This window comes from Triturus cristatus, chromosome 10 (genome assembly GCF_964204655.1).
Source record: "Triturus cristatus chromosome 10, aTriCri1.1, whole genome shotgun sequence".
In the NCBI taxonomy this organism is placed as follows: domain Eukaryota; kingdom Metazoa; phylum Chordata; class Amphibia; order Caudata; family Salamandridae; genus Triturus; species Triturus cristatus.
This window is the reverse complement of record NC_140593.1, coordinates 480,417,788-480,561,966: the sequence shown is the minus strand read 5'-3', so window position 1 is coordinate 480,561,966 and position 144,179 is coordinate 480,417,788. Positions and strand designations below refer to the sequence as shown.

The following is a 144,179-nucleotide window of genomic DNA, read 5'->3' as shown; positions in this document are numbered from 1 at the left end:
AATTTCTCCTTCCTTGTTATTGTCAATGGGAAAACGCAACAGATAATCTGCTCTGAGATTCCTGCCTCCAGAAACAGAACAACATCAAACTGGTACTGCATAAGGCAAGATACCATACGAAGGATCCTAGGTGAGCAGCACTTGCTGGTGCCAGCCTCAAGAATAGAAATGAGAGGTTTATGATCGGTTCTCAATAAGAAGCGTCTACCCCAAATATAGGGTCGAAACTTTTCGATGGCCCACAAACAAGACAATAGCTCTTTTTCGATGACAGAGTACTGAAGTTCCCCATTTCTCAAGACCCTGGAGGCAAATGCGACAGTGATCTCTCCTCTTGAGGTGTCTTGGGATAGGACGGCCCCCACCCCACTTGATTTGCGTCAATAGTTAAGCAGGAGGCCAAATCCAGGTCATAAGGTTTGAGTGCACTACTATTAGAGAGAGGACTCTTTACACACTGCAAGGCAGACCCGCACTCATCGGACCATTCAAACACTAAACCCTTGCAAAGGAGAGAACTGATGGGCCGTACAAGAGTAGCATAATTGGGAACAAACTTCGAATAGAACTCCAGGAGACCAAGTAGAGACTTGACACCGCTCTTATCAGATGGAGCGGGAGCCTGGGTGATGGCATCCAGCAGCCCTTGTCTAGGTTTGATGCCCTCACCGGAGATTAAGTGACCTAGGTACTATATCTCTTCAGTGAGAAACATGCATTTTTCTGACTTGACAACCACCCCGTGATCCTTGAAGATTTCCAGAACTCTTTTGAGCAAAGAGTTATGTGTCGGGATGTCTTTGGAGTGAATCAACACATGGTCCTGAAAGACAACTACACCATTAATCTCACCTAACATACTTTGCATGACCTGTTGAAAAATGGAAGCCGCGGAGGCAAGCCCAAAGGGCATCCGTCTATACTGAAAAGTGCCTAAAGGTGACACGAAGGCTGTGAGAGGGTGCGATGCAGGTTCCAGCTCAATCTGATGATATGCGCTGGCCAGGTCTAGCTTCGAAAAGAATCTGTACACCTTAATGCTTGAAAATAGGTCGCATATTTTCGGTAGTGGGTGAGAGTCGAACCAGATCTCCTTATTGAGGGACCTCAAGTCCACGCAGACGGGCAGTTTGCCACATTTCATGCGCGCGATGACCAAGGGTGAAAGCCACAGTGACGATTTAGTGGGTTTGATAATCCCTTGGTCGCACAAGGACTTGAGCTCCCTTTCTAAATCGTCTCTCACACTGAAGGGTACACCTCTCAACTTATGCTTAATCGGAAGGGCCCCATCTTTAACTACAATTTTATGCTTGAATCGCTTTATGGTTCCTAACCCTCCTCCAAAAACCGATGGAAAGCGTTCCGTCCATTGGCACAAATGTTGATAATAAGATATGACAAGAACTTGCTCAGATGGGCCGGGTCTAAGAACCATCTTGAAGAAACCCTGATGGTACCATCCTAGAATGTTCAGACCCTTCACTGCAACATACACTTTGCCACTTATTTTCCTGTTTTTAAAACATCTTCAAAATATCCGAGGAGATCAATTTTCCGTCCCTCATACGAGACAGGAGATCGATCGGGAGGTTGAAGTGGTCTCTCTCCCCATGTTTTGTAGAAAAATTCATGAATCACCATAGTAATCCTGGCGCCTGAGTCAACATGAAGATTCAGTGGTTTCCCTCGCACGATAATTTCAACAATGGGATCCACACATTCGCGGGACTCATTTACACTGGACACTCATTTGTGTGAGACAGAAACAACAGAAACTACTTCAGAATCGGATTCTTGATCTGATTCCAAAACACAAGCAACAGACCTTCTTGGATTTTTCCTTGTCATGCAGACCTTTGCAAAATGCCCTATATTTCTTGAAGTAATTGCAAGTCACATTAGCTCCAGGACACTTTGCTCCTTTTAGGTGAGGAGGATTCCCACAACGGTAACACATCTGCTTAATGTGGTGAGAATCTGGTGCACCCCTCCCGGAGTTAGGATTCTTGAGTGTATTGCCTCTGAAAGAAGAAGGTTTAGGGTAATTTAGCTTTCCCTTGGTATTAGTGATGACCACGCTGACTTGATCCATTGATTTCTCTTCCAGCTCTTTTAACCCCTTCGATGCTCATGACGGAACGGTTCCGTCATGAGCATCGGTTGGGCTGTGCTCATGACGGAACCGTTCCGTCATGAGGACAGCCCCTGGGGGAAGCGCTGGCGCTCCCCCCCTTGTGCCTCGATCTTGCCCCCCTTTACGGGGGTGGCAGCGGAAGAGCTTCCGCTGCCACCCCCGAGCCCCCCCGAGGCCCCCCACGCTTTCTGATGACGTCAGCGCGCACAGCGCGCGCCGGCGTCATCAGGAAGCGTTGGACGCGCTGGAATCCATTTCTTCCAGCGCGTCCAAGGCAGCAAGAGGTAGGTTCCCTTGTCCGGTGGGGGCCGCGGGGGTGATTTCTTTTGTATTGAGGCATCGGGGGAGAGGAAAGAGTATTTCCTCTCCCCCGATGTCTCAATACTGGGCATTCCTGCTCCACGATCGCGCACAGCGTCGCGATCGTGGAGTAGGGATGCCCCACTAGACACCAGGGATTTGTTTATGTTGAGTTTGGGAAGCGACCCCTTAGGCAAGGGTCGCTTCCTGGGGGGCAAAATGTTTCGAAGTCTTTTCTGCCCCCCCTGGGGGCAGATCGGTTCGCTTTCTGCGCATTTCTGCCCCCAGGGGGGGCAGAAAAGCCCACTAGACACCAGGGATTTGTTTATTTGAATTTGGGAAGCGACCCCTTAGGCAAGGGTCGCTTCCTGGGGGGCAACATTTTTCGAAGTCTTTTCTGCCCCCCCTGGGGGCAGATCGGTCCGCTTTCTGCGCGTTTCTGCCCCCAGGGGGGGCAGAAAAGCCCACTAGACACCAGGGATGTCGTTTATGCTATGTAGGAAGCGACCCCTTAGGCAAGGGTCGCTTCCTTGGGGGGCAAAATAATTCGAAGACTTTTCTGCCCCCCCTGGGGGCATATCGGTCTTCTTTCTGCCCGTTTATGCCCCCAGGGGGGCAGAAAAGCCCACTAGACACCAGGGATGTCTTTTATGTTATGTAGGAAGTGACCCCTTGGGCAAGGGTCACTTCCTAGGGTGGCAAAATAATTAGAAGAATTTTCTGCCCCCCCTGGGGGCAGATCGGTCGTCTTTCTGCCCGTTTCTGCCCCCAGGGGGGGGCAGAAAAGCCCACTAGACACCAGGGATATAAATATTATTGTAGGAAGCGACCCCTTGGGCAAGGGTCGCTTCCTTGGGCCCCTAAATTTTTTGAAGACTTTTCTGCCCCCTCTGGGGGCAGATCGGTTTTATTTTTTTGCCGTTTCTGCTCCCATTGGGGGCAGAAAAGCCCACTAGACACCAGGGAATTAGTTCAATTAGAAATAGAAGTGACCCCTCGCTTCCAGGGTGCAATTTGTTATATGTATTTGGCTCACCCGCCCCGGGACTGAGTAGCCTTTTTTTTCCTGCTGTTTTCTGCCCCACCTGGCACACAACCCGATTGACCATTTGGGTAGTGACATGGCATGTTATAATGTTTATTGTTATATTTTTTGTGATTTCCAATTGTAATGTTTTTTTTTTGTTTACTTTTTTGTTCTAGGTGAAGGCTTTTCTTCTTTTCACGTTGACGTTTTGGTACCGGTGGTTCTGCTGTTTTTGTAGTTTGGTAAGAGACTGTTTTTTTGTACAATGCAAATGTGTTTGATTTCTCTGCCTGTTTTTTTTGCAAATGGTGTAATAATAGCAGTATGTTTGGTTTTTGAGTGTCAAAAACTTTTTGCATTGGTGCTCAATGTGTATTTTGTTGTCTTGTAAGTAATTTGTTTTTTTTTCTTCTTTCTAGTTTGATATCGTTGGTCTTTGCTGTGTCACTGCAGAGTTTGTTTCTGGTGAGTGCAGCTGTCTCTTGTAATTGGATTGTATAGTTTTTGAGTACATTGATCTTTGTGATTAAAGGTACACATTTCTTTACTTACTTGGTTTGCACATTGTTGGTTGTTGTTGACTTGTTTGTGCAGTCTTCTATCTTAGTAAGAATAATGGCTAGCCGCAGGATGACTGCTCAGCAGGTTGTTGGTTTGCTGTTTGAGTCTTCCTCTGATATTGGTTCAGAGACTGACTCTGCATCTGAGGGAGAGGAGGCAGGGGACGATTCTGGCAGTGAGTTGTCTCTCCGTATGGAGTCATCGGATGATGAAGATACTCTTAGTGCGGATGAAGTGCCTGTGTTAGAGGAGGAGACTGATGTGCCGATAGTGCGGCAAGAGGCATCTGGGCTGCAGCCTGCAGCTGCAAGGCTTCCCGTTGGTGTAGTGCGGCAAGAGACATCTGGGCTGCAGGCTGGGGCTGCAAGGCTTCCCGTTGGTGTAGTGCGGCAAGAGGCATCTGGGCTGCAGGCTGGGGCTGCAAGCCTTCCCGTTGGTGTAGTGCGTCAAGAGGCATCTGGGCTGCAGGCTGGGGCTGCAAGTCTTCCCGTTGAAAGTGATGACCTCTGGGTTGCCCCTGGCATGGTGCAGCCGGAATTTCCAGAGTTTACTGGTGTTCCAGGGTCTAGAGTGAATACTGAGAACTTTTTGCCTGTAAATTTTTTTCAGTTGTTTATGGACGATGTGTTTTTGGCAGAGATTGTTGAGCAGACTAATTTGTATGCCGAACAGTTTTTGAGGGACAACAGTGCCAGTCTTAAGCCACACTCTAGAGCTACCCGGTGGACTCCCACAAATGTTGAAGAGATGAAGAAGTTCTTGGGTTTAACTTTTTTGATGGGCTTGCTAAGGAAGCCATCATTGGCTTCATATTGGTCTAGCAGTCCCTTGATGGCAACGTCTATTTTTCCGGCAGTCATGACTCGTGACAGGTATTTGCTTCTGCTTCGGATGATGCACTTTGTTGATAATGGTTTAGCGTTGCCACGAGATCACCCTGATTGTGACCGTCTTTTTAAGATTAGGCCTGTCCTTGATCACTTTGTTGATCGATTTTCTGAGATTTATGCCCCTGGTAGAGAAATTGCAGTGGATGAGTCTTTGGTGTTGTTCAAGGGCCGCTTGGTTTTTAGGCAATACATTCCTAGTAAGAGGGCACGCTATGGAATAAAGCTGTATATGCTGTGTGACAGTAGGACTGGATATGTCTCTAATTTCAGGGTGTACACCGGTAAGGAATCTAGGTTTAACCTCCCTGGTTGTCCGTCCACTTTTGGAGTGACTGAGAAAATTGTTTGGGAACTTGGTAGAGGATTTTTTAACAAAGGCCACCATTTATATGTAGATAACTTCTACACTGGTGTGCGGTTGTTCAGGGAATTGGCCAAAGTGGACACTTTTGCTTGTGGCACAATCCGCTGTAACCGTAAAGGTTTTCCGAAAGAACTTGTTTGTCAAAAGCTTGTGCGGGGACAGTGCAGTGCGTTGCGTTGCCAGGAGCTTCTTGCTGTGAAGTTTACAGACAGGAGAGATGTCTACATGCTGACTTCGATCCATGATGAAAGCACTGCACCTGTGACTGTTTGGGGTCAGGTCGCTGAAGCGCGCAAACCTGTGTGCATTTTAGACTATAATAGGCACATGGGTGGTGTTGACAGAGTAGATCAGAGGTTGGAACCTTACACTGCTCTTCGTAAGGCTTACATTTGGTACAAGAAGTTGGCTATCCATCTTTTCCACATGGCAATGTTTAATGCCTTTGTTGTGTTCCAGGATTCTTGCCCTGAGTCAAAGATGACTTTTGCTAAGTTTCAGGAGTCTGTAATAGGCAGCCTTGTTGTAGTGGAACAGGCAAGTGTTCCTAGAGTTGGACTGGTGGAGGATGTTGCTAGATTGAAAGAACGCCACTTTCCAGATCACATTCCTCCCACACCCGCAAAAGATTTTCCCAGTAGGAGATGTAGAGTCTGTTGGCGAAGAGGTTTGCGGAAGGAGAGTCGTATGTACTGCCCCGATTGTCCCTCTCATCCTGCACTGTGTCTCTCTGCTTGTTTCAGAGCGTACCACACGCGTAAAAATTTCTGGGAACATTCATGAGTGGTAAAGTGAACTGCCTGGTCTGTATTCTTTGGAAAATATGATTCTGTTTCAAGGTTGGTGTTAGTGCAATGTATTTAGTTGCTGATTTTCTGTTAGAAGATTTGTATCTATTTGCAATTTGTTTGTGTTTTTATTTTTTTCTAAAAAAATCCAAAATGTGATGGTGGTGTGTGTAGGCTTGCGCTTGGCTGTTGGTCTGTGTGGACTGGCACTTGGTTGGTGGTGTGCGTGGAATGGTGCTTGGCTGACGGTGTGCGTGGACTGGCGGTGTGCGTGGACTGGTGCGTGGCTGGTGGTGTGCGTGGAATGGTGCTTGGCTGGCGGTGTGCGTGGAATGGTGCTTGGCTGGCAGTGTGCGTGGAATGGTGCTTGGCTGGCGGTGTGCGTGGAATGGTGCTTGGCTGGCGGTGTGCGTGGACTGGTACTTGGCTGGCGGTGTGTGTGGACTGGTGGTGTGTGCGGACTGGTGTTTGGCTGGTGGTGTCCGTGGACTGGAGCTTGGCTGGTGGTGTCCGTGGACTGGAGCTTTTCTGGTGGTGTGCGTGGACTGGAGCTTGGCTGGCGGTGTGCGTGGAATGGTGCTTGGCTGGCGGTGTGCGTGAACTGGTACTTGGCTGGCGGTGTGCGTGGACTGGTGGTGTGTGCGGACTGGTGCTTGGCTGGTGGTGTCCGTGGACTGGAGCTTGGCTGGCGGTGTAGGTGGATTGGCGATTGGCTGCCGGTGTGCCTGGACTGGCGATTGGATGGCGGTGTGCCTGGACTGGCACTTGGCTAGCGGTGTGCATGGACTGGCGTTTGGCTAGCGGTGTGTGTCGACTGGTGCTTGGCTGGCTGTGTGTGAGTAGTGACTTTCTGCTGGTCACTACACACACTGCTAGCTGAGTGCCACTCCACGCAATCCTTCAGCCTGTGTAGTTGCTGTGTCTGGATTGTGGGCGTGTGAAAGTGATGGGCCCTTGAATGGCGCTGTGTGCTGGTGTGAGTTTTGTTATGTGATGGGCCCGCGGCTGGCGGTGTGAATGGTTTTGTATGTCTCACACGTATGAAAGGTGTATGAATGGCCTGTAAAGAGGTTGGTGCCTTGTCGTGGCTTTACAGCTCACGAGCTGTGAGTCAATGGTTCAGTTTCTCGCCCTTTCAATTATTACCAGTGCATTTCATGTTTTGTGAAATCACTTGCTAATACAATTTTATCTACTGAACCATCACTCACCCTCGTGCCAAATCCAACCAGTATGTGTGTGTGCTTGCGGGTTAGATGGCTGTGCAGTAATATTTGTCTTTCTGAAGCAGGGTGTACCTTGTCCCTTTTTGGTGATTTTTGTACTGTGTTGCTTTTGTACCTGGTGGTGCGAATGGTCTTGTTTGTATCACGTATGAAAGGTGTGTGAATGGCCTGTAAAGTGGTTGGTGCCTTGACGTGGCTTTACAGCTCACGAGCTGCGAGTCATTGGTTTGGTTTTTTGTGAATTTAATTATTGACAGTGCATTTCATTTTTGTGAAATCTCTTGTTAATAAAATTTAATACACTGAACCATGACTCGCCCTTGTGCCAAATCCAACCAGTATGTGTGTGTGTTTGAGGAATAGATGGTTGTGCTGGAATCTTTATCTTTAGTTTCTCTGCCAAGGTACACTTTCCATGTAAGAATAACCCACCAACTGTAGATATTGTCGAAAACCCTTGGGAGTTCATGGTGATGTCTCTCTAGTGAATTGAAAAATATTTTTTATCCCCACTGTCCTGTAAACCTCAAACTGTCTGCCACATTTTCTTTGCAGTATTATTCCTAAATTCTCACGCTGTAGTAACAATAGTTAATTTGGTTTTGCAAGGGGGGTTACTTTGGTTTTTTGCCCAGGGTTCGGCGGCCATCTAGGGAAACCTACCAAACCCACGCATTTCTGAAAACTAGACACCCTGCGGCTTCCAGGGAGGTATGGCTTGCGTGGATCCCCCAACGTTTCCTTACCCAGAATCCCCTGCAAATCTCAATTTTTGCTCAAAAAATCACTTTTTTCACACATTTTGGGGTGGGAAAGTAGTGGCATCACCGGGCTCACACAAATTTACCACCACCCAGCGTTCCCCCAGGTCTCCCGGTAAAAATGGTGCCTCACTTGTGTGGGAGGCCCAAGTACCCGCGGCAGGCAAGGGCCCAAAACGCAGTGAGGCGACATCAAAATGGCCTGTCGCCAAACCACCTGGTTTTGCAAGGGGGGTCACTTTGGTTTTTGGCCCGGTGCGCGGCGGCCATCTAGGGAAACCTACCAAACCCACGCATTTCTGAAAACTAGACACCCGGCGGCTTCCAGGGAGGTATGGCTTGCGTGGATCCCCCAATGTTTCCTTACCCAGAATCCCCTGCAAACCTCAATTTTTGCTCAAAAAATCACTTTTTTCACACATTTTGGGGTGGGAAAGTAGTGGCATCACCGGGCTCACACAAATTTACCACCACCCAGCGTTCCCCCAGGTCTCCCGGTAAAAATGGTGCCTCACTTGTGTGGGAGGCCCAAGTACCCGCGGCAGGCAAGGGCCCAAAACGTAGTGAGGCGACATCAAAATGGCCTATCGCCAAACCACCTGGTTTTGCAAGGGGGGTCACTTTGGTTTTTGGCCCGGTGCGCGGCGGCCATCTAGGGAAACCTAGCAAACCCACGCATTTCTGAAAACTAGACACCCGGCGGCTTCCAGGGAGGTATGGCTTGCGTGCATCCCCCAACGTTTCCTTACCCAGAATCCCCTGCAAACCTCAATTTTTGCTCAAAAAATCACTTTTTTCACACATTTTGGGGTGGGAAAGTAGTGGCATCACCGGGCTCACACAAATTTACCACCACCCAGCGTTCCCCCAGGTCTCCCGGTAAAAATGGTGCCTCACTTGTGTGGGAGGCCCAAGTACCCGCGGCAGGCAAGGACAACAAACGTAGTGAGGCGACATCAAAATGGCCTATCGCCAAACCACCTGGTTTTGCAAGGGGGGTCACTTTGGTTTTTGGCCCGGTGCGCGGCGGCCATCTAGGGAAACCTAGCAAACCCACGCATTTCTGAAAACTAGACACCCGGTGGCTTCCAGGGAGGTATGGCTTGCGTGGATCCCCCAACGTTTCCTTACCCAGAATCCCCTGCAAACCTCAATTTTTGCTCAAAAAATCACTTTTTTCACACATTTTGGGGTGGGAAAGTAGTGGCATCACCGGGCTCACACAAATTTACCACCACCCAGCGTTCCCCCAGGTCTCCCGGTAAAAATGGTGCCTCACTTGTGTGGGAGGCCCAAGTACCCGCGGCAGGCAAGGCCAACAAACGTAGTGATGCGACATCAAAATGGCCTATCGCCAAACCACCTGGTTTTGCAAGGGGGGTCACTTTGGTTTTTGGCCCGGTGCGCGGCGGCCATCTAGGGAAACCTAGCAAACCCACGCATTTCTGAAAACTAGACACCCGGCGGCTTCCAGGGAGGTATGGCTTGCGTGGATCCCCCAACGTTTCCTTACCCAGAATCCCCTGCAAACCTCAATTTTTGCTCAAAAAATCACTTTTTTCACACATTTTGGGGTGGGAAAGTAGTGGCATCACCGGGCTCACACAAATTTACCACCACCCAGCGTTCCCCCAGGTCTCCCGGTAAAAATGGTGCCTCACTTGTGTGGGAGGCCCAAGTACCCGCGGCAGGCAAGGCCAACAAACGTAGTGATGCGACATCAAAATGGCCTATCGCCAAACCACCTGGTTTTGCAAGGGGGGTCACTTTGGTTTTTGGCCCGGTGCGCGGCGGCCATCTAGGGAAACCTAGCAAACCCACGCATTTCTGAAAACTAGACACCCGGCGGCTTCCAGGGAGGTATGGCTTGCGTGGATCCCCCAACGTTTCCTTACCCAGAATCCCCTGCAAACCTCAATTTTTGCTCAAAAAATCACTTTTTTCACACATTTTGGGGTGGGAAAGTAGTGGCATCACCGGGCTCACACAAATTTACCACCACCCAGCGTTCCCCCAGGTCTCCCGGTAAAAATGGTGCCTCACTTGTGTGGGAGGCCCAAGTACCCGCGGCAGGCAAGGGCCCAAAACGTAGTGAGGCGACATCAAAATGGCCTATCGCCAAACCACCTGGTTTTGCAAGGGGGGTCACTTTGGATTTTGGCCCGGTGCGCGGCGGCCATCTAGGGAAACCTAGCAAACCCATGCATTTCTGAAAACTAGACACCCGCCGGCTTCCAGGGAGGTATGGCTTGCGTGGATCCCCCAACGTTTCCTTACCCAGAATCCCCTGCAAACCTCAATTTTTGCTCAAAAAATCACTTTTTTCACACATTTTGGGGTGGGAAAGTAGTGGCATCACCGGGCTCACACAAATTTACCACCACCCAGCGTTCCCCCAGGTCTCCCGGTAAAAATGGTGCCTCACTTGTGTGGGAGGCCCAAGTACCCGCGGCAGGCAAGGCCAACAAACGTAGTGAGGCGACATGAAAATGGCCTATAGCCAAACCACCTGGTTTTGCAAGGGGGGTCACTTAGGTTTTTGGCCCGGTGCGCGGCGGCCATCTAGGGAAACCTAGCAAACCCATGCATTTCTGAAAACTAGACACCCTGCGGCTTCCAGGGAGGTATGGCTTGCGTGGATCCCCCAACGTTTCCTTACCCAGAATCCCCTGCAAACATCAATTTTTGCTCAAAAAATCACTTTTTTCACACATTTTGGGGTGGGAAAGTAGTGGCATCACCGGGCTCACACAAATTTACCACCACCCAGCATTCCCCCAGGTCTCCCGGTAAAAATGGTGCCTCACTTGTGTGGGAGGCCCAAGTACCCGCGGCATGCAAGGGCCCAAAACGTAGTGAGGCGACATGAAAATGGCCTATAGCCAAACCACCTGGTTTTGCAAGGGGGGTCACTTTGGTTTTTGGCCCGGTGCGCGGCGGCCATCTAGGGAAACCTAGCAAACCCACGCATTTCTGAAAACTAGACACCCGGCGGCTTCCAGGGAGGTATGGCTTGCGTGCATCCCCCAACGTTTCCTTACCCAGAATCCCCTGCAAACCTCAATTTTTGCTCAAAAAATCACTTTTTTCACACATTTTGGGGTGGGAAAGTAGTGGCATCACCGGGCTCACACAAATTTACCACCACCCAGCGTTCCCCCAGGTCTCCCGGTAAAAATGGTGCCTCACTTGTGTGGGAGGCCCAAGTACCCGCGGCAGGCAAGGACAACAAACGTAGTTAGGCGACATCAAAATGGCCTATAGCCAAACCACCTGGTTTTGCAAGGGGGTCACTTTGGTTTTTGGCCCGGTGCGCGGCGGCCATCTAGGGAAACCTAGCAAACCCACGCATTTCTGAAAACTAGACACCCGGCGGCTTCCAGGGAGGTATGGCTTGCGTGGATCCCCCAACGTTTCCTTACCCAGAATCTCCTGCAAACCTCAATTTCTGCTCAAAAAATCACTTTTTTCACACATTTTGGGGTGGGAAAGTAGTGGCATCACCGGGCTCACACAAATTTACCACCACCCAGCGTTCCCCCAGGTCTCCCGGTAAAAATGGTGCCTCACTTGTGTGGGAGGCCCAAGTACCCGCGGCAGGCAAGGACAACAAACGTAGTGAGGCGACATTTGGGATAGGCAATGTTGATGTAAATAGAACGACCTTCAAATCCGAGGGAATGGAGAAGGAGGCATTTCTTGCGTTCACTGCTAAACCTAGAGGCACCATTGTCTCCCAGATACGTCTGGCATGCATCAAACCATATCTCCCATTGAACGGGAAGTTCTCCTGGAGATTCCAAGAAAGAGGGAGGAGGAGCTACAAATTGCATAATTTTGCAGAGAGAGTGAAGCGAAGGAAGAGGCAGAAGCCGTAGAAAGAAAAGAAAAGAAGTAGTTCACATAGAACAAGTGAAAAGATACAATGCAGTAAAATGTAATTAAACACAGTGTAATATTTTGTTTCAAAAACCAAAGCTATGACGTGATGTTAGGTGTGCGAATCACCGTATGGTTATCTGCTTATACAAGTGAGACAAGATGTTGACTTGATGAAGGCTGGTGTGCGAATCACCGTTAAGTAGATATGCCAGATATGGTCCTAGGATAGATCGCACACGGAGCAATAGTTTTGAAAAGGGTGTGCGAATCACCGTAAGAACTTAGTTTGAAGTTGGTGAAAGCGAGCTTCAAGAAACAGTGAATAGCTCAAAGAGGTGTGTGGATCACCGCAGTATGACCCACTCTTTAAAATGAAAGAGGAAGTCTTGAAGCATAAAGTTGAAAAGATGTGCCGATCGTCACAATCGACTGACTGGATAATGGACGTGACGTTGCTATACAGCAGTTGCTAGGTAGCAGTCGTTGTGACGCATTCAGTCAGGCAGGCCAGGCAGATTAAGGCCTACAGTTGCGCAGGTGCATGGACGTGGCGTTGCTAGGCAGCAATCATTGCTTGGGTGAAGACTGTGACGTATTGAAAAGAGTCTAACGTGTTATGATGCGCACAGTCAGGCAGGCCAGGCAGACTAAGGCCTCCTGTTGCGCATGCGCGAGACCATCTCAACATCTTTGCTGGCGCAAGACCCAATTTCGTGCAAACACGAATTAAACACAGCAAAACCTCGAGAATACTCCACTGGGAGACAGAAAAAACGAGGGCAAAAGAAGTCTATTTAAACAAAAACTTTCCTACTTTATTGTGAGGCTGTGTGGCTGGAAACGAGTTCGAGGAAGTAGACTCCAATGCCAGCAATGGAGAGGAGGAAGCATGCTTGCTGAGAACAAAACGCAGGGTGAAGACGTCGGTGGGGTGAAGTAAGAGAAAGGAACAGTCTTACCACCGGATGAGGGAGTCTTCAAAACAATTGACACCAAAGGTGAGTATGGTTGCACGCAGGGTCCAGCGTGTTACTGTGTAGCTCAGGATCGTCGCCATAAGTTGTAGTAGAATACTTGTAGTCGTTGGTGGGGTTCAACAGGAGTTTATTGTAGAGTAGCTACACAGAAGACATGAGAGCGAGGTGAAAACCCATCCAGCTCCAACAGCTCTCAGTACCATTTGAATGTACAGAACCCAGCAACGGGGCAACCAGGCAACACATCAACATTCTATCAGTTGAAGCAATATAGTGGAGGGAATACAAGACAGTGTTTATTGGGTTTTTGACGAGAATGTTAAGTGCAGCAGAGGCCAGGGCATGCGCAGTGAGTTGATCCCGGAAGATGTGGTGGGAGCTGAAGATATAATGCTTCTCTGGTTGTGGGGGTAATGACCAGAAGATGAAGGTGTATTTAAAACACGCAGCATGTGTTCTGCAGGAGCAACATTAAAGTGATAGGCCTGGCAAGTAAAATGCCCCCCTGTTCTGAAAACGAATGCAGACCTTTGTATTTCAGAACTGGTGCATCGTCGGGTGTGCCTGTTCTGCAATTCGGTCCTTCTTTTATTTCATTTTAGATTGTGTACCATCGATTTGTATGGACAAACTGAACTGGATGTTCTAGAATACAAAGAAATGACTGAACTGTGTGATCGACTTATACGAGATGTGATGAAAGAAGACCTAATCTTAAAGGGGGGCATCCGGTGTAGAAAAAGAAAAGCAGTTCTGCGTTTCCAGCCTGCAGCTCTAACAGTCACCAACAACAAGCATGCTAGAATGTTACTTTACCTGATGACGCGTGCCTGGGTTCTGTGTACAGTGGCATCATTCGCCTAATATGTTTTGTTTCAACAGTAAGTGCATTTCTTGCTTTTTATCATCAACAAAGCCTGTGATGTATTTGTATAATAGCCATGTACTTTTTTGTATCTTGCCACCACCATAGAACCATAGATGTTTGTTTACAGTCAATACTCTTCTCTGGAGCAACGTTTCCTAACAGTTTGTTTTCTGGAAACTTCCTCTGAATCACTAGTGAAAGCCAGGGACCCCCACCCAAGCAAGTGTTCTGATTTGAACTCCAAAATAATAGACAAAAATACTGAAACAAGTGTACATCAAAGAAATTCACGGTGGACAATTGCTGCAGCGGGAGAGTGGTGTCCCTAATCGCCAATTTTAGGTTGCAGTCTTTATGATAAAGTCGATTAACTGCAGCAAAAGAAACATCAAGAAAACATACAAACAGGAGTGGGCAACCGAGAGAGAAAGATGACCCTGCAGTCTACCCTTTTGGATGTTAGGAAGTACTTCCGGGTCCCTTACACTGTGTGTGGAGAGCACCCTGGTGCTTAAGGGGTAGGAGTCTGTTTTTCTAGTCCTAGGACGTTTTCAAACCTACCTATGTTGTCCTGCTGCCACCAGTTAAACACGACTGAACAGAATACCTACCAGTAAAGCAACTCGAGGAACCAAGTGACCTCAAGATGCAGCCTGCCCAGAATGAAAACGTGCATTGTGCTACTTTGAAGAAACTCCTGTCCATAAAAGTCACGTAGAGAACATTCATGCGACAACTGTCCTGGATCATAGAGCCCAGTCTGATACGTCTTCTTGGAATTGCATGTTGGACCAGCTATAACTATACAACACTAGCAAAGGGTTGGGTATTTTTGCACCGGATTTCATGCCATCACTTATGGCTTCTATTCAGCTTATGTTTACGCTGTGGGATTTTAGTCAGCGCATTCTACCTTGCCCCCATTAGCTGGGTTTTACTTCATACCATATGAAAGTGAAATTCCTGTGCTGCAGACTTGTTCTCCCTCACTCAATGACATCAGCCCCTTAAAACGGAGATTTCATCATTTTCCTGAAATGTTCACATTTCATATTGACTTCTACATATACAGTTATTCACATGTTTTCTAGCGACGTTTGCATTTTCTTTGTGTGATCTGTAAATTTTATTTTCTAGTTTTTGTGGTTTCTAATTAAAGTTATTCTATTGTATTAAAACGTGGATTGTTAGTTTCAGTACTTTATCTTTTTCATATAATGTCACTTGAAATACTGTTAATTGACCCTTGCATTACACATAAGTATTTGTTCAATAGCACTTGATTTCTGCCGGCGTTTGCCTGTGCTTGGCACCGGTACTTAATTCTAAATACTGGTGCTCATTTATAACAGTCCAGCACATGATGGCGCTGTCTATTTGCGATCAGAGCATTGAAAGAACATTTTCAACATGCTTTATGGTTTAAATCTTTTTTTATTGATTTTATATAGCATAACAACAATACAGAACAAGCCACCTACAATCCTTGGCCGGTGGTAGTTGCAAAGAGAAGCATACTTAGTAGACAGCGAACCAAGGAGGCGCGCTGTCCCTCTAGTACAAAGGTGTTCTGCACAGGTGAATGCGGTCTAGTGTTGTGCGTTGTGCTTGACGGCTGTCAGTTGCAAGATCCACAGGTATTGGGGACAGGATAACTCGCGAAACTCGTCTGACAAATACTGTAAGCAAGGCTGCCACATCTTATTGAACCGGAGGAGTTGTTGTGTGGCTGCATCAGGCAGCTTCTCCATTCCCAGTGTTTCCCATACTTTATGTAGCCAGTCCTGGTGAGTGAGCATCTTGTCTGTCCCCCATCTAGCTAGAAGGAGTTGCTTCACTGCCCCCAATGTAAGCGTGCTAGCCTTGCCTCTAGGCGATTTCAATGGGTAGGTGAGTGGGTTAGGCAATCCCACTAGTCTGTAGCTTGGAAATTTAGGTATGTCCGTACTGAACATTGTGTTGATGGTGTCCAAGACACCTGACCTGAATGATTCTATCCTGGGGCACTGCCATAGAAGGTGTGTGAGCGTGCCTCGTTGGCTGTATTGCCGCCAGCACAGCCCATCTCCCCTGGGTCCCACGTGGCTACTCTGGCCGGAGTGAGGTACCAGTAGCGTGCTATTTTGAGGAGCATTTCCTTACTGGTGGTGTTGAGGGCAGACATTCGTGCTTGATGTAAAAATTAATTCCACTCTTTATCTGAAAAGTGGTGCTCATTCTGTCTGTCCCATTTAGCTCTTACGGGAGAGGGCAGAGGGTGTGTGGGCTGCGTTAAAAATGCGTAAATGTCAGAAAGCAATTTCTAATGTTTGTACCACGTGATGATCCACTTCACAGAGGGTAGTAAGTGTCTACCAGCGTGTGATTGGATCCATGGACGGGTCACCCAGTGTGCCATTGCCAGATATTGCCATCTCGTTGTATCCGGGAGGGGGTAGCATGTTTGTAATGTGGTGAAATCCATGAGTCCGTCTGCGTCAAAGAGGTCACCCACCCGGTTTGCAATTGGCCTTCTGCCAAACCCTAAATCCCAATCTCATGGCTGCCATGGGGAGGTCCAGGTTTCCTATCAGTGGTGTCTGTGGGGATAATAGGGTGGAGAGATCATGTTTCCGCTGTACCCTGTCCTAGACTCCGATCGTCGATTTTGTGACTGGGGAGATGTACACACCCACTGGCCTATGAGGTTTAGGTAGCCATGGTATTTTCCAAATGTGCTTACCTGCAATGGCTTGGTCTCTGAAACACCAGTGTTTTTCCTTGAGTGTACAGGACCACTCTATCATATATCGCAGCTGAGCTGCCTGGTAATACTTGCAGATGTTCGGAACCCCCAGCCCTCCCGCAGCCAGTGTGAGAAAGGCCTGTGCTCTGGACATTCTTGCCTGTGTACCCTCCCAGATAAAATCCCAAATCAGAACCTGCAGTTTATCTAGCACTCATGGTGGGGGGCTGGAGCAGGAGAGTTTGCATTACGTTGAGTAGCTTATGGAGTAAGGTCATTTTGACGGCTGCCATTTGTCCCAACCATGAAAGGCCCTGTGACTTCCACTTAGTGCTACATGGTGGCCATGAACATGGGAAAATCTGTAATCCTAAGTATGGGACTCCATCCTCTGCCCATTGAAATGGAACTGGTTGTGAAGCTGGGTTCTTTCAGGCTCCTGCAGGGTCAGGTCCAGAATCAAACATTTCTGTGGATTGATTTTGAAGCCTGATGCCCGCCCAATCTCTGATAGCTCTGTCAAAGGCAGCCTCAGGAGAGTTAGACGGATCAGTGAGGGTCATGAGCACATCATCTGCATATAACATGATCTTGCCTCCCCTCCCTCTCATCTGGATCCTTGTCACCTTCGTGTTGGCCCTTTTTCTTTCAGCAGGGGCTCCATGTAGAGCGCAAAGAGGAGAGGAGACAAGGGACAGCCCTGCCTGGTCCCTTGTCCTATTGGGAAAGTAGGCGACTGCACATCATTAATACAGATACTAGGCTGGGGGGCTGTATAACAGGATTGCACCCAGCTGCAGTGTGGCCCAGTCCCACATGTTCCATCACCCTATCGAGATACGGCCAGTGCACTCGATCGAAGGCTTTCTCTGCATCGATCGTCAGTATAAGCTCTGGGATCCGGGAGCACTGTGTTTTTTCCAATAAGTAACAAAGCCTCTTGGTGTTGTCGCTGCATCCTTGCTCTGGGATGAACCCGGCCTAGTCGGGATCAACCAGACCCTGAATGTAGGGTGCCAACCTATGGGCCAGTATACTAGTAAAAATCTTCACATCCATATTTAACAGGGAGATCAGATGGTAGGAGGTGCAGCTTTTGGGGTCTTTTCCATGCTTGGAAATCACTGTGATGGTAGCCGGTCGCATTGAGTCTGGCAATGCTCCTGGTTTAGCAATGGAGTTGCATAAGCATGTGAGAATCGGGGACAGAGGAGAGGTGAATGTTTTGTAAAATTCCCCTCTATAGCCGTCGGAGCCTGGCACTTTGTGTGGTTGCAGCTTTTGTATCGCAGTGAATACCTCCTCTAATGTGATGTCCGATTCCAGGGCAGTGTACACGGGGGCCATACATCTATGGGGTAGACCTGGGCCAGGTATGCCGCCCTGTCTTCACCCTGTAAGGGTTTGGCGGTTTAAAGAGCCCTGTAAAATGCTCCAAAGGCATTTGCGATGCCCTCATCTGTATTACAGGCAGAGCCATCTGACCCTTGTATTTTGGATTATCGCCATGACCTGCGCACGGAGGCGGTGTGCTAACTTACATCCCGCCTTATTGCTCCCAGCATAGAATTTCTGGTGCAGCCGTAGTAGCATACTCTGCCCTACCCGTGTCTATGCAATGCAACTGTTTTCAGATAGCTGTCAGTTGGCGGGGGACCACTGCAGACCCTGAATGTGCATGTGCTGTCTCCAACTCCTTAATTTGGGCTTCTAGGCGGCGACACTTATCCTGCCGCTCCCTGTTATAGTCTGCTGCAATTCCAACAAAGTGGCCCTAAGGACCACCTTTAAAGTCTCCCACAGTGTGGCTATGACCGTCTTAGGAGTATCGTTGAACTCCAGGAAGGAGGTCAATGCACCTAGGGTGGCCATTCATACTTTGTCGTATGTGAGACATTTTGTACTAAGGTGCCAGCGACGAGGTATTGTCGACTGCGCACTAGGGCGGAAGCGCAGACTAATGGGGGAATGGTCAGACAGGGCGGCTACTCCTATGTCCACAGCTGTTGTGTCCCTTGTTATCCCTGAGGTTGTGAGGAAGTAATCAATGCATGTTTGGTGAGCCACTGAGAAAAATGTATAGTCTACTTCCGCGGGCTGAATGTGGGGCCAAATGTTAGTTAGCCCTGCTTCGTCCAGCCAACCCCTAGCACCTGGAGTGAAACCCCCATCTTGTCCTGCTCAGAGGATAGATCTGTCTCTCTGCACGTCCATTACGATGTTAAAGTCGCCCGCCACCTCCATCTCCTTATCTGTGGTGGAAATCAGTCGGGCAAAAACGTCCCTGAAAAAGGTTTCCAGCTTGTCATTGGGGGCATAAACAGTGGCAATCGTGTGCCATGTGCCGTATATTTGTACATGCAGCGCTAACAGTCAGCTTGGGAGGTACATAAAAACCCCCTCCACCTTCCCTACAAAGTGTGTGGCAAACAGGTTGGCTACCCCAGCTTTCCTTGATGAGCCCAGGCAAAAAGTACCGTCGGTCAAACCAGCGACAATGTAACCGTTGCCAGTCTTTTTTAAGCAAATGGCTTTCTTGCAGCATGCAAATATTGCGCTTTGCATCCTTGAGTAATGAGAGCACTGCTAGCCGCTTCATTGGGGAGCTAAGACATCTGACATTGAGGCTAAGCAGAGATACTATGATCAGCGCCTATGCACCACATTATCCACTCATCCAGGTGCCACGCTATTCCACCCACCCCCAGGTTAAAGAACTGGGTTGAGCAACATAAGGGAAGAAAAAGAGAAAAGAGGGGAAATTCGAGAGCAAAGGATAACACAACAGAATCAATTAATCTTACAACTTCTCCCACCAGGGAGTTATTGAAGCTTCAAGTTTGGGATCCATATCTCAGGCAGGTGTTGGAGTTGACCTGAGCATCTCGATGGAGCTCCACCATAGAGAACAATTCTCCTGGGGTGTTTAGGCATAGATCCAGTCTAACCCTGAAGCAGCCATCTAGGAATTTGACAAGAAGACCAGGAGGCCAACAGGAACTACGCACCCTGAGGTGCTTGATGACCATCAATTGAAAGCACAGCATTTCCTTCCTGCTGCAGATGGTGGAGAAGACATGTGCGCTCCTGATGGCTATCAGCTTTGGTAGGCTTATTCAACATTTTCCGTCTCCACCTAGAAAAGTGCCTCACCCTCTGTCCATCACCCATGGCCTCCCGCACGGTAACTCAGAGGGCATGGGTTGTCAAAAGTCCGGTATGTCTGACAGGTCGGGAGTGTCATAGAACGTACAAATTATCTGGACTTCCTCCTTCCATACGAACTGCAGGTGAAAAAGGTGGCCCCATTTGTATTGAATTTCCCATGCTTGAATGAAGTCAGTTAGTGGCTTGAGGGCCCTACGACGCTGCAGCGTGGTCGGGGATAGATCCTGACAGATCCAAACTTTAAAGCCCTCAAATTCGATGGTTCTCAGCTCTCTCACTGCGGTCATTATGTCTTCTTCCTGCCTGTAATAGTGTAGGCAGGTGAGTATGTCATGGGGTTGGGCAGGCGAGCTGGCTGGTCTCCCAGCCTGGTGTGTATGGTCCAAGATGATCTCCTGATCTCGTAGGGAGGGTGTCCCTTGTTTAATGAGACAGATCACAAACCCCTCCAGGTCACTCAAGATGGCCCAGGCCGGCACGCCCTTATTACGTATGTTGGAGCGTCGGGCCCTATTTTCCAAATCTTCGACTTGGTAGCGCAACTCTGAGTTCTGATCTAGTAGTTCCAGTAGCTCCCAGTGGTGACCCTCCAGTTCCTCCTCCTGGACATTTTGGTTTTGCTCCACTGATGTCAATCTTTGGTCAATGGCGATGACATCATGTCTGATCCCTTTGATGTCCGACGAAATGTCTCGCTTGAGCTCTGCGAAGTCATCGCAAAGGGAGCTAAACAGCTGCTCCATGAATGCTTTAGTGATTGGGGACTCTTCCCTTCCTCCATCCTTGCCTCTAGCTTTGTCCGTGGGCGTCCCATGTTCCTCTGCCTCCTGTGACATGTCCATCCTTTTAGTGTTTGATTGGGCAAACATGTCTTTACTGTAGGGTCTTTCTTTGATTGTCAGTGGGTAGATATCCCGGCTAAGGTTTGATTCACCAGCCGAGCGTCAAGTGGAACACTACACCTATGTGTGTCTCCTCTGGGTGACCACCAGCTAGACTTACATTGAGCAGCGTAGCAGTAGGCTCCCAGCTGGCCGGTCACAGTCTCCAGGCCCGCCTCCGGCAACAAGGTAGAGGGACGGTGCCTAGAATCAAGGTCCAGTTAGAGAGCAGAGTCTATTGGGGTGGGCTGGTACACCACAAGTGGGTCACAGAAGGCTGTAATCCAGTGCCCTCACCTCCGAGTCTGGCCTTTTGACCCAGGAGGGGATCGGTGCGGGCCCCCAGATTCGATCTCACCACACCCCCAATGTTCCCGCGCCCCCTGGTCTGCCAGAGAATGAGGGGGAAGAGGGGTGTTCTGCTCCCAAGTCTCACATCCACCCTGCCCGGGGGGGCATTGTTGCCCGCTGAGATGGGACGGGCCAGACCGCCAGAAGCGCACCGCAGCAGACCACAGATGTCAGCCCTCATTCCAACACCCCAGGAGAGTAGCACGCAAGTACCGATGGGGCTGTGCTGCCTAGTCTGCCCTGTGTGCTATGGGCCCAGGCTGCCAAAGGTCTGGCAGTGGTCAGAGGATGAAACATAGGGGAGGGGAGGTTAGACCGCTGCTCCCGGACACAGTTTTCCGGGCCATGCACTGTTGCCTTCACGCTCCCACACCGAGTTGTACAGTAGGCCGCCCCCAGTCCCCACACATGCTGCTTGCACCGCGGTTGCCTCACCGGTTCCAGGCAGAGTCACTCACCGCCACCAATGTCGGTCCCGAGAGGCGGCCATCCAACCATCGCTTATCCAGTGCCCAGGAGCCAGGCCAGCGATGTCCTGGGTGGCCCCTAGCCAGAGGCCTCCACGTGGGGCCAGCAGGCTCTGCACCAGCCGGCTGGGCCTGCATCAACTCTCGCTACCGCCGGGCACCCCAATGTCTTCCTGCCGGTATCCTGTGGGTGGATGGCCGGTGCAACTGGGTCAGGAAGCCCTTTTCCCTTGCAATGTTGCTGCTGGGGCTAAAAAAATGGTGGAGCTCCACGACAGACGTCCTACACTGCCGCCATCTTGGACATGCCCCTTTCAACATCCTTAAAAAAATTAGAATATAACCAGCGGGTTCAGACCATGCTTAGGTCTTTCTTGAGATGGCCTAAAGTGACCCAAACGGCACAATTTTATTTTTTCATAGGTAATATTTGACAGAGCTGGCATAGTCATGGTGGCGTCCTGAAAAATAATTCTGAGCCGGCACAGTTTTACAAATTAAGTACTGTTGTTTAAACTACAAGAAGACAATCATAGGGAGACTGAGTCTGCTCAATTTATGTGTGTGACATCATTTATAGCTCAAGTGAAACTGAGACCCCTCTCTCTTATTTGAACTGCCAGATGTGTTAATTACACTAGAAATTAGGGACATCACCCAAGGCATATTCTATACTTTTGCACGAAAATTAAAATGTTCAGTTTGTTACAGCCATACTGAGTAGGGTTGTGCAACATTTGCTTAATTAGCTATTGAATAATTCTGTGAAATCTTGAAAAAAAATACTCGAAATTACTGATAATTACAAGAAACTACAAATCCCTCATTTAGTGCTATATGTTATTGTAAAATGCGATCTTTTTTGTGTCATGATGTATTTCGAACCAAACACAAAAACCACATTTAAATGTTTTCAAACCTTTAATTTAAATTTACAAGTAACTTTTTTTTATGCTGCGGGGGCGGTATGCCCTGCACCATACTTGCAAAGTGTCGTTTAAGCCACTTTTTGTAGCTTAACACCGTTTTGGAAATATGCTACCCTTTCACGCAGATATCTGCGTGAAAGGGGCGTGCAATGGGTGTTGCTGTGGACGTTCCACTTAACACCCATTGCCTTTTTTTTTACACTGCCCCAGATTTACAATGAGGTGTAATTCTGTGGTGGCGCCAAAAACTAATGTCATGCAAATGCAGATGTTAGAATGATGCACGAGAAGAAATGCTTTTATTTCTCTTCCTTTTTGCTTTTTCTATGTGTGCTGCAAAAGCACACATAGAAAGAGTAAAAAGCCATGAATGATTATTTATGTGCAGGAAGGCGGCCCTTTCTGCATATTAACAATCATTAAATAATGTCAATTTGCTGCTTCTATGTGTGCTGCAGAATGCAGCACACATAGAAGTAACAAATCTCCATTATGGCTTGTGCAGGAAGGGACACTTTCCTGTAAATAAACAATCATTCCCTGCAACGCAGGCACGGATTCACTATGGTGCAAGGGTACCTACATTGGCACTAGGTAGCTAATTTTAGAGACAGTGCTAGAGAAAACACAGGGGTGCACCGCGTTGTTTAAAAAATGGCACAATTCTGCATTTTGAAAATGTCGGAGTGCGGTGCTGCCAAATTTGGCTCAGCTCTGCGCTCCACATTTCATATGTCCCCAAATCTCATATCCACCAGCCCTTCTCCACTGCAAGGCAATTCTACACTTACCCAGCAACAGTACCATTGCAGTCAGTTTCCTATATGGCTTTGTAACATCTTTCGTGTATCCCAGCATGGTTATCAATCAGGAGACAAGTAGGTCCAAGGAAATAATAGCTTTGTGTTGGATCAGTCAGATTTTTCCAGTATGCAACTATCAATGGGCACTCCCAGGCAATTTGCAAAAAGTCTTCTTTAGGGGAACTACACCTCCAGCAGTTCAAGCTCTCAGTCAGACTGAAACAGTGCATAGACGCAGATGTATAGTCTGCTGTGTGCACAAACATCAATTGTATAAGCCGGTGTTTCCCTTTTCGTGAGATTTCCTTGAATTACCAACAACAAAATGATCATTACACATCAGTGACATCCCACCCCAAGTCGACCTCACAGTTGCTCTTCATGGATGGTTCTACCGAGCACTCTCTTTGTGGTGTGAAACTAACTTAGTTTGGCTAGCGTAAGTTATAAGTGACCTAAGCAATTCCCATTCAGGTGGTTCCGTTGGTGGATGAAGATATGCATCTTTCAGCGAGTGGTGATATGTGAGAATCTCTATAAAGTCTAGGGATGCAGTATGTTCATATTCAGACAGTGTGATGAACTGGTTGGCGATGAAGAGAGATCTAAGAGTGTCTAGATTTTTATTACACCTGTTTCATGGGTCAGTGGCAATAGTGGGTTCTTTATTAGTGGGAGGTGTGGGGAGTAGACCTTTTCTCCCCCCCCCTGCAACAGTCAATTTAGACCATGACCATCTTGAGCACTTCACCATATGTATTTCTTGGGGTGGAGCAGCATGTTTTTGTCAGTATGCCCACACGCAGAGGGTGGAAGCAGCAAGGACTGCTTCCAAGCCCCTATGAGGTGACCCTTCACCCATGTGAAACCAACAGTGCACAAACTGTGCATGGGCAGCATAGCAGTACAACTCAAAATTTGGTGAAGGAAAACTGACTTGCTCATATGAGAGCTGTAGTTTCTCCCAGGTAATCCTAGGCAGCTGCCGATGCCAACCAAATCATCAGTGTTCTATGCTGTTCAAAATATACTTTGGTTTATGGTATTGGGATATTATAGAACAGGTATACATTTTTTTGAAGAAGTACCATCTTCATAAGAGCTACTCGGTCTGCCAGCATTAGCGAAAGATTGATCCACCTCTTGACATTGGTAAAAATAGAGTCCATGCGCCGCTCATAGTTATCCCTTGAGAGAATTATGCCGGCGTAATTTAAATTTCACCCATTAATGAGTTGTTGCACAAATTTACAGCCAAAGTATTTCATAATTAAGGGCCAGTTCTAGAAAGAGTTTTACCATTCACAAACCCTCAGATTCAGTAAAGTACGGTGTTTGCGACTGGTAAAAAGTGATTTCCAATGTACCAAACCCGTTTAGTCATTCACTAAGGTTTTACTGATTTGCAAAATGGGTTTAGAAACTATCGACTTGGGGCCATATGTAGGTAATTCCTATTTACCGATTCCTAAATACCGAATTTTACTGATTCGGTATTTAAGAATCGGTAAATAGAATGTAGGTAAAAAATCGGCAAATGTTACCGATTAGGTAATATTCGTTATGGAGGCTCATAGGAATGAATGGGAAGCCATTCACTGTTACCGATTCGGTAAATACCGAATCGGTAATAGGGGGAGCATATTCAAGGGTGGCAGGGTGTCACATTGCACTTTTAAAAAAGCACAAAATTGCTTTTGAAAAGGTATTCGGTATTTACCATCAACTTGTAGTTGGTGGTAAATAACGAATCCTTAAACCAAAAATGCACTCACTTGAGTGCTCCCTACATGGGATTTAAGGATTCGGTAATTTACCGATTCGGTATTTTACAGATTTCTTAAAATACCGAATCGGTAAATTACCGAATCCTTCAATCCAGCCTCCTACATCTCAAAGGGCTAAATACCGGTCGGTAACGGAAAATTTACCGATTTTTGGCCGTTACCGACCGGTATTAGCCCACCTACATATGGCCCTAAGGGCCCGATGTAGGTAAATATGAAATACCGTTTCCTAAATACCGAATTTTACCGATTCGGTATTTATGAATCAGTATTTCATATGTATCTAATAATTCGGTAAAAAATACCGAATCGGTAATATTCGTTATTACTGAATCGGTAATACCGATTCGGTAATAAGGAATCACCTTCCCATTCATTCCTATGGGCCTGGAGGCTCATAGGAATGAATGGGAAGCCATTTACTATTACTGATTCGGTAAATACCGAATCGGTAATAGGGGGAGCATATTCAAGGGTGGCAGGGTGTCACATTGACACCCTGTTGCACCCCTGAATCGTGCATATGTGTACATGTGGCGCACATACATGCCCTAAGGGCATGTATGTCTGCCACATGGCATCTTGAGAAAAGCAAATTATTGCTTTCTTAAAGGTATTCGGTATTTACCACCAACTTGTAGTTGGTGGTAAATAACGAATCCTGAATGCAAAAATGCACTCACTTGGGTGCCTCCTACATAGCTTTTAAGTATTCGATATTTTACCGATTCCTTAAAATAAGGAATCGGTAAATTACCAAATCCTTAAAACCTGCCTCCTACATTGGAAACGGCTAAATACCGGTCGGTAACGGGAAAATTACCGATTTTCGGCCGTTACCGACCGGTATTTAGCTACCTACATATAGCCCTTGATCTTTAAAATGTTTTTTTTGGGTGTTCCATCCAAATTCCAAAGTGGAACTCAATTTATGAAATGTTTTCATCCGTAAGAATGCTCGCAACCTATTGATAACCTACAGACTCCCAAATTGTGGTGGTACTAGATTAATAAAAGGGAAAACATGACTGTGGTCCGGTTGACTGACAGAGACTCACATGGGTGAACCACACGTGCCTCTACAATGCCGTCTTAACCATGAAGGAATCTAAACCATGCATTCCTTTACCACGCATGCCTTTACCACAAATTTACAATTACCACTACCCCGACCTCAACCCCATCCTAAGCCCTAAAACGTAATCCCCCTAACTCGCATCCCCAGCCCTGAAGCCTATATCCTACCCCTCCCTGCCCTAAAACTAGGGGTGGGCGGAATTTGCGAAATTAACTTTCGCAAATTATCGCGAAAATGTTTAAAATTATCGCAAACAAGCGGAAATATCGCGAAGATGCGGAAGTTTTTTTCCGGCATGTTCGCGAGATTTTCTGCTTGGATGCGGGTCGCCAACTTACCCAAGTGGTTGCTTGCGGGCGCGGCCATCTTGTTTTGAGTTGTCTCGCGGTGCATGATCGCGAGAAGAAAGACGTGATCGCGTGACGCATGACGTCACTGCGGGCGCGAACTGTCGCGAGACAGCGCAAATGGCTAAAAACAATACAACATCTCATGGAGAACGCGACCGGATCAAGAAAACTTGTCGGCGAACGCAGGGATTCAGGTAAGGCGATCGCGCGCGCGCGAGAATGTATTATTTTACAGCGCGAGCAAGAAACAAATTATCGCCAAGCTGCGGAAACCGGAACTTACCGGCTGCCATGGACCAAGTGGTCCCTCATGCCCACTCAGGCAACCCCACCATCTCCAAGTTTGACTGGCATACTGCCTCACTCCAAAGTGAATCCTCCAGGCCATTACCCAGCAGACAATAACCAGGCATGGATGGGCTCACAGCTACCCTCAAGGAACCTGAGACCCTCTCCATTCAAAGGGAACCAGCGCCACCTTGTACTGGTGCTCGGAGTTGTCCACTGCAACTACTTGGTGGCACACATTGGGGACTACCTGCTTTTCAGACACCAGGCAACACCTTACCGGAGTCACACTGGTTCCTGTGTCTCTCACAGCCTCCACCCTCGTTCCTTTGTTGGTCACCCACTACCTGTACTTCTTAGCGCTTTCAGGTATGAGGATCCTCTGGACCATCTTACTGTCCCCCTAGTGAGACAAGGGTCATCTCAGCTGGCTCTAACCCTTCTCTTGGGACCATCTCCTCCCCAAGTGCTAAACTGGCCAACCCCTGTGACTGTGCACCAGTGGTTGCCGGTGTCCACTTGTGACACTTGGGACCCCCCTCATGTGACCCTCCTGACCACATGCATAACACTTGCAGACCCCTCTCTGCGGACTTCCCTGTAGAAATTCAAGGCTTTTTGTAACCTGGGAGATGGGAATCCTTACCCTGGGAACTAGTTTGGGGCCTTTTAGAGAACTCCATCTGTTTACCCTTGTCCCCCGCACTATTCTGCTGGGGACCCTGCACACTCTTGGTGAAGTCTCGCACATACCCCTTGTGAACCCTGGAACTCATCCAGCAGTCCGCCTCCTGAGCAAGCTTTCTGGGGTCAGTCAGCTAGCTGTCAATTAGATGCTAAACCAAAGGGGATGATGGACGGAGTGTTGAACATTGCAAGCACTCACGCCCAGTCAACTCATCTGGGTTTAATCCATCATCATTGTTAGAATCCAGGTTCTCTGGTTGGCACAGGTAGGTACTTGTGTCAAGCAGGGAACCTTTCCTGTAGTCAGGGTAAGGGGGTACACTCCTAAAACAACCCCTGCTCACCCTCTAGGTAGCTTGGCGCGAGCAGACAAGGCTTATCTCAGAGCGTTATAGGTTAAGCATTTGTGAACACATACAGTAACCCAGTGACAACACTACAAATGGACACCACACAGGTTTTATATTAAAAATAAGGATTCTTTATATAGAGTTACCACAAGACCATTAAATGACAAAAATACACAATACTGTTACTTTAGATGGTAGAGTTTTGCTTAGTTCTCTTAAGTTCTTAAATGCGACACTTTAAGTCAATGTACCTTTTAGATGCGACACGCAGGGCAACGAAAGTGTTGCAACGATGTTGATGTGATGAAGTTTTTGGTGCAAAGAAATAAAGACGTGAAGATCTTCCAGATACGTTACGCTTCTACGATGTTGCGAGAAGACTCGACTCAATGCGTCAGCTGCAGAGGCGCTCTTCTTGATGCGGTGCAATGCGACAGCTACGATGGCTGCGATGGCGACGCGCTTCTTCCTCGATGCGAGACTCTTCTCTTGATGCGGTGCGATGCGTCAGCTATGATGGCTGCGATGGTGACACGCTTATTCGGCGTTGCGAGACACTTCCTGGATGATGCGAGACGCTCCCGCTCGATGCGATGCTGCAGCGGCGACACACTCTACGAGATGCGATGGCAACAGCTCCGACGGCGGCACGCTTCTCCTCCTTGAGTCGCGCTTCCAGCTCCTTGCGATACACAGTCCCTCAGAAGGCCCAACAACAGCAGCAGGCACTTCCAAAGAACTCTGGGGAGCTGGGGGGTGAAGTCTGTTGTTCCTGAGACTTCAGCATGAGGCAAGCTCTATTCCAAGCCTTTGGAGATCTTTTTAAGCACAAGTTGAAATAAAGTCTTTTGTAGTCTTTCTCCTCTCCTTCAGCAGCAAGGCAACTACTGCAGGCCAATCCCCCAGGTCAGGGACAGTACTCCTCCTTACAGCTTTCCCAGTTCCTTCTCTTCAGGCAGAGGTTCTTCTTGTCAAGCAGGATCTAATTTCTTGGGAGCAGGGTCCCAATACGTATACCCCTAATTCCTTTGTTCCTCTGGGGTAGAGGGGCCTTTGCCCAGTCCAACCAGTTCCTGAGCACTTTGTTGACATGACTCTGACTTTCTATTCAGGGTGCAAGGCAGACACATCAACCGCTCCACAGGAGGTGGAGCCAGCATTGTGGTGGCAGAGCACAGCCCTATTCAGAGTCCAGGTGCACTCCTCCCACCCATCTGGATGTCAATCTCTCTATTCACCACCAGGCTACCTAGCCCTGCCCCTCTGGGTTTCCCCAGCCCTGTCACTCACACAAACCAGACAGGCAGATACACATCATAGCAGAGGTGGGCTGAAATGGTTAGGCAAGCAAATACCAACTTTCTAAAAGTGGCATTTGCAAACACAGAATATTAAAATAAACTTTACTAAAAGATGTATTTTATTATTCTGAGTTCAGGCATACTAAACTCGAATTTCTACCATGTTCCCTGGGTCTGTTAGGATCATAGGATGTAACAATTCTAACAGCCATTCTGGCCTATGGAGAACAGGTAGCCTTACAATAGTGAAAAACGAAAATGGCTGTAATTCACTATTAGGACATGCCACACACATCAGGGCTTGTCCTACCTTATGCTTACAATGCACCCTGCCCTTGGGCCTACCATAGGGGTGACTAATATGAAGTTAAGGGAAGGTTTAGGGACTGGCAAGTGGGTGCACTTGCCCAGTCAGCATAACAGTACCAGCCTGCATGCAGGTTCTGCAATGGCAGACACTAGATACATTTTACCAGGCCGCTTCTGTGGGTGGCACAACTAGTGCTGCAAGCTCACCAGCAGCATTTGTATTTACAAGCCCTGGGCACTCCTGGTGCACTTTACTGGGGTCTGACAGTAAACCAAATAAGCCAATCATGGAATCCAACCAACATATACATTTTAAATAGGGAGCACTTGCACTGGTGCACTGGTTGGCATTGGCACAGTGCTCTGAGCGTCCAACACCAGCAAAACACATGAGACACAGCGACAAAAAGTGGAAGAGAGACTCACGCCAAGGTGCCAGGTCTAACACTTGTCCCCTCCAGCTGAAAAGTGGGGACAACTACTCTACCCCAGGGAGTTCCTCATCACTAAGGCATAAAAATCTGGACAGACCGTCAGCATTGGCGTGATCTGTACCAGGGCGATGTTCCACCATGAAATCCATACCCAGTAGGGAAATGGACCACCTCAACAGCTTTGGATTCTCACCCCTCATACGCATCAACCATCTGAGGGGCCTGTGGTCTGTCTGAACCCGGAAGTGAGACCCAAACAGGTAGGGTCTTAGCTTCTTCAGCGCCCAGACCACAGCAAATGCCTCACGCTCAATAGCACTCCATCTCTGTTCCCGTGGAAGTAACCTCCTGCTAAGGAAGGCTACAGATTGATCTAGGCCCTCCTCATTTATCTGTGAAAGAACAGCCCCCACACCATGCTCTGAAGCGTCTGTCTGAACAATAAACTCTTTGGAGAAGTTGGGAGCCAAGAGCACGGGCGCCGTGCACATAGCAGCTTTCAGGGACTCAAAAGTTTTCTGACAGGTGTCAGTCCAAATCACTTTCCTGGGCTGCTTCCTAGAAGTCAGTGCTGTCAAGGGGGCAACAATGTTGCCATACCCCTTGACAAACCTCCTGTAGTACCCGGTGAGACCTAGGAAGGCTCTCACCTCTGTCTGGGTTTTGGGCGACTACCAATTCAGGATGGTTTCTATCTTGGGTTGAAGGGGCGCCACCTGGCCGCTCCCAACTTGGTGCCCCAAGTACACCACGGAACCCTGCCCTATCTGGCACTTACTCGCCTTGATCGTGAGGCCTGCCCTCCGCAGCGCCATCAACACTTCCCAGAGGTGGTGCAGGTGTTCTTCCCAAGTGGAGCTGAACACTGCGATGTCATCCAGGTAGGCTGCACTGAACGAGTCCAGTCCAACCAACACCTGGTTGACCAACCTCTGGAAGGTGACAGGGGCATTCTCCATCCCAAAGGGCATAACCCAGAACTGGTAGTGCCCATCTGGGGTGGAAAATGCTGACCTCTCTTTGGCCCCCTTGGTCAAGGCGATCTGCCAGTACCCAGACGTTAAATCAAACGTGCTGAGGAAGCTGGCGGCCCTAAGCCGATCTATGAGCTCATCAGCTCTGGGGATGGGGTGTGCGTCAGTCCTGGTGACTGAATTGAGTCCTCTGTCGTCCACACAGAACCAGAGTTCGGGTGTGGCTCCCGGCGCTGCAGCCTTTGGGACCAAGACCACTGGGCTGGCCCAAGGACTGCTGGAGGACTCAATTACCCCGAGTACAAACATCTTGGAGACCTCCTCCTTGATGCATGCCCTCACCCTGTCAGTCACCCTGTAGGCCTTGTGCCTCACAGGTGTGCTATCCCCAGTGTCCACATCATGGAGGCACCAATCAGTGACACCGGGAACCAGGGAAAACAGATCAGAAAATTGTCCCAGCAGCTGGCGACAATCATTCTGTTGCTCAGTGGTCAGGGCGGAAGAGAGGATGACACCATCCACTGACCCATCTTGCTCCTGGGCTGACAGGAGGTCAGGAAGAGGCTCGGTCTCCTCTTCCATCCCAGCATCTGTTGCCAAGAGCATGCCCACTTGGGACCTCTCCAAGTGGGGCTTGAGGCAGTTGACATGAAGGACCCTTAAGGGGTTCCTTGGAGACCACAAATCCACCAAATAGGTAACTGGACTCTTGTGCTCCACAACCTCAAAGGCACTGGTCCACTTATCCTGGAGCGCACAAGGCTCCACGGGGGCCAAGACCCACACCTTTTGTCCAGGCTGAAGCTCTACAAGAGTGGCATTCTGGTCGTACCACCGCTTCATCTTCTCCTGGCTGGCTTCCAGATCTGCCTCAGCAAGTTGCCTGAATCGCCTAGTCCGATTTCTGAAGGCCAGCATGTAGCTATATACATTCTGGGGAGGCTTCCTGGGAGATTGCTCCCAGCCTTCCTTGACCAGACTTAGAGGTCCTCTCACTGGGTGGCCATACAGGAGATCAAAGGGGTTGAACCCCAGAGACTTCTGTGGCACCTCACGGTACGCAAAGAGAAGGCATGGCAAGAGGACGTCCCACTTACGCCTCATGGGTTCTTCCAGACCCATTATCATGCCCTTGAGGGTACGGTTGAATCTCTCAACCAACCCGTTTCCTTGGGGGTGGTAAGGTGTGGTGAACTTGTAGGTTACACCACACTCTTGCCAAAGGGATTTCATATATTTGGATATGAAATTGGTACCCCGGTCAGACACAACCTCTAGAGGGAATCCCACTCTGGAGAAAATTCCCATCAGTGCACGTCCCACCACGGGGGCCGTCACTGTCCTCAGAGGGATGGCTTCTGGGTACCGGGTGGCATGGTCCACCAGGACCAGGATAAACCTGTTGCCCATGGCTGTCTGGGGGTCCAGTGGCCCCACAATGTCAATCCCCACTCGCTGGAATGGGGTACCGACCACAGGGAATGGCTGGAGAGGAGCCTTCTGCTTCCTCCCACTCTTTCCACTTGCCTGGCAAGTCTGACAGGTCCTGCAGTGAGTGTCTGAACTCCTGCGCATTTGAGGCCAATAAAAGTGGGTGACAAGCCTTTCAAAGGTCTTGTCCTGCCCCAAATGTCCTGCCAATGGCACATCGTGAGCCAGCCCCAGGAGGAAGGCTCAGAAGTCCTGGGGTACCACCAGCGCATGGGCTGACCCAGGCTCAGCAACCTTAGGCTCTGTATATAGGAGGTCGTTCTCCCAGTAAATGAAATGTGACCCAGACTGATCACCTGCGGCCTAGTCTGCAGCCTGCTGCCGCATACCCACGAGAGAAGGGCATTCTTTCTGTGCCTTACAACAGTCCTCCCTGGAGGGGCCTCCTTCCTGCTGCCAATGGGTTAGCTCAGGGAGGTCCCCCAGTTCAGCTATCTGTTCCCCGGTAGGCTCCAGGGCATCTCCCTCAAGGTCTGCTTCCTCTTGGGCCATGGGACCTTCAGGGGCTGGTTTCCCGCGCCCCCTGCCTCTTCTCTCTAAGGCCGGTCCCTGGGCCTCCCTCTCAGGTTCCAGGAACTCTTGAGCACTACTTGCTGCCATGGACCGTGTGGTGACACACGCCCAATCCGGGATACCCAACATCTCCAGGTGAGCACTCCACTCCACCTTCGCCCAAGGTGAGCTCTCCAAGTCGTTCCCCAACAGACAGTCTACAGGCATGGCGGGCCTCACAGCTACCTGAAGAGCACCAGAGACCCCCCCACTCAAAGGGAAGCTGAGCCACCTTGCAGTGACTCTCTGTGTTGTCAGCGGCAACAACTGGATAGAATGCTCCTGGGACCACCCTCTCTTGAGACACCAGGTGACACTTGACAGCGGTCACACTGGCTCCTGTATCTCTGAGAGCTTCCACCCTACGGCCATCAATGGTCACCCACTGCCTGTATTTCTTAGTGTTATCAGGCAGCTGGGTATGGGGGACCATCTCACAGTCTCCTAAAGAGACAAGGGATATCTCTGCGGGACCCCACCCACCTTGGACTGCCATCTCCTCCCCCAAGGCTACACTAGCCATCTGCCGGGGTGGAGCACCAGTGGGTGCTGGTTTACCATACAAAGGACACTTTAAATCAGAGGCAAAATGCCCCATGTTACCACACTTGTAACATTTTATGGGCCCCTTTTGAACAGGTGGACCTGTCGGGCCCCGGTCGGTTTCTGGGGTGGGGGAGGCTGAGAACCTTTCCCTTGGTTCCCTTTGGGATTACTTTGGGGCCTTCTTGGGAACTCCCTCTGTTTACCCTTGTCCCCCCCACTCTTCTGCTGGGGACCCTGCCCACCTTTAGCGGAGTCTCCCACTGGACCCTTGTGGACCCTGGTACTGACCCAGCGGTCCGCCTCCTCAGCAAGCTTTCTAGGGCTAGTCAGCCTACTTTCAATCAGGTGTTGGCGTAGCTCAGGAAAACAATTACTGGACAAGTGCTGAAATGCCATTAAATCAAGAAGCCCTTGGAAATCATCAACCTTGCTACCATTTACCCATTCATCCAGTGCTCGGCAAAAAAAGTTACATACTCAACATACGTACTGTTTGGAATCTTTGTGCAACCCCTGAACCTTTGCCTATATAACTCAGGGGTCAACCCATACCTTGTCATCAAAGCTGCCTTCATATGGGGATAAGAATTATAATCATCTGAAGGCAAATCTAGCAGTGTGTCCCGCCCCTCACTAAGGAACCGTCCCCACAACCCCGCTCCCCAATCCTTCTCAGGTGCCCGGTGGGAAGACATGGCTACTTCATAGGCTTTGAACCACTGCCCTATGTCATCATTTAAAAAAATTATTTTACCACATCTTTGGGTATGTACACCCTGGATTCTGACTGCACTGACGGTGTGCTGCCACCAGAGGGAGTGGACTCTAGACTTTTGGCCTTTAGATCCAATTCCCTCAAAGCCATATCATGTCCCATTTGGATTTTGTTCTCTTCCAGAGCCAGCTTTTTGCTTTCCAGCTCCAGTTGTCAATTTAATTTGAGCTTTGCCATTTCCATTTCGTGCATCCTACCCTCTCTTCTATCTGCCAACTCCTCCGGAGATAGACTTTTAATAGAAACACTGCTACAGGCAGGGGAAGGGGTTCTTCTTCCTCTTCGACCCACTGGCCCTTCCAGCTGTTCTTCTGCATTATCCTCATCCGTGGCATTCCTTGCTTGTACCCAGGCCCTCAGAGCCTTGTAGAACTCTGCCTTGTTTTTACATCCAGTAGTAGAAACATAAAAATGTTTGCAAAAGAATTTCAGCTGTGATACTTTGTAGCTTTCCAGTTTCTCTTCTTCCCGTTCCCATTCATTATCAACCAAGACTATGGATGCTGCTTTCTCCACCATGGTTAAGCTTGGCAGTACTCAAAAATAGACAGTCCCAAAAAGAAATCTACCAACAAGTATTGGTTGCGTTAAGGTCTGCACTCACTAAGTAGTGTTCACCAATCACTGTATATGAGTCACAAATGCAAGTCCAGAATCCTCACCGCTGACCACCAATGTTAGAATCCGGGTTCTCTGGTTGGCACAGGTAGGTACTTGTGTCAAGCAGGGAACCTTTCCTCTAGTCAGGGTAAGGGGGTACACTCCTAAAACAACCCCTGCTCGCCCTCTAGGTAGCTTGCACGAGCAGACAAGGCTTATCTCAGAGCATTATAGGTTAAGCATTTGTGAACACATACAGTAACCCAGTGACAACACTACAAATGGACACCACACAGGTTTTATATTAAAAATAAGGATTCTTTATATAGAGTTACCACAAGACCATTAAACGACAAAAATACACAATACTGTTATTTTAGATGGTAGAATTTTGCTTAGTTCTCTTAAGTTCTTAAATGCGACACTTTAAAGTCAATGTACCTTTTAGATGCGACACGCAGGGCAACGAAAGTGTTGCAATGATGTTGATGCGATGAAGTTTTTGGTGCAAAGAAATAAAGACGTGAAGATCTTCCAGATGCGTTACGCTTCTCCGATGTTGCGATAAGACTCGACTAGATGCGTCAGCTGCAGCGGCGTCACCCTTTACGCGATGCGACGACAGCGGCCTTGGCAGCGGCACTATTCTCCGACATTTGCGAGACACTTCCGCTCGATGCGATGCTGCAGTGGCGACACCCTTTACGCGATGCGACGACAGCAGCTCCAACGGCAGCACGCTTCTCCGTGGATGCGAGGCGCTCTACTTGATGCAGTGCAATGCGACAGCTATGATGGCTGCGATGGCGACACGCTTCTTCCTCGATGCGAGACTCTTCTCTTGACGCGGTGCGATGCGTCAGCTATGATGGCTGCGATGGCGACACGCTTCTTCGGCGTTGCGAGACACTTCCTGGATGATGCGAGAAGCTTCCGCTCGATGCGATGCTGCAGCGGCAACACACTTTATGAGATGCGACAACAGCTCCGACGGTGGCACGCTTCTCCTCCTTGAGTCGCGCTTCCAGCTCCTTGCGATACGCAGTCCCTCAGAAGGCCCAACAACAGCAGCAGGCACTTCCAAAGAACTCTGGGGAGCTGGGGGGTGAAGTCTGTTGTTCCTGAGACTTCAGCAGGAGGCAAGCTCTATTCCAAGCCCTTGGAGATCTTTTTAAGCACAAGTTGAAATAAAGTCTTTTGTAGTCTTTCTCCTCTCCTTCAGCAGCAAGGCAACCACTGCAGGCCAATCCCCCTGGTCAGGGACAGTACTCCTCCTTACAGCTTTCCCAGTTCCTTCTCCTCAGGCAGAGGTTCTTCTTGTCAAGCAGGATCTAATTTCTTGGGAGCAGGGTCCCAATACTTATGCCCCTAATTCCTTTGTTCCTCTGGAGTAGAGGGGCCTTTGCCCAGTCCAAACCAGTTCCTGAGCACTTTGTTGACATGACTCTGACTTTCTATTCAGGGTGCAGGGCAGACACATCAGCCGCTCCACAGGAGGTGGATCCAGCATTGTGGTGGCAGAGCACAGCACTATTCAGAGTCCAGGTGCACTCCTCCCACCCATCTTGATGTCAATCTCTCTATTCACCACCAGGCTACCTAGCCCTGCCCCTCTGGGTTTCCCCAGCCCTGTCACTCACACAAACCAGATAGGCAGATACACATCATAGCAGAGGTGGGCTGAAATGGTTAGGCAAGCAAATACCAACTTTCTAAAAGTGGCATTTGCAAACACAGACTATTAAAATAAACGTTACTAAAAGATGTATTTTATTATTCTAAGTTCAGGCATACTAAACTCGAATTTCTACCATGTTCCCTGGGTCTGTTAGGATCATAGGATGTAACAATTCTAACAGCCCATTCTGGCCTATGCAGAACAGGTAGCCTTACAATAGTGAAAAACGAAAATGGCTGTAATTCACTATTAGGACATGCCACACACATCAGGGCTTGTCCTACCTTATGCTTACAATGCACCCTGCCCTTGGGCCTACCATAGGGGTGACTAATATGAAGTTAAGGGAAGGTTTAGGGACTGGCAAGTGGATGCACTTGCCCAGTCAGCATAACAGTACCAGCCTGCATGCAGGTTCTGCAATGGCAGACCCTAGATACTTTTTACCAGGCCGCTTCTGTGGGTGGCACAACCAGTGCTGCAAACCCACCAGCAGCCTTTGTATTTACAAGCCCTGGGCACTCCTGGTGCACTTTACTGGGGTCTGACAGTAAACCAAATAAGCCAACCATGGAATCCAACCAACATATACATTTTAAATAGGGAGCACTTGCACTGTGGCTCTGATTGGCAGTGGCACAGTGCTCTGAGCGGCCAACACCAGCAAAACACATGAGGCACAGCGACAAAAAGTGGAAGGGAGACTCACGCCAAGGTGCCAGGTCTAACAATCATTCTTTAGCTCACTCCACCACCCCAGTTCAGACATGGCCATATGCAAATCAGTCTGACCCTGTGCCTCATGGTACCAGTCCAGCCCAAACTGCCAAGCCATGTCTTCTCTGGACCAGAAACAAGCACCCTGGGACCGGTTTCTGGCTAATCATCCGTCATCAGCCAGGCTAGCTTGAATCCAGTGGCAAAGTGAGCAAGGGGCCCACGTCTGGGCATACCCTACCAACTTAGGGCGAACAAAGCAAAACCATAGGGGATGTTGGATGGAGTGTTGAACATTGCAAGCACTCACCCCCAGTCAACTGATATGGGTTTAATCCATCATCATTCTTTAGCTCACTCCACCACCCCAGTTCAGACATGGCCATATGCAAATCAGTCTGACCCTGTGCCTCATGGGAACAGTCCAGCCCGAACTGCCAAGCCCTGTCTTCCCTGGACCGGAAACAAGCATCCTGGGACTGGTTTCTGGCTAATCAGCCGTCATCAGCCAGGCTAGCTTGAATACAGTTTTAAAAAGAAACAATGGTCCTTGGAGAAAGGGAAAATACAATTGGGATAAATATAGTCCAGAATCGAAGCTATATTATGGGATGTCCAGCCGGACAAACCTATTTATTTCTAGAATGTAATAATAACAAATACAATAACATACTAATTGTGGGACACAATCCTGTATCCTTTGGGGAGAAAAAGACAATACATGTAAAACAATTACATACAAGGGGGCATTTCAGGCAAGACGTACCAAGCTTTTTTACAAATCCAATGTTAGAAGCTTTTTAAGTAACAACAGTTGCACTTTTTTAACACACTGGCTTAATGTGCAAGTTGTTAACTTGGGTCGACGACGTTTCGATCCTGTCTTAGAATACTAGGATCATCATCAGGACAAAAATAATTGGCTGGCCTGAGCATAAGAAATTGCCTGTGAAAGTAAAAGGAAAAGGGTAGATATGAAGAAAGGAGAGAGTTTGAATTAGATAAAAGTAAGCATGCCGAACAGTAAGCATGCGACTAGTGATGAAAAGGGGCCAAGAGGGAAGTGCTATGGGAGAATTTATCGCTAGCCTGTGATATAAATCAATAACGATAGAAGGATTATCATGAATACAGTGGCAAAGTGAGCACGGGACCCACATCTGGGCATACCCTGCCAATTTAGGGCGAACAAAGCAAAACCAAAGAGGTTTTGCATATGGTTGGGTTCTAACTGGAATGGCATGGTGAGCAAAAAAACGTTGGATTTAGGCCCAGATCTCTGTACTGGGGTGAATGTATGACATTGTTCTGCACATTGTCCATCAACTTTTGTTTTTGCATTTTTCACCCCAAGTGGGACTGGTATGCCAAGACGTGGGTCCCGTGCTCTCCATGCCACTGGAATCAAGCTATCCTGGCTGAAGAGGGGTGAACCCCCGAAACCGGTCATAGGATGCTTGTTTCCAGTCCAGGGAGGACCTGGATTGGCAGTTCGGGCTGGACCGTTCTTATGACGCACAGGGTCAAGACTGATTTGCATATGGCTGGGTTCAAACTGGAATGGCATGGTGAGCACAACAACTATGGATTTAGGCCCAGATCTCTGTACTGGGGTGAATGTATGACATCGTTCTGCACTCTGTCCATCAACTTTTGTTTTTGCATTTGTCAATTAAATGCTGGCACAGTGCTAGAAAACAAAGACTATACAAGTGCTCCATGCAATCAAATTATACAACCCCTGATAGTTTGTTACCTGGATGCCCTTTATCCAACTATCCAGTGCTCTGCAAAAACGATCAATACATTCCAACCAAGTATGGGTATCAGATTTCTGAAAAGACCTAGACATGTCCTTGTACTGCTCTGTGGTGCGATCTTACAGGGTGATCAGGGCATCCTTCATGACAGAGTAGGTGAGATTCTGTGCTGGCCCTAGGCTGTAAAAGTGTCCTCCCCCCTACCTCAAGGTGCTTTCACAGCCCCACCCCCCACTGTCTGTCACGGACCTGATTCATGTGGAGAGCTGCCTCACACCCCAAAGGCCAACCATGTATATCATCCTCCCTCCATACTTAGGAATGTGCAACTTTCACTCAGATTGTACTGGGTGCAGGCTGCCACCATTTTAACCGGATTCCACCTGCTTGGCCTTGAGTCCAGCCCTGTCAAACTTAATTCATGCCAAAATAAATGTGTTTTCCTCCAGAGCAAGGGTCTTCTTCTCTTTCTCTTGTTGTTTTTGCTCCATTTCAAAAATTTTGCTTTCCAAATCCAACCTTTTGTTTTCCATTTCTCATTTGATCTTTTCAAGCTCCCACTCATGATCTCTGGCCAGTTGTCTGTCCTCCAGCTCCTTCGGGGAAAGACTCCTAGATGACACACTGCTGCCACCCCTGGAAGATGCTCCCTCCACAGCCAAATCCCAAACTCCAAAATCCCTTTGCTGGCTCTGTAAATTCAGATCCACCTCCTCATTCCCAGCTTCCCCAGCTTCTCGTGCTGCCCAAAAGACCCTCAGCACCTTCTGCAGCTCCTCCTTCCTATAGGAGCTTTTTACAGGGCAATTAAGATGCTTGCAGATTTGCTTCAATCAAGGCACATGAGTAGGACTTCAACCTCCCAATCTGAAACACCACCTCTGCAACTTCAACTGGCTAACCATGCTGAAAAATGACTGGTAGATAACTTCAAGGGCTGCCACAAAAATAAGAAAAAGCAAAAAGCAGTATGTGGTCGCGCAATGGTCTGCACTATGCAGTAGTGTACACCAATCACTGTATATCACAGTACACAAGTCCTATCATCACCGCTTACCACCAGTGTTAGAAATGGGGGTCTCTAGTTGGCAGTGGCTTGCACCCTGTCCAAGTAGGCATCCTTCCTTCTAGTCAGAATAAAGGAGTTACACACCCAAGATAACTGCTGCTCATCCCCTTAGTAGCTTAACACAAGCAGTCAGGCGTATCTAGTGGCAATGTGTAAGTATTTTCACACAACACACACAGTAACACAGTGAAAACACTACAAATGGACACCACACCAGTTTAGAAATATAATCAATCTTTAGCTAATCAAAACAAGACAAAACGACAAACTCCAACATACAGAACTTAATATATCACTTTTTAAAGATTTTAAGTAATTCTGCCACTATACCTCTATGGATGTGGTGTTTTACTTGTCAAAATCCATATGAAAAAACAGCTGCAAAGGAGGGAAGTGTCTGTAAACACAGTGATGGGTCAGTTTCTGAGTCTCTGGGGAAGCGATGCGTCAGTTTTGCTGCAGGGGAAGGTTGCATCAGTTCTGGACTGTAAATCCAAGACGGTTCTGGTCCATGGGTGATGTGGTGGGAAACTTGGCACACAGGTGCGGTGCGGAGAAATCTGGGCGCACTGGAGGTCGATGCTGCACCTGCAAACAGCCACTGCCTTGAGTCTTTCAGCCGTGGTTCAATGATGCATTAATTCTTTCAGTCGCACAGCAGGACCTGTGTCGGAGTGAGTGCAGTGGTCTCAGACTTTGGCGACACAGTGCATAGAATTTAGGCTGCAGTGGTTTCTTCGGCTGCGGGCTGGCAGTGCGTTGATTTCTTTGGACGCACAGCAGCAGTGCTTGGAGTTTTCTTCCATACTGCGGTGCTGCATCAGAAAAACAGGAACAGGAAGGGCGAAGCATTGACTTTAAAGTTGTTTTAGCTACAGGAATCACCTCCAAGAGCTCAGAGCTGGATTTGACACCACTTGGCAGGTGAGAACTCCCAGCAGTGGAGTTCAGGGATGCTGCAGGTGATGGCCCTGAGACTTCTTAACAAGAAGCAACATACACAAGCCCTTGGAGAAACTTCTCAAGCAGGACACAAAGCAAAGTCCAGTCGTTTTCCTCTCAAAGGCAGACGCAGCAACTGCAGGCCAAGTCCGCAAAGCAACATACAGCAAAGGGGCAGTTCTCATCCTCGCAGCTCTTCAGCTCTTCTACTTAGCAGAGCCTCCTCTTGATCATGATACTTATACTCCTTTTTCACCTTCAAGGTAGGCATACTTCAAAGGAGAGACTTTGTAGTGCACAGATCCTGTCTTGCCCAGTCTTGGCTCCAAACACACTGCAGGGGGGTGGAGACAGCATTGTTAAAGGCCAGGCACAGACCGATTCAGGTGTATGTGACAACTGCTCCCACCACCCTAGCTTAGGAAGGCCCATCAGCCTGGTGATGGGCAAGCAGGATATGCAGGGCACACCTCAACTCCATTTGTGTGACTGTCTAGAGTGAATTCACAAACAGGCCCCAGTCAGTCTAAACCAGGTGTTGAATTAACAGGCAGGCAGAAGCACAGGATGGTAAAACAAGAAAATGCCCATTTTCTAAAAGTGGCATTTTCAAACAGACAATTTGAAAACCATCTTCACTAAAGGATGTGTTTTTAAATTCTGAGCTCAGAGAACCCAAACTCCAAAACGCTAGCTTTTCCCAATTGAAAGGTACACAAGGTAGCTCCAATTATAGCCTATTGGAGAGCTAGTACTGCCAATGGCCAAAAACAAAATTGGCAGTTTTTCACTATCAGGACATGTAAAATACACCAGTACATGTCCTACCTTTCCAATACACTGCATCCTGCCCATGGAGGTACCTTGGGCCAATCTTAGGGGTGTGTTACATGTAGTAAAAGAGAACGTTTGGGCTTGGCAAGTGGTGCACTTACCAGGTCGAAATAACAATTTAAAACTGCACTCACAGACACTGCCTGAGGCGAATTTACAGGGCTACTCATGAGGGTGGCACAACCAGTGTTACAAGCCCACTAGTAGCATTTGAATTTCAGGTTCTGGGCACACATAGTGCACTTTACTAGAGACTTACTAGTAAATAAAATATGGCAATCGTGCATAACCAATCAGACTAACAATTTACATAGGGAGCACTTGCACTTTATCAACAGTGGTAAAGTGCCCAGGGTACATAAACCAGCAAAACCGAAGTCCAGCATAGCATCAAAATTACAGGAGGTAGTGGCAAAAAGACAGGGGAAATCACTCCAAGGTTGCCAGGTCTAACAGTGACCAACCTAATCCATATTATTTAGACAGGTCATTCTGTGGCCCCCTTCTACTCCCTATTTTGTAAACCAGCCTATAAGCAGTACATAAATTACTGGTCAGAAAAGTCAGTAGTTTTCAAATGATTGATGTCACCAGCAATATTATAAAACTAGGCCCTTAGTTCCTTCTAAACACCTGTGTTGCAAACAACAAACCTGGGATTTCACATTTTCTGTGATATTTGACGCTAGAGAACTATTGGTAGACCGAGATCCGTTTACTCAGCCAATCTAACGCGGGTGGATTGTTTGCCTTAGCTGACTTCAGCGTATCTCTCACTACATTCTCCACATGGTGTCGAAAATGGACAATGAGGCTGCCTCAACTATATCCCATTGCTCCGTTGAGGTGGCTGTTGACGAGGACCCGATCAACACCAGAGACCACCAGAGCATGAAAACTTGAATATCCCCCATTAGAGCATTTCCTGCCAAAAAACCCAGTGGTTCTCCTGAGGCTCCATCCCAATGCGGGCGATCTTCAATGTTGAGCCCCCTCCTATCAACCCAGTCGACTGCCTGCTTTCAACAAATATTGTTGATGTTGGGAGGTAACATTTCGACTAGGACAAACCAGGACTCCCAGCTGATCCATGTTTCATAAAGACTGTAAACCTTACCTTTGTCCCAGGCAAATGACCGCGGTTGGCGCTTAGCACTTTTTGGCTCTACTTTAAACTTTGAAATTCATAACTCTGTTTTAACTTCTTAGATAATTGTCATTTCGATGTCATTTAATTTAATAAAATGTACTCTGTTTTTCTGTGTCTGAGAATTTTCTTATGTTGTGTTTTGACTTTTTCCTGTTTAAGCAGTGCATAAACACTTTACACATTGCCTCTAAGTTAGGCATGTCTGCTCTATGTCCGCAACTGTCATGGGGTTGCGCTCAGGTTAATTTAGTATTTTTTGTGGTTCACCCTGATAAGGATTGTGGCTGTTATTTGAGGTGGGTACTCACTCCCACACCCAACTAACATTCCAATTTCTTACAACATCCCTCCACATGTTGAAATACTGAGGTGGTATTGCATAGCATACACTGTTGTGGCGATTTATTTATTAGGGTTTTTCAAGTGTCATATTTGAAAAGCATGATTTATGGTTGCTGGTACGAATATCTTTGATCTAGGGACCCAACACCTTGAAATCACCAACAAGAACCTGAAATAGCGAGAATAAGGGTCACCACTTCTAATCATTTCAGGTGCTAGCATACCCCTCACAGGACAGTAACACTGTGATCATGTTGTTACTGACTGGGTATAACACCTTGGCATTGCAGTTCCAGGCAAAATGGAACGAAAAAAGGATTTAGAATATAAGAGCATCCAAGCACACTAGGGGATCCTTGGCTGTACTTGATCCATCCTTGGAGCTGTTTCCTGGTGCATTTCCCACTTATCTTGGTCTGAAATTCTAGGCTTCTGTTCCTGAAGCTGCTAAATTCCTTTTTGAGTTCTTATCCTAAAATATTGCAACTACATCGGAATACAGAGAGTTTTGTTGCTCAGGTAAAACCTTTATAGTGAGTTAAGCTCTAGTGTTTTTTATCTTTCCACGTGAGCGAATTTCAAAGGCCTCTTATGATATATTCTGTCCATGTTGCTGTGTTGGGTAATAACTCTATTCAAGTCTGCTCTGCGGATTTCAGATTACCTCTTCAGTATTCCTGATGCAAGCATTTACCAAGCAAAAAAACAACAACACATTTTCACATATGATACAATTTGTGAATTGAGTTGCAGTAGTTGTACAGTACATTCCGTTAAGTACCTCACTTTTTTGTGATGCAATGAAGTCAACAAATACATGTTGTTAGATATTAGTGTTATATTGCATTCCCGATGATATTTTATTCTGTATGGGATTTGTCCCTTCCGCAGAATGACATCGTTCCTGGAATTTGTGCAAATGCTGTTGCTGGTTATCTTTAATGAGGAGCAAACCACCCTGTATGCAATAAAGCACAGGCAGCTTACCAACTGTCTACTGTTATCAGTGGCTAAAGCAGAATTTGACTCATGGAACGCATCCAATATATTTAGCTATTTCAGTATGTCATCTGGTACCATCGAGGCAGTGTGGAGATGGAGAAAAAAATGATGCTATGTACTTTGGAATTAGATAAAGCTTGGATGCATTTTTAGAAACATACTTAATTGTAAAGGTTAAAAACGTGCACGCTATCTCCCCTAAACCTGGAGTGAATTCGTCATGGAACATGATAAAAGATTGCATGACCCTGCTTAGTGCCTCCCCAGCCAAATATCTGCTAATCCACATTTATCTGTCACAAACATTATCTTAAATATCTTTGAGTGGTTTAGGGTAACCATATGCAGTAATCGATGCCACCCTGAAGCATGGGAAAAGCAATTAAAAAATACAGGGCTAATAAGGAAATAGGGGGATGTCCTCATGAAAACTTTCCGGCTCAGAAGCTAACAGTATCAGAGTGTGAGGAACCTGCCCTAATACCTCGTGAATATTTAGTGGTTTCTAAAGTCTATCAACTGCAGTGAGTATTCCCAACCTGGGGTTCCTAGGTGAGAGGTGCCTGGAGGTATAGAGTAATGTAAATGTGTGGCCCACAACAGAGCCTAAATAGCTAGTGCAGGAGACAGGTGCCATGATGCTGCCCATGGATGCATGGTGGATGGGAGGACGTGGTGGGCCAATCTTTCTAAGCTTACCCTCTAAGATGCAGGAGCTGGGAGTGTGCAAGGAACCAGGCCTTCGCTGAAAGATGTGACAAAAAGTGACAAGCGCAGATAACATAGTTCTCGGGGAAGCGCAACATATATACAGTGATACATTAAAACACTGGACATACAACCCACAGCAAATATCTTGTTTCTAGACAAAGTCAATGAAGAATTTTAATGAAACTTAGCAGGTTCACCATTTCAAAGACTGGGGATTTTCGGTTATAATGGGTTTCTCTGTTCTAAATGTAATTTGGCTTACTGAATGGAACGATTCTTGGTTATCTACTTCTTCTTAATATACATCTGGGATGTCAACACCCTCTGAGATGTAGCCTTGAAATAGTCCAAAGGCTTGACGGAACACGTGTCAGCTGAATCATCTGTAATTTGGTATTTCTGACTGAATCATCTGTAATTTGTCATTGCTAGAACAACTGTATGGACTGTGTGACTTTATTAAGAAGTAAAAAAACACCATCTTATATGTAGCCTGGACTTATGATTGTTGAAGGAAAGCATAAGGATTGAAAATTGCTCTTATATTTGCTGTATTTGCAGCAAATAGGGTGTCAGTTTAACTAAGTAATCTGTTCATATGCACAAGTGCTCTGCTATAAATTTTCGATATATTTTGGGCTAGGTTCAACGGTTTCATCCGGGAAGTTGCTGATACACATCATGGCAACATATGTGATAATAGCGTGAAAGCACCAAAATATATTGTAACCACTGTGCTCTACGGGTCGGGATGTGCAACACCCTCACCACAGTTGCCTTTTCTTACTTACGAGTCATTTTTCATACATATCAGTCTTCCCTAGGTTAGGCCATTGTGAAGTGTATTTCAAACTTTGGCCTTTAACTTTTCCATGGCCTGGTAGTGAAAAACTCCTAAATTAGGTTTTCACTACTGCAAGGCCTGACTCTCCCCTTGATTAACATTGGGTGACCTTATTGCAGTTAATAAGGGATAACTTTCTATTGGAGGCAGGTTGGAAAGTCAAGTTTGATCTCTAAAGCATTGTCATTTAAAACCCTCTTTAATGGTAAAGTAGGAATATAACATGTCACTTTTAGAAAGTTGGCATTTTCTTGTCCTAACCATTTGATGGCTGCCGCTTGTATCCTAAAAAGAACTAGCGCAGCACAATCCAACCTGATGCAGCCCTCGCAGCTGCTCATAAGAACCGATGCAGTACAATGCACCTCAATGCAGGATTTTAATCTGCAGCCCTCACAGCTTCCCATGGGAACCGACACAGTGTGATTCAACTCGACATGGACCTTGCCTCGCACCCCTCACAGCTCTTCATTGGAACTGACAAAAGTCCCAGCAAGACTCCTCGGAATTCTCGCTGTGTGGTGCAACTCCCCGCATCCAGGACATAAGATACAATTCTCAGAAGGCCTAACCTGATCCCTGTACCCGTCCTGTACTCCATCATAGTTGGCCTAAACCTGTGATTTTGTCCTGGTCCAGCTTGACACGATAACCACAGTTGACGCTTTGTTCATTTGGGGACTCTTTTTACCTTAATCTTAAAATTACATATCCCGGGTTCTGCTGATTGGATTTTTTCCATTTTGGTGTCAAATAATTTATTAAATTTTATCTATTTTCATAAATTGTTGAGGGATTTTTCTTGTGTTGTGTTTTCATATTATTACTGTTTAACTGCTGCATAAGTACTTTACAAATCGCCTCTAAGTTAAGCCTGACTTCTTTGTGCTGCTGTTGAGAGAGTTAAGCGCAGGTTAATTTAGTGACTGTTTATGTTTCACCCTGAAAGAGAATGTGGTTGTTGCTTGAGAAAGGCTCACATCCCGCTCAATCAATAATCCAATTTCTCACAGTCCCTTGTTATTCTGGTTGTAATAATTTGACACTTGGAAATTATGCATTCAATGTTCATGACCCACTCCTTTGAAACTAGTTCCCGCATTGTAGGAAATTGCTAGCCCACCTCCCTGGTGATTGACAAAATATGTCTCCTGAGACACTGGAAGAACACTGATGTGCCATCATATACAGAAAGGTTCATGGTGATGTGCCCGCTTGCAACATTTGATAGAACTATGTCTTCCTCCATTACTCCGTTTTCTGTATACATAATGTCCACTGATTCCCATGCACTGAGAACAACTCTCTGGCTCTAGTCTCTCTACTATGCATGTGATTAACTTTGAAAATACAATACAAATTTATACAAAAATATAATTGTGATGCAAACCATCATGACATTGGTCAAGTAATATGTGATGCCACACTCTATTCCCTTTAAGGCATCAATTGTGATTCCATCTATGGTATCATATATGAGCAATGTGCACTGCATTGAGAGATTAATATTGCATATGAAATTAGCAAATTTATGTTGTTTTGAGATTTTAAATTGTAGCCAGGAAGGCTAGTAATAGCATGGAAAAGGAAAGGAGATAAACACAGTGAAAAAGGCACAAATAAATATAGGTACAAGGTGAGGCAAATGGATGGAAAGAGGGCTTTTAGAAAAGATAGATGGATAGAAAATAAGGCTCCCAGTTTTATGTTTTTACAGATAAATACAGACAGAAAGCAATGTGCTTCCTGTCTGTATTTATTTTTAAAAGTGGAAAAATACTGAAAATTGTGCTTCTTGTAAGAGACTCTCCATGCTATCGTTCATAAATTCCAGGCAATAGCTGAGAAGATATACAGCACTGAGAGTTAAAAAACAGGATGACATTTCCTTAAATACAGGCATATAATAACATATATTTGTAGTATAATGCTAATATGTACCTGTGGGTTTAGTGTTTTGTCATATGTGGCTGCATAATTTGCTAAAACGTGACAGGCATCTACTTAGGAGTGCATATCATAGAGTTAAATATATGTGTAAATATCATTTTACAACTCTATTTATTCTCAAAACACAAAATAAATATGAATAAATACCACTAAAATTGAACAAAAAATAAATATTGATAAATACAGATGGAATTGTCAAAGAAATATCTACCATAAAACCAAAAGCCCTAATCCAAAAATAAATGTAGGAGTGATTAATCAAATAATTAGGAGCCTGCACACAAATCTCCTACATCCATGGGTGATGGATTGCGAATTTTAGGAAATTACAAAGTTGTCGAAGAGTACGCCTGGAAACCTGCAACTTTTGTGTGTTTTTACTGTGTATGTAAAAGGATTTTCTGTATACATACGAGAACAAAGGGGACATTTACACATAACAAAAACACCTCCGCTTAATTGCAGTTGCATTTTTCCCATTTGTTTTACTTCACATGTAAAATATATTTCTTCACGGAGATGTTCCGTTCCTTACACCCTGCATCAATTTTGCTGCTGGTCCCGACCCTTTCCACCTGTAAAATGGGGTTCTGGTGCCCCTGGCGGTAGTTAATCTGTGATATGTTTTTTCCACTCTAGGGGGCAGACTTACCACTTTTTCACGCAGCACAGTGCAGCAGTCGCAAATGCTGTCCTGTGTGAAAAGGAGCGAGGAGGAGAGTGCAAAATTTACTGAAATATGCCACTCTCCTCCCCTTTCCCTAGTGCTGGCACTGAACTCAGCTGTCATGTGCCACAGAGACATCTTTGCACCATGGTGCAAGAGTGTCTCCGTGAGTCTAGCACAAGTTTTGTACGGAAAGGCTACCCTTTCAGTACAAAATACTATGGGCCTTATTCATGAGCACTTTACGCCACCTTTGCGTCACTTTTTTTGACGCTGCGGCTAAGTAAAATATGCGCCACAATGCTCTATATTTACAAAGTGACCTAGATCTAGGCAGATGCGTCACTTTGTTAACCCCTTCTTTACATTATACCTGTGACAGGTATAATGTATGCAGGGTAGGCGTTCCGGCGTAGAAAAGGCTCGTAGAAGTGTTGCAGTGAAACCTATAAGATTTCCCTGTAACACTTCGAGGACGCCACTGCGTCAAATCCTTACGCCTACCTCACAGCAGACATAGAGTCATGCAGGCCCTTTCTCATAGGGCTTTCACACTTCAGCAATGCGCCACTTTTGCGCCTACAGATATATATGGAATACTGACTTATCTGTAAATCCTTGTGACATGGAGCGCTATGGGTGATATAGATAGAATGCCTTAAACCATTCTCCCTCTTTGTATGTGTGCTGTACAGTGCAAAGTCGGAAAAGGAAGGAGAAATTAACTTCCTTGCGCTTACTTGGAAAGGGTGCAGATTTCTGACACTAAACCCTGTCTGCTTTATTTAGTATATTGGGTTTAGCGTCAGAAATCTTGGGTGGTTGCATGGGAACGCCCATGCTGCACCTATAGTACGCTCCTCTGGCGCTAAGTAATGCAAAGTAGTGCTATGCACTGCTTTGCATTACTTTCACATTATTTTCAGCACTAAACAAGTTTAGTGCTGGTAGGTAAATCGGAAAAAAAAGGTTTTGCCCTATTTAGCGTCACTTTTGTGACTCAGACACAGCGTAACATCTTAGTAAATTCCCCCCCTATGAGTGGGTAGTGGATAACTTTGTGACTGAATGCTCTGAAATCATACATTTCGTGCATCCACTCAGCAATAGTATTGCACCGTATTGGGGCAACTACATCTGATTAAATAAAGTTACCAGTGCTAGTGAATTGTTTATGCATGTAAAATCGAGCCATATGCAAGTGAAAATTGAGCTTAGAAGTTCAAAGGGTTTTGTAAATCCGCCAACGAATTGGAATTTGGAAAATGCGCCCTTCACTCCGACAAATAGTTAATAAATATAAACAATTAGGGGCTCATTTATGAGCCCCTGCGTCACTTTTGTGCCGCCGGTGCGTCACTTTTTGTGACGCACCAGTGGTGTAAAACATGCACATGCGCCATATTTACGAAGTGACGCATCTAGGTAGATGCGTCACTTCGTAAACCCCTGCGCTACATTATACCTGCGTCAGGTATAATGTATGCAGGGTGGGCGTACCCCCGCAAGAAAGGTTCGTAGGAGTGGCGCAGCAAAATCTATGAGATTTCGCTGCGCCACTTCTAGGACGCCTTCCTTGCGACATGATGCGTCATATTATAAATAAGACGCATCATTGGTGTCGCATGGAGAGCGCACTGAGAAGTGACACATCGCTGCTTTCACGCAGCGATGCATCACTTCTCATAAATGAGGCCCTTAATGTTTAGAGCAGATTCCACTTTAATGTGCGTAATACGTAGAAAGGTACAATTCGAACGGAAATAGAATATAAGAAACTCACTATAAAAGCAACTATAAAACAAATATAAAATAAAAAATCTGAAGAAAGCACTTCTTTCTCTATTTTCATTTTTTTTGTAATCATTTGCAAAGCACTGTCTATTATTAGCATCCACTAGGCTGTGGCAGAATAGCTTGCGAATCCACAGCCTTTTTTGTGTATCATAAAATATTCCGCCATTAAACCCGTTGAAATATGCTATTGTTAAACATTTGGGAAGAAGTAAGTGAAGGGCTGAATACTGATGCTGAGGGAAACCTGCATCTTATTCTTGTTAAATGCTTCTTGAAGCACCAGAGCGCAGCAGGAGAGCTATAAAGAAGGGCTTCTTAATGGATTGTTAGCAATACCCTAACTCTTCTCAAGACAATAATATTGACTTCACATTAGATAAACATGAATCTTCCAAACAAGGGGTGAATACTCCAGAATTAGCTTCTTCGTGTTTTGCTGTTTAAAGGCAATGGGATACAGTCTATAGAGTTTAATTTGAGCTGTAATTACCTTTCCCAGTGAAGTGTGGTAATGAAGTAAATGAAGCACAGTGGTGAGACGTGGGGCACATACGAAGGAATGGAAGAGAGAGGCAGTAACCCTGTGAATCATACTTAACAGAGCCTGTTTAGGAACTGTTCACAAAAGTGCACTAATCATTAGAAGAGATTAAAAATAATGAGTATTTTAGAATGGAATTTAAAAATGTTGCACTCAATTGACACAGTAAATTGTTCTGAATTGTTATTGTCACGACTAATACTTTGCACAGGAGCATAGAAAATCGTATTTACAAAAAAATCTCAAGGCCTCCAACTTAAATTGCTGGCTTTAGGAAAACTGACTTTGTGCCTCTAGCCAGTGGCATATTCCATTTATACGACGACTATAAGAAAGCTGGAGTTTGTTTGCTCTGGTAGAAGTCACAATTCCGAAATGTGAAAGTTTACTGCAACCAATACTTAGTGGGGGTGTTAAAGTCGGCTCCCATAATTAAATGTAATCGGATCACATCTGCTGAAATTTAACAGCGGAAAAGGGCACAGTATTTACTGCGACATTCGTATTTAAGTGTGACAAACACCAACATCTGCAGATTATTCCCAAAAATTCAGGTTAGGGGCAATTTAGCACACCTGTAAAATTCCGAATTGTGGGAAGTTAGATTTTATCCGCTGCGACCAGTAGCACTTTTCCACCCAAACACTCATAATCAGGCCATTCACGAATTTCGTTGCGCGCCCTGCATCGCAAAATGCGATGCAGCGCGCGCTACAAAATTTGTTTTAATTATTTTATTGTTTACTTACCTGTAATTATCCATATTCCGGTTTTTAGAACCCCCACCCTGCCCCTCCCCCACCCCGCCTTTCCGCCCTACGGAACTCCCTCCACGGGCCGCGGCTGCTACTGGGGCACCCGTACTGCAGGACATTTTTTCTTTAGTGGGAAGCAGTGTACTTGAAAAAAACCAGTTTATGCACAATTGAAAGCAAGACCACAGTCATGCTGATGAGTCAGGTTGCATTGAATGTAGGATAACCACTGGTGAGCTGGGGGCTAAAAGCAGCACTGTAAAATGTGTTCATACAGGCCCATAGGACGCTCTAGTGAGTAAGCCTGTGGCCTCTTGAGAGGGACTTGGAGGCAACTATTATAGGTGTCAGCAAAAACATTGTGTGTCTTCCAGGGCTGCTAAAAGTTGAATAGATGTTAATACCTCTATGCATCCATCCTTCAAAGCTGGCCTTAATACTCTGTCTATCAGAGGGTTTCCTTGTGGCCAATGTAGCCTCTCAAGACCTAAAGTTAATTAACTACTTGTCTATTTAATTGATCAACAAATGCATCTTAGACTCTTTCTGGTACAATGATCCTAGTAAGTGATGGTGTTGGGATCCACTTCCATGGGCTGTATTGCTAAAGGGATCAAGAAGCTAAATTAATCCTCATGCCCATTCGGCGTTCTGAGGGCACCACGAGATTGCAAAAGTGACAGCTTTTAATCACAATTGCACAGGTGTCAAATTAGTGCCCACCATATGTGGTAAAGTCAATTTTATTTGCTAATGGTATTGTGCACAATCCGTAAAGTTCAATAATCCTACCCTGATAATCTTATCCTTGTCCTTCCTGCTCCTACAGGCTTAATCTAATTTAGGTAGAACCAGAGGACTTATCGTGATGGCCCTGTGAAGAACTGATGTCTGTTTTGGCGCTTGAAGTGCCTAAAGTTCCAATGTATAACTTGGAATTCTTCGAGGTAATGCATGAACTTTAGACAAAATCAGTAACAGAGAGACAATCTATCTCTGTTCACTGTTTTCGACCTGTTCAATTTAAAGACAACTCATTAAATCACAAAATGCTTTATAGAGACATTTCTAATGGGATATGAAGAGAAAATGGTAAAAACCGAAGAGATTCAGAGGGATTCATTCCATTATAAGAAATACAAAACTGCTCCATCACCTGGAGCCAAAAAAACATCTACTTGCCCTTGCTAAACAGAGAAGTACACATAGATAGGTGCCCACTTATTAATGAGAAAATGATCAGAAATTACAAAGATAATAAAATTAATGGAGTAGAACAAATGTTTTTCAAAAGCCCTAGGATAACAGGCACTGATGGGTTGTATGTGTGACTTTGAAGCTTTTTACATTCAGCAGAAGTGTATTTGAGGCAGAAGAACATTTTTTACCATAATTTAAAATCAGATTGAAAAAAAGTCATTTTTAACGCTGCAATTTGATGAAGTATGTTCCGAAATTTTTAAAGAGAGACAAATGACAGCTGACATGTTTGAAAATATGCATTAACAATATGGAACTGTTGCATATGTTTTGTGATCAGAAATTAGTTCATAGGCCAAGTTAAATTGTTAGAAATCAAAATGCAATTTCAAAGGTTTTAAGGTCATCACTGATATTTTTAAATGCTTTGATCATTTGAATATTATATGGCATTTTAAGATAAAAATAGTTAAAAAACCATTTTGTGAGATTTCTATAATTATTATTGGTTTAAAATGTCCAACAACAAATTATGGGTTTTTTAAAACATGCAATTATGATGAAATGTATCCCAGGACTTAAAAAAAAGTGCTTACATGCTTATAACATTTTAAATGCATATAATTTGAATTAAAAACGCCCTAATAATTTTTTGTAGTTTAAAAAAATATTATTACTGAAAAGAGATGTTCTTAAAAATGGCAGTAATATAAGGTTTGAAAACGTTGTTTTGGATTTTTCTTAAAGTTTAATAGTATGCGTATAAGAGTTCTAATATGCTTAACAAATTCTAAATGCTTCACAAGGTATTTCGTATTGTCTAACTTTATGAATACTCATTAAAAACAATTTAAAAATAACACAGAATTCTAATATTTTCTAATTGCAGGAAGCCATTTCGAATTTTTCAAAAACCTACAAATGTATAAACCACATTTGTTAGAACCATCAAATGTCTTGGACCATGTCTCAGAAATCTGAGACCACATCCAAATATTTTGCTATTTGTAGGTGGGACTTACCCTTGTAATACTTCTGTATTCCTAATTAAACAGAGGGGTAACCCGAAAGAGTAACTTTGTTAATCCTGGTGTCCATGAGACCCTGATCAAGATGATCTTCCATATTCTCTTTTGGGCTGAAACCCTCATTTGCACCCACAACAGGACAATTATATATCGGCAAATTGCATATGTTTCCTCTTGTTATTTGCAGCAGGTGAAACTGCTCCAAATAGTGGGGGCAAATTGTACACATGCACTGTCTGTGATGCATGTGTACAATCAACTTGAAATAGGATTGTTTTATTTGTATGTTATTCTCTATTATAAGGTGTCATATTTTTAAACGGGTACACACTGTAAACAAGCTAATTTGTCAACCCAAAGCAATCACAAATTATCAGATTTTACATTTTTACCTGATATTAACAGTCAAATAATGATTATAGCCTCAGTCACAGCAAAAGGTTTGTGAAGCAGGCCAAAAATGATAACATAACCACATGTATATTTGTTGGTAGTGGAATTCCTGATCTGAAATGCCCACTTTCCACGCAAAAGAGGTAATTTACTCACACTGAATCTTCTATGTGAGGGAATCATATTGCAAGACTGAAACTCCCTTCTGTGAATATCAGAAGTCAGTTTGCATTCATGGCTAAGGACATTTGCATATGTGAATAAACCATAAAGATGCAAAAAGAATTATAAGTGTGGCTCAGGGTGCTCACTGTAAAGGAGAGGAAGAAAAGAAGCGATCAAATGGGGAATACACCATTGAAACTTTTAAATAGAAGTACATGTTTACCAAATGCTTTTTAGTCAGAAGCTTAGCATTCATTTTATTACTTTCAAAGGATTTGAAGTTATGCATGCTGACATGAGGCTGATCTATGGCCCAAAGCCGCTGGTTAAATCAAGTCAACATGCATTCTTCTTGACTGGCTGCTGCAGGTCATCTATTTATAATCTGAGGCATCGAAGCTACTTTTCTATTTTTAACGAAAATTGAGAAGCAACTAGAAGGATTTCTTTTATTTTGCCAGCTAACAGCTAAATCTTGAACAGTAATAGATAAATAAGTGTTTGTGTGCATGTATATATAGTGATATGAGTGAGTGAGTGAGTGGATGTGTGAGTGGATCAATGGATGAGTGAGTGGTTGAGTGAGTATTTGTATGGGTCTGTGAATGGGTGTGTGATTGGTTGTATGGGTGTGTGAGTGGGTGCATGAGAGGATGTATAGGGGTGTGAGTAGGTTCTATGAATGATGTCATCAGTGGTCATTTGAGATGTCATCAGTGATGTCACTGACCATGTCATGAGTGATGTAATATGTGAAGTCACAAGGAGTGCATTGTGGGGGTGTAAGTTATAGTTAACTTAGGTAACTATAACTTCTGAATTTCTATGGTTTTGTATGAGTGAAATCCGAGCCTAAATATAACACCCCAGTAAACTTTCACTGTTTTCAGTGATTTTCCAAGGTGTTTTAAATTCTATTTTCTAACTTTAGCATCCCTGTAACCTTCACTTTTTAAGTGGATTTTTAAAGTTTTTTAAATTCTATTTCCTAATAGTTCATTCTAGTCCAATTGGGCTATGTGTACATACCACATGGTCAATGTCTCCATCCCTCGTGTATGTCAGATGGTGCCAACAATTGAAGGTGCATATCAATCCCTGTGGAAAGATATATCAAAACAGAATCCAGCCTCAGTAGTCAAACGCACCTGCATTAAGTGCACCATAGATGGCAAGGAAACCCCAAGTCTAATGGTCCCAAACTGTCTCTACTGGTAAACTTGCAGTAAACAATATAATAATGATGATATGTTTATACTCAAACTGAACCAGAGATACTCGATGTAATCAATGATAATATAATATCCTCTTAATAAGCTGAATGAGGTAACATCCTGCAACCTTCCAAGACAAGAGAAGGGAGATGAACAGCCTCAATATTTATGTGCAGTGCTCTCTATTCCTACCGCATACCGTCAACGGTCTGACGGCAGGTCTTATATGAACCAAACAAAACAAAAAAAACCTGTTAAAAACAATAATTACAATATGAGTTGGAAATAATTCATCAGAGGAAATTAATACATTTCCACCTCCCAGGATAACTCCACTTACATAATGCAAAGGAGATCCAAATACGAAGAGGGTACTAGAATGAAAAAAGAAGAAAAACTACCATACACCAGTGAAGGAAAGACATTGACCATGTGGTATGTACAGATAGCCCACATGGGTTAGAATGAACTATTTCGTTATGCATTCACTGTTATCAATGCAATATTGAACTCCTAAGGATTTGTGAATAATGGTAAAGTGTAGTGAACATGAGCAGATGCCCATTGTCTTACTTCTCGTTTCATAATTATTTTATTTCCAAACCTTACGGCATGATTTTGATAATAGATAACGCAATTTTGCTATGCTTTGGGTTTATACTCAGTTACATTTCATGTTCTGTTGAATTATTAACTCAATTGGTAATTGTCGTTCACAATGTGTGCTGCCATTCTATAGGTCAGATATTAACTGCTGTTAACAAACACATGCTTAGATGGCCGTCGCCTTTCTGTAACCGAGTTGGCTTTCTAATGATGGTGTCTTTTGTTTATGTTTTGTAAATCATCCTTATAATGTATGCTTTTCCAAACCTGCCGTACCCATGAACAAGACATGTTCTACGCCGAACACGTTGGGTTTGTTGTTGTATGGATTAAAAAATGATGTTGTAATTTCATATAGAATAATTACCTTTCTTGGCTGATGTGAAAGACAAGTGCATGACTGAGCATTGCTAAGGGCAATACCGGAAGATATCGCAAAAAACTCCTGGACATAGCGGGAGCTGGCCCTGAGGAGTTGCGGTCCACAGGGCAATATATTTCTCCAGGAGGGGGGCCCTGTGGCCCTTTCTTGATGGTCGGCCTGCCTTGGAGAGGTGGCGCTCCCAGGGCCAAGAATGTTGTGCGGCCCCCCTCCCATCTTTACAAAATTAATTTTGTAGGTGGTGGTCCTTAGGACCCCAGGGAAGATAATGGAATACATGGTCCAAACCCAAATGTAAAAGATAGTCAGTTAGCTCAGGGTGAGTTGAAACAAACTCAATCTGAAGTATACAACAGCATTCAATCATGGTCAGAATAACAAACTACCACTGTGATACAATGCACCACAAGAACCAGCATGCAAAGTGCTGGACAACCAGGCTTGTAATACAGCCATTGATTGGGGAATAATTGTTAGAAAAAGTTCTGATCTGGGAAATCTTCAAAATGTTGGCAAATAAGAATGAAAGATAAGGAAAGAACCTATGTGTGGCCACTCACACCAAGAAAACCCCCCAAAAAACAACAAGAAATGTAAGGCGATTACAATGTGCATGCAATGGCAGAAGGAACATTTAAAATTATTAAAATTTTGCACCTCCAAAACGTTTTCAAAACTAGTTTAATAATATATTTTCCTGAGATTTTTCTCTTTTTGTCACATTTCAAACACTGGTTTCAAACAAAATGATCTTACATTCATGATACTTGCATCAATCGGCACTGTAAACGACCTACAAATCCCAAAAGGAGGAAGTAGTATGGTGAAAGAAAAAACGGAAAAGGGCACTCTAAACAGTGATGTAAGACTGACCAAGGTCCAGAAAGACTGAAACACGTCAGTTGTTTTTCTGTCACTCCATTTCTCTAGCCAATAAATCGGAGACTCTATCATGAGATTGTGAGTACGACTCATCTTTCATCTGGAAACAGTGATTAAATTGAGAATATTTAAGCAGAATGGTCCTGCGATGTGATCTTCACACCACCAAATGAGAAAGAGTACTGCAACGCCCAAAACAAGCTGTCCAGCAAAGATCTATCTATCTATCTATCTATCTATCTATCTATCTATCTATCTATCTATCTATCTATCTATCTATCTATCTATCTATCTATCTATCTATCTATCTATCTATCTATCTATCTATCTATCTATCTATCTATCTACTAGATCGTTATATATATATATATATACATACATATATATATATATATATATATATATATATATATATATATATATATATATATATATATATATATATAATGATGGTTTGAATGCTGTAGAATATTTTTTGGGTGAAAGAAAAATAGAATTTTACAAACACAATATCATGCTGGTGAATATGATCCGTATTTGTTTAAATAACAACATGTTCCAATTTAACAATGAGACATTCCAACAACTGAGAGGCGTGGCTATGGGGGCATGCTTCTCTCCCAGCTATGCATGTTTACATGTAGGCTGGTGGGAGAAGCATGTCCTCATGACCCGTCATGTGGAACAATGGTCCACCAATATTATATCATGGTGGCGGTATATAGACGACATATTTGTCGTTTGGAAGGGTACTGAACAAGAGGCACTCAGTTTTGTTAATGATATTAATGACAATGATTTGAACTTGGAATTTTTAGCGGAAGTGAGCACCAGTACTGTAAACTTCCTTGATGTAACAGTCAACTTGAAAGACGGAAAGCTGGAGACGAGTCTATTCCGCAAAAGTACATCAGGGAATACGGTGTTACATGCAGAAAGTTTCCACCCACAACATACCATAAAAAGTATACCATATGGGGAATTTTTGCGCATCCATAGAGCATGCAGTACCATAGCAGCGCGCGACAAACATCAGTTGGATGACAAAAATAGGCTGCTAGAGCGTGGCTATGAGGAAAAAAGTTTGCTTAACGCATTGATGAAAGCAAATCTTAGAAATAGAAATGACCTATTGGTGTCTAAAAATACAACAAATCAGGAAACTCTAGCTGTCACCAGTAACATCCCTGGCAATGATCCTGTTGAAAGCGAAATTAGACTTATTACTACTTACAGTAGACAGGCTAAACAAATTAAGAACATTATCTGTAAGGAGTGGCCCATTGTGCTGACTGATCCTACCCTGAAGGCAGCCCCAACAATCCCACTGTCACATACAGGCGAGCATTTTCTATGAGGGACGAACTGGTATCCAGTAGTCCGGAAATATCAGCCAGTGGTACCTGGCTAGCCCCAGCTAAAGGATTTTTTAAATGCTCCTCCTGTAGAGCGTGTAAATTTGGAACCAATACTCACCATTATACCACACCGTTCAGTGACAGTCCTAGATATCTTATAAAGGACATTACACATGCCGAACTGATTATGTGGTATATGTATTGCAATGCACATGCAAACTCAAGTATGTTGAGAGCACAAAACTGCAAGCTTTTAATAGAATCCTGCAGCATCTACGAGCCATAGTTAACTCCGATCCTACGTACCCGGTAGCTAGGCATTTTAAAGCTTGCCATAACCACAATCTGAGCTGCTTGAGCTATTTCATCATAGACTCAGTACCAAAACTTAAGAGAGGAGGTAACCGGGAAAAAGCTTTGAGGCAATTGGAATGCAAATACATATTGGAGTTAGATACACGTATTCCAGGAGGTTTAAATAATGGTGAGGATCTACACCACTTTTTATGAAAGCATATGGACATAGAAGGTCATTACGTGATTTAGCTGTATATGTAAGTTAGATGTTGTTTCCGCCATATACACACACTCAGATATGCACATACATGAGATGCTGTCATCATATCTCATGAAGAGTAAGAATATGTGACTTTCATATATTGAAACATTCTTTCCTTTTGTTTACTGCATTGCGGATTATTGTACATAGATTAGGGTAATTAAGTATATTAGCTTCCTCTGCGATAATATATATATATAAAATTTAGTTTTTGTAGTTTGTCTTTTTATAACATTACGTTATTTATGTGTGTTATCCAGTGCGTATTTTTAGACATTAAGTGGCTGAGCATATTTTCTAACATCTATCCAGATAAGGTATAAGTGTAATTTCAGATTTGTGTTTTACGATGAGTAATAGGTCTCAATTTAATGTTTTGCAATATTTGCACATCATTTTGTAGATTTGTACATTTCGCTGTATTTGCACAGGTATAAATTGCTGAATTTGCACATGATTTCTGCAGATTTGCACATTTTGCTGTATTTGCACAGATAATATTGTCTTGCTAGATTTGCACATAATTTGCGTTATTTTGCACATCTTATACCTGGACTGAAGCATACTGTTGAATGTATACAATTTATATCACATTGCATTTCTTGGATATATATGTTGATGGGATTGGTCCCTGTGCTTTTACAAAAATGTCAACTACAGCCGGGTGATAGTATTTTGTTTATGTCTATATGCAATTGGATGCACGGCACCTTTAAAAAAGTTACGTTCAGTCCATGCTAACCATGTGATCAAGACCGCTGTGTCGGTCGAAACGCGTCAGAACCGAGATATGTGTGTGGAGGAATAAACCGAGCACTTTATTTTGCACCAGCATATTTGTGTCCGTGTCTTTTGATAGTACTGGCTGGTTCTACGAAAGGAGGATTTGATATATATATATATATATATATATATATATATATATATATATATTTATATATATATATATCTCTCAAAACAATACCTTTTCAGGCTTCCAGTGCTGCATACATTTTGCAAAAAGAAACAGAGAAATGTGGGTTGTTCCCACATTTAGGAGGAGAGCAGCTCCACTTTAAAACACCCTACTACACCAGCAACACTCTGAATCTGCTCATCTAAAATTTCTGTTTTTCTAGCAAAGATTTTTAGTTTTGGATTAGCACAGTGCCATCCATGCCGAGCTAGAAAGGGACAAAGCGCCTAGTTTACATCTTGTGGATGGGTTACTCCGTCACAGTGGTGACGGATATCCTGTCTGCCGAAATATAAATCCCATTATATCCTATAGGATTTATATTTCAGTGCACGTGATATCCATCACTTTTGTAACAAAGTAACCCATCCCCCAAGATCTAAATCAAGCCCAAAGCCTTTTGCCATTTCTATAGCAGAGTCCTTAGGCATAGGATTAGTACAGTGCCCTCCATACTGAGCTGTACAATGACAAAACCCTTTTATCACTCAAGGCCGTGTATTACAGCTTTGGATAGGTAAAATGCCATCCAAGCCAACCTGGAATGAATAAAAGCAACCTCTGACACGTTTTTCATTATCGTTATAGCTCTTCAGAGAGTTTTAGCTTTGGTCAAGTACAAGGGAATACCCAATATATGTCAAAACAATACCCGTTCAGGCTTAGAGCACCACATATATTATGCAAAAAAGAAGCAGAGGACTCTGGGTGGTTCCCAAGTTCAGGTGGAGAACAGCTCCTGTACTGAGCACCCAACACCAGCGACACTCTGAATCTTCTCACCTCAAATGTCTGCGTTTATAGAAAAGTTTTTAAAGCTAGGATTAGCACAGTGTCAACCACATTGAGTTAGAAAGGGACAAATAATTTTGTATTTTCTACAGCAAAGTCCTTAAGCATAGGATTAGTACTGGGCTATACATGCTGAGCTGTAAAAAGACAACAGGATTTTACTGCTACAGGCAAAGTATTACAGCTTTGGATTGGTAAAATACCATCCAAGCTGCCAACCTGGCATGTGTTTTGCTATCATTATAGCTTTTAAGAGAGGTTTAGCTTTTTCCAGACAAAAGGAAGCACCAAGTATAAGTCAAAACAATACTCTTTCATGCATAGAGCAATGCATAAATGATGCAAAAAGGAAGCAGAGAGCTAGGGGTAGTTCCCAAGTTTTGGTGGAGAGAACCTCTGGTATGAAGCACCCAACGTCACCAGAGACACTCTGAATCAGCTCACCTCAAAGGTTGTATGACGGAGCCACGCATGTGATTATATCCAATGCCTTAACAACGCAGTCTTTACAATGGCCGGATCTTTACCGCACATGACTTTACCTCGCATGCCTTTACAACGAATTTTGTTGTAAAGGCATGATTGGCAAGCGAATATGTGTGGTAAAGATCACACCCCAGCCCCCACCCAGAGTCCTAAAACCTGGTCCCCAGCCCTGCAAACCACCCTGATGTCACACCCTGAGCCCTAAATCCCGGCCCCAACACTAAAAACTACCTCGACCCCAGATCCCCACCCTGAGCCCTAAGAGTGGCTGCCATCCCTAAAACCTGCCCCAACCCCCCCGCCCTGAGCCCTAAAACCCAGCCCCAGCCCTACTTACCAAACCGTGTCCTAATCCTTGCTGTCCCGATCTTTCCTGTTCTTCAACACAATCTCCCTGCCCATCCGCTCTGAATCTAAAATACTGAGAGCCTTTACCATGCATATGTGTGGTTAAACCATATGCATGGTAAAGGCACTCATGGTAACCCTTGCGGGGTAACAGAGCGTGTAGTTCCACCCGCTATGTAAATGCTGTTACCCCACTTCAAATGCCTGTTTTTCTAGCAAAGTTTTTAAGCATAGAATTAGCACAATGCCATTCACATAGAGCTTAAAAGGGACAACGTCTTTAACCATAGGATTAGCACACTGCCATCCACCCTGAGCTGTAAAATGACAAAAGCCTTTTACCACTCCACACACATTATTAAAGTTTTGGATTGGTAAAATCCCATCAAAGCCAAACTGGAATGAATAAAAGCAACCCGTGACCCATGTTTTTCTACCATTATAGCTCTTCACAAAGGTTCAGCTTTGTCCAGACACCAGGGAGCGCCCAGTATAGATCAAAACTATACCCTTTCTGGCATAGAGTGTTGCATAAATTAAGCAAAAAAGAAGCAGAGAACTATGGGTAGTTCCCAAGTTTAGGTGGAGAGCAGTTCCTGTTTAGAATACCCTACAACAACAGTGACACTCTGAATCGGCTCACCTCAAATGTCTGTTTTTCTAGCAATGTTTTTAAGCATAGGATTAGCACAGTGCCATCTGTGCTGAGCTAGAAATGGACAAAGTCTTTTGCCATTTCTACAGCAAAGTCTTTAGGCACATGGCAAGCTTGGAATGAATAAAAGTGACTCCTTTAAAAGCACCCAGTATAAGTCAAAACAATACATGCAAAAGACTTTGCATAAACTATATTTTGGTTCTGGCTAGTTGATTGCTTTGAAGAGCAATCTCACGTTGTTACGTCTCAGAATTGGCTTTATTTGATACGGAAATGTTACCAGCCAATTTCCAGTAGAGAGAGGGGTACGCCAGGGATGTGTCCTAGCTCCCACCCTGTTCTCATTGTACATTAATGACATAGCAAAGTCACTGATCGAAGCTAATGTAGATGCCCCAATTTTAGCTGATGTTAAAGTACCCATTTTAATGTTTGCAGATGACACCCTAATTGTTTCCGAGACCCCAAGTGGGTTACAGAGTGCATTAGGTATCTCCGAAGAATTTTGCACCGCTCGAGACCTTGAGGTAAATGTGCTAAAATCAAAATGTATGCCCTTTAATCCACACAAATCCTTCAAGGGCAAATTCTTTTTGAACAACTTACCGCTTGATCAAGTGAGGGCGTTTAACTATCTGGGTAAAAATGTCCAGTATGACTTATAATGGAATCAACAGATAGAGTTGGCAACACTTAAACATCGCCAACTGACTGGCGCCCTATATTCCGAGTTTGCGAAATCATATACCAAGCCAATCGCTCCAGTTCTTCGAGTCTATGATGCGAAGGTGGTTAGTTCTGCCCTTTACGGTACCGAGATCTGGGGCTTTGAGAACTTAACAAAAATGTCTGCATCGGAGAAAAAGTTCTTACGTAATCTCATTAATCTACCCCAGAGTACCCGTACATGTCCCCTTTTTTATGACCTAGGAATTAAGCCTATTAATTACATTGCAAAATTGCGCCCAGTGTTATATTGGAGGCGCCTGTGGCTAACTCCCAAACTAAGAACATATGCCACAGGTATTATGGATATTATAAAACATGATACCTTCCATAAAATTAAATGGCTAATCGGCACCAGGGGTATTCTTGGTGAACTGGGAATGGAAGGATTATGGGAGGACCCTCTTAACACTAGTTTTCCCTCGAAGAAAACCATTAAGGATAAATATTGGGAGATGGTAGTATCTCAAATATTCAGGGCAAGTGCCCCACTCTCACTTACAGGGAGGTTTTTAGACCAAAAAGATGAAATTGGCCTTGAAGCTTGCTGGGACGATATAACAAAGCCACTTGATAGAAAGTTATATTTCCAACTTAGGATTGGAAGTTTGCCCATCAGAGCATTTACATCAAGATGGTCCCAAGGTGGTGTGGCTACTTGTCCTAGTTGCTTGACATCCTTGGAATCAGTTGCTCACATTTTGTTTGAGTGCCCCGCATATTCTGTTCCGCGCAGGGTTTGGTTGAAACCCATGTGCAAATTACTTGGTACTAGGAGTGGTGTGTTAACAACTAGAATTATTTGTACTTGTACCACCCCTCTTGTCTACATATCAGTGTCAAAGTTTCTTGGTTGGTCTTGGGCAATAAGGAGAAAAATGATTAGTGGTTGATCCTTTTAAATATTTTAACATGTTTTATGCTTATCATGGAAAAAAAAAAATTTCATTTGTCTTATATATTTGTGAAGATTTTATCTTGGGTACCAACTTTTTATACTTAATGTGAATATTGTGCTTTTATGACAAATGTCGAATAAAGCATGTTTGAATTGAATTGATACCTTATTAATGCCTTTTTGAATCAGACTATTTTTATCTTCTGAAATGACTAAAATTTGAATAAACCTTTATGGTTTTGCCGTTTTTCTTGTGAACATTTTTGTTATTGTCCTAGGGCTGCTGTATTTGGAGACTCACATGGCCCTGATCTTATAGCACAGCCTTTTGACCTTTTAGTAAAATGTGTTGACAACATTCAGAGGCACTTTCAATAAACAACTTAGTTCTGCTGTTCAAATATATGGTGAGATTCTTATGTGTACTTTCTTTGGTAGCAGGAACAACTAACAATGTACTGAAAGGACAGTTCCACAATCTCTTCACATTTTGAATATAGGATTCAAATGGGAATTATGGTTTCTCAAATTCAGAAGAACATTTCTCTGGTTTGTGACTGATTCAACCATACTAGTTTTTCAAAATCACAAACCTGTGGGCATTTTCTAGAATTATAAGTAGGCTTAAAGAAGGACCCTTGTATATTTTCTATATGATATGAAGTAAGTGGAGTAGCAAACAGCAGTACTTATAGGTCTACAAATAACATACAGAAGTCTAGATGGCTAAAAGTGAATTACGGGGATGTTTTCACTCAGAGGTTCTGAGTAACAACAAATAGACATGGGAGAGTGCAGCTCAAGTTGTTGTATGATCATACCCAGAACCACAAGGTGAAAAATACCCATGTAAATCACTTTTCAACAGTCAATAATGTTATTTTATGTATTTCCCCTAATATCATCTGCCTCTGCTTTCAACTAGTACTCAGGGACTAGGGAGTAATGGAAGAGCCATACATAACATGGCCTCTCCCCTCTTCCAAATTAAAATAATAAAATAAACAATCTCCTACCACCCACCCCACCACTCTCTGTGCCTTCTCTTCCAGGTCCCACGTAAGCTGTGCACCCTGCTTTCCAGCACCGCTCTGACAGACTCTCAGAGAGCCGTACTAGAGCAGTGCTTTAAAAGTTCTGTTAAGCACCATCTCTACATCATAGTAGTGAATTACTGCATTTAGAAAACAGTCATTCATGTTAATGGCTCTATATGAGAGTTATGCATAACAATGTAATCAATCATTATACATCTAAAACAGACGGGAACACGATTTCTAGATGTTAGCAGAAGAAATACCTTCGATTTGCAGTTAATGCCAGGTACAGAAATATGCACCTGGTAACATGCTGAATGTTCGTCATACAAGAGATGGGGAGAATGTGACACTCATATGGTCAGTTAAAGATGGGCATAGAACATTCCCATTTCCTTCCAGTACTCTGTCCCTCTGGATGTATTCAGAGACGGGTCCCCTTTTGGGAGCCCTGCCATTGTTTTAAGGTAGGATGGGGTAAATATTCATGATCCATGTCAATCTAGCTGTAGCAAATCTAGGAGGTTCATTCAGCCTCCAGAATTTTGACTGAGTAAGTAGGATTGTAGGAAAGCGGGGTATTATGTAGTGAGGCTGAGTAGGTCACACCATGCAATACCTTCACGTTACCCTAAAAAGGTCCTTTGTATTCAAACTAATAAATCCCTAGCTCAGTCCTGGTAGTGTGGCAGAGAACAGTCAGGCTTTACTAGAGGAACATATGTTAAGCATTTCAAAGTACCAACATGGTTGAAAAGTAATTGTCACGACTCAATAGAAATCCAACACCAATTTATGAAACTAAAGCAAATAATTTTTATATAAATTTACACACCAAAATGAACACAATTGGATGAGCATAACTGGAGTTATGGATTTTAAAAGGAAAAATAAATCAGTGCATTTAACTCCTGCTACTCAATAGCGTTAGGAAAACACACTGGTGACACTCAGTCACTTGCAGGTCGAGTCCAGTGGAAACCACTGGGGTTAAGGTGATGCAGGTCCCAGGACCCAACAGTCAGTTGAATTTTATCTGGCTCGTAGAGCCTGGGTGCAGAGTGGCACTGGCTGTCCCTGGTGCTGACCGTAGGAGACACAGGAGCTGGTTTTGCCTTTTCAACAATGCTGGTGAGGAAAGGGGTGCAAAAGCTCAACAACAGAGCCTCTGAGGCATCGGGTTGAAGGTGTTGCAGAGTTCCCTTGAGGTGCAGTGTTGAGTAAAGGAAGTGGTAGCCAGGCTGGCCACCAACAATCCTTGTTAGTAACAAACACAGCGTTCAGTTACTTCAATGTCTTTGAGTCTGGGGGAAAACAGTAGCTGCACCTCAACAAAGGACCTGTTCCATCTGACTGTGTGGACGAATACCAGCATCCACCATGTAATTTTAGAGAGGACACACAACTTTATGTGTCATGGCAGTGAATCAAAATCTCACATCTGCCATACAGTGACCTAAATCACTACTTTAAACTATGATATGTGGTGCGGTATGGTGCTGTCTGCTTGTTCAAACCCTTCCACCAGTGTGCTGGGGACCTGAAAATAGAGGAAAGAAGGTGAGGACTGAGCGTTGGCCGGACACCCCCGTTATATCGACTAACTGCAGCGACTGAGACGGGACCTGTAAATAACTTACAGTGTGAAAAATAGTTTCTCTTACGGGGTTGCGGGTATGCCAACAAGAGGCAACCATCCGTTATAATAAACGGAGAAAAGAGGTGCCGTGAGGACGCTGACCCTAACCCTGATGAAATTGCCGCAAACTCTGTGAGGCAATGAAACATGTTGGTTTTAATTGAGCAGACACACAGCAAGGAATAAATTAGTGTAGCCAGTGGATCTAGCTAGTTTTTAAACTAAGGTGTTCCGGGTTTCTATGCTAGATCCCGGGACTCCTCATTGGGTCACATGTAGCACATACACCACATTTTTGGTTTCTGTTTTCTCCTCACCATCTATTTGTTTTTCAAGTTGGCAGGTGCTAATGATGAGAACCTGAGGACACAGGCGAGTACCAGCCTGTAACCTCCCATGGTATTAATCCTGTGAGGCTCTGCTAACTTTTCCTCACCTTCTTTTCTCTATTTTCAGGTCCCCTCCATTCTGCTACTTTTGAAAATGGCAGAACATTTCGTTGGGTGTACAGGCCACGTAGCCCACCTTAGGGGTGTGGCAAGCCTTAAGGTGTGTATGCCTCCTGACTACCTACTTGACTCACCTACCCAGTTTGCAAATGTGCCTTGGGCAGGGTTTTGTCTTTTTTCTCCTCTGGGGGCAAGCCTGTGTGCATGTCAGAGGCGGCAAAGGCTTTGAAGCTCACTGCCTTGATGTGCCACTTCACTAGCCATTCTGCCAGTGAGGGGTGTGACACCTCCAGCCCAGACAGGCCTTTTTTTCTGCTTCTTGGGATTATTCATAGATTTTGGCAGAGAGTCAGATTCCTGTCTTGGTGGCAGCAACTGCAGGCTGTCATCCTGGGCACAGGAAAGGCTGGGGCAACCAGGTGAGCAACCGTCAAAGTAGCCACCTGGGTGAATGTCACATTATATCCAACTTTAGAAAATGGTCAGGTTTGATAAGAAAAGTTATTTGACACCAAGCATGACACTTTTTTAGTGGGACTATAATGGAGCAATGCTATGGCCCTCTGAACACTTATAGTAGCCCTAATGGAAAGAGTGCACTATAAGGAAATATGAGCTTGCACTTATCTGTCCACATCTTTCATATAATGCACCTTGCCAACTGAGTTCAGGACGCCTAACGTAGGGGTGGCAAACACATATTAAAAATAATGCTGTGATGTTGCCACTCATAATGAGGGCAAAGTCGAGTGTGAGCAGTTTTCACTGCTCCTGCAGTCTGCAATGGCAGACCTGCTGTCATCATTTTACTTGGCTCACTCAGGGTGGCCCAATCAGTGCAGCGAGCCCAGGTGACCCCTTTAACTCCCAAGCCCTGGGTACCACTGGTACCATTTACAGGGGACCTATAAAGGGCTTAAGGTCTTTGCCAATTGGGGTTACCAATTCACATGCATCATATTCTAGGGAGAGAATATTGGCACTGAAGCCTGATTAGCAGGCTCAGTGCACTTTCAAAGTCAAAAACCATCAGCGTTGGAGTTCAGATGGGATGAAAAGTGGGAGGGAAGCCTGCAAAAGGCCTATTTCATTACAAGGATCCATTTCAAGGATAGGAGAGTACTACCACACACTGAGAACAGATGGTATTCAGATTATCTGGGTGAACATGTGCGGTGAAGCCATTGTACTTGTGTGTGTTTAATGACGTACACAGCCCCTGTGGTGCACATTTTTGCTAAGTGTCTGTGTGTTCCAGCTCACACTTGTGATAGGCCCCTCTTTGACAAATGGTGTGCGTGCTTGCATCTTTTCATACATGTTTAAGAAACCCACCTGTAGAAAGTGGCCAAAGACATGTATGTTTGTTCAGTCACAGCTTGCCCAGAGTGCTGGTTGGTGATATTTTCCATAGGTGAATCACAAACCTTTAAAATATCCTTGCTTTACCAATTAATAGCTAAGCTGAAGTCGAAGCATAAACATATATGGTGTAAAATGAATCTCAAATGAAAGATCCACACCAAATTGTAAAAATAAATATATAGTTAAAAAATACAGAAAAAAATGAACAATAGCATTTTAGCGTAAAACCTTAAACCCTTTGTCTACAAATATCAAACGCAGTTGGCCAGAAACAATAAAGAGAGCCTCTTTGAAGAAATGTTTCTTAACAGTTGTGGAGACAAGTGAATAGAAAAGTTAAAAAAGTAATCAAATAAAAAAGTATTTTACTTATCATGTTAACTAGAGAAGCTTGGTGCATTAAGTGTTTTTCAAGGGAGAGTGAGGCAATTATTTGCCAAGATGTTGCAGGCATTTAAATCATTATGCACAATGTTTAAACAACAGCATAGGGACAGAAGATCTCTGTAATTCACAAAAAGAGCTGTATCTTATCGTGTCAATGGTTCTTCTGTGCCAATGTGAAGTGGGTAAACTGGATGGAGAAACTATGTCATCTGGGCTTCAGGCTTTTTTGTGTTGGGCACCAAATGACAAGGCCAGGAAAACTGAGGTCTACTGGGAGCTAAAAAGTAAAAAACATGTTTCTATATATAGAAGTGTTTATAACAGGTCCTGAGATTAAATGAGTGCCCCAGTTCCTTAAAAGAAATAAAGTTGCATCTGTTTAAGCTTTACCTTGACTAGCTCCTACCTCCATAATACTTTCTCCCTCTCTCTCTTCTCTCTCTAAGTTCTCTTTTGTTTCTCTCCCTCTCGCCAGACTTTTGGTCCGTTCAATCTACCTTCTCTTCTATATCCTATACCTATTTCTCCTTATTCACTACTTTTACATATCTTTACTTACGTTCTTTACCGTCTGTTTTAATTGTTAAAACATCTCATTCTGCTCCTTATCCTTCACTCCATTTTACCTTAGAGACCCCTTAACCCTCTACCCACCCTTATGAAATCACAGCATTTCCTCTTTACCTATCAGTTGCCTAGCATGAGATCCTTTTTCTTACCGTGTAAGCCTATACCTGTTTTGCTACTGTTTTATTTTTTGCTCAATATTTACCTATACATTTTTGAAAATATTGCTCTTTCTGAAACTGCTGTGTGTCATTTTCAAGATTTCATCATATTTTAGTTCTCTGTTTGGAATTACATGAATTTCTTCTGTGCACAGTGACTGTGTCATGCACTCACCTTGTCCCACTCGCAGAGTCAACACTGGAGCAGATGCTTGACCTTCCATGACTCTCAGTGCCGCACAAGATGAAGGGACCAAACTCCTTAGATCTTGTAGGGCCCCGGGGGGTTGGGATAAAATAAGAAAAGAGCGACTTATGCTATTGGATCTGCTCAAGCGGGTGTGTGACACTGCTGTGAAAGGGGAGGGGAGGAGAGGCTGAAGATGAACAACCCATTCTTTGGCATATTTTAAGCTCACATGCATGCAATCTTTTCCCTGTGCAGCCTGACGCTCGTGACGATGCTTCGAAAGGGCAGGAAGTTATAAGAAAGGTAGACTCCAGTGTCGAAGATGCCGGGATCGGTGACGCCGATCACGTAATTAACCCAGAGCCAATCAGCAGGAAGGGAGAGCCTTTTAAACCCAGGAAACGAGAGGACTGGTTGTTGCCGGAAGGAAACATCGAGGCAAATAAGTTTAGAGATGCGAGATCAGAGGACACTGGTGAGGACCGTGAGATTCTTCAGCCGGAGCCCACGTACTTCCTCAACAAAATCTGGAGGGAAGAAAATCACCGCGGTTTTAACCACTGAAATACCACAAGCAGGAAGTCCGACTTTCCCTCTGAGAAGTCTGCAGAAAGGGGTACGGACGCTGCTGCAATGCTGAGGAATGTGAGGTCGCAACTTACAAACAGCCTGTGGCAATGCGATGTGACTAGCACCTCGCAACGGGGTACCATGACAGGCGTACAGCCCTGCCACGTTTCAGGAGAAACGTGGCTAAGCCAGGTAAGGGGTTGAATCTTTGGTAGGTGGGAGGGAGGAAGGGGGATTCGAACAAGAGTCTCTTCTGGGGCTTCATGAATCATCACCTCCTCCCTACTCTGGTGTGGGATTTTTTTTCTCTCTTCTTTTACTTTCGCTTCTTTCGTGCATAAAGCTGCAGTGCGTGGACCTCAACACCAATAGCTATCCTATCTTTTGTTCTGAGCACTGATAGTGAGGGGTGCAAACCAGAGTATGGGTGCTTTGCTCTTTATAAAGCCTCACACTATTTTCTTTACTAGTTGTCTTGGAAAGCGAGTTTCCAACCGTGGCATCTTCTTTGCTTTCTCCGAGGGCATCCTGGAACCACGTCGCAGACTCCACCAGGATCTGAAAAGAGAGAAGACTAAAAATCTGAGATTAAGACTTTATTTACTCCAAAGATTAACTGATAATCATTTCTGTTTTTCTTTCGTTTCTTCAAAACAAAAAAAACAAAAGTACACGGAGACCAATAAAGCAACATTTCTTTGTTCATTCCCCTTGCTACTAGTCGTTATATCCCGCAAAGTAACAACTGCGCAACAGGATCTGTCACTTCTGAGACCTTCTACGTTTCTGAGGTATTTATGCACTGCACACAGAACCTATGGTTTTGCGATGACGCAATGCACTGGATATTACAAGAGGAGTCAGTTACCATCGGTACACTAACAGGTCTCTACATGCAATGACCATGCATTAACTTCAGTACCTACACTTGCAGGTTTCATCAGAAGCACGACATAAGAGCAGAATGACCAAAATCACAGATTGGAGTGTGTCACTCCCAGGATAAACTCGGAACGGAGTTTGGAGTTACTGCACTCCTAAGGATAAACTGGGAACAAAGGTTGGAGTTACTTGCACTCCCAAGGATACACTCAGAACACAGGTTGAAGTTACTTATACTGCATACATCAAAGACTCTGAAGTGCTTTCTTTTGGCACTACTGTTCATCAGAGAAACAGAAAGCTAAAGTCTTAAATCCTCGTGCAATAACATTTCTTGCGCCCAGGTTGCAGGAAGGGTTTGGAGTATAAACACACAAGAAGCGCTGATATAAATCACCGAGCAGGCATGGAGGAAAAGTCTATAGTCTTTGAAGACACAGACTCATGGTCCTGTATACTACTACAGAAGGAGTTGTGCACACTAACCTGATATCAAGTACTTAGCCTAGCTTTTCCACTCGATTGAAGTTCAAAGAAGATCTTGAGACTTTGCCTCAGGGATTTAAGGGGGGACTCTGAGTAGCTGTGCATAAAGGAGAGAGGAGGAAGACGTCAGGGGAGCTGGAGTCACAGGCACCACCAGTTCACTTAGACGTGAAGGAGGCTGGAGCTCTTCTCAGTTCCGTTAGGATTCTTCAGTGAGTGGTAAGGGTGAAGCTTGTTATGCAGGGAGAGAGGCCAAGCCCCTGCTTGGGGTTCAGCGGAATTTATATAACTTCTCAAAGGCTCAACAGATGTAGGCTAGATCACATGTGGTACATGGGGCACATGATTATCTGGGAGGTTTTCGAATCTTGAAGAAAACATGTGTTAGCACACTCACTTTGACCTTGGATAATGGGCAGATGCAACTTGATGACCGGAACCAAATAACAGGAAACTAATGTATTGTTTTCGCTCAAACGTACATAATGAAAACAACACCAAGGCTCCAGTAACAGTGGGTGCAAGGCTTGCCATTGCCACACAGAATTCTGGGGAAGCTTGCAGGGATTCAATGGAAAACCATATCAAGGCCCTAGTAACAGCAGGTGCAAGATAATCCATTGGCTCACACGTTCTGAAGGACGCTTGTTGAGATTCAAGCGCAATGGAATTACGGGTCTGGGGGAACATCAGTCATGGTGTCATAGCGTACCATAAAGTACAGCATGAGCCTTGCGCGCTAGACCACAACATAGGGTGTTCAGGAAGGGGTCATTTAGTGAGGAAACAGTGGCTCCTGTGGAATGATAAAGAATGTTCTAATAAAGTTATGCACAATGGCAATGTACAGGGTTGGGGTGATGTCAGAAAGAAAGCTGGCTACAGACACCAAGGATACAGTCAATTTATAAATTTGTTTATATAGTAGGTAAGTAAGATAAACAATATATACATACAGTTTTAGAGTTGAAAATATTTTTTGTACAATAGACAATCATTAAACAATAGTGAGAGGTGTCCCAGTGACAAAACATTTGAACCTAAACTAATAGTGACATATTACGTGACATATGTACAAGGTTTCAATTTTTTTGAACATTTCGGCGACCATGGGAAAATAAGGCGATGTAATCCACAACACTTTATACAATCATAAGTGCTGAGTTATAGTTCGCCTATGTTAACTGTCAACTGTGTTTCGACCCTGTGTGAAATGTAGGGTCTCTTTAGGACCTAGAAGTAATGAGACACCTGAAGGGGGTCTGCACTGTCTAATGTGAAGAGCAGTGTCACCGTGAAATAATTGAAGAAAACAGGGTACCCAGCCGGGCGCCCATGTGAGGGTAGTGATAGGCAGGCAGAGGAAATGGCAGAGCCGGGAAGACCTCTGCAGTAATGGAGGCCCTGAGTATTCAGATCTGTCAAGTGCTAAACCCTTGCACTAATTGTTGACACGGAGCTGCAGCCCGTTGAGTCATTATCTGAATCAAGGCACACCTCTACTCCCTTGCGCATAGAGCGTTAATCAACGCACATGGCGCTTGACATATCTGAATACTCAGTCCTTCCATTACTGCCAAGGTCTTCCCGGCTCTGCCATTTCCTCTGCCTGCCTATCACTACCCTCACATGAGCGCCCGGCTGGGTACCCTGTGAGTTATTTTTCTTCACTTATTTCACGGTGACACTGCTCTTCACATTAGACAGTGCAGACCCCCTTCAGGTGTCCCGTTACTTCTAGGTCCTGAAGAGACCCTACATTTCACACAGGGTCTAAATGCCGTCGACAGTTAACATAGGCAAACTATAACTCAGCACTTATGATTGTATAAAGTGTTGTGGATCACATTGCCTTATTTTCCCATGGTCGCCGAAATGTTCCAAAAAATTGAAACCTTGTATATATGTCACGTAATATGTCACTATTAGTTTAGGTTCAAATGTTTTCTCACTGGGACACCTCTCCCTATTTTTTAATTATTGTCTATTGTACAAAAAATATTTTCAACTCTAAAACTTAATGTATATATTGTTTAACTTACTTACCTACTATATAAACAAATTCATAAATTGACTGTATCCTTGGTGTCTGTAGCCAGCTTTTTTTCTGACATCACCCCAACCATGTACATTGCCATTGTGCAGCACTTTATTAGAAAATTCTTTATCATTCCACAGGAGCCACTGTTTCCTCACTAATTTACTTACCCAGGCTCCGCGTGAGTAGGGTTCCCTTGTCCTTTGTTCCCAGGAAGGGGTCATGGCAGAGAAGGCACAGGAAGGAGTTGTAGCAGTTTCCCCTGCAAGGAACAACCCACACGGCGTGGTTTGTCTGGGTGACAGGCATGGAAAGAATAAATCAGGCGAGGGGCATGAACATTGCTGGCTGGTTCCCAAGACTGCTCTTCAGGACCATACACTTTCCAAGCACCGAGTACAACAAGCATCCATTTTCACGCTTAAAATCATGGATTCTCTATACCTCAAAATCCAAATGACCATCCAGTGGTATAGGTGAGGGAGGGTGAACAGGACGGGTTTGGCTATAATAGGGCTTCAATAGGGGCACATGAAACACTAGGTACACTGGTGAGTCATCAGGAAACTAATTTCACAGCTGCTGGGTTAATGAATCATTCAGTAGAAAAGGGACCCAAATATCTGAGTTCTGGCTTACATGGCTCCTGTAATCGCATGTGTTTAGTGGACAGCCAAACTTGATCTCTAACCATGTAGTCTGGATGTGGTTGTTGATGTATATAAATATTTTTTGCTGATGTACCATAAAAATAAACTAAAGGACTATACCTACCAATAGTCTCAACACCATTACCAAATAATCAGTCAGTAGGCATTGAAGAAGGTTCAATCATTTATTAGACAATATACTCTATAGAGGAGCCTCTCCGAACCGCACCCATCAGGTGCGCCGAGAAGACTGTTGGCTCGTATTCAAACATGAGGTTATATACTTTTCGGTTCAATACATACAATCACTGTGAAAGGAAAAATACCAGTTGGCCCTCGAGCTCCAGGAAAGGACCATATATGGCACACATCAGATCAGTACAAAGGCTTGACTATCTATTACTGATGAGGTCAGGAGGGGTGACTCCCTTTCGTCTTGGTGGCTGGGAGTGTAGACACGGAGCCTCCAGGAATGCGCTTATCGCCCCCAAAGCCAGATGCGACCTTGAGTCTTAGAACAGTAAAAGTAAAACAGCCTACCTTCAGCTGCTACCAGTAACTCAAATAAACTGGGGTCTGACAATTGCACGTGATCAACACGTGATCATGGCCCGGGCTCAAGCATATGTTCAGAAGATGGTGTCTGTATGGTTCTCAGCCTACTCTTTTTACAATAGATATACAGGGAGGAAATAAACGAGTTTCCTCCAAGCAAAAGCATATATATCTCAAACAGGAAGTATACGCATAGATGCATCATGATAACATAATATAGGTCCGATACTCCTTATACACGGGAAATCTACTTTTTTATCCCTCAGAACGGCCCTTTTAGCATGATGTAGCTAACTAAAGCAGTTCAATCTTCAAATATTCCCTCATCAATCTGCATTAGGTCTTTGAGTTCCTGCTGAACTAGCTGAGCTTTGACCGCTGCTGGGGATGGACCAGACACAGAGGAAGTGAGTTTTGTCGCACAATAAGAGCAACATGCAGGTCCACATTGTACACAAACACAACACGTGAATATGATACCGGCTATACATGCCAGCACCATCAAGATTTTCCATCCCCAAGTGGACAGCAAACCCCAGAACCAACCAGAAAGAGACCACATACCAGTTTCTACATGTATCTTGGAAGCTAAACGATGTAGCTTCTGTATAGCCAAATGAACAGAGGGGGCGGAGTCAGAAATATAAAGTCAGCAAGAGCTGCCTATCACACGGCATGCTCCTCCTCGATCTGCCAAGATAACGTCTAAAACCATACGGTTTTGAAGCGAAACGAGTCTGATCGCCTGTAGCTCTACTGTTATATTGGTCAGTATTCCTGCAGTAGTGTTAATTACCCCTTCAACTACTCTAGATAACCGTAGTACTTCTTGGCTAGTAAGTATAGGCACCCAAAAGGGTAACACTCCCTTCATAATGTCGGTGAAATACTGCAGTTGAGTATCGGTCTGATCTATATCAGTGGTATCCATCACTCTTTTATTACTCCTAATAAGCACGCTACGTTTATCTAGTCGGTGATCCTTGTGATAATCAGAAGGGGCAATATAGACTGGAGGGTACAGGAAGGACAGGTGCAACGTCCATTCCAACCTTGTGGAAGCCAAGTATAGGCCCTTTCTCCACAGACAAAATATATATTAGTAGGGGTTAACAAAGGAGGGATGCTAAAGGTACGCAACTGATAAGTTTAATTACATCGGCTTTTTCCGAATGATATGTACCCTGCTCCTTAAACACAAAACATAGAGGTGCTGTTTAATACAGGCACTGAAATAGCCCTATCTTCAGTAACATTACGGTCCTGAAAGTGTCGAAACTATTGAGTGAAATTGAATTCAACAAAGTCCAAAATTTCATTTTTCAACCAAGTGGTATTTTCGTGAGTTACATACATATTCATACAGGCATTCGGATCTAAGGTTCCCTCTGCATTATTCCCATCGGGGTTGAATCCTTGATGAACCTCAATATATGCTAAAATCATTTCATAATCTCTCTCTGAAAACCTTTGAGCGTCCACAGTGTAATGCATATACATCATAGAAAGCAATTTGAACCAAGCCTCGCAACTTCCCAGATAAGACAAAGGTAGGGATATAAATAAGTCGTGCTTGTGCATAACAGATGGTAAAAGACCACAAACCCAACAATTCGTAGTATTGGTGGCACTGTGTACTTGATGAAGCATTTCAATGAAAGCATTTTTCACATAGGTCTGCTGATGCCTTTCCTTATGAGGGGCTAAAGTATGTAACACATGTTCCGGAGGTGGGGTAGTTGTTCCTAAAACAGTATGCATAGGGTGGTGAAATTCTAGATATATGAATACTACCAGTAATAAAATTAGCAATATTGCTATAGTAGCTATAAATGCAATTTTAACACAATTGGTCCAACTAGAAAAAACAGGCATAGGTGTAGGAAAATAGCGTGGTACAAAAGGACGTTCCTCTTCAGGAACAAAACGAGCAAAGGGATACATTCTAACTAAAAGTCCAACAATAAACTAGGGCAATGCAGTCCAACCTGCCAGAGGGTACTTCTTTCCTGTGTCCGTTTAGAGCCTCACAGGCAGGCTCCTATCGTTCATCACAGATAATACCAAAACAAACATCTCACGTTGGAGTTATGTTCTCACACAACCCTTGAAGAAAACACAACCTGGGCCCCTTTTAACCTGAAATTCAGTCTTTCTTTCTGAACAGAGCAAACAAATGTTCAAGCCTCTCAGTGCGTTCAGTCCAGTGTCTCGCTCAGTACACCAGAAGCGAATCTAACAGACATCCATAGCACAGGTCTGTACCCTATCACTCAAGTCTCTCCCTATCTCCTACAATGTTCACCTGGTGTACCGTGTTGTTTTCTGGGCCGCAGATTGTATCGAGTATGGCCAAGCACTTCCTGATCAGGGAACAAAACAGAGGATGACAAATCCGGTGAAACAGGGGTACTGCGAGCCTCTGGGTTAACTGTAGGAACAAGAGAATCTGGGGCGATCAATTGTGCTGATGACAGCACCCCTTCCGAGCCCGGTGCACCTTCTCCTTGCCCTTCTCCAATTACCTGGGCGTCTGAAAAAGGGATGAATCGAGGAACTCGCTCACTTTCCTGAGTCAGAATCCCGTACTGGATTCGCTGATCATATGGAAGCGGGAGGGGTAGTTTTTTCAGATGTGACACATGAATCCAGTGTCACTTGCCGTTCACTTTTACCGCCGTCCGCGTGGCCAACAAGACTTGGAACGGTTCAGACCGACGAGGATCCAAGCTGGATTTTCGCTGATAGTTACGGACCAGAACCCACTGTCCTGGTTCCAAGCGATGTCCTGGACCCTCCGGCAGGGGCTGCAAAACTGCTGAGACCTGTTGATGAATGGAACAAAGATCTTTAGTCAAAGCATACAAATAGTCTGTCAGCATAGGATACTCTATATCACAAAACGTTCTGGGTCTCAGGACGCCCCAAACATTAGCAGGGCACCCAAAAATGACCTCGTACGGAGACAAACCAGAGCGAGAATGTGGGGTAACTCGTTTTGACATTAATGCCAGCGGCAGAGCATCTGGCCACTTCAATCCAGTACCTTCTTGAATTTTAGCTAATTTGAGCTTTAATATCCCATTATACTTCTCAATCAACCCAGCGGACTGTGAGTGTCGAGCCGCATGGAATTTCTGCTTAATCTGTAGTCCATTACATATATGTGTGATGAGTTCTGCATTAAAATGCCATCCGTTGTCACTCCAGATCACACGAGGCAATCCGTAGCGAGGGAAATACTCCTTTACCAATGCCTTTGCCGTTGCCAAAGCAGTGTTTTCTTTTGTCGGGTAGGCTTCCACCCATTTACTGAAAGCGCATACCATGACCAGAACATACTTCAAATTATTAACGCGCTCCAGCTGGATATAATTCATTTGAAGCACCTCAAAAGGCAAAGATGGTGGTGCAAAGTTTCCACTCAGAACAGGCTCCCTGCCCCCTGGATTATGTCGTAGGCAAACCATGCAATATTGTACTAAATGAGCAGCAGTCCTAGAAATGTTGGGATTGTACCATACAGGATCTAATAATGCACAAATACCTTTCACCCCAATATGAGCTGAACCATGTGCCATTGTCACCACCGCATTCACTAATGCATTAGGCAATAGCCACTGCTGCTTTTCTGTCAGATCAATCCAACAACCATCTGCATCTAATCTCCCAATTCGCTCTTTCCAGTGAGCCAGTTCAATAGGGGTAGCTTCTTTCTGTATTTCTCGGACACTCTCCATGGTATTATCAAACATCTCTGTTTCAGCCACCCAACTAGCAGAGCTAGTCACAAACATTGAGGTCAATTTGGATTTCGCAGTTTCCTTAGCTACTTGATCGGCAAAGGCATTACCCTCCCCCACTGCATCAACCACTGCCTTGTGTTCACTACATTTTACTACAGCCACTATTTCTGGTAACGTCAATGCTGTCAGTAATCGCAAAATCAAGGGACCATGCTGTATTCGCTGACCATGAGAAGTAAGGAAACCTCTTTCTGCCCAAAGTCGGCCGAAACTATGAGCCACACCAAAGGCATACTGGCTGTCGGTGTAAATATTTACTCTCAGTCGTTCACTTAACTCAATGCCACTAATTCAGCCGCCTGTGCTGACTGATAGGGTACTCGAGAAGCCTCAACTATAGTGTGAAGAGTAGTTATCGCATATGCAGCAGTTGTCGTGCCATCTGGTAACTTGAAACAAGAGCCATCGACGTACAACTCCCCTTGAGGGTCAGATAGAGGAGTGTCAGTCAGGTCTACTCGTCCCTTCGTTTCTTCCTCAGTCCAAAATATACAATCATGAACATCATTGTTCTTTTCACTCGAAGGGAGGGGTAGTAAGGTAGCTCATCGTTTAATCGTAATGTGTGGAGCAAACAAAGTCAATTCGTATCCGGTAAGACGCGCACTCGTAAGGTGCTGGGTCTTTGTTTTGTTCAATAATGTATCCACAGCGTGCGGTACCATCACCGTGAAGTCAGTGTTCAGAACGAGCCCTTCCGACTGTCGAATAGCCACTGCAACCGCAGCAGTAGCTCTTAAACAGCTAGGGAGTGCTCTGGCGATGTTATCCAACACCGCCGAAAAATAGGCTTACCACCAAATCCTTGTGTTAACACAGAAAGCGAGCAACCGTACACCTCGTGTACGTAAAGCACAAAAGGTTTCCGGTAGTCAGGAGTACCAAGAACAGGTGCAGAGGAAAGCGCAGATTTCAATGAGTCAAAAGCATCTTGACAAGCATCAGTCCAGGGTAAAGGTTCATGCACATCTTTAGTGGGTAAGTACAGAAGAGGTTTAGTAAGAAGGGAAAAATTAGGGATCCATTGGCGACAGTAAGTAGTTATGCCGAGAAATGCACGAACATCACGCTGAGTACGAGGTACAGGCATATTAAAAATAGTAGTCACGCGCTCAGAGTTAGTCTCCTTCCCTCCTTCGACAGTAGATGACCGAGATAGGTCACCTCCTGTCGACAATATTGAAATTTAGAAAGGGATACTTTATTGCCATTAGCAGCCAAATGAGACAATAATTGTACAGTGCCCTTCTTACAACCTTCCTCGGTATCAGAGGCCACTAACAAATCATCTACGTATTGCAAAAGCACTTTACCAGGGGCAAGACCAAATCATCCAACAATGTTTTCAAAGCTTGACTATAAATACTAAGACTCTCTGTGTACCCCTGGGGAGCGCAGAAGCCAAAAATATGGCGGCTATCAGGATGAATCGGAATGCTAAAGAAAGCCTTCTTTAAATCAATCACTGAGAAATATTTAGCAGTAGGAGGCATCATAGTGAGAATAGTAGTGATGTCGGAAACCACAGGGTATTGGGGCACCACTATTTTATTAATTTTGCGCAAATCAATCACAAAACGATAGGTATCAGCATAATCAGGATCGCTTCCAACAGGGGCTCTCTTTAAGATAGGCAAAATGGGGCTGTTGCACACATTAGCAGCTGTCTCTTCCACCACACCCCTTTTTACCAAATCGTGTATGATGGAGAGCAAAGCCTTCTCGCCAGCCGGAGAAATTTTGTACTGAGGTATACGAGGAAGCCGAGCATTTTGCTTCAAAGTAATAGAAACGCGCGGAATCGTTAATAATCCTATATCCGTGTCACCAGTGGCCCACAATGTTGCTGGAATAGCAGCAAACTCAGGAGGGAGGGGTTCATTTTTAGTGAAACACTGCAAAGTATGCTTCCCAAGGGAATTGATAGTCAAGTAAATACCATCAGGTGAACAATGAATCTTAGCATGTAATTTCTTCAACAAGTCCAAGCCTAACAAATTTTCGCCACAATGGGAAGTCAAAAGAAACGGGGAGTCTATCGTAACAGGACCAATTGTAAAAGGAATAGGTTTGGAGATGGGGCTCACCACCAGAATACCCGAGAATCCTACCGAAAAATTATTGTGCCCGGACAGAGCAGCCCCTGGGACCAGGGAACGAGAAATAGAACTATTCATTGTACCCGTATCAACTAAAAACTTTTCAGATGTCCCCATTAATTGTGCCTCTACATAAGGTCCTTGCTGATCAACGGGTACTGACACCTGGCCCTCAGTCTGTCCATGGCTTTCCTATGTATAAGCATACCCTTCGTCGCGTCCATTACACACTCCTCATTATAATAAAGCCTACTTCTTGGATTATCAAAATAGTTCTTTTCTTGTCCAACTTGCGTCGCCTCTTCTCGTCGCATATCACTGCGATCCACACTTCCCCGACCTCTTCCTCTACTTCTCATAGCCCCATCCTGGGCTAGCAACAACGGACACTGAGATCGCCAATGCCCTTCCTCCTTCCAATAAGCACACTGATTTATTCCCAAAACAACAGCCGGCCCTCTGCCTCGTCCAGTTCCCGCCCACCTCGGGACGAACCCTCTACCGCCTCTCTCTCTGCCTCGCCCTTGAGCAACTTGTTGCAACAACACCCGTGTTGTAAGATCCTTCGTTTTCTTTTCCGTTTTATCCTTACTCTCATTTTCTCTATGTTCGTAATATTGGGCCATACGCAATATTAGTGAGAGCATAGAAGTGGTCCAGGTACTTTCAGCGGCTTGTAGCCGTGCAGAGACTTCTGGTAGCAAATTGGTCACAAAACGATTAACAAATAATCGTATACCGCCTTCCAACGACAAATCCTGTCCACTAAAATCAATGAATACGCCCTCAAATCTAGTGAAAAAATCAGAAACACTTTCATCTTTCTTGTGTTTACATGCGGTCAATTTGTCCCAATCCACCTTATGAGGCAGAATTAAGGAATGCATGTAAGTGATAATACGGCCAGGTAATGCCAATACTTCAGGTTTTGGCTTATCCCCAGGCTTACGATCCTTGTCCCAATCTTTTATCTGCTTCCATGTTCCGCCTAATTCTTGAGCATGGTCCTGATCATGCACCTGACGCCATACGTCAACAGGAACTAACAATGCAAAAAATAGCTCTATGTCAGCTAAGGTCATGACGGCCGAAGAGGCTGCGTCTGTGAGTTCTTTATAATCAGCCGTGGGATTTTTACGGGGGTCGGGTAATTGTGATTTTAGCGAGAGGACTTCACTCCTCTCCCAGGGGGTATAAACCCATTGCTCTTGCACTCGGGCCTCTACGTGAGGTCTAGTCACCACACCATGGTCATCCTTTAGTTCCGGTATTTCAGGATGAAGGATAGGATGAACTTCTCGCATAGGATGTTGAGTGTCCCACGAGAAACACCTTTAATGCATCCGTGCTCTATAATTTAATAAAACCTCCACATTTCTATACACTTCATCTGGGCTAAGTTCAGACTTATGAGCCCTAACCCGGATGTCATACATCACTTGGGGGGCCATCCCTACTGGAAAACACTGTTCCCAGAGAGTAATAATACGTGCCGCCATATGTTTCAAAGCATGTTGCTGCATAACGGGCTCATAGTCTCGAGGCGTGTTCCATACATCAGTTATAGTGTAAATAGGCTGTCACATCCACTGGGATCCTCAATCATCTGTTTCTCATTCGGGCCTACAGCCGAACGGGTAAACAACTTCCGTGTGTCGAAATTCCCCGGAACACGAAATGGAGTCGAAACAGCTGGAGATGGGGTCGTGCTCGCAGAAAGGGAAGCCCACACAGGGGTGGGGGGAGACAATACAACTGTGGACATAACAGAAGACGGCAGTGTAACAGGCCATAAGGTAGCCGTCTCAGACACTGAGGGAGACAAAACAGAGGACGTTCCCGGAGAGGCAAGGGAAGAGGAATCAACAGGGGTGGAAGCAGAAGGGGCCTGTACTAGAGTCGGGGGAACAACGGGATATATACGCTGCGGAGCATAAGGTGGAGATGGACGAGTATCCAATAAATCCTCTATCTCATCTTCCGCTTCAGTCCTAGCCACATAGGTCTTATCCACTTGCAATCTGAATTGTCTGTCTGCACAATCAATCCCTTGTTCAGTTCATGCTTTATCATAAGCTAAAGCTTTCTGCGTAATCATCTGATTTCCCCTCATCCTACATACTTTCTCCTCCTGCATACGTCTACGCTTTGCTTCCTTCTGCCACAAGTTTAGGGAGTTAAACATTGACTGTCGACTTCGTTTAGAAAATAATCGATCCTGCAGGATTTTGTTTTTTTTTCATCAAAAGACCCGGTCAAAGGCCATTGCAATTCCACATTATCTTTAGTATATTTATGCCATAGTGTATTAAACAGGAGAGGTGTAATACCATGCTTTACATACATATCATAACTTGGGCTGCCCTTAGACGGGGCAGGTTGACTTTCAGCCAAACGCGTATCATTAGGGCGGCAACGACATCTAAAACAACTCAATTTGCTAAAACACGGCATGGTTATTGTCGTCACGCGTTCCTCATTTAATCATACAAATAAACTTCCAAACATGGCCATGTTCAAACATTCACAAAACGTACCACCTCACGCTCTTCCGAACATACACAAGACAATAATATATATATACATACAAAACTATTCAAAAATGACGTCTTTTCAAACAAAGAACAGAGCCAGTCATCTGCTGTTCATGGAGAATCAATCAAATTCAGATTCCAAGACCGACAGATACCAAAATCAAGCAGTCCAAAAACTACCAAGAGACCGTCAGACAGGTATAACCACAGACTGAGCTACAGATCATCCCGCAGCCTTCCTGGTTCACTCTTGGGACTATTCTGACTAAGCCCGCTTCATTAGCACCGCTTCAGATGTGTTCCCAAGGCTACCCAGGTACAGCAATAGGCTTTTCGAGAGCAGTCCGGCCGGGTGCGCACCACACATGCCACACCGGGCGTCCGATCGGCATCTCTATTATTCACAAAAGGTCCGTGGAACATCTATACGTGCAGCCACCACAATGCTGCCCCGTCAGACCCCCAAGATTCTCTGTGGTACACTGACCACCAAATACTTACACAGTTACCTGCTTCAAAAGCACTGCTCGACAGTGCATGCCAAAAAAATCAAAACAATTCCACTCACCTGGTGCACACAGGTACAATAGCGTGTTCTCCACTGCCAACTCCTGAAGACCAACACGGTCAGCTCCTGGGTTACGCCCGTAGGACTCCGGTGAAGGGTCACTGGCAGCTGGGGATAATCTGATCGTGAGAGCGGAGTAAGCTCATACCAAAAATGTCTAAATTGCAAAGGATTCTTTTTCCGTCCACCCGCTTGACCAGAATTACCCCTTGTCCTTACCACCCGTTTACGAGGAGGACGACCCAATCACGGAGTCCCGTCGGAGTCGCCAACTGATGTACCATAAAAATAAACTAAAGGACTGTACCTACCAATAGTCCCAACACCATTACCAAATAATCCGTCAGTTGGCAGTGAATAAGGTTCAATCGTTTATTAGACAAAATACTCTATAGAGGAGCCTCTCCGAACCTCACCCATCAGGTGCGCTGAGAAGACTGTTGGCTCGTATTCAAACATGAGGTTATATACTTTTCGGTTCAATACATACAATCACTGTGAAAGGAAAAACACCAGTTGGCCCTCGAGCTCCAGGAAAGGACCATATATGGCACACATCAGATCAGTACAAAGGTTTGACTATCTATTACTGATGAGGTCAGAAGGGGTGACTCCCTTTCGTCTTGGTGCCTGGGAGTGAAGACACGGCGCCTCCAGGAATGCACTTATCGCCCCCAAAGCCAGATGCGACCTTTAGTCTTAGAACATTAAAAGTAAAACAGCCTACTTTCAGCTGCTACCAGTAACTCAAATGAACTGGGGCCTGACAATTGCACGTGATCAACATGAGATCATGGCCCGGGCTCAAGCATATGTTCAGAAGATGGCGTCTGTATGGTTCTCAGACTACTCTTTTAACAATAGACATACAGGGAGGAAATAAACGAGTTTCCTCCAAGCAAAAGCATATATATATCAAACAGGGAGTATACGCATCGGGGAACAACCTTTACAACGCAACTTTTACAACGCACTACACTTACAACGCATTTTTTACAACGCAACATCCACTACAATGCATGCCATTACATCGCAGGACACTACAACGCATTTTTAAAAACTACCTTTACAACGCATTCCATTACATCGCATACTACCTTTACAACGCATACCATTACAACGCATAATATTATATTAAAACCCCTACACTATCCAACACTTACCCTACTGTTGCACCCCCTGGAGTTAGAATAGTAATTTTTACCCCTATACTATCCAACACTTACCCTACTGTTGCACCCCCTGGAGTTAGAATAGTAATTTTTACCCCTATACTATCCAACACTTACCCTACTGTTGCACCCCCTGGAGTTAGAATAGTAATTTTTACCCCTATACTATCCAACACTTGCCCTACTGTTGCACCCCCTGGAGTTAGAATAGTAATTTTTACCCCTATACTATCCAACACTTTCCCTACTGTTGCACCCCCTGGAGTTAGAATAGTAATTTTTACCCCTATACTATCCAACACTTACCCTACTGTTGCACCCCCTGGAGTTAGAATAGTAATTTTTACCCCTATACTATCCAACACTTTCCCTACTGTTGCACCCCCTGGAGTTAGAATAGTAATTTTTACCCCTATACTATCCAACACTTGCCCTACTGTTGCACCCCCTGGAGTTAGAATAGTAATTTTTACCCCTATACTATCCAACACTTACCCTACTGTTGCACCCCCTGGAGTAAGAATAGTAATTTTTACCCCTATACTATCCAACACTTACCCTACTGTTGCACCCCCTGGAGTTAGAATAGTAATTTTTACCCCTATACTATCCAACACTTACCCTACTGTTGCACCCCCTGGAGTAAGATTAGTAATTTTTACCCCTATACTATCCAATACTTACCTTAAATGCAATGTAATATTATGCGTTGTAATGGTATGCGTTGTAAAGGTAGTATGCGATGTAATGGAATGCGTTGTAAAGGTAGTTTTTAAAAATGCGTTGTAGTGTCCTGCGATGTAATGGCATGCGTTGTAGTGGATGTTGCGTTGTAAAAAATGCGTTGTAAGTGCATGCGTTGTAGAAGTGTGCGTTGTAACGACGTACATCCAGATGCATCATGCTAACATAATATAGGTCCAATACTCCTTATACACATGAAATCAACTTTTTTATCCCTCATTGCCATACTGAACTTAGCCTGATGTAAGTGTGATAACACCTGCTGTTCTGAATCAGACAGATTTTTCACAAAGTCGTGTATGGCAAGTACATTTTCGGAATGCCTTACAAAGTTTTTGGGCAACACACGTGGATGAGTACTAGTTAAACAATAAAAGGGAGAAATCCCAGTGGCGGAATTCTGTGAGGTATTGTAAACAAACTCAGCAAAGGGTAACAAGGATTCCCAACCCTTAGGAGTAGAGGTCAACAGTCATTGCAGTGTCTGTTCCAAAACCTTGTTTACCCACTCCATCTGCCTATCAGTTTGTGCTTGATAGGCAGGTGTTTTGCCTTTTCTGCTAGTTTTCTGCCCTCTCCTTTGCCTTTTTCTGCTTGTTTCTTCCCTCTTCATGACGTTTTTCTTCTCCCACCACGCAGCACCCCACCCTCCCCCAGGACCTACTAAATGGCCACAGCACAAACTCATTGAGCAGGTTCTCATGCCATCTCCCCCTGCAACAGCCATCCTGTCCAACCTGACCGCAGTTCGCTACCCTCGGCTGCCTGTTTATCTGCTGCCCTCTGTTTTCGCTCCCTCTGCTCACTTCTACCTCTGTTTTGCCTTTTCCGCTTGTTTTTCTACCCTCTGTTTTGCCCTTTTCTGCTCAGTCTTCAACTCTCCATTTTGCCCTTTTCCGCTCCGTTTCTGCCCTCTGGTTTGCTCTATTCTAGTTTCCCCACCCTCCCCCAGGGCCACCTTAATGGAGGCCACAGTGCAAACTCATTGAGCAGGTTCTCATGCAAGCTCCCCCTGTGACAGTTCTCCTATCCAACTTGCCCGCAGTCTGCTACCCTCTGCTGCCTCTCTATTTGCGCCTCCTCTGCTCACTTCTTCTTCTGTTTTGCCTTTTCTGCTTGTTTTCTGCTCTCCATTTTGCCTTTCTGTTCGTTGTTCGCCCTCTGGTTTACCCTCTTATGCTCTGTTTGGCCTTTTTCTGTATTTTGTTCTGCCCTCCATTTTGCTTTATTCTGCTCATTTTTCTGCCCCTTGTTTTGCATTTTTTGCTCGTTTTTCTGCCTTCTGTTTTACCCTCTTCAGCTTGGCCTTTACTGCTCGTTTTTCTGCTCTCAGTTTGCCTTCTTCTGCTAATTTTTCTGTCATCTGTTTGGCCTTTTCCCCTCGTTTTTCCACCCTCTTCTCCTCTGTTTTGCCTTTTCTGCTAGTTTTTCTGCCCTCTGTTTTGCATTTTCTGCCCATTTTTCTGCCCTCTTTTTTGCCTTTCCTGCTCTTTTTTCTGCCCTCTGCTTTGCCTTTTATACTCACTAATTTATCTGCCCTCTGTTTTGCCTTTTTCTGCTAGTTTCTTCCTTCTCCCTGCCATTTCTTCAAGACCTAGCTTCTCGATGGAGACCTCACACCCCAGGGCCCAGATACCCCCAGGAGTGACAGTGCTGCGCTCTAAAAATGCTGATTGGTTATGATGAGAGTTGAACATCAATTTCAATGATGTGCAAAGACTGCACCAAAATTGAGAAATGAACTGCAATCCCCCTTCGGAAATGATGACCGAGGGGAGTCCGTGCAACTGCATGATTTGTTGAATAAACAGCATTGCAAGGATCTTGGAAGTGGGTATTTCTTCTAGGCCAATAAAATGGACCATTTTGGAAAAAAGATCTACCACCACCCAAATGGTAGCATAGACATTGGTGTTGTTCAGTTCAGTAATAAAGTTCATTCTTATGATATGCCGAAGATGTGAGGGCACTGCTAAGGCTTGTATGTAGCCTGAAGAGGCGGATTGGGATGCCTTGCTTTGAGAACCTATTATGCAGGTCTGAATGTAGTTATGCAAATCCCAGGACAAACTAGGTCAACAAACCCATTGCTGACAGTTTGCTAAGATCTTTTGGATTTCTGGATGGCCTACTAATAGAGTGCAATGACACCAGGTTAAGATTTCCTCTCCTAATTCTTTCGTGGAGACATATAAGGTGGGTGGTACCATGATAAGGAAGCTCATTGTGCGCAGGATTATCCTCTCCAGTCACCCAGGAGTCAATTTCTTCTTGACTCATACTCTGCCTAAGGACTCTTGGTCGCAGAGACCTACGATGTGCTTTGAGCTTACAATGTTCTGTGGTGTCTGTCCTAGAGTGACCCAATGTGTAACCCCATCTAGATAGGCAATCAACCTTAATATGTTGTGTGCAGGGCCAAAGGTAGTATTGCCATTCTTGAAAGCACAATTTAATGGCCAATAGCTCTCATTCAGCAACGGTGTAATTCTGCTCTGCCAGCAATAATCTTTTGATAAAAAGGACAACTATGTGCATGTGTTCTGTCATGCTGTCACATTGTGATAATATACGTCCTTCGAGCTGGACTGTTCCCAAGAGCAGCAGGGTCAAGACTGATTTGCATATGGCTAAGTCCAAACATAGTGAAAAATAAAATATGGATGGCTTAAACCCAGATCTCTTTACTGGGGGTGAGCGATTGAAAGGTTTCAGCACTCCGTCCATCATCTTGTTGTGTTTGCTATGTTCGCCTTACGTGGCCAAGGGTATGCCCAGATGTTGGTCCCTTGCTCGCTGTGCCACTGGATTCAATCTACCCTGCTGATGAGGGGGGAAACCCCAAAACCGGTACCAGGATGCTTGTTTCTAGTTCAAGGAGGACTTGGCCTGGCAGTTCGGGCAGGACTGAGCCCATGTGGAGCAGGGTCAAGACTGATTTGAAAATGATTTGAATATGACTGGGTCCAAATTGGAGTGAAATAGTGAGCAAAAGGACAATGGATTAAACCCAGATCTCTGGACTGGGAGTGTGTGATTGAAAGGTTTCAGCACTCTGTGTCCATCATCTTGCTGTGTTGGCTATATTTTCCCCCGGTGGCCAAGGGTATGCCCAGATGTGGGTCCCTTGCCCGCTTTGCCACTACATTTAAGCTAGCCTGGCAGATGAGGGGTGATATCCCGAAACCGGCCACAGGATGCTTGTTTCTGGTCCAGGGAGTACCTGGCCTGCTTAGTTCGGTCTGGACTGTTCCCATGAGGAGCAGGCCAGAACTGTTACAAAGTCAGAGTCAAACACCTAGAAGGCATAGAAAGGAAAACTTTGTTCTACTTGTGAATTTCGTAGGCCTATTGAAAACGATTGGTAAGTTGTCCTTAAACCAACGTCCACTTTACAACAAACTCACCTCTCCACGTTCCAGCTGTAGTTATATTCACTTATGTAAACGCTGCACATGACTGTTTAATACCCAAACATGGAGGGAATTTGACATGGAAAAGAGTTCCCCTGCACTTTGCTTTCATACAGCTTGCACTTCAAATGGTATTTATTTTTGTAGGCACAGAAGATAAAAGAACTCCATGGGGAAATACCAGCCTTCAAACATGTATTTGACCTGATAAAGACAAAAGAACAACACCTTGGTGTTGATGACTAATAGTTCTTCATGGGCCAATGAAAAGATGAGACCATCCATTGGAGCGCCCACCTGTATATAAATCATTCCTGAGCTCATTCGTGAAAGCCAGACCATTCGAACACAGATGCTGACCGCAGGTAGGACTTAATTTATTGTTTAAACCAAGAATTTCATATAGATTTGAGATTTTTAAAAACATTTGCTGACAGGAAGTTATGAGATTGCAAGTTAATTAGTGCAAGATGTTGTCCACTATATTTGCCTGTGGCCCTCCCATGTATGCTTGTACTCATACGTCTCTGCATCTTTGGCAGTAAAGCTTTTGAAGCTAGAGGGAGATGCATATTAAACACCATGAGGATTGACCCATGTTAGTCCGTACTCTTACCAAAGCGATGTGCGCCTGATGGAAGATATCGTAATTCAAAAGAGGTGCAGGATCAATGTGGTACTCATACAGGTCTCAGCCAGAAATTAATTCAAAATCATGGTGCAGAAAAAGGCAAGGAGTGAGACAGTATGTAGTCGGTAGATTGCTACAGCTTTCTTTTAACAACCCTGTTGGTGGTTGCAAATAAACCAAAGCACTCAAACAGAAGTACAAGATTACAAACAATAAGGACTTATTTTGAACTTAGGTTCACTTTATTGTAGATGTAAGAGATCGTGTGTTCTTCTGTACATTCAAGTTCTTTTCTTCGTAAGCAGCCAACACGTGTTTCATCACACAGTGACTTTTGGAAGGCTTAAATTGGTATGGGCAGGCAGCGACAAATTGCATGTAAGGGAATCCAGATGAAGTCAAATGGTGTCTGATGCAAAACCCTTGGAAGTTGTATATCCACACAGTGTTTAGTAGTACCAAACTCAAATTGCAACAACAATGATGGGCGAACGGTGTTCACCAACAGCTAGGTCCTAGGTTAAAACATATAACAGGTCACTATGAAAAATGTAAAGATTATGGAGAAGGATCCCACATCCTGGTGTAAAATCGACCTGGAACTTAGTCTTGTTCCAGACTAACGCGTGTTTCGTACACAAGCAAATCCTGAGGTAAGAGTTCAATGTGTTTTATGAGTGGATGGAGTCCATAGTAAGCTTCAGAGTCTTATCAGCGAACCGGGAAGAGGAAATAAGGCGGTTCCTGAGCACTTTAATTCTTTCAACTTATTTCCTGCAATATTGACATGATGTACATTGCTACTTTACCTGTGAGTCTTTACAGAAATGATGCTAGGTTATGGCCTCTATTATGATTGTATGCTAATACAATATCAAGGTATTTATGTAATAATAGTTGAATATTAATTTTCAGTTTACTTTGTGCAGATGCAAATGTGACTTATTGCCAGTGACACAGAACTGACAAGTGACCTGCATACCTTGACCAGCCACCCTCATTTACAGCAGACCATTTTATGCAACATGCATGCAACCACAGCATAGCCAATATCTACCTCAAATCAGAAATTAACTTTAAACTCTATCCCCACTCTTGCTGTTTGCTGACTACCCTTACTTCACATCCTCACTTCTTATTTGAGAGAAACCTAGGTATTATCAAATGTCAGAAATACAGGTTTGCTGACCAGAAACTAAATTGCACCATTAACAAAATTTCTACCACCCCAAATTCACCCTATCAGAATCATTGTGCTCCGAAGTGGCAGGAATATCACCTACCACTACTCTAAATAGAAATATGAATGGGGTATTGCTCAAGTTTGATAAAAGGGCTTTGTCAATATTTTTTAACTAATATTTTTTTGTAATGTGTGAAAATGTGTTTAAAAGGAATTTTAATACTTAGAAGTAAAGTATGTTTTCATAATAATGCTAGTGCAACAATTTGTGGTTGAATTTGTCAAAATTGCTCTTACTGTAAATGTCATACACAAACACAATGACTTCTCTTTCTCTTTGGGCCTGGTGTATTCCTTATTGATTCTGTGGCACAGACCACTTGTGGCCCTTGTGGACCAGCACGTGCAGCCTTGCGGCACTTTTTTGTGGCAGTCAGAGGATGTGGTGTTATTGTCTTATCTGCCGACTTCAATAGCGTGACAAAACTTGAGGGGGGGGGCACTGCAAGGTACACAGAGGGGACCCCCCCTCTCGTTCTCATCACCTACCACTTTTGTTGTGGGGGGGCTGGAATTCAGGACCCCCATACCACAGGGGCTGGGAGGGCTTATGTTACACCATTGGATGACTTTGGAACTGGGGAACCAGGCTTGTGGCTCTGTGTCAGTTCAACATCCTGTGATTCTGGGCAATCACCTAATCTCTCTGCGCCTAAAACATAGATGTAATGTGACCTTGTGTAATGTAAGTGATGCTCCTGTAAACGCTCCAATACCTTCCTGTCAAGTTTGCACTATATAAAACTAAAAACATAAAATCACACTTGGCTAACTTGCTCATGCTCGCAGAGTATTGGTAAGTCAGTCCCATTAGCAAGCTGGTTTTCCAAGCAGTGTTACTGTTTGCCCAATAGCAGTAACTGACATTTGTATCTCAAAGGCAATCTTTGCACTGGGCTGTCTAAACCAGGTATGTCAAAAAAAAAAAAAGGGAGGAAGCCAGAGACTGAGGGGCATATTATCAAGAAACCGTGTTAAAATTATAGACGCTTTAGCGGCAGAAAACTGCAGCTAAAGCGGCGATAATGGGCTTGATAATATGCTCTATGGAATTCCAATAGAAGCCCATGTTCCGGTGTCAAAATGGGCTTCTATTGGAATTCTCAAGGGCATATTATCAAGCCCATTATCGCCGCTTTAGCGGCAATTTTCTGCCGCTAAAGCGGCGATAATTTTAATGGCGTCCTTGATAATATGTCCTCTAAGATTTATTTTGCATTTCACTACTCTGAGCTTTGGCACTACAACATAGGATACCATCGTCTATGTTTTTTTTTTTTCCCAACAGTATGTTAAAGTTTTGCTTAATAACCGTTTTATTATAACAAAAGAGACTGGATACCGTCATATATTTGTTTTTGTCAGCCAGCAGTATGGTAAAGTTTTGCTTTTGACAGATGTATTATGAAATCCAAACTCCAGCATTCAAAGTGTTGTTGGCTAAAATGCCAGAATTGGCTGGGGGTGTTACACATGACATGGAACCACTTGTTGACTATCTTTTAGAAATGTACAAAATTACCTACTCCATTTCAAAAACTGCTTCTTTTATTCATGAAACCAAAAGTACCCTTCACATATTTTGTGCGGGTTCACGCTTTCATTCATATCATGCATTGAAAAAAAGCATTAGCAACGTGGATCGTTTTTTTTCTTAGTTTAAGTGTAAAGTTTTATACTGAGCTTCGCAACACGATAAAGATACAACATGGACAGCTGCAATGCAAAAAAATGATGTCATAAAAATGGGAGAAGGAAGGCAAAATGTTTGGAAGTGACCGTGCAGAAAAGGCCAGGTCCAACAGACGCATTCAAGAGTACTAGTGTCCACTGGCTGTACGGACTCCTAGTTATGGTTTCCCTAGCTTGGGTGCGGTTATGTCTCTTATGTCGACATTTATGTACTCCCTTTGTCTCAGAACTATATTAAAGTTTTATGGAGATGACCTGATAATGTTCTTTTATTGGTGTCTCTCTACCACATGATTAAAAACCGGAGGGCTGAGCAACAGACCCTACTTCTCCTTTCCATCTGCTTGTTTTGGTTCTTTGGGGTAAGGAGTATTCCACAGGAATATAAGTAGCTCACATCAAATATTGTGAAACCATTCATGCTTCTAATAGCATGTTCACCAGCCTCTGAAGGGGGGTGGGCAATGGGGCAGGCCTCACAACAAGCTTTTGGCAAGGTTGTCAGTAAGAGCATCTTTTCCAGGTTGAGCTATTTTATCACAGGCTGCACTATGAAACAGACCGAAAAAAAGTGTATTTTGTATTGTTTCACTTTAGCAGCCTTAGATTATATGGCTGCTCTGTGTGTCCTTTCTGCTGTGACAATTATATTAATGACTCAAGAGGCAAGCCAGTTGTCTTTGTTCACCCTATTTAGGCCTTTTATTTTTATAGATGGAGCAAAAGTATTGGCTATCAAACCATACACAAACCATCCCAAACTATTTCAAGGTGCTCTCAAATGTGGTGATAATGGAAAAGGAGGTACAGTTGAGAAAAGTAATTGCTCAGGGTCTCAAGCTTGGAAACTGGGTTTGAAACCAGGGTTTCTGATTACACATTATGCAATTCAGATCCTGAAAGGATATCACATTCTTTCCGCTTCTGCCCTGATTACAATTTCGTTAGCTACCCAAGAGGCAAGTCAACTGATTTCTGCCTCTGATGCCAGGTCTTTACCGTTGTCAAAGATGGAGCAACATTATGGTCTATTAAACCATATACAAGAGAGGAGTTTGTACAGTGTGCATCCTGAAATAAATTATTTGAAGTTGTCTCACATGCGGTGATCACTGAAAGGGAAGCAGAGGGAAGAAAAGTAATGGCCCCGGGTCACACAGTTTGGTGAAGCTGGGAATCCGTGATTGAAAAAAACAGGATCTCTTCGGTTAGTGCCCACAATCAGTTTTGCCCTGGGTCCAATAAAAACCTCTTATTGGCCCGTGCATGTAGTGCAAGGACATTCAAATTATCCTTTGTTTTTTTTTATAAGATGGGGAACAGCAGTGGAAACACTCCTTGTCAGAGAACAGCTACACCTTCGGCAGAAATAGTAGAAGCATCCCTCCTTCGGAGGACAAGTACAGGTATTGTCGCACAAGCAGTTACCAATCAGGCAACAGGAGTGCACGTTTTAGTTCCTTATGGAATAAGGACAGCAAAGCATGCTTCCCTCTCTTGTGGAAGCAATAAATGCAATCATTCATTTCTTCAGAAGAGATCCAGCATTGCAGAGTTCTACAAGCTTTCATCACTTATAGAACATGAAAGGCTAAGGCATGAGTAGCATGTAGGTTACAGACTGATGTCTGGAAAACAGGCCTAAATCACTGAGAGGAATGCATAGGTGGATGAATGAATGAATATGCAAGTTGTGACACCATTCTCCCTGAGGAGATATATATTCCATGTCAGTACCCTCAAAATCCTGCTGCAGTCTCTCTGAAACCTGTTTTCATTCATTCTTTGTTTTTCCATGTATTGTGAAATTGCAGTAATCTAGTAGGCCAGTGTTATGTGGAACAACCTTGCCAAAGCCTATGTAACTGTGCTGTAGACAGGTACACAGGTATCAACCCCTTTAAAACGTTGTGAATTCCTGTACATCAGGCTGTGTGCAATCTCAGCCTTGTTGCCTGAACCTATTCAAAATGTTGAGGGCTACCAGTGGACCGGACAATGGGCCTCCTTTATGATGCCCTACTGGCACTATTGCGCCATCGGAAAGTCACTTTTTATTGGTATATTTTATAAGGCCGCATAAAGCCACATTACGTAGCTTTTTAATGACCTTAGAAATATGTGCCCCTTTCACACAGAAAACTGTGTGAAAGGGGTGTTCCATGGGTGCTGCTGCGGACGTTCCCAGCAACATCCATGGCTTTTTGATGCTGCCCCAGATTTACCAGTAATTGTAAGTCTGAGGCAGCGCCAAAAACGTATGCCTCCCCAGGGGAGGCGTAAGGGAGGAATAACAAGGAGACATATCTTTGTTTCTCCCTGTTTTTCCTCTTTGTGTGCTGCATTCACACACATAGAGAGAGGAAAAAGTCTCTTGTGATTGTTTTTGTGCTGGAAGGTTTCCCTTCCTGATAACAAAAATAATAATTCCCGCAACGCAGGCACCGTTCCACCTTGGTGCAAAGGTGCCTGCGTTGGCGGATTACAGCCCATTATGCGCCAGCACAGAGGAAAAGGACAGGAATACACTGTATCTAATAGATACGGGAGATTCCTGCCCTTTTCTTTTGCCGTAGGGCAGCGCAGCAGCAGGACCTGCTGCGCTGCCCAACGGCGAAAAACCCATACAAGCAGTGTGTGAGTGCTCGTGCAGTGCTGCGCAATGGTACGCTGCACCTGCAGCACTGTTTAATGGAGAGCAACGCACAACTGCGCGTTTCTTTGCTGAGCTTTGCTGCTCTTTGCACAACAAGAACGCCCAGGCAAAATGTTAATTAGTAACCGCTTAGGTATTAATTGGAATTATATTTACAATTGTTTATTTTATTGCAACCTAAGCATTTTTTGACTGTGACAAGAAGATTTTTTGTATTTTTTGTACATGATTGATAGTGCTGAGACCCGTCAAAAACAGGGAGGCTTCCAGGAACGACGCCGTTTAGAAGGGAAATCGTGTGGAACTCAGTTTAACTCGGCGAAATGCAAGCCTGTTAGTCTGATGGTTATAGGAATATTTCTGTTTGTGAGGCAGAAGCACGCGCCGCGCGCATAACTGAACAGAAGCGTTTATTCCACATCAGAGATGAAAAAAGGGAGAAAAAAATCTAAATCTGCAGAAACCAGCTTTTCCACTTTCACAGATAAAAATCCATTATCTCATGATAAGTTATTGGCGTGAGCGAGTTAAAGCGGGACGTGATGGGAGCTGAAAGCCATCCGGTCTTGTTTATGCCTGCCTCCCTGATTTAAAGCGAAGCCTGGCTGCGCGCGGATGATAACTGCGAGCAAAGGTTGCCTTCCATCGGAGCAGCGCACGAGCTGTCTGTGTGTGGGGGGAAATATCACCTGTTTTACAGATACTGAGTGACACTGACAAAGCAGATGAGGCAGACTAGATCAATGGCAGGAAAAAAAAAGCTGTCACATTATGATAAGTGAACTATCGCTTATAATAATCTCCCGCAATAGACTCCTCTGAGGATGAGATTTGATTATTTGAACACATCCTAGTGTTAATTATGGCTGGGCTGAATTTCCAATCTAATTTGTATTTTACAGCAAGTGACATTTCAAAGCTTGAGGTAATTTTCGGTGTCCTATTAGGTGTTTGATATTCCGTTTGCGAGGTTTGCGGGCTTTTCATTTAGCACCCATTTAGCAGAAGGTATTGACATGGAATAAACATTAGGGAGGCAACGAGGTCTACAGAGTGTCTCGTGGGTAGGGTCTATTAATTCACTATTAATGGGAAGGAACTGTTAAAAAAAAATCTGCTTTGTTTGTGAACTGTGACAAGGGTAGACTCTTTAAGGCATCAGGCAGTACGCCGCAGGAGATGTTAAGGAGGAATGTAAACACAGTGGCGAAGTCAGTTTAATCACATCGGTTACCCCTGGATATATTATACACATAGGAAACCTTACACTTAAGACTACCTCCTTCAAGCCAGATCACGGGACAGTTTTGTTGTGGTGCCAGGCTATCTTGAAACAACTCCTTACAATTTTGCACCTTCATTTGCATACGCCGATTGGTGCAACATGTTTCTTCTTTCTAGTTAGCTGGGGCAAATGTTTTTGTAAAATTGATTGGTATCGATGCAAAATGCCCTGGCAATGATGCAGCTTGCACAATCTAGCCCTCAATTTAATATAGGTATTCTAAAACCTAAATGCTTCATTTGTCCTTGTAGTATTGTTTATGTATTTATTTAAAAATAAAATAATATTTCCATTTCATTCACTTTCAGTCCAGGCTTGTCTGATTGTTTTTTAATCTGATGCTACCTTTCTACTCTTTAGAAATCTCAATCCAGTATTTCCTTTGATGGCGCCACATTGCAGCCATCACTCGGATAGAAAGATGCTGTGTTGGTTCATATACTTTGTTGTCAACCGGTTCCATGACCTGGAGTGACAGTTTAGTATCCAACAAGGTAATCATTACATCTTGAAAAGCCTTGGTAACCGTTGTGTCTAAGTTTGTGGCTACCGTTTTGGGCACCAAAGATTTTATAGGAGGCTTGATGACCGGGGTCAGTTTTGATCTTTTTGCTTTACCCCCAGTAGTTTGGAGTTTCCGTTTTGTGCTCCCCTGGATATTAAACCCCCTCTGGGTGGTAAATTGGCTAGGCTAGAAGAGTGAATGGGTGGTCGTAGGATTCAATGTGTTAGTACTGTCCTTCCCTTAAGGTGGAACAGTACTTCCTCTTCTTTCAATTGTGACAACTGGGGAGAGAGATCTGTGCGGGGTCGGAGAAGGCACTGGAGAGGGAGCTTTGTTTACAGGTGGTAGCCCTTCAGTGATAAAGGAGACTGCAAGCAACCCCTGGCAGCTGTCGGAACAGACAGATGAAGATTCAACCGGGGGCACACTGGATCTAAGTGTAGGTGGGTGCAAACAGTTAGAGGGTGACATGGAAAGACGCCTATTCACAAGTTCAATCTCTTTGTCAATAACTGCAGCAGCTCTCTGCAAAAAGGAGTCCATTGTAATAACAGTGGAAGATGAACTAACCGCTGATTTAACCCCAGCAGTGCCCAGCAGTCTCCGTCTAAACCTTTCTTCTCTCCATATTTTTAAGTGGCTTTGATGATACCACGACTAAGTTAGAACAAATACAAACATAAATATATGGATACAATAAAATTTAACGGCGTGTATTCAGATACAATAAAAGCAGAGAAATGCCTCTTACTCGTAATATGTTGTGGTATAAGTCCAGCGCATAGTCAAGGGAAACTTCCTCCTTATCAAGGGGTTTAAATACCAATGTCTGTATTATGCATCCGAACAGTGTCTATATAGTAGATGTTGGTGCAAGCCTACCTCCTTTTGCAGGTACAGGTACAAATCCGCCAACTGCTCGGGAAGCGGCAGCCAAGAGAAATGGCCCAGCCCGGCCTCTACGGGTCTCGGACGGGCTCAGACGGGCCTGCCCTTGGTCCGGGCTTCGTCCCGCGGGCGTCCCGTGCCGCGGGGGTAGAGGCAGCGCTATAAGCGCGATGGGTGACACCTCCCCTCACTCGTGGCACCTGTGGCGGCGCTAAGGATGCTGGGACTAGTAGTCCCTGTGAGGCTTGCTACCAGGAGCCCTCAGAGTGGCAGGAATCAGGCGATAGGTTACCCTGGGACTCCAGTCCCACCAGGGATCGTGAAGACAAAGTCCGTGGAAGCGTCGGTCTTCTGTTGACAGGGGACAGCGCACCAGCAAGCCCAGAAAGAAACACAAAAGGAGACGTATTTACAAGGACACAAAAAACCACAATGGGTGGCTTTAGGTGTCTTTGTAAATATGGAGCACCAAATAGTGCCACTGGTGCATCACAAAAAGTGACGCACCGGCGGCGCGACGGGGCTTGTAAATATGCCCCAAAGATTGGAGCAACATCACTGTCATGAGTTTAGGGTCACTAGGCCACTATCAAACAAACAAAAAATGCATATTCTGGTGTGACCTCAAATTTTGTAAATATGCCGTGATATGAAACAGAAAAAATGAAATGTTTCCTTCTTAATGTTTCTTGTCAATTTTATGCGTTAAGTTTTCCGATTTGCACATGGCTCATGGCCTTATTTTCTTCACATAAAACAGCTTTGCTAATTGCTAATTGGATTGGTTGCAAACTGTGACCAATAGATTTGCTGGGACTCTGTGTCCATTAGGTTGTTCTCATTTTGGTGTTCGACTTCAAAATGAGAGGAAGCCTTCCTGGATTTTTACATTCCTACAAACATTTCTCCAAATAATTTCAAAAGAAATATTGATTGTAATTCACAAAACGAGCTATGGGTCTTTATTAGGAATTTGGAACAGCATGTTAATGGTTGGCCTAGTTTTAGAGCACCGGTTATAAATAGGCAAGCTCTGAAAAGATGTTTGACGCTAGCATACATTCTGTGAACATATATTCAAATTTGTTTACAGCAAAGAACATTATGAAATATGTGAACATACATGACCGCAATTTCCGCAGCACCAAGTCAATGCAATTTATAGAAGTTAAGTCAAAATCACTGATCTGTAATAAACATTTGATTGGAACAATTGTCTGCTTATATCTAGCACACATGCATCAGAAGTCAAAGCTAGTAAACATTTGCAGCCTGCGTTAATAAGAAGATGGTATATTTCCTACACATTTCCTTGTCGATAGGTTTATGTGAGACTGACAATATATCAAACTATGATCAAATTATCTGAATACAAAAGTGAAATATGGATGAATTATGATAAATCCTTATAGGAAGGCATTTTCATGCGTATAATGTCAGGGGCTTATTTATGAGAGGCTTTCACCGCTGGAGCGTCACTTTTTCAGACGCTCCAGAGGCATAAACCTTTTAACCATATCTATGAGGCCATGCAAGGCCACTATCTGTGGCTTTGCATAACCTCAGAGATATGGATTATGGCAAGGCAGCATAAGTCAATGCACTGCCTTACTCTGCGCAAAGGAGGTGTTCCATGTGCGTTGCAGTAGGTTTTCCCATGCAACACCCATGGATTTTGACATTGCCCCAGATTTACTTAATCATGTAAACCTGGGACAGTGCAAAATCTTACGCCTCCACAGAGCAGGCATAATGAGGAGAAATATTTTTATTTCTCCTCATTTTTTCTTCTTTCCATGTGTGCTGGATTCTGCACACACAGAAGGTGGAAAACACCACTCAGGATTTTGTTTTGTGCAGCAAGGTGACCCTACCTGCACAAAAGCAATCCTGCATGCAATGGTGCAAGGGTCCCTGCATTGACGCTAGGCAGAAAATTGTGCACCGTCCGAGGGGGAAAGGACAGCATGTCATAATTACAGTGCATTTCTCGCCTTTCACATTGGTGTCGGGCAGCACAGCAAGACAACTTGCGGTGTTACCCCATGCCAGTTCCCCATGAATGAGGCCCTCAGTGTCACAGTATAGTGCCGATTAGCTTTTTAATATTTGGCATTATCACCAATAGGGATCAACAATTATGTCTAAGAGATAAAAACACATTTTAGAATTATACTCTTAATAGTTTAACTCAACATGGTTTTAATGAAGCCTATATTTTTTATGTCTTTTTTTCTGAATGATTGTGGCAGAAGAAATCTACAGTGGATATTTTGCTTAGTAGTTGGCCTGCTTGAATTAATAGTTCAGAGTACTAAAGGGAATCACAGATACTTGGCTAATATGATGGTAGCACAGTATTTATCATGGAGGTGAATAGAGTTGCTTAATGAAGGTGAAAAGGAAACAATAATCTGTGTTGGAATTTTTGGAAAGTGGTTTATTAGTAGTGACAAGTAGGGTCCTACCACTAGACCTGGGTAGAGTTTACAGAGTTCCGTTGTGTGGAACTCCGCAAAGTGACCAAAAAACTCAGCAGAGTTCTGCACGCAATGGAGTGCAGCTCAAACTGTCGTTTGTGCTGATCTTCCTGCCGCTCAGGTAGAAATGTTATCCGAGCAGCATCTCACGCTCTGCAAATTACGCAAGCAGGGAAAAAACTTGGCTACGCAGAGTTTTCTGCACTTCGCAAGCTCCGCGGAGTTTACTACAAAAACTCTGCCAAAGGAGCGCAGTTCAGGCCTATCTACCACTAGTAAATTGGCCATAAACACAATAAATGGTTCAGTCAAGGTCTCAATAAATTGTTCCCTTGTTCAACCCTTGGTAGCTGGCAATGAGCAGGCAGGCTTAACTTAGGAGACAGGTGTGTAAAGCATTTGAAAAAACACTGATACATTAAACAAGTGAGACACAGTACAGAATAACAATTCAACACCAATTTAAATACCAATTTAAAACAATCGACTGTATTTTTATGAACAATTAGACACCAAAATTACAAAAATCCAATGTAGGGAACCAGAGATATACATTTTTAAAGAATGAACACTTTCTAGTGCTTAAAAGCCCAAGCACCACTTTGTGACATCTGGTTGCACTTGACTGTGACAAAGTCAAAGTTTGAGGTCAATCATGATGGAGCCTTGCTCACATACACTAAGGGGCTCATTAGGATGGCGGGCGGAGGCACCTCTGCGGTGCTGGCGGTGGCAGAAAATGTCATTTTCCGCACGACAGCAGCGGTTCTCACGGCTGCCATATTACAATGGGCAAACATAGCCCATTTCCCCCTCCGCCACGGTGTGACGTGAACCACCATAAAAATGCGCCGCCACCTCAGTGGTGGGAGCCAATAGAGACCCACCGTCGTTCGGAATGACGTCCTGACCGCCATACAAATCAGGATGCCCCAAACAGCCCATCACACCACAGCGGAGAAACTATCCAACCCGGAGACGGCGGAAGCACGACAGCGGAGCACCAAACCAGACTCACAAGCCTCTCCACCCGGTCCCGACCGCAATGGATCCAGCTTTATACGCCTTACCGGTGCTGTACCTGATCCACTACCAGCAAGTAATGCACCGTCGCGGACATCTTCCAACCTGGATCAAAAAAAAAATCGAGCCACTCTGTCGGCTATGTGGATCAGGGCAAGAGGATATGCTGCACCTGATCTGCTCCTGTGAGAAACTACGTGACGAACGAAAACTCCTGTTGAAACATCACTTCAACCAGCAAGGGATTCGTACACGTAGAAAGGCAATTCTGGCTTGCTTTTCCTCCCACGATCCTCGCATGAACTGCAGCTTTGTAAAATTTATGAAGGCAGTGGAAAGAAAGATGCCAAAAATTATCTTATAATGGTCCTTGTATCACTGACTCAACACTGCTTGTCGACTGACATTACTGACCATACGAACTCATGAGGGGAATAAAGAAAGAAGAAATTACCTTACTAACATGAAGCGTGCAAATTATATTCTGTTTTATTTAGAATTGTCATTTTTGTATTTTTATCATACCTGTTCTTAATCAACTTTGTACAGCAATGGTTTTAAGTAACTATGCTAATAAAAATTACTTACTTACTTACTTACTTACTTACTTACCGTCGCGGACAGCGCCACAGGTACGCAATCACACAACTCCGCACACAACCACAACACACAACTCCTGGGCTGATATACGGTTCCTGACCAGACCAGACACTCTGGTGGGGACAGGAACACATCCACAAGTGTACCCACACATGTCCTACCTGTCACAAAATCACCCCTCCGCATCCGGGTCACCCATCAACCGCGAAATCAATGCAATCTCCCGGTCACGTCACCGCAGTGGTGAAGACGCGGAAAAACCTGCTCCCAATGTAGTAGGCAGGGTCAGCGCCAGGCATGAGCAGTCCACAAAGATCTTAGGGCCACACCTCCACCCTTCACACACTAGGCCCCCCACACCCATAAGGGGACATGCTGTGTGCCGCTCCTGCACAATTAAGCAGACAGGTGTACCCAGACCCTTCACTACAGACACCAAACAACCAGGGAGCCTGTCTCAGAAGGTGGGGGGAAGAGAAACACCTTGCACAGAAGCTCAGGGGCAGGGCAACCCTCCTCCCCACACCTACCCTCCACTCATGTCAAGCAAACTGAGTCCAATCGAAAAATTAACACTCACACTGAATATGAACAACCACTTAACTGTACACACTGCCTGACATGTCACCCAGACACACCCCACACTGACACACAGCCACATACACATACCAGATGTCAGCAGCAATGGAGGACAATAAATGGGATAGCCAAAAGTGAGGTGGACAGTTCTGGAAAGCCATGGAGAAAGCCACAAAGCATGTGTACATCACATGCAAGAGAAGGAACATATCACAACACCCTTAGGCCATCAAATCAGACATGGCTGGCACAGTGAGTGAAATTAAACCACAGTGACCTCTCTGCAACAACTCAGGGAGACAGCAAGGCAATCCATGAATAGGCACTGGGATGATAGGAAGTGTCTGAAGTCAAACAGTGATCAGCCACACATCTGTTTCAACTTACTTGCCATGTGTATGTGATCAGCACAACACACATGGCTCATTGTCACACTCCCTGACTGTCAAACGCAAGTTGGATCCTTCACACATACCCCTCCTCCACCCACCTCACACCTGCACCACTCAACACCAGTGTTAAACACACAGAATGGTGCAAATCATGTCCTGTGAGTACACTGACAAACAATCACACTCCCTGGGCTGCATCCACAAACATCACACACACACCCAAGGATGCATGAACCAATGCTGGCACAAAAACAATAGCCAAACACAAACCTCACAAACAACATACACAGAAGTACAACAAGCCCACATATGGCTAGTCAAACAGTGGAAACGTAATGGAACCCAAGACAGAACAGGACTACACAACATTGTCACTCAGGACCAATGCACAGACACCATACCCCAAAACAAACAAGAAGTGCATCATGTCAAAACAATTATGGACACAAACTGGGATCAATGGGACAATACGCTAACACAGACAGTCAGACATACCACACCACCCATCAAGTCAACATGGTGTCATAGTGTACCACATGCATGCACATGCACAATCCTGACAAGTGACAGCTCAAAAATAGGAGGACAAACCAACAAGGTGCACTCAAAACAAGCTCAGGAACAAGAATCCACCTTACTGCATGTGACAGACACACAAGTAATGCACACTACACTTGGAACACACATCTGAATGTATTACAATGCACAAACAACTCACACACAACGTCATGCAAATAGAACATCACACACAGAGCATCTGTCAGCTGAAAGAGCCAACACAGGCCAAACACTGCATACATCCACATCAAAAACACAACAGATGCACATGTCAATTCATCACATTGCAAACTCAGCTGGACATCAGAGGATGCACACCAGGCAAGTACAAGGCAACATACACTCACAGCACTGCATGCACAACAAGCAGTGTGTGCACACCAACCAAATCAGTAGCACACACATCTCAGTGCAACAACATGTACTCCCACAACACAAATCAGCACAGCACACAGACAACATCACACTCAGGACGGGTAGCAGTACCTCAGCAAACACACATACAGCTAACCCAACACTCACTGATGCACAACTCAGGGACACCCAGGTTCAAACAACATGACCAGAGGACTGTGCAGCACAAACAGTTGCATTGCACAAGAGTTACCATGACAGCAAACAAATACAAGAAAATCACACATAACTAATTGGGAAACTGTCCTGAGTGGCACATTGGTCATGTGCACAGATCAGCACCACAAAGCATAGTGTCACAAATGAAGTGGTTGGGAGGCACACACACTGGCAACCCAAGGGGATAGGTGAAATGAGAGTGAAGTGGTGTGTATGCCAGTAGTGAACAGGTTAGGAGTGTACAATACACAAATACATGGAGGAGTCACTCACAATGGGTAGGCATCAGAAGCACAGATAGGGGATGGTATAACTCCACATCCCACATACCATACTGGAGCCAAAAACGGCTCAAGTGACAGCAATGCATGAGAAAACTCACCCACAATGCCAGTGTGGCTGAGCAGGTCTGCACAGTGAGCACAAACAGTAACAAGACACATGGCTGATCAACAAAACACAACACAGACTTGGCAGTCACACACTCTGCATACTCACAACTGGCAGCAACAACAAGTAGGTGTCCCCCAGGAGTGCAAAGACACACTACCACACTGCACAGTGCACAACCTACAACTCCCACATGTGCACACAATCACAAACACAGGGCTGACAAATCAAACTAACAGGCACTCAGCTCCTGGGTGACACATATGTGCAGTTGCCATTGCAGGGGCACACACACATCGACACTACTGACCAAGTCACCCCCTTCACACTGCACACTTCATGACCACCCAAGCGCACACATTTAAATGTACCCATGTGACTATGATGACAGGCCATCACAAGATGACCATACACCAACACTGCTGTTCACACATCAAGAAAGATTAGACACACACATGATGGACCCTGGCCGTCCTGCCTGCAATCCTGTGGATAGAATCCCCCTCTGTCCTGGCAGTGCATCTAAACATGACATGTGTACAATTTCGCAAACCTGAGCATAGAATGATTAGGATAACAGTAGGTCATCACAAACAACCATCATTACACCCCCAAGCCTCAGATTCAAGAAGAACTGAAGTGCCTGTCACCTCTGACAAACTCTGATAAAGTGAAACAAGCCATTGGCAATGTTAAAGTGACATAGAGAGCATGTGTCACATCAAACCATACCCATACAGAAAACTTTTTATTTAGCAAGGACACTGACAAAGCAGACAACAGGAGTAACTGTCTTTATTACATATCTCCAATATAGGCATCAAAAGTAGACAAGAGCAAGACCAGTGGCCAGTCCACAGTTAAAAGTAGGCACATTTGTGCATGAGAACCTGCACAGGGAATGGGCAAACACAGTAATAAACAGCAAGGCCAGTGGCCAGTACAAAGTGCAAAGTAGGTACATGAGAACCTGCACAGGGAATGGGCAAACACAGTAATAAACAGCAAGGCCAGCGGCCAGTCCATACTTCAAAGAAGGAACAGGTGTGCATGAGAACCTGCACAGAGAATGGGCAAACACAGTAATAAACAGCAAGGCCAGTGGCAAGTCCATACTCCAAAGTAGGTACATGAGAACCTGCACAGGGAAACAGACAAGCACAGTAATAAACAGCAAGGCCAGTGGCCAGTACAAAGTGCAAATTGGTACATGAGAACCTGCGCAGGGAATGGGCAAACACAGTAATAAATAGCAAGGCCAGTGGCCAGTACAAAGTGCAAAGTAGAGACATGAGAACCTGCACAGGGAATGGGCAAACACAGTAATAAACAGCAAGGCCATTGGCCAGTACAAAGTGCAAAGTAGGTACATGAGAACCTGCACAGGAAAAGGGCATACACAGTAATAAACAGCAAGGCCATTGGCCAGTACAAAGTGCAAAGTAGGTACATGAGAACCTGTACAGGGAATGGGCAAACACAGTAATAAAGAGCAAGGCCAGCGGCCAGTCCATACTTCAAAGTAGGCACATGTGTGCATGAGAACCTGCACAGGGAATGGGTAAACACAGTAATAAACAGCAAGGCCAGTGGCCAGTCCATACTTCAAAGTAGGTAAATGAGAACCTTCACAGGGAAATGGGCAAACACAGTAATAAACACGAAGGCCAGTGGCCAGTCCATACTTCAAAGTAGGCACATGTGAGCACGAGAACCTGCACAGGGAATGGGCAAACACAGTAATAAACAGCAAGGCCAGTGGCCAGTCCATACTTCAAATTAGGCACATGTGTGCATGAGAAGCTGCGCAGGGAATGGGCAAACACAGTAATAAACAGCAAGGCCAGTGGCCAGTCCATACTACAAAGTAGGCACATGTGTGCATGAGAAGCTGTGCAGGGAATGGGCAAACACAGAAATAAACAGCAAGGCCAGTGGCCAGTCCATACATCAAATTAGGCACATGTGTGCATGAGAACCTGCACAGGGAATGGGCAAACACAGTAATAAACTTCAAGGCCAGTGGCCAGTCCATACTTCAAAGTAGGTACATGAGAACCTGCACAGGGAAACGGGCAAACACAGTGATAAACAGCAAGGCCAGTGGCCAGTCCATACATCAAAGTAGGCACATGTGTGCATGAGAACCTGCGCAGGAAATGGGCAAACACAGTAATGAACAGCAAGGCCAGTTGCCAGTCCATACTTCAAAGTAGGCACATGTGTGCATGAGAACCTGCACAGGGAATGGGCAAACACAGTAATAAACAGCAAGGCCAGTGGCCAGTCCATACTTCAAAGTAGACACATGTGTGCATGAGAACCTGCACAGGGAACGGGCAAACACAGGAATGAACAGTAAGGCTAGTGGCTAGTCCAGCCGGAGGGCTGCTTGGACTGGGTGGTGTTGTGGGATGTGGAAGCGGAGACATGCTACCGTGAGACAGTGTGGGTGGGAGAATGTGGAGGGTGTCCACTTCTTGGGGTTTCAATATGGAATTTTGGTCTTGGTAGGAGTGGGAGGTGGGGCTGGCGCAACAGGCACACTCTCCATCAAAGCTGCATCAGGTGCAGCCGGTGGCCCTCCCTCTGGAGACCTGCTGGATCCGGGGCACACTTGGCCTGGCCTTGCCTTTTCCCCTCCATCCCCTGTTGACCAGGTGAACCCCCTACAGTGTCCTCCTGTCCCTGCTTCACAGGGGTGTGGATGGGAGTTGAGGTTGTGGGTGAATCTGCCTTGGAGGGTTTTTTCTGTGGACTCTTAGCAGGCCCCAGCTTTACAGCAGGCACGACAGCTGTCTGCTTTTGTTTGGGAGACGCTTTTGGGACTGGTGTGTCCTTGGATGGGGATGCTTTTAAGGCATGTGAGCCTGAGGCCTGCTTCTTGGCTTGATGCCCCTGAGTGTCATCTGAAGGGCTTTTGCCTTTGCACTCTGGGGTAACTTTGGTTTGTTTGGGGGATGGTGTCTGCACTCTGGCCCGCTTGGGGTGCTGATGTTGTATGCTGCGTGTGGTGTATCTTGAGCCTTCTTGAGCCTGAGGTCTGTGGTGTGTGGTCACTCTCGTCAGATGTAGCCACTGGCAGGGGGTGGCCAAAGGGACTGGAGCTGGACTCTGAGCATGTGACAGCTGAATGGCTGCTGTCACTGTGGAGGACAAAGACTGAACAGTCCTGTGTAGCCCACCCACGTCTGATTGAATGCCCTCCATGAAGGCAACTACCTGTACCAACTTCTTGTCATGGTCTAGGAAGGCATTCAGGAAAGTTGTCTGACCCACACACAGCTGGTGCAAAAGGTCCACAGCCTCAACACTGAGGACAGCAGGGGAGATGGGGGCAGCGGTGCCTCGGGGGCAGGACACTCTTCCCTTCTTACTGTTGCGAGCACGTGCAGCACTAGTGGAAGTAGCTGGGAGGGTGGGCACTGGACGCTGTGTGGTGGAAGAGGATGCAGAGTTCCCGCTCCCTGTGCCTGCCAACATAGAGGAGTCACCGCTGGCATCAGATGATGTTGAGTTTGGTGTCTCTGGCTGTGATTCCTCAAGCAGACTCCTGTCCCTCTCCGAGGCGCTGGTCACATCAGTGTCAGTGTGCTCATGTGTGGCAGTTGTCCCTGATGCCTCACCACTGGTGTCCATCCCCTCTCCTTCTGTGCCCATGGTAGATGATGCAAGAGACAGAGACGTAGGTTCAGTTTAGTGCCATTCACACAAACATTATATGCAGGCAAAGCATAAAACAAGATGATGATACCCCGATGTTGCACACTACCCTGTGCAATCACATTGTGCAACCTTAATTCCAAAGTCAAAAATTGCATGGTATCATGCAAACATGGCATAATTGACCCATGTGATGCCCACATAGCCAAATAGCTTGCCCGTGCCTCTGTGTAACCACACATACAGATCCCGCTGAGCAAACCTAGGTCCCTGTGGGTGGAAAAGATGTACCTCCCAACATGATGTCACAGTCACATATGGAGTCACCATAAGGGGACAACACAGATAGAGACTCCAAAATATCAGTTCGCAATGGCCATGAGCTCATGCCATCCACCATGTCGTAATTTGGGGCACAACTGCAGTTGCACATTGGTGTCAAATTTGTAGTCCTCACAAGTTTGAGGTCAGGCACTGCACACATTGATGAAAGCACACTCAGATGAGACACACTGCCGTTCACTGCCAAGGGATGTCCCTGACTCCCCCAATGCAGCCGATGCCATAAGGCTCCAACTCAGAATGCAACGTCTAGGGCCATTACATCAATTACATGAGAAAGTACATGTAGCGAAAATGCATGCCAGCTTCACCCAACACAGTGGCCAGTTACACGCCATTGCATCACATTAGCAACATGACAGACCTCAGCACTGGCTCAGGCTTGGAAAACATGCAGTCACTCACAGTCAAAGTCACGTTTCCCAGAATACTCACCCCCAGCTTGCTGCTGATGGTCCTTCAAACGTGAATCCAGTGCTGGCCGTGTCACTGCCAAGATGCATGCCATTAATGGTGTCATGCTCCGGCACACCAACCTGCTAGTCCAAGGGGGCAGCCCCAGCGTCATCTCTGCCACGTTTTTGTTCAGCTGGCAGATGTTATTCCACCTCTTGTGACAGTGTGTGTGTCGTTGCTTGGAGACACCCAGAGCCTGCACCTTGTGTTCAATGGCCCTCCATACAGCCTTACACTGGTGGACTTTGAGCTGCAGGCATGGGAGACAAGAGGAGGAAATTTCAGTGACACTGGGTTATGTACCACTATTTCTCAGTACGGGAGCATCCACAAACTCAGCACAACTTCACATACATGTTTAGCTGAGACAATACAGCATGACACGTAGTACATAAGCATGGGATAATCATACCAAAATGCATGCAGGTATGAGGATGGACACAGTACCTGCCCATCTAATACACAAGCAGAATGCCATCACAGAAAGCAATGTAAAGGAGGCCCACATCTGCTATCCAGTTTGTGAGTGTGCAAGGCACACATTACATTGGAAATGATGTGGTGGGGCAGACTCACTGTGTCCAACGCTGTACATCCCTCAATGTCCTTAACCTGTGAATGGCTCACTGTGTCATGGAAGTCACATTTAGGGACATGATCTCACAATCTCACACCCTTCGAACAAGGTATGTCTTGTGCAATACACAGGCCTGAGATAGCCCTTTGATTGATAGGGTAGCAGACAACCCGTATGTCTCACTCTGTCCATTCAGTGATGGGTCCTTGTCAAGACCCATCACTGAAGGGACAGAAATGTCACATGCAGGGACAATATGAGAGGGCAAACAGTGCCTACACATGCGAGTCAGTACACATATTGATTAAAATGGAAGGGGGACGGTTCAAAAGTACAACAATCTGCTGTGTCACAGGTGAATTGTCACCCTCTGGCATTTCACTCTTGTGCATACTGCTAACATATCCATGGTGGCAATATTAAGTCAGACACACTTCCATCAGTACCCTCTGGATGGAGACTCTTGGTAATGTCATAGATGAGCCTGTGAAGAACCTGATGTTCTCAGTCCTCGCCATCACTGGGTCCAGGAGACAGGAGCAGCAGCTGTTGGTGGTGAGGAGAGTCAGGCAGCAGTGGCTGGGTCCAAGAGACAGGTGCAGCAGCGGTTGGTGGTGAGGAGTGTCAGGCGGCAGTGTCTGAATCCAGGAGACAGGAGCAGCAGCAGTTGGTGGTGAGGAGTGTCAGGCAGCAGTGTCTGGGTCCAGGAGACAGGAGCAGCAGTTGGTTGTGAGGAGTGTCAGGCAGCAGTGTCTGGGTCCAGGAGACAGGAGCAGCAGCAGTTGGTTGTGAGGAGTGTCAGGCAGCAGTGTCTGGGTACAGGAGACAGGAACAGCAGCAGTTGGGGTTGAAGTGTCAGGCAGCAGTGTCTGGAAGCAGTGGAAATCTCCCACACATATATAGCCCCCTGGGGTAATTTCAGTGGTTCTAAACTGCTGCAGTTGGTATTCCAGGTCCGCTTTTTTCAAATGCCTCCAGTGACCGGCCCGCGGTGGCGGAGCACGCCTACCGCAATTTTCAAAATTGCATTAGGCTACCGCGATTGCGGTTCCCATTGGATGTAAGGGCATTGGCATTGGCGGTGACACACCGCAGGAGCCAGGCAGTCGCTACCGCAATCATGCATCTTTCAATTGCATTCAATGAAAGCACCGCAGTGGCGGAGCACACCTACCGCGATTTTCAAAATTGCTTTAGGCTACCACGATTGCGGTTCCCATTGGCTGTAGGGGCATTGGCATTGGCGGTGACACTCCGCAGGGGCCAGGCAGTCGCTACCGCAATATGGCTGCAATCCATTGTTGCCAATGACCATGGTTTGGGTAGCGGAGCATGCCAACCGCCATTTCCCAATGTGTATATCACTACTGCGATTGCGGTTCCCATGGGCTGTAAGGGCATGGGCATTCGTGGTGACACACCGCAGGGGCCAGGCGGTCGCTCCCAGAATATGGCTGCTATCCATTGGTGCTAATGACCGTGGTTTGGGTGGCAGGGCATGCCAACAGCCATTTCCCAATGTGTATATCACTACCGCAATTGCAATTCCCATGGGCTGTAAGGGCATGGGCATTGGCGGTGACACACCGTAGGGGCCAGGCGGTCGCTACCGCGATATGGGTGCTATCCATTGGTGCCAATGACCTTGGTTTGGGTGGCGGAGCACGTTGACAGCACCTACGGACACCTCATGCTGTGTCAATGGCAATGGCCGGTTCTCAACATTGCACAGTAGACACCTGATTCATGGCACAAGATACTGCACACAATGCCAATGTAACATTTAGCTCACTGCTGACTACACATGCCATGTTGGTACACATGATTGCAAACATTGGCATGTACTCCCTCACATGTCACTTGTGATATTGCTGAGCATGTACACAGATCAGTGTTGTGATGGACTCTCCAATAGGTACACATGTCAATCTGTGATGTGGCTAAGCAACACACAGTGATGAATGTCTGACTACAAAGTGTGCATATTTCACTGTGTAGTTTGCTTTGCTAATGTACATACTTGATCTTAATGCACAGACTGTGCTCATTGTGTTGTGGATGTGTGCCCTATTCGAATTACGCAAGAATGTGTGGCAGGAACAGAAGCTAGGTAGGAGCCAATGGTGTTGCTGTTTCACACATATGCTGTATGAACTACTGTCAGGGCTGGTTACGCAAGATGTAGACATTTACCTTTGGGCATTTACATAGTCAGATTTTGTTTTGGAGGTACTCACTGTGTGAAAAGTGTATAAGTGTACGACTAGTGTAGCTGAAGGTGTCCCTACATGTAAGTTGTGATGTAATCTGAACTGTGATGTTAGTCATTGTTGGCGTTGTGTCAGTCAAAACTAAGCCTGGGCAAAGCACTACGCTACGCTAGCGTAGTTTGAGAAGTTCGCGCTACTTCGCACTATGCGAACAGCACGTAGCACAGTGTGAACACGCGTAGCGTAGTGTTGCGTAGTGCTGCGGTCATTTTTTGCTTGCTCACGGTCCTCAACGTCAAGTTGGCGACCGCGAGCAAGCAAAATGACATCCCGGTGAGACTTTTCCTTGTTCGCGATCAGCAACTTCAAGTTGGCGATCGCGAGCATAGAAAATAAACCTCCCGGCGAGATTCCCAACGCGAGGAGGTCAGGTTTCTCATTGCGAGTGGTCGCGTATGCTCGCGACCGCTCGCGATGAGAAACTACCAGTTCGCGTTGAGAAAGCTGAAGCTCGAGTAAAAATCTACTCGAGCAGCAGAAAACTACAGCTCGTACTGTGCAAGATTCCATTTTCAATGATTGCACAGTGCCGGTTGCTTGTCCGCACTGTGCAATCATTGAAAACGACATCTGGCACAGTGCGAACAAGGTACTACGCAGTTCGCAAAGTGCTACGCGTAGCTCGCGTAGTGCGAACTTCACTTTGCGTAGCTTCGCGAAGTGCTACTTCGCGAACTACGCCCAGGCCTAGTCAAAACGTAAGATATTGGACACAGCTCATGGTGGATTGCAATGACATGTCTCCCCTTTCATCTCATCCAGGAGGCGACCAAATGTGCATTGTCCCTTCACAGTGCTGGCAGACATGGAGAATGAGGACGTCATACGGAAATTCTGTCTGGATCGACCCACCCTACAAGACCTAGGTGCTCTGTTGGAGTCCCACCTGTGGCTCGCAGAACGTATCCGACTACTTTGACACCAACGTGTAAGGTGATGGAGGCCCTGCATTTGTCTGCTATTGGTTCATTCCAGTACACGGTGTCCACCGCAGGTGGGATGTCGCAACCTATGTTCAGCATGGTGCTACGTGATGTCCTGTCCGCTATGATGACCTACAAGGACAGATACATCCATTTCCCCAGGAGGCATGAATTGGCGGCTTTGAAAGGTGATTTTTATACCCTTAGGCACTTCACTAATGTTGTTGGTGCCATTGACTGCACACATGTTGGCCTGGTCCCACCACAGGCACGTGAGAACATCTACAGGAATAGGAAACATTTCCATTCCATCAATGTGCAAGTGGCGTGCCAGGCAGATATGATTATCTCACACATCTGTGCCAAATTTCCCGACTCTGCCCATGACTCGCACATCCTGCGTAACAGCATTGTGCCACAGCTGATGGCAAATCTGCTTCCGGAGCATGCATGGATTGTGGGTGAGTACGCAGAGTCAAGTAGTTGTATGCTGTATGTGTGACATGCTGTACTCTGCCACAGTTATATCACAAAATCGGTATGTGTATCTCACACCTAGGTGACTCTGTATATCCCAACCGGCCTTGGTTGCTGAGCCCACTGTGGAATCCCAGGACCCCGGCTGAAGTCCGCTACAATGATGCCCATTGGAGGACACGTTGTGTGGTGGAGCGTACTTTTGGTCTCCTGAAGTCACGATTTCGCTGCCTGGACAAGACCGTAGGTGCACTGATGTATTCGCCCAAAAAGGTGTGTCAGATTGTAGTTGAATGCTGCATGATCCACAACCTGGCCTTGCGCAAGGAGATCCCCCTGCTCCTGGATGCTGATGAGCAGCCGAGGGCCCCACCTGCAAACCCACACATGTCCAGTGATCAGGATAGTGGAGAGGAGGAAGGTGTCGACCGGCGTCAACAGCTCATCAACCACTACTTCCCTTGAAGGTGAGTGAAAATGTACAACGGGGCCATTGTCTGCTGATGTTGTTGTTGGTGAAAAGGCCTAGGATAGCTTTGTAAGTGCTGCCTGTTGTTGGCTCTGTGCTGGCTGTGAATGTTTCTGGGACATGATAGTTATGCACAGCTACAGGATGTCTATGTCGGTACTGTTGCTCATTGTAATGTGTGCAGATTGGAGTACCTGGATGACAAGTGTTTTGTAATGCTGTGATGCCACCGCCTGACAAGTCATTATTGTTATCTTGTGTTTTCCTAGGTCCCTTCAGCCTCTCATTGCCTACAAACAATCCGTACTCCTTGTACATTGTAATCATGGCCAACATTGCTCATCCTGTGATAAACATGGAGCAGACACGAAAACATAGGTGTGTAAGGAGTGTTTATTTACAATGGGTGTATGTGACAGGGAAGTGAATATTTACAAAAAGGTGAATAGGGAATCAATGAGTTGTCAGTGATGGAAGATGAGACAATCGAGTAGTCACCACATTGATGTGGTGACCCAGTCCAACAGACGGATGCTATTAACCTGGCAGTGTGGGGAAGGACAGTCAACAAAGTCAATGCAATAGTGAAGAGGGGTGCCATCATGGCTGGCTCCTTGACTGGTGTTTGGCTGGTGCTTTGCCATGGGATCCTCCCTGGGATTTCTTTGGACGGCACCTTGATCGTATGGCAGGGGGGCCTCTGCTGTAGGGTAAGTGGGGTCTGGGGACTACCCCTGTCTGTGGCCACAGGGGAGGTTGGGGAACTATCATCCTGCAGGCCACTGGAGGGAGTTGGAGCTGTTGTTTAGGCCGCAGGCCTGTCTCTCAGAACCGCCACAAGTTGGCCCAAGAGATCCACGATTTGGCCCATGCTGGTGTCTATGGACCTCAAGAGCAGGCGGAGCGCAAGGGAATCTTCCCGAGCCTGGCCCGTTTGTCCGTGGGCTCGTTCATCGGCCCAAGTACTCTGGCAATGTTGGTCAGGGTTTTGGTCCCAGTGTCCGGTTGTGTTTGACTCCCACTTGCCCTCCCACCTGCCCTGCTGTCACGGGCCTGTGGCATCACCACTCTACGCACCCACCTACTCTCCCTGCCCTCCTGAGTTGGTGGGGTGGGGTGGTCATCCTCTGAGGCAGGGAGAGTGTTGCAGGCAGCACTGGTGGTGGTGGTGATGGTGGAGGCCGCACAGGTCGTTACAACGGTCCCTGTGGAATGATAATGTGTATTCTGATATTGGCACTATGCGTAATAGCAATGTAAAGGTTAATGTGTTGTCAGAAGGCAAAGAAACCACCAATACCAATGATTAAGTATATCACAAATAGATTTTATAATGTAGAACAAAGGAACTGATATATACGAAATCAGAAAATGGGAACCAAAAATAGTGGTGCTAAATTGTGACAGTATTTTACAAGGTTTCCACATTAAAAAAGTCGACCATTAAATGTATACAAGTTGAGCAGCAGCTATATACAATGATATGCGCTTGCTAATGGCTCGATTTTGCTTTGTGTCGACGATGATTTTACCCTCTGTGCAGTGTGGGGTCTCATCAGGACCTAGGTTTGTAGGGACATCTACGATGAAAAGAAAAATATCAGCATAAGGCCCATATACCGACACAAATGCGACTGAAAGGAGAAAAATTACATTGTAATTACCTGATACTAAGGCCGCGCAGCCACGTGAGGAGTGTGTGCCACACATGAGTGGAAGAATAGAAAAAAATACTCACAATGGGACCCAGCCGGGTACTGATTGTGGAAAAAGAAAAGGGGAGATACGATTTTGAAAAATAGAATGGTCCTGTCCTGATTGCATGTAGATGACTTTAAGAAATGAGGCGCTTACCCCAATAGTGAGATGAAGGGAGGGGCTGCTCGTCAAAGATAGCACAGAGTTGCGATGAGAAAATGGTCCACTATAGCGACGGTAGGCCTCTAGTGTGAAGGGGAACTCTATAAGACATGAGAACGCAATAAATTGTGTGTGTCAACAATGGTCATGAAATATTCACCAGGCGGTATTAATTACCTGATGGCAATATGAACAGGCCTGCAAGGCTCTTGCGTCACCAGATGAGGCGAGGGATATTTACTTATTTACTTGATTGCCCTAGGGGGGTCAGGGATGTATGATTAGTATGCATCCTGTAAGGTACCCGATAATACAGTCGTGCATGCCTAACATTAGGGAAAATAGGACTTAACGATAGGTACTAAAGAGCCAAAGTGCCACCATCGGTGTTGCTGATATTTTCAGAAAAGGGGACCTGTGAGTGACAGGAACCGGCATTAATTTGCTGACACGCAACTGAGCGGGCGCCAACATAATAGCTGATATTTACAAAAACAGGTCTTGTGGTAGCCAGGAACAGTGACTAATCTAACATTGCGCGTCGGAGCACGATCGAGCAAATTGCTGTCAATAGCTCCCCTTAAATGGTCAGAGTTCCTCCTGGGCTCGGGACGATGCACCGGCAAACAGCAAAGCTGCATGAGTCAGCTTTGCCTGGGTTCGATAGCAATGAGCGTTTGTCTGAGACGCCTCTAAATACAGCAGGATCCTGCCGAAACCAGAATGGACCACATGCATCTATGTAGATTGCCGCGAGGCGGTGCCATCCGATTTTCGGTGAACGATAGAAACCATAGAAGAAAGACCTGAGTGGAGGAAGAGTGAATCAACTAAGATAAAGGAAAAAAGAAAAAAAGAAAAAAGGAAAGCGTGTGGCATATAGCGGGATTGTAGGCCCCGAGGGGCTAAAGTAGATGAATAACCGCAGGGATATTGCAATTGCATTTTGTAGAAGGAGATGAAAGGCTAAAATCAGTCTTAATTCTCTTGTGAGGGAAATCACGTGTTGCCTGTAAATAGCAAAAAATGTTATAGTGTTTACAGTTACTCACACATCTAGATTTGCATGTGTGTGGGGGCAGTGATATGGACACGTGTACTGCCTAGACAGGAAATGGCTCTAACATAGCCCAAAGACGTTCGCCTATGGTATTAATTCACTTAACATACCATTGTTATGGTGTGGTTTTGCCATACATTAGCCACCGAGTTTAAATTGAACATATATTTATAATTCATCGTATTTATATATGGTCACATTCCAACATATGTAATGTCTGTCTTAAAAATTGCTGACCGAGAACTAATCAACTTAAGACCGTATTTGTTAAATGAAAACCGGCGATGAACCATGCAGATTTCTTGTTTAAGCTAACAAATGTCAGCTGTGGTCACAGAATTAGTATCGTTCTTGCACTCGCTACACAACTGGAACTAATTGGGTGTATGGGCAGTCATTTTGACAATTAAAAACATTTACAAACCGTAATAAATGATGCGGACACAAATTTTTCTAAGGCATAGCCCACAGAGGTCAGACAATAAACAGAGTTAAAATTCACAGACCCATTATTGTTGTACCATTACATAACAACAGGGGCTACTCATATACTCACATTTCATCCTATGCCATGTACATCATAGAGGTGCTAGTGTGCCAGTGTAGTCACGAAACCACGCCATTCTTCAGCAGAGTTGAGCGCCTCCTCTATAGATTTGGTTCCTTCTATCCAGCAACATTCAAGTCGTTGTAGGATTTGCGAAATGTCTCCACCCCTTTCGGGGATGGTGGCAATATCAATTTCTTGCCATTTGATGTCATCTGCAGTGTGATTTTTGTCATCAAAGTGGGAGACCAAGGAGGGTTTGATAACTGATCTAAGTAAATGACTCCTGTGTTGTACAATCGTAGCTTTCACTGGTTGCTGGGTTTGTCCAACATATGGAAGACCACATGGGCACCATACACAATACACCACGCTGCGCGTATTACAATTGGCAAAGAATTCCAATGTATGCTTGACATTTGCATATTCAAATGTTTTGGTGTTAGATGTTAAAGGACATGAAACACAGTTCCCACATTTGTGATGCCTTCTGATTTCTGGTAAACCCCGTGTGGACTGTAGTGTGTTGGGTCAGCACGTGTTGGTCTCAGTAGATGATCTAACTAGGTGGTATTTTATGTTTTTGCCACGTTTGTAGGCAAACATGGCTGTTTTAATACTTGGGTCAATGCTTTTAATAATGTCCCAATTAGTGGTTATAAGGTTGCGGACTTTGATCGTGTGTGTGCCAAATGTAGTGACACAAATGAGTCTGTCTACTGACGATTTTTCTTTAGTTATTAGAAGTTCCTCCCTGGGGCAAAACCAGGCATGTTTCATGGATTTTCAGACCAATCTGTTGGGGTATCCTCTGATAACTAGCTTAGCTTACAGTATTTCTGCTTCACGCATGTAGTCCTCCTTGAACCTACAATTTCTGCGCAAGCGCAAGAATTGTCCGAAGGGTAGCACCATCACGTAGGGACCATGGATGGTGGCTTCTATATGAGAGAAACTTATTTCTCTCAGTCGGTTATCTATGTAGGGAAGACCCCATCAAATCAGTCACTTCTGGTCCTGTAAAGAATGTCTGTCAGAAGAACTGCTGTGCTGCTACAAGAATTGTCACTCTGCTGGAGTGCTGTTCTAGAAGAACTCCTTTCGTGATGTACTGTCATGCTGCCTGCTGCTCTTTTACCCTGCTGAGGGAGAGATGCACTCTGCTTTGAACCCAGAGTGATCTCCAAGGGCTGGTTGGCTTGCTTCCTATCGCTTGAAATTCAGGGATAACAAAGTCTCATCACCTGCTCCTGGTCCATTGGAAGTGAACCCAGATGCTTGCTCCAGTCAAATCGACACATCTTCAGTCTGCGTGTAGAAGAACTGGAGTAATAACCATGTTGTGAGGACAGAATCGGCGCATTGCAGTCAGACCAGTGCATCGCCTTAATGAAGCGATGCATAGGAGCCAACACATTACCACTGCTGCAGTGTGGGAAGATCAACTCATCCCCTCGACTGCATGGAGAAACCTGGTGCATGTCTTTGGAACCTACGCCTCTCGGCTCAGCGCATCACCTTTGGAACAACACATCGCCGCCACTGCGTGAAGAAAATCAACGAATAACCCCGACTGCGGGATCGACATCAATGCATCACTCAGCTACACCCCACATCTCGGTGTTGTGACCAGGATCAAGGTACTGTGTTCAGAAGGCCTGCGTGGTACCTGTATTCGGTCTGTGCTCCATTGCGGGTGGTCAGAACTCTTGATCTTGCCATGTTCCAGCGTGACCAGATAACCCCTGTAGGGGCTTATTGCTTCCAAGCGCTATTTTTACATTAATTCTTTAGAAATTCGTATCTTGCTTCTACTCATTGGAAATTTGTCGCTTTGGTCTTGTTTTATTTATAACAATCATATTTATTCTTCTAATATGCTGTGTAGTCTTTTTGTGATGTTTTAATTGTGTTACTGTGTGTTGTCTTGTGTTGCACAAATACTTTACACATTGCATCCTAAAATAAGCCTGCCTGCTCAGTGCCAAGCTGCCAGAAGGGAGCAAAGGATAATTTATAGTGTGTGACTGGCTTAAAGTGACTGGGATTGTGGTCCCTACTTGGACAGGGTGTATACCTCTGCCAACTAGAGACCCAATTTCTAACAGTTTTCTTATGGAAGGAGGAATTGCGAAAATGCAAATTGCGAAGCCTGACAGATAGATTTTTGGAATTTTAAATTTATTCCATTATTTGAAGCATTTCTTGAAAAGATCACATGCCCCCTAACAAAGCAGTTGTAAACTAAATTTAGATATGGTATTTCACTGATCAATAGCTTTTGTATTCGTCGGGAGAGAAATATTGTTCTAGTATTACATGTTTTTCTTTCAAAAAAGAGTCTGAACCCTTGCATCATTTGTGCTTCATTTGCCATACTTATATAATGCCTACTCAGAGATGGATTAAACCAATTTGTCATCTAGGGATTAGACGATGCAAAACTACACTGAGAATTTTGAGAACTAATACTGTCAATGCAATCACTTCCAGCGTTGCAAAATGTGTGTCCTCTGTGTAGGTAATAAAATACATTTTTATCTTGTAATGTAGAGCATGCTTTATGATTCAAAATGACTTGCTAGTATTTATCTCTGAAGTTTTTAAGTCTAATATTTTAGAATATATTTTTAATGATTTGAATGCACTTTAGAATTTCTTTTCTGTGCAATGTTTTAAACCGATTTGCTAAATTTGACCAAGTTGAGATGAATTGCCATTTTTATAAATTTGTGCTGAATCTAATTTAGTTGTTATTTTAATATAATTAATTAAACATTTTGTATCTGTTTGTGTGTTTTTAAAAATGTTACGTCTGAAACAAACTAATAAACTACTTACTACTTACTCAGACAATCCGGTGGTGTATAAACTCACCACAGTTACAGTTGCAAAATGCATCTTTGCACATTTCAAACTCTGATCTTGCAGCGGCTTCCTATGATGTTTCAGGCAAACTGTGCTTCACATTCCTTATAGCTTTTTTGTGGCTCATTCCCTCAGGATGTCCTGAAAACATTTTACAGTAAACTCAGGTGCCCTCCTATTCTGAGACCTGTTCCTATTTTCGAAACAGCGGAGTAGGTTCCTCTTCCTAGAGGGTGGAGAACAGCAGAAGGACAGGTTCTACAGTCTACGTCTAACACCAGCCTGAAAGGCGCTCACCAAGATCAATGTTCCTGGCAAATGTCTTCCTGGGGTGATGTTGAGCCTCCTCAAAATCCAAATGAATTAAAAGACACTGTCTTGAAATAGCTAGAACATTATACTGACTTCGGACACTCAGGTGGGAAGCTAAAGCCTACAGAATATTTAGTCACTCTTCCAATCACCAGGGAATGAATGAATCAGGATTTTCCACCTTCCTTCGGCAAGGCACAGGACGACTGCTTCAAACTTTTCATTTACAAACATGAGTTGCGCCTAGCCTCGTTCAAAGTCATCTGATTGCCTAGTGATACCCAGCACATCACTGGAAAAGAAGACCTGCGCTTTTTTAAGTGCAGGCAGAAACTCATTTGAATGGGAGCAGATGATTTCCCAGGCTCACCAAACCAGTGGCGTCACTAGGGAGGTGCGGGGGGTGCGGACCGCACCGGGTGACACCCTCACGGGGGGTGACACCAAAGGGCCGGTCCGGTCGGTGTGGTGTGGTGTGGTGCAGAGAGAAATTTAAACCAGAAACCCAACGACACAACCTAACTATTCAGCAGGAGGTGCCTATGCACAGCGCGCACTGTCTCCTCCTCCGCCGCGTCTGCGCGCCTCGGCAGTGACGTCATCACTAGAGGGGTGCAGTCGGCGATGTTGTTTTGGAATACGGGAATCCGAATCCCGCATGCGCATTGGGCCCCAAGTGCGCGTGACTTGGCATCACGAGGGACGAGGAGGTGAGGAGGTCTTGTCTCGTCTCAGGTCGCCACTATAATTTAATTTTATTCCAAGGACAAGAGCGGAGCCTGGTTTAAGGCTAGCCGCCGACCGAGGTAGTCCCCCCCCCCGTCTGCCACCAACTCAGCAGGTGAGTGGCCTATTGCGTATTGCTAGCCTATTCACAGTGCCACACCGGATGCCAAGTTCCGTAGGGCGCCATTTGTATGGAACCGAGTGCCGGGCCCGTTACTAATTTTCATTTTCACAGGTCAGGTTCCTGGAAACTAAAGAAGTCAAACAACACTGCTCACACGCTGGCGGTGCGCATTGACAGCAAGCAGGCCCGGTTCTAGAGGGTGGTCAGGGTGGGCCAGGCCCACCCAAACATGAGCCTGGCCCACCCAAACATGAGCCTTGGCCCTCGCAGTGAGGATATGAAGGCCAATAGAAAATGGGCACTTTAATTTAAAACGTTCTTCCGAACGTTGTTTTTCTTCACATTCTGGGAGATGCGTTATTGGGCCTAGGCTCGGGTGGGCTGTGTGTGCAAGTACAATAGGGTCATGGCAAAGGGAACAAATGCTTTATTTGACACCGAGTAACTTTTGCCTACCGTCCTGTGCTGCTGCGTGGATATTTCCATTTTTGTTCAGCATTTGAGAAAAGAAGTTTGTTTGTTTATTCTGATTCACCGTTCCTGACTCCTGCAGCTGCTTATCAGATCAGGCTGTGACACAAGGAGTAGGTCAGAGAATGTGTTACTGTTTGTTTTTATTTTAAAAATCTGCACAGGCCCAGCAAGGCACATCATTATCATGGCCATGGATGCAAGGCATCAATAAAACATGTCCAGAGAACTGGTGATTAATGATCCTGCTGGAGAGCAGTCCTTTGCCTGTTGGTAGTTTTGAAATGCAGATAAACTGTATTTTATTTGGATAGCTCAGTGGGTTACTGCCTTTGTCACAGAGATTCTTGTGTTACTTGCAGTTCAAAAGTTACAATCCTAACATAGGACAGTGGCTATGAACTGTCATCAAAGAGCTGCAGACAAACATGAATGCTATAGTTAGAACTTCACTTTTTTGTGTTACTATAAAGTTAGAAATTCCCCAGTCTTTCATTATTTGAATGTTGCTAAAAAGAGTTTGGGCCGATATACATTTTTATTAGTAAAGCCAAGCCCCCACCACTACGGTATGCTTTAAATCCTGAGTTTGTGCTTCCCCAGCCCAAACCCTCTTTAAATTTACTGCCCACCAGTATGGATGACATGTGATTCCTACATCTTGTAATCCTCATTGGCTCATGTGACATTCCCTGTAGACGGAATTACATACTAGCGATAAAACCGGCCCTGTCATTGCCTTTCTGTTTTTATTTAATTAGCAATCAGGTCATTAGGGCAACTGTGGAACATATTTTAAAGTGCGTGCTAATTATATTTACTGATATATTTAATGTTTTAAGTTTGAAGGTGATTTTGCTAATGTTTTTTACGGGAATAATGAAAGTAGAGCTGGATGGGGCTGAAATGGGGCTGGGGCCCGAAGGTCAGCTGTGAGATAAGGTACACAGGAGCGGGATGGTCGAAAAGTGGATAATCGGGCCTGGAAGTACTTGTGTTAAAACCTGGCCTGTTGGAATTTGAGGGTTTGCACTTACAAACGTTACTAAGGATTTTGTATGGTCCCGTTATTGCCAACTGTGTCCACTGGCGGACTCGGAGCGGAGGAGGTCCATGCGGTAAGTCGTGAGGGGGTGACACCAGGAGTTACCCACACCGGGTGACACCAACCCTAGTGACGCCACTGCACCAAACTACAGCAAGTACTAAAACATCTATGTTGTCATGTCCACATAAGTATATAGACAAGCTGCAGAGGGACCCCGATTGGTGCAGTTACGCAAACACTCACACACATAAGCACACTTTCTGTTTCCTAAATCAATGCCATTCACACTGCATAGCGACAGAGTCATTAGGGACCAAATGGAGTACAGCAAATAAGAGATCTAACGCTCTCTTACATCTAGCAAAACAAGATGCATAAGTATAATTAAATATTTGTTCACATACCCCACACACTATAAACCAAAGATCAGTGCTACATAATGAAAATAGAGAACATTCATTTGTGTTGAATGGTGCGCATGACCAGCAAGGGTGACACAAGAGGCAGAATGTCTATTCACAAATATGTCCATAAGAAGGAATAACTGGCCACAAAAGGCAGACTAGCGACAAAGTTCTCCATGATCAGTTTCCCATCACCATAGTACTTGTGGCATTATAGTTTATCACCTGCTAGGATTCACTCTGCAGGGTGCAGTAGATTTATCCCTCCACCGACAGCACCCACACAGCCACAACCAGCCATTCAAGTTTGCCAGGACTAGAGCCCGGGAAAGAGTCCATAGACTAAAGGATCCAGCATTTTACTGTTGGTGTTCTTTCATTTTCTTGCCAAGTCGTAGATGGTGTTGACTAATTGAAAGACTCTTGGACAGCTTGCATAAAGGGGGGTAAATTTAACATCTGGCAAATACTTCCTTAGTTTGCTGTTGCTGGCTGTCTTCTTGAACTGACTATCCGATTTGGTGGTATCAAAAAATGACCTCTCCTTTGAATTCCAAGCCTTTCACAATGCTCTCAGCTGCTTCCTTTATGGAAACTTCATCCTCCTCACCAAGTGAAAGGATGATGGGGTCTATTTCATCGTACTCCTGAAGCACCCAGGTAAAATCTTTGCAAGATCCAAGTAGTAGGTGAACTGTCTTCTGGGTTAAATGGAAAGTGCTGTGCCATCTTTCTTTGCCTGGTAGACTTTGTGGATGAGCCCTGGAAAGACATGTCCATCCTGGATGTTGAGGTTATTGTGCGGTCTGAAGACATTGGAGGGAATTGATAGAATGCTCAGCACTCTTAAAATTTGTAGGAGTACAATATACTCGAGAATAATCTGTACTCACATATATCCTGTTGTTTTGCTGTAATCCATGTGATTAGAATGAAGTTTGTATCGCTATATAAGGACATTAGAATGACATCTGTAAAGTCGTATATGAGAATGATTAGGATTTTGCACATGATTAGAGAAACAATGTATTCAGGCATGAGTATTACACATTTTATGCAATATAGAATGTATTCACTTCTGAATAAGCGGTTCAAATAATGACTCGTGAAATGTGTGTGTATTAAGGGATGTTCTTAGGTTAGCCAATCTTGTAGGCCTAACTTTCGTTTCTCTAAGTTTCGTTTCTCCTTGTCTGCTCTCAAGTTATAAGTTAATTAGAATTTATGTATGAGTAGAGAGTTTCTTTCTCGCCCTACTGCAGGTTCAGAAATTCAACCTTGTTATTTAAGATTTAAGAAGATACATGGGGAGGAGAGAAATGTCTTTGAAGAGACTGTACAGATAGAAGGGATGAAGCTTTCCATGATGGATGAAACATGGGAACCATGGTAGTTGGATGAAGCCTAAATTAATTAGAGTTTAGTGGGAAGTTACCCAAAGGAGGTGTTAACGGAATAGATTACCATGTGACCTGTTAGGCGTGTAACTTTGTCTTTTTGTGTTAGGAACAGGGACAGATTCGGGGGACTTCTGCTTTGGACTGAGAAAAGGAAGCATCTTAGAATGAGAGCCATAGCTTTATGCTACTAGATCCATTTAACGTGAGTGTGCTTTTTAGGAAGTCTTCACGAGCTGAAACCTTTTTGAAGGGAAACTAACTGAGAAGTTAAGTAGGGATGTCACTCTAGAATTAGAGTTTGGACAGATTATTCTCTTAATTCCTGAAATACAAATGTAAAGGGATTTGGACACAACGTCTATACTTCGTTATGTTCTTTGAAAGTTATTATTCTGTGCCTATTGTGCCGAATGAATTATATTCGCAGACTTGGCTCTGTATTGGTATTCATGTATCTCTATACTCTTGTATTGAGGTGTGTCTATGTCCTACTCTTTTTGGCCTTATAATAAATTGCCAAACTTGAATCGAGAGTCTGTGATCCTTTAGACAAATGGAAAAGGACAATGTATAATCTGTAAGATTTGTTGTCTCCACTCCACACTTTCTTAGCAGGCAATAAAGACCATCGGCCGGAGAAAATCTAGAACATGGAATCCGACCCCATCAGAATCACAGAGGTGAACTTGCAGCACGCTTTTGAAAGTACTCCCTGTTCTGCACATCTATCATGCTCTTAGCATAAGAATATCCGAAGTTTGACTCATGTGGTGGGCCATTGTGAATCATGGTCTCATCAATAGGGTAGCTGGTTTTATCTGGGAAGATGCAGGTGGACAGGCAGGAGATCACCTTCTGTACTTTGAGTTCATATGCCGAATGAAGAACATTATCATTGTTATGAACGTTGTTCCTCCAGAAGTCCAGGTTGTACTTCATGTTCCTGAAGTGGCCACCCACCATCGGAACCAGTTGGATGACATGGGTGGGTTTGTGCTTGTCGAACAGTGCCTTGGTTTCTCCTGCATTCCTTAGGTCAGCATCTTTGAAGGTGAGAGACATCCATTCCTAATCCGGCCAACCTTCCCCCTAAGCCATCAATCTCTCTATGGCTTTCCCCACCGGCCCAAATCCACAAGTCACAAGAAAGTGCTTGGATTTCACTTCTGTGGGGGCAGCCATGACTTACAATGCTCAACAAGCACAGGTACCTCCTCCCCTGCCCTTCCTTGCAATGTGCTCATTAAACAACAGAAACATGTTGCGACAATAGATAGGAAGGTTTCAATTAAGAATCTGTTGTTAGATGTGAACATGAGGTATGAATAAATACATTAATAACCCATCTGTTACACAATTGTATTGCCTACTACACTGAATTAAGAGAAGGGTGAGGAAAAAATACAACCAGAAAGAATAGAACGTATTCCTCTCTATAAACCTGCAGGACACAAGTACAAGGCCATATCTTCACCTCCTAAGAGTTCCATAGAAACCCACTGTGTATTATGAAATTAAATCATGGTGAGAAGCAGAATCCATGATCCAGTATGCCTCTTTAATTGTGTAGGTTACACTGTCCGATTAATGGTAATACACTGTGGTGTAATTTAGAAATGATCTTTCTGGTTGCCTTGTTGTGGGCACATTGATATTTGAGTGTTTGACTGCACATGCTGACAGTGCTCAGGACAGCCATGACAGAGATTTTAAATTACACATCAGTGGAACCATGTCCCACCATTGTGCACAAATCAAACACAGCAGCAATAACTGGCCTTGGATGTTGGAGTTCTGTGATGAGTCATCTTTGGGGTGGTGCTCGGGACGCACTGAAGTTGAGGGAACAGTTACCACTTCCTGAGTTTCCTGTGTGTTACCTGTCCCTACACAGCCTTTGAATGACTTGAGGAGACAGCATTTGAAGCAATACCCTCTGGATTGAAGAAAGGTACCAAATTGTTTGTATTTGAAGTGGTAGAGTTGCATGTAGCTCTATAAATCTAAAGTGTTATACATGCATGGGCATGGAAATATTTCACCTCCAATATGTTTTGTGCTCAATGGCATGTACTCTGTGCTTGTTTAACAATGCTTCATGCTTTTGGATGAAACTGTTTAAATTATCACAGTTAAAAACAGCAGTTTGAATGGGCCATCGCTACTTATTTTTTTGACAAAGTGCATTTATGTTGGTAGTGGCTGGCTCTGTGTGGCAGGTATTTCTTAAAGGATGTTCCAGTGGAGTGCAGAGAAGATGGGCGAAACTACCACGCAGTAGATAAGCAATTATACAAATGGTAAATGCGGTTGATGGATAATTCTGGATTATACGCAATTTAAAACAGTAAATTAGAACCATATTGCATAGTTTTGGGGCTAAGTAAAACTGGTAATTTATTTGAAGTCTCAGTGTGGTTGGGGTGGTGGGCTGATGTGTTCTAGTGGTTATTCACTAGACGTTTTTGTTAATTGGTGGGGTCAATTGGAATTGTGCAAACAATGGATATGGACCTACAGTTAATATTTTCTTACCAATAAAATCCTCAGTGATTCAATTGAAGCTGACTCATCTGGGTAGTGACACGAGGGAGCGGGAGATTGCTACCTAGCAGCTTAAGCTCCTTTATGAAAAGATAGAAAGGGAGAGTCTCCTGTGCATGATTTGCCCTCGGAGGTGAAAAGGAGTCAACACACACATACACATATACACACATACATATATAAACATATATATACATATATACACACATAATACACACACACACTTTCTTATGCATTAACCAGCCAATATCTCCTTGGGCTTTGGAAACTGTGGCATGTAGGTCATACACAGAACACACACTATACATCCTGAGTTCAGTTCAGTTCAATAAGCTTTTATTTTACTTTAGATAAAAATAACACCAGTGTACAGGTCCTAAAATAGCAGCTCTATGACAAAATAAGCATACTATGTTCAAATATATCAGCTGTTAATTTGGATTTTAAAACAAACAGTTAAAACAATCAATTAAGAAATAAGGCAAAAAATACATCTGGTCTCCCTAATTCATAAAAAGAATTCCTAATGGATTGGAGCCACGGGAATTGTGCTGCATTGCAAACTGATAGGCAATCCGGCAGTATGAGCCAATTAAAATGTAAGTCCTCTTTAAACCATATGGAACACCACGGTAAAAATGGGAGACTATGTATAAAATTCTGCAATAAAAGACATGCCCAATTTTTAAACAATAATTTCTGCAGAAATTCCCTGTCCCACTGCCTGTAAACTCCTCAAAAACGTGTTTTAATTCACCTGCACATGGTTAGTCGATGCATGCCCCCAATTCTCAAATCCAAAGGTGGCAGTTGAGATGCATTTATCCTTACATATATCACTGAAAAAACCATGGGTTTCACACACGTTATAGTTAGGAATTAGCATTTAAAAAACCTTAGAAATTCAGTGAAAAAACCATAGGTTTCACACACGTTATAGTTAGGAATTAGCATTTAAAAAACCTTAGAAATTCAGTGAAAAAACCATAGGTTTCACACATGTTATAGTTAGCTGGACATTTTACTCGTAAAAAACCAATGAAATTCCCCCGTTATAGTTAGTTCAGCTAACTATAACTCGCGCGCCCGCAATGCACTGCTGATGACGTCACATATTACATCACTCATGACATGGTCAGTGACATCACTCATGACATCACTGATGACATCTCAAATGACATCACTGATGACATCACTGATGACATCATCCAGTGAATGTGTGTTTTTCTGAAAATTAAATATGTTTTATATATGTATATCTCAAGGTTGATAGAAGAATAAATGGGTATATTACTGTCTAAATGGATGATTTCTTTTTGAAAAATTGATTGTGTAACTGACTGATTAAGTGTATCATAGTGAATACATGGCTTAGTGAGTAATATTTAAATATGTAAATATCTGTATCATTTTTTCACTTTGTGTATAAGTGGCTGCATGGGTTGGTGAGTAGCTACATGGGTGTCTATATAGGTTATTAGTTGTTTTTTTGAGTATTAGTCTGAGTGTCTGCATGGTTCGGTGGGGGGTATGACGTAGTGCATAGGTGCATGAATGAGTGACTCACTGTTTGTATGTGTTGAACAGAGCATGTGTGCAGGACTGCATGGGTGGATGAGTGTGTGTATGGGTGTGTTAGTGAGTGAATGACTGTCTCAATAGTGTCTTTATGAGTAACTACATATGTTTAAAACTAGTATATGTGACTATTGGTTTATATATGTGAGTATATGTGAGAGTGAGAGATTGAAAGAGTTCCTGTATGAATAAGTATGTATTTCTATAAGTGATTGTTTAAAAGACTAAGTATGTGTAAGTTTCCATAGAAGTAAGTGTGGTGGTGTGTGTATAACTGTATATGCAAGTAAATGTATGTTTGATTCTTTATTAGCATGAGTGACTATGTTTGTGAGTAGCTCTATGGATGAGTGGCATTGTGTAACAGGATGTATAGGTGTATGAGTACATATGATAAGTGAGTGCATGTATGAGTGACTGTATAGGACTGTTGGTGAATGAGTGGATGTGTATGTGGATCTTAGAATTACTGAAGAGGTTGTTGTAACTGTTATTGGTATGTCCATTGTTTTGAAAATTTTAGTCTCTATTTTTGAATGCGGGTATCAAAGGTTATATTAGGGGAAGAGGAGGTCTGCCACTCTATCACAAGGATGATGTCATCAGTGATGTCATCAGTGATGTCATTTGAGATGTCATCAGTGATGTCATGAGTGATGTCACTGACCATGTCATGAGTGATGTAATATGTGACGTCATCAGCAGTGCATTGCGGGCGCGCGAGTTATAGTTAGCTGAACTAACTATAACGGGGGAATTTCATTGGTTTTTTACGAGTAAAATGTCCAGCTAACTATAACATGTGTGAAACCTATGGTTTTTTCACTGAATTTCTAAGGTTTTTTAAATGCTAATTCCTAACTATAACGTGTGTGAAACCTATGGTTTTTTCACTGAATTTCTAAGGTTTTTTAAATGCTAATTCCTAACTATAACGTGTGTGAAACCCATGGTTTTTTCAGTGAATTTGCAAGGTTTTTTAAATGCTAATTGTTTTTTTTTTCTTCTATTTTTTTTAACATATTTTTATTTTATTTTTCTTACCTTTTATAAAGACTATGGTTAAATTTTTAAAATTCTTTAATATGTTTTTTTTTAAATATATTTTTTAAAATAAACATGTAAAATTTATTTGCAGTACTTTTTTTATTTTTTTTATTATTTTTTTAGTATGCGTACCGTAAGCTTACGGTAAGCGTACGGTTTACGCAACGCCCGTAATTTTTCTACGCTGCTTGCGTATAGTTACGCAATTTGCGTAGCCGCGCGTACTCCGCGTGGGACGCGTGCGCGCGTACGCTACACGCGCACGTTACGCGGAAGTGTCGGGTAGTGTCTGTTATGCGCATGCGCGCAAGCGCGTGTCTTTTTTACGCGCATGCGCACTTTTGACGTAAGCGTACCGTAAGCGCACCGTAAGCGTACGGTAGGTCATGTGATCATGAAACACAACTTTTGATTGGTTGAAACTACTTTCAGTTCTAGAACTCTCCTACACCACACCCATTCCCCTCATTTCTGCTTGTGATCCCTTAGGAGAAGGAGCTGGGTTGTCTTTGTGATACGATGGCAGAACAGCAGAGCTCTTCTGAGAGTGAGGCTAGCACTAGCAGCACTGTTTTGAGGCAGAGAGCGAGGAAACAAAAGCCCTCTTATGTATGGGATTATTTTACTTTTCCTGAAGGCCAGCAAAAGGTGAATGCACCCTTAGTAACTTGCAAGCTGTGTCAGCGTGTACTTTCAAGAGGTAATCCTGACAGGAAGTATTCCTTTGGGAATCATACCATGAAGAGACACCTCAAGGATGTACACAGAAGGACACATGGTCATCTTTTTGGAGGTAACTCTTCAGAAAGACAAGCAAGTACATCCACAGCAGCTCAGCCTGGACCATCATCTGCAGAGCTGACTCCTTCTTCTGCAGGTCAGGTGAGCCCTTCATCTGTGGGCGGAGCATCTCCTTTTGCTGGCCCTCTGGAAATGAACCCTCGATTTCGGAGGGTTGATATTCGATGCGCCTTTTGTCAAGATCTAATTTGCCATAGGGAGACCAGTGTTTCCCTAGTGAACAACAAAATAGATCAGCACACTTGTCGCTTTGAATAATTTTCCCATTCTTTCTTTCCTCTGTCCCTGCATGAACACAACGGTTCTTTTAAGAGCCAACCTTATCTTTCATCTTTTTTTTACATATGTTTTTAAAAACTTTTATTTTTTTTTTTTTTACCGTACGCGTACGGTGCGCGTACTTTTTTTTTTTTTTTTTTTAAAAACACTAAAAATCAATTATCACATTACACTCCAGCAAGGGCAACCAGCCTTAGTGATGCTGAATGTATTTGCATTCCAGACTGAAACCTGAAAACCCCACTCGCTTGTAAATACTGTGCATGATTATACATGGCAAGCAGCTGGGTGTGTGCTAAGAGTCTGCTTCTTCCCCCAAAAAATCGCTCCCCCTTTTTCCTACTAATGCAACTGTGAAATCACCAGAAAAAAACGCAATAAATCTCTGCCTGTAATTCCTATTTCCACACAGAGTCATGTTTTCACATTAGTCCCAAAACGAAATTTCTTTGCCAATTTGAATGCACACTTACTGCTCTTTTTTTTTGGCAAGTGAAAATCACTTTTACAGACTGACACATTATGAAACCACTTTTTTGATTTTTTTAAATGCACATGTCCAAACTGCTTTTTCAGACCACCACCATGTGTAACCTGGGTGGCTGCCTACATTCCAGCAAGGGCAACCAGCCTTAGTGATGCTGAATGTATTTGCATTACAGACTGAAACCTGAAAACCCCACTCGCTTGTAAATACTGTGCATGATTATACATGGCAAGCAGATGGGTGTGTGCTAAGAGTCTGCTTCTTCCCCAAAAAAATCACTCCCCCTTTTTCCTACTAATGCAACTGTGAAATCACCAGAAAAAAACGCAATAAATCTCTGCCTGTAATTCCTATTTCCACACAGAGTCATGTTTTCACATTAGTCCCAAAACGAAATTTCTTTGCCAATTTGAATGCACACTTACTGCTCTTTTTTTTTGGCAAGTGAAAATCACTTTTACAGACTGACACATTATGAAACCACTTTTTTGATTTTTTTAAATGCACATGTCCAAACTGCTTTTTCAGACCACCACCATGTGTTACCTGGGTGGCTGCCTACATTCCAGCAAGGGCAACCAGCCTTAGTGATGCTGAATGTATTTGCATTAACAGACTGAAACCTGAAAACCCCACTCGCTTGTAAATACTGTGCATGATTATACATGGCAAGCAGATGGGTGTGTGCTAAGAGTCTGCTTCTTCCCCCAAAAAATCGCTCCCCCTTTTTCCTACTAATGCAACTGTGAAATCACCAGAAAAAAAACGCAATAAATCTCTGCCTGTAATTCCTATTTCCACACAGAGTCATGTTTTCACATTAGTCACAAAACGAAATTTCTTTGCCAATTTGAAAGCACACTTACTGCTCTTTTTTTTTGGCAAGTGAAAATCACTTTTACAGACTGACACATTATGAAACCACTTTTTTGATTTTTTTAAATGCACATGTCCAAACTGCTTTTTCAGACCACCACCATATGTTACCTGGGTGGCTGCCTACATTCCAGCAAGGGCAACCAGCCTTAGTGATGCTGAATGTATTTGCATTAACAGACTGAAACCTGAAAACCCCACTCGCTTGTAAATACTGTGCATGATTATACATGGCAAGCAGATGGGTGTGTGCTAAGAGTCTGCTTCTTCCCCCCAAAAATCGCTCCCCCTTTTTCCTACTAATGCAACTGTGAAATCACCAGAAAAAAACGCAATAAATCTCTGCCTGTAATTCCTATTTCCACACAGAGTCATGTTTTCACATTAGTCCCAAAACGAAATTTCTTTGCCAATTTGAAAGCACACTTACTGCTCTTTTTTTTTGGCAAGTGAAAATCACTTTTACAGACTGACACATTATGAAACCACTTTTTTGATTTTTTTAAATGCACATGTCCAAACTGCTTTTTCAGACCACCACCATGTGTAACCTGGGTGGCTGCCTACATTCCAGCAAGGGCAACCAGCCTTAGTGATGCTGAATGTATTTGCATTACTGAGTCCAACCTCAAACCCTTAAACTATTCTTTTTTTTTCCAGTACACCTTAATTTATCGTGAAAACATAGTCCATATTATTTTACATGTTCCTCACATTTAAATTTCTCCCAAAACAGAAAATGATAAACGCAACTTCAACAAAAAGAATTTCCATTTCTATTATTCATTTCTTAATTTACCATATACATCTCCTCTCAAACTCTAACCTCACCTTTAAAATTAGTTAGTTGTGAAAGAAATGTGGCACTCAAACAGCAGATTATCAGAGCCAGGATCTCTGTTCTGTTCACCTCTCTCCTCTCAGCAGAACCAGATAATGGCAAACTTTCCCTCTATTTTTCCACACATATACATGTAAGTTTCAAATCTCAGTGCTTCCCCCTTTTTTTCAAATGTAATCACACATTTCTATTGGTTGAAAACCAACCCTTTTCCAAAAGTACCCTGCCCCCAACTTGACTTCTGCCTAGTACCCTTCCCCCAACTTGACTTCTGCCTGCTACCATAGCAACAGCTCATGGAACACTGCTGTGTGGAGTTAGGTCAGAAGTTCGCCACACAATGTTTCAATTCCACAGAGCAAGAGTGCTTGACTTTTCAAACCTAACAGCAAATCCATAGTACTGTTCTTTGGTAACACATTTTTTTGTACCAATACAAAACATGCTTCTATTAGTTTACACATACAGCCTAGTTTTTATTCTAGAATGGTATGAAACAGCCAATCAGTTCTTTTTGTTTTGAAAAAAATATGTATGCCTCCATTTCCAAACTGTCTTTCTTTTCATATTGCCATTCTACTGAAAGACACCTCCTGAGTGCATCCAGTTCTCCTTTGAAGATGTTCACAGTGTGGATTGTAGGGCACAGCTATGTCTTCTGGAGTGAAAAGTTTGCAGAGAAAACAGATATGGTGAGAGACCTTGCTTTGCCAAATGTAGACATTAAATGGATTGGTCAGAGAGGGTTAAAGTGGCACCAATTGATGCCATTGGTGAAATCCTTCATGCAAATCCAACACCCTGACCTCATAATAGTGCACTGTGGTGGCAATGACCTAGGCACTTTGACTGGGGTAGGTCTGGAAATGCTTATGAAGGACACCTTTGCACAACTGTTTTCACTTTTCCCTAAAACTGCCTTTGTGTTTTCCAACATATGCCAAAGGCAAAAATGGAACTGGTCCAATCATTTCTGTCCGCAGATTGACAAAGCAAGAAAGCACGTCAACAAATCTGTTTCTGCTTTCCTCGTGACTATGGTATGGGTGCCATTTACCACAACAACTTGCGTTATGACATGCAAGACATTTATAGAGGAGATGGTGTGCACTTCAATGATGAAGGGAACAGAGTCTTCCTCTTGAACCTTAGACTCTGCATCGGTACTTACTTGTAGGTACCACTAAAAAATCATTTCATAAACACAACGGCTCTTTTTAGAGCCCCCTAATATCTAAACACTTAAATCTGAATTTCATTTATTTTTTTATTTTTTTTTCTACCGTACGCTTACCGTAAGCTTACCGTACGCGTACCCCGTGATTTTTTTAAAAATCAATAAATGTTTTCTTTGTACTTTTCAGTCCTTCTTTGACCCCCTCACAAATGTAAGGGGGTCTGTAACTCTCCTCATTGCCCCCTTTTCTTGTTTTCACTCTTTTTTTTCTGAGTGAAACACACAAAATGGCGGCGGCCGCTTCCTGGTTTCGGCCGATTCGAATGTTTACTAAGATCTAACAGCCAATCAGAATCGCGCTCGCGCACGCCACCGTACGCGTACCGTAAGCTTACCGCAAGCGTACGGTAAGCGTACCGTAAGCGGGCTCAGATATATATATTGATTTAAAGGCTATTTTCTCAGAATCTACTGAACAGATTTACACCAAACCTACAAAAGGCACTTCCTTGACATAGGGACTACCTCTCTGCCAAATTTCTAGTAATTCTGTTCAGCCGTTCGGGCTGTAGCTCGTTCTAAAGGTCCTATGGAAAAATGCATGGGAAAAACGCGTTTTGGGACCCCCCTTTTATCTCAGCCCCCGCTTGACGTATCCCCCCGAGACTTTCAGGGTAGGAGCGGAGCGTAGCGCCCCACCTATTTTGAGAAATTCGCGAGGATTCATCGACCGGCGCCAAAGTTATTCAAAATAGAATGTTGCGGATTTCCTATGGAAAAGGGGTCCTAACTATAACTACCTACTGGCGACCGCCAGTAGGTAATATATATATATATATAGCATGAGTTTTGGGGTCTTATGCTGAATATGGCTGGCAACATCATGTAGCCCAGAATTGGTCCTTTGTAGAACTGTCCCATTCTGCTTATTTAGAGGTTTCCAGCTAAGACCCAAGTTGAGTAACAATCTCAAGTAAGAAAATGTTTTCACTCTTGTTAAAACCCGCCCCAGGGCTGTCAGACTATAGGATTTTGTGTTCCTAGGGCCTACCACAATCAAATTTGATTTTTTTAAATTAGTAGATATTTCCAAAAGTATTCATAAAAATAATAAATGATTCTAGGGGCGGCATCGACCTGGTCCTAAGGGATAATCTGTGGAGGGTGCTGGGGTCTTATGTTATACCAGGTCATCTCTTGAACATCTTGAAAACTTTAAACTCAAAAACCTATGCACAGGTCAGGTGGAATGCAAAAGGGGATCGTACACCCAGGATAAAAACATAAATTGGAGAGTCAGTAAAGGTTGTGTGCTTGCCCCCACGCTCTTTAGTTTCTATACCAATGGAGTGGTAGAATGATTGGCAAACTGTAATCATGATGCGACCAAATCTGCGGGCATTAACATGTCTATCATCATGCTTGCCGGCGCTATGCTCCTATTATGCTAAACCCCGTGTGAACTCCAGATATTGCTGGATCGCTTTGCATTGTTCTGCTTCGATAAAGGCCTTGAGATAAATCCCACCAAGTCGAAATTTATAGCAATCATCCCTCACCGCTTGTTAGAAAGTCATCATTTTGCCCTGTTCACCCCCATTTTCTGCTGAATGATACTAGTGGTAACTGACTCTGACTGTACCCCGGTCTTTGCTAACCAGGCTCAGGGCTATGTCCTAAAAGGTACATGTCATAGGGTACACTTAAATATGGCAATGACAAATCCTTTAACTCCCTAATAGATAATAGGGTAAGGGGGTACAATCTACCTGTAAGTACCTAATATATGATAGGGCATAGAGGTTTAGAGGCCCAGATTTTCTGCACTTGCATATGAGCACTGCTGTGTGCTGGCTGTCGTTCTAAAGGCAGTCCTGCCTTGCAGTCTGTCTTTAAAATTAAATTCTCACAATTGGTATTGACATACTTTATACGTCCCCAGTATGTAATAGGGTTAGGGGGTTCACGCTATTTAAAAGTCCCTAGTATATAATAGGGTATGGAAGTTTAGAGGTCCTGTAGATTTCCTGCTGGTGCGTGTGTGCCCTGCTGAGTATCTGCTCTCATTTTAAGGGCAGTATAGCTTTGCCGATTGTCTTTGAAACTAATTGGATGCAAATTTGGTTTTAGTGGTATGGGCAATTTAAAGGTAATAATCTACCCTAATTTTACATATTAGGCACCCCCAAAGTCTCCCCTAGAAGTCCTGGGGAAGAGGGACCTGTAACTTTAAGCAGAGACCTCGTATAATATGTTTTGTATGCCCTGGTGAGGAAAAAACTGCCTATTTTATGTTTTCCCCATTGTAGATACTTAGCTCCATAGGCTAACTATTGCTAGGAAAGGTGTTATATCATAATTCAAAGACTTAGAAGATTGGTCTTGAAAAATTCGATAACTTGCCACTGATGAATTTATCATTACTAGTATAGAAGAGTTATAGAACTTTCTATTCTGCAAGCCAAAATCCAGACTTCTAGTAGTGTCTGCATATTGGTCAGCCTTAACAGGCTTAGCCAGACTGCTCTGATTACGTGATAAGTGGCCTGGTCAGAGCAGACGTTATCTCATGGTGAGAGTTCTGCAGCTGCAAAGATCTGTGCAGACAGGGGTATGGGTAATAAAACATGAACTTCCAAAAAAGTAGACCAGCAAGGAATGCCAGCCAGGCCCACCCCCTCCTTCTGTTAGATGGCAGGGCCAAGAATGGAATTTGCAGGGTCTGGAGGGGATGGATTCAGGTAAATGAGCCACACCAGTTGCTTGGTTTAGCCAGCTCTTACTCCTCTGGAGAGAATTCATCCATGTTGGATTTTAGAAGTGCAGTGCTTTGTGGGACAAGAAGATGGCACACTTTGGAGGAAGTTGTAATGCTGTTGTGTGGCACCCAGTATCTCATTGGACTGACGTGCCCCTCTGCTTGTCACCCCAGACCACTGAATAAGTATATGGGAGCTTCATAGCGTCTCAGATCTGCTGCCTGAAACTGCAAGGAGAAGGACTGCCCTGATAGAATCTGGATTTGCACCCAAAGGCCAGCACTTCGACTGACTGTGCCTGCTGCACAATCTGGTACTGCAGCCCTGGGGACTATACATTGATTCCAGAGGGATTATGGAGTGGAATTTCTGCAAGTTACAGGTTAACAGAGCCCAACTGCATCATCTACACCAGGAGACCCGATCCTGGAGTGCGTCCAATGGACTCTTAAGGATTTGGCCAGCTGCATTGTGGGAATTGTGGTCCAGACATCCCAGAGACCATGTAGAAGATTCCAGACCTTTGGATTGGTGTTTTGGAGATGTAGAGCCTACAAGGATACCTGCAGGAAGCATCTCCTGAAGTTTGGAGAACTTTGGAGTACTTTTGTGAAAAAGTTCCATGAGGGAACCTTATGTCGAGAGTCATTCCAACTACTTTCAACCACGACTCAGCCTGGATTTCAGGTTTGTCCCGCTGAGAGCTCCAGAGCTCTTGACTTCCAGGATTTGAACCGGGTGTCACAGAAAGTTAAGCCAGTGAATAGTCACCAAAACCAGCCTGCTGTGGAGGGTCGATCGACGTTTGAAGAAAAAGCACCAGAAAAGTTTCAAGTGTGCAGGTAAAATTTTGACCAGGGCCTCCTGCTTAGTGTGTCCGACCAGGGTTTCATCGTGGTTGGCCTCAAACTTTGACTTTGTCCCAGTCAAGTGTGACCAGATCTCCCAGAGTGGCACTATATGTTTTTAAGCATTATAAAGTGGTTAATCTTTAAAAATTCATATCTTCGGTTCCCTACCTTGAATATTTGTCATTTTAGTGTCATTTTAAAGATAATTTTTTTTCCTATTTTTATAAAGTGGTTTGGGATTTATATTGTGTGTTGTGTCTTACTTATTTGATATATCGGTATTTTTAAATGCGTTAAATACCTGTCTCCTAAGTTAAGACTGACTGCTTGTTGTCAGTTACCAGATGTTGAGCAATGGACTCATTTACTAAGACCTTTACTGGACCTTATGCTGGGTTGGTGACCTTATTGCCAGTGGTAAGTGCATGAGTATCCCTACCAATAACCCACTTTCCAACACTGCTCCTTTAGAGACAGGATTTGTATAGAAGGGGTGTATCTGGAGCAAGTAAAATGTTTTGATTATGTTGGAGTAATGTTGACTGATATGTGCTGGGTACCACAATTGAGTAAAAGTAGAAACTCCCAGGAGCTGCTCATATCAGGGAAAAGAGGTGGGCAGGGGGGCTGATGGAAGACAAGAGAGACAAACTCCAAAAATAATAAATAACTTACCTGCCGCCCTTCAGCATCGCATCCCACTCTTCTGCTCCTCTTCACTGCAGGCAGGCACAGGCTCCCAGACTGCCCTACAGCCAATTCTGAAGCTGCTCTCATGCATGACATCAGCTTCAGGATTGGCCTGAGCACCATTGATTTGTGCTCCAGGACAGACTGGAAGCCTGTGTCTGCTCTCTCCTACCCCAGCAATGCAGCTGGGGCTGGAGAAAGCTGCACTGCGCATGTGGGTTTGACCGGCCTGAGACGACTGTCCAAACCCACACGTGCAGTAGAGGCAGTGTTCAACACTCCCTCTCCAGCCTGTCACCATCCTTGCCCCACCGTCAAGACTGCCACAAGAAATAGAAAACAATATTAAACCCGTTTTACTATTGTTTTATCTTTCCTGTTGTTAAGGATGCTGGAGGAGGAGCGATGTTGGAACTACCCTAATCCAAAGGGCATTGGCCATAGGAAGAAAATACAAGACCACATCCTGTGAAGCTGTTACACCAGCCCTCCAAGTATACAGGGCCACATACGGTGCTCAACTTTGGGGATGTGCTGATGTGCCCATGCTTGGTCACACCGAAAATCAATTTATTAGGACCCTTTTTTATTTGCCTGCAAGTACGGCTCTCTTACCCCTATGCCTTGACTTATCACTAAGGACTAAAGAGAATTGACCAAGTGATTCTACTAAAACTCATGAAATACTGGGTGCGGTTTTGAACGACCCTGGAACTGGACTTCTGTAGAAAAGCTGTTGTGGAGTTAGTTACTATTGATAAAGGAGTTCACACCCCATGGCTTAGGAAAATAAAATGGCCTCCTCTCCTAGGTAGTCCCCCTCGCCCAGTAGGATCTGTAAAAAGTCTAGGGGTTATATTCAGCAACGATTTGTCTTTGAAACTCCAGATCAACGCAGTGGTCTCTGCCTGCTTTTTCCACCTACGCAGAATCCGTAAGATCTGTAGATTCCTGACTGCCGAGGCCCTGACCCTAGTCACCATGGTCCTGGTTACCTCCCGAATTGATTATGCCAACTCACTCTATGTCTGTATTCTGGCATATCAACTTCATCGTTTACAACTGGTACAAAACCAAGCAGCTAGGCTTATCCACCACCAACCCAGACATCAACATGTCAGTCCTTTGTTGAGGACCCTCCACTGGCTCCCGGTGGCTAAACGCTGTGCCTTCAAGCTGGGCTGCACCATCTTTAAAGCCCTCGCCGGGAATGGCCCAGCATTCATCTACTCAAGGATTCAGCTCTATACCCCATCTCACGGTGGTCTCAGATCCTCAGTCCCGGCCCCTCAATTCTGGAGTTCACTCCCTGCTGGACTGGGGTCAGTAACCTCCTACGCCCAGCTCAGAACACTACTCAAGACCTTGTTGTTCTCTCAGGCATACGAGTAAAGCATCTGTTTTTGCGTCACTGACTCCCTCCCGCTCTCAGCGCCATGAAACCGCTTGGTGTACTTGCGCTTAATAAGTAACTTTAACATAACATAACATAACATAACATAACAAAATCTCTGTGTGAGCTTGTTAAAATAGAGGAAGTTTGGCATTCTCCTGCCCAAATGACAAAAGGCATTACCTCTAAATTTAAGCAAGCCTATTGGGATTTTATGCTGGCAGATCGCCAGAAAGACCAAAAGGCGGGGAGTATTACTGAGAAATTCCTCACTTGTGAATGTTCTTTTAGTTTTGAATCCTATCGTGATAGGATTCGGCCCCCTCAGGCAAGAAGTCTATATATAAAGTGTAAGATTGGCACTCTACTGCTAAAATCTTCTGCTTGCAAATGGGATAAAAGTGGCTCTGTGTCTTCCCACAGTCCATTTTGCTTGCAGTTGGAAGATTCAGTCAACCGAAACCATTTGTTTTGCCCAATCTATGCTCTGCCTAGTAAAAAAAATGGATCATTCTGGTGTGCAAGTTAATGGGCTTGGTAAATTATTGGGATGCCTCCAGGATAATTAGGTGTGACACAAAAAGGTATATTGTGTTCACAATTTCCAGATTTCTTATGTGGGCTTGGAGGATTAGATCAAACAAGCTTCTTGTTTAACCTAGCCGGCAGATTCTTTGATTGTGAAGTAGGTGATTATAACACAAGTTGTTTTTTGCACCCACAATAATACTGTTGCCAGTAACTTTTTAAAATATACAAGAAATTGTGCTCTGTACTATTTTAATATGACAAGTAATTTTTATGCTTGAATGTATTTATGTATGGATTATGATTGCACATTGCCAGGCCTCTGCACTCGTCACTTCAAAATGCTTATGATTGCTTTGCCTAATAGGGTGAAGTAGAACCCCATGAAATTGACAAGTGCCTGATCCATCCCCATAAACACCAGCTTCACCCAGACCTTATCTCTAAATCCTGAGTTATTTCAACACTTTTCACACCATCTTTTTTTTGTTGAGTCAACATAAGTGGTTGTCTCAGACCCATGCCTTTCTAATATTAATAGGCCACACCCTTGAGTACACAACACACACACTATAGGGAAATTAAGTGTGATAGTAATTGGAAACTGCGCAAATTGTATAGAGAGTTCTAGAGCATTACATCTACAAGTGTACAATGAGAAACCATAGGCCCTGCAAACCTAATCCACTGTCCTCAATTTTTTGTTTCCCATTCGCCTACTAGGAAGTAACTGTAGCTACCTAAGCTATAGATGTCTTGCATTTTCTAAGAACAAAGACAGACTGAGTTTCTGCTGTCAAACAATATAGCAGAATATGGAGCATCTCTGATAGCCTAACAGTTTCTTGCGTTCACTTGGTCGAAACCATAGGGATGGCCAAAATGCCAAACAGGTAAGTGTGGCACATTTCCAAACCATTCTGGGGCATCTGTTGCTTAGTGAGTACAAACTACTAAGTCTGTGCATATGATCATATTGAAAATTATGGTTAGACCCATACACTCTGCTTAGGATTTAGGATTATATGTTGTTGTTGGACTTGGCCCTCTCTGCAGGGTACCCCCCAAGCGTTTTGCCTTTTTCACTGCACATTTTTCTGAATTCGTTTTTGTTAGCTTTGGGACTCTGTGCACTTTACATCTGCTAACCAGTGCTAAAATGCTTGTGCTCTCTCCCTAAAACATGGTTGAACTGATTTATACCAAATTGGCTTATTTAATTTACCTGTAAGTCCCTTGTAGAGTGATATAAAATATACCAAGGGCCTGTAAATTAAATGCTACTAGTGGGCCTGCAGCGCTTATTGTGCCACCCACTTAAGTACCATTCTAAAACATGATCAAGGCCTGCATTGCAGCCTGAATGAAGTGTTAAATTGCCATCTTTACTTTGCATTTAAACCCCTTAGCCAAGCCTCAAACTCCCTTTTTATTACATAAAAGTCCCCCCTAAGATAGGTCCTAGGTAGCCCACAGGGCAGGGTGCTGCATAACTGCATAAACAAAAGTACTTTTAGGTTATATATGCCCTGACAGTGAAAAGCTCCTAAATTCGTTTTTCACTGCTGTGGGATGACATTGGAGATTCCTTATTACATGATAATAAAAAATCATTTCCAAATTGGAGCAGGTAGCTATTTTATGTTTGATGGTTATGAAATTGAAATAATAACCCCTCTTTAATGTAAAGTCAGATTTTACTTAACAGTTTTGAGAATGCTGCTTTTCGAAAGATGGCATTTTCCTCCCTCAGTCCTTTTGTGCCTGAATCCTGTCTTGGGTCACATGACTGGGTGTTCAATTACTCCCAGACAGTCACACAATAGAGGGATTAGGTTGCCTCAATACTGGCAGGATAGGTGGTGGAGCTGAGCCCAGCCCCACTTACAACTGGAAAAGGTGTGATCTACCGCCGCACAAAGGACCTAACAACCCAGCATTGTCATTGCAACCAAGCTTGGCACAGGGCAGGGGAGGCAGGAAATTCTATGCACTTGAAAAAGCAACCTTTCTAGAAGCTTCTCCCAGCTTCCAGAAGAAGGGCACCAGGGTATAAAAATAGTACCTTCAGACCCTCACTTCTGGACCTGTGGAAGGACTGATAGGACTGCCTGTGGCTGAGACCTGTTGTGCACTCTAGAAGACTGCTTCGATTTACCTGGAAGAACTGCTGTACTGCCTGGAGTCTGCCTTGAACCCTCAGAGGTAGCCTTGCTGTTGAACCCTACATCTTCACCTGAACCCAAGACTACCAAAGTGACTCTAAGAGCTAGTTTGCTGGTTTCCTGTTCAGAGCCACAGGGACACAAAAGACTCCGACCATCTTTAACCCGCTCCGGGACCCAGCCTGAGTGAGTCCGGAGTCCCCATGAGGTGTAGCATCTCTCCTGGACTCTTGGTTGCAGTTCTAAATGTGCACAGATGGCCAAATCCCAATACTAAGGGCTTAGAAAAATGTTGGCCAGAAGCTGCTCTGAGAACCTAGAGGAGTCCTGGACCACACTGCTCATCTACCCGACCGAGGTACATCGCCAGTCGAATTTACTTTGCAGTTTCTCCTGCTACATTCGTCTCCGCAGCACCAAATCTTTTTCAGTGGTCCTTCGCCAAAGGGGTATCCAGCCTCATGGAACTGTCTTCAGCTACAGAACTCTGCCTCATCCTGCTGGAGGATTTCAACTTTCATTTCAGAGACTAAGTCAGAACGTAAAAATCTTCACTACAGCTTGGACCCAAGGCTATCCACCGATGACGCTATCTCCTCTGACACCATCTGCAGGTTTTCCTGCTGAACTTTACCCTCTTATACACTTCTTCTCAAACAAAATTTCTTCTAAGTCCAAAGGAAAGGGCTTGCCATACCCAATCCACTTCTTGTACCTGAACTGCACTCCATTGAGGTTGGCCATATTTTTTTTACTTTGACCTAGTCTTGCACAGCTAGATATCTACACTTGGCACTTTGACCTTTTAGGCGCTAGTTTTCACAAAAATGTTTACCAATTTATAACTCTAGTTCTACTCTTAGGATTTTTGTCGTTTTGGTGTCAAGTATTTTACAAAAATGTACTCTATTTTTCAACATTGGTTCGGGTGCTTTTTGTGTTGTGTTTTCACTCTATTAGTGTTTGTGTGCTGCTTAAATACTTTAGACATTGACTTTAAGTTAAGCCTGGCTGTTTTGTGTGCCAAGCTACCCAGGGTTAAGCACAGGTTAATTTAGAGACGTGTTGTGTTCTTCACCCTGCAAGGGATTGTGGTTGTTGCTGGACTAGGGTTCACACCCCAGTCAACCAACAACCCCATTTCTTAAAGCTGATAACTAGTGAAGATTCACAAAAGCAATAAATCAATGCACATACTGCAGTGATAAAAGAAACGCAAACCGTTTTCCTATTAAGTTAGACATCAATCCCTCCATGTTAAACTAATCACCCAGGCTCACATAAAATGTCCTGGAAGAAGAGCAGATTAAATGACAAGGC

General features: G+C 44.5%; 1 pseudogene; it reads right to left on the bottom strand.

Moving 5' to 3' along the window:
• Window positions 1-39,321: 39,321 nt before the first annotated feature.
• LOC146789632 (GDP-L-fucose synthase-like) lies at window positions 39,322-126,025 on the bottom strand (annotated as a pseudogene).
• Window positions 126,026-144,179: the final 18,154 nt, after the last annotated feature.